The sequence below is a fragment of the Apodemus sylvaticus genome, chromosome 10 (genome assembly GCF_947179515.1).
Source record: "Apodemus sylvaticus chromosome 10, mApoSyl1.1, whole genome shotgun sequence".
Taxonomy (NCBI): Eukaryota; Metazoa; Chordata; class Mammalia; order Rodentia; family Muridae; genus Apodemus; species Apodemus sylvaticus.
This window is the reverse complement of record NC_067481.1, coordinates 15,116,927-15,238,822: the sequence shown is the minus strand read 5'-3', so window position 1 is coordinate 15,238,822 and position 121,896 is coordinate 15,116,927. Positions and strand designations below refer to the sequence as shown.

The 121,896-nt window shown below is 48.9% G+C and overlaps 1 protein-coding gene across 1 annotated transcript; it reads right to left on the bottom strand.

Annotated features, from left to right (window-relative positions):
• Positions 1 to 263: 263 nt before the first annotated feature.
• Positions 264 to 60,887, bottom strand: Cacng4 (calcium voltage-gated channel auxiliary subunit gamma 4). Its single transcript, XM_052195729.1, has 4 exons — positions 60,668 to 60,887; positions 8,390 to 8,473; positions 2,801 to 2,941; positions 264 to 1,464 (listed from the first exon to the last, which is right to left on the bottom strand). Exons 1-4 carry the CDS (start codon positions 60,885 to 60,887, stop codon positions 926 to 928), a joined length of 984 nt encoding a protein of 327 aa, XP_052051689.1. The 3' UTR covers positions 264 to 925.
• Positions 60,888 to 121,896: the final 61,009 nt, after the last annotated feature.

The following is a 121,896-nucleotide window of genomic DNA, read 5'->3' as shown; positions in this document are numbered from 1 at the left end:
ATTCATAACCCCTTGGAAAAATGGCTGCTCTTTCTTCCTTCGTTTTGGTCTCTGACCACTCTCAGGTTTCCCTTTCTTATACTAAAGCCTGTACATCTGTTTCAGAACACCAGTTTGGAGGTGACCCAGCAGGGCCCTCTGCTGCTCGGGGGACAGAGTGGTTCCTCAGGCCAGTGTGGAGGGACAGAGCCAAAGGCCACACACCCACCTTCCTTCAGATCCAGACCTCCAAGATTAGTCCGTATGTCCTGTACATTCTGAGCTCAGCAGAAACTTCCAGAAGCAGGTAGGAAAGCCAGCAGAGCCTCTGAATTTGCCATGGATTCTTGATCTCCTGAGGTGGAGAGAAACCGGCCCCAGGGCAGCTCAAGGCCGAAGCACCAGTTAGCCATAAAGCTTTCTCTTCAGGATAGATGATATTTACAACCACCAGCTTCACCAGGGCGCCAGACAGAAGTTGGGGGAGACACAGAGGGGGAACGGAATGAACTTAGGCTCAATTCGGGCTCCAGGACACAGAAACTTCTGGGCAGGAAACAGCCGATGGGAGCCCAGAGGCCTTCCTGTAGCCCGGCACCCGGTGAAGGGGGATGCGTTTGACATCTGCCATGACTGGTTTCTTGGTTCCCAAGAGGGAGGCTGGTGCAGCTTCTGGAAAATTCTTGGGCCTCCTGAAAAATTCCAAAACCCAGAGGGGCAGCAAAAACAGCCTGTCTTGGGAGAAAGTCAGCCTTCGGTTTCTACCTTATCCCTGATTCCAATCTCCCAACTTCCCTCACTCTGAGCTAGCCCATGGCATCTTCTGGAGGCCAGGGAGGATCACACTCAGCTCCAGTTCACTGTCTATAATCTTAAGGGTCACCCTGTTCTGTGTCACACAAACAGCCACCTTGGGGGAGGCCTGTGCGGAGAGGGGGTGGGTAGGTCACACGGGAGTCGTCCGCCGGTTCAGCATGCTGACGTGGAAACCCTCCTTTAGGTCCTGTTGGAAGAAGTCATGCATCTGCAGGAAGCCAGCATCCTGGTCCGGACTGTAGCTCGCCGCTGTGGTCACCTTGAGCGGTTCTCGGGATAACGTGTACATGGACAGCTCGCCCATGGGAATGGCTCCGGTGATCTTCAGGCCCACGGGAGACGCATCCCTGGAGGGCGAGGCCTCAGTGGACCTTGAACTGGACCTGGACCTCCGTCGCCGGTACCTGTAGCTCGGCATCCTGGCGTAAGGAGAGGAGGAAGAGGCCTTAAGGAATTCCCGTTTGGTCTTAAACCTCAACTCTTTATTTTTCTCAATGTAAATGTTTACGGCCAGGACGCCCACGGTCTCCGCCACAATAAAAGAGAGGGCTCCAAAGTAAAAAGACCAGCCGTAGTTGTAATGGTTCTTTTTGTCTTCATCACGTTTGTCACTGGGGTCGCCCGTGTTGCTGGAAATGTAGACGATGATGCCGATGATATTACTGAGGCCTGGAAGAAAGCAGGGTAGGGAGAGAGATGGAGGTTAGACTCACAGCAGGAACAAGAGAATGGAGAACAACAGGCTGTTGAACGTGGGATGGTGGCCAGTCTTCTCCTCAATGAATATTATTTATTATGATAGTCTATATTTTTTTTGAGACAGCATCTAATGTAGCCCAGGCTTGCCCCATATTTATGCAACTGAGGATGACCTTGAATTTCCAATTAATCTCCTATCTCCCAAGCGCTGGGATTACAAGCATGCACTACCCCAGCTGGCTTGGTAACAAATTCTTTTTTCTTTCTACCTTCTTTTCATCACTCCCTGCCTCCTCTTTTTTTCCCTCTCTTTCTTTTTGAGAGGGCATCATGTAGCCCAGGCTGGCTCAGACACCCCAAGGTGTCTGACGATGGCTTTGAACTCCTGATCCTCTGTTTTAAATACTTATTTTATGTGCATGTGTATTGGTGTTTTGCCTGCATGTCTATGCACCATTTGTCTGGCTGAAAAGGCAGGAAGGGGCGGGCGTCATCAGATCCCCTAGAACTGGAGTTACAGATGGTTGTGAGCCGCCTTGAGTGTACTGGGAATTGAACTCCGGTCCTCTATAAGAGTAGCCAGAGTTCTTAACCAGTGAGCCATCTCTCCCAGTCTGGAACTCTTTTGCCTGTACTTCCTGGGTGCTGGGATTAGAGCTGTGTACCACCACAGTCAGTTTCCACCCTCTAAGTCCAGTCACCCTTGGGTGTTCATGAGAGATACAACTCCCAGCAGAACCCGAAATCTGTGATGACCACTCCCTTTGAGTACTGCATTTGCCTGTGGCCCACTCAACTCCCCAATATGCTTTAATTCATCTCTAGGTGGTCCAGAACAGCCAACACGAATCTATGCTAAGAAATGGATGCTATTCTGTCTTTCCTCTTCCAGCCCCGACCCTGTCTTTACAGGGCAAACTCCCTTGGGTCTTGGCATAACAAGAGGCTTCACGTTGTTTCCTCATAGCCCACCCAGCCAGCTCCTGACCCTGTTATAGTTTTGAAAGCACCCAGCACCCTGTTGCCAGGGTCGTATTTTACACTCCTGACTTTTTTGATATGAGGTGCAATTTTGAACGCCATCAAATTAACCTCTCCAAAGAACGCAATCCGGTGGCGTTTAGTGCCCGTACAATGTGTGTGACCCCTGACGACATGTGCAAACCCAATCGTAATGCTGTCATCTCCTCAAAATCCTCATCCGTAACCCAGTCCTACACACCTGGCCTCTTCAAGCTAACCACATGCTGTGATTTCGCTCCACTATAGCCTCAGCTCCTGTCTGGAGGGGGGCAGCCCCGCATACCTGCAGCCACGAAGAGAATCCCTGCGCTGAGGACAATATTGTTCTTGCGGCTGTAGATCCTCCCGGCGCCGATGCAGAGCCCTCCAAGCAGGAGCAGAATGGTGCTGAGAATGGGAAAGACACTGGAGGCTCGCACAATGCCTAGGCCAAGGGGGGAACAAAGCAGACATGGCAGTGAGTCCAGCCAGCACGCCTGCCGCAGACATAGGCGTCTCTCCAGGAGTCCTGCTGCTGGACCTGGGCAAAAAATGGCTCTAAGTTGGCTGTTTACTTTCACAGAAGCCAACTGACCCATAATCACACCGGCCTGCCCGTCCTTTGGAGTGTGGGTCGCATTTCCTTCAGATGAGAGGGATCAGAGTCCCTCAGTGGAGAGGTCACAGTAACTAATGCTCTGGATGATAAGGCATTGATTTAACGGCTCATGGCCCACTGAGATCTCCCCTGAATGGACCCATAGGATCATCACGAGGCTGGGAAGTGGTGTGTTCCAGAGCCAGCTCTGACCAATGGTGGGAGAAACTTACTTTAGCATAGTAAGTGGGACTAGGTGTGAGATCTGGTCTGCCACATGCTGTGTGTTCTTCAAAGACTTACTTTCCCCACTTGTGAAAAATGGCTTTAATCATTAAGTTACCTCCTCATCTGTAAGCGGTACATTCGAAGTTGTGATTCCTGTAAGGACCTTGTGTTTTCTTTTCTTTTTTTTCTTTTCTGTCTTTCTGTTTTTTTTTTTTTTTTTTTTTTTTTTTTTTTTGATTTGGTTTTTTCGAGACAGGGTTTCTCTGTGTAGCCCTGGTTGTCCTGGAACTCACTCTGTAGACCAGGCTGGCCTCGAATTTAGAAATCTGCCTGCCTCTGTCTCCCAGAGTGCTGGGATTACAGGCGTGCGCCACCACCACCCGGGTAAAATGTGTAGTCCAGGCTGGCCTCGAACTCCACAGCCTCCTGCCTCTGCCTCCTTCAGCTTGCACCACCAGAACCGACCTGTGTTTTCTTATATATACACAGGTACTCACGATAAAGTTAACATTTTACATTTTCATTTAGTGTTGCTGTTGTATGGACGCATGGGCCACACAACCTAGGTGTGGATGTCGGAGGACAGGTCTGTGAAGTTAGTTCTTCCTACTTTATGTGAGTTCTGTGACTGTGATCAAACTTAGGTCATCAGGCTCATAGACACGGCAAAGTTCCTTTAACTTGAGCCATCTTACCAGTCCACTATGATAGAATCTAACTGAGAGATCAAATATACAAAGTGACTGTAGTCCCTAATAATAAAATAGGACGACTGCGACAATACACTGTAATAAAAGTTAATTTAAAAAACCTATGGGCTCTTTATTTCTGGCATCTTCCATTTCATAAGTTTAAATGGCTGTTGACTAAAAAATCTCAGAAATTAAAGCCATGAATTAGCGGGGGCCACTGTGCTGTGGCTGGTTTTGTCCCTGTGGGGCGGTTAGCACAAGGCTGACTGCAAGTACGTACTTTCAAAGTGGCTAGTTATGTTCTGCAAGTCACCGCTGGGTCTGGGGACACAGGAAGATGTGCAAGCTCACACCGTGTGTGAGTGGCAGAAGAGGCGGCAGGGCAGGGCACAATAAGATGCTGTCCGTCACACTGGCCAGCAGAACCATGTCGGCATCCTTGTTCTGACCAGCAGGGTTGGAGGCAGGGCCAGGAAGTTCAGTGGCTGCCCGAGTTCACTGTTTCCTAACTTGGCTTTAGTAGTGATACCAAGCTGGAAAGGTTGACTGTGGATGTGGCTGCCTATGGGAAGGTATTACATATGTGTTTAGGGACCATAGGGGCCTCAAGATGAGGCCATTCTGAATGAACCCAGGGCTCAATTTCTGTTGCTTTCAGTTACGTGGTGTGTGATGATTTGGTACAGTCCCTTTAGGAAATGAATGCCCACTAAGGCACATAGTAGGCTTCTGGTCCTCACCCTGAACATCTGTGGAGATGACAAGGCCAGACGAAGAGAACAGACTCGTGGGAGATGCTCAGAGCTTGGCCTCTTCTGTGTCCTCGCAGTCCTAGAGAAATCTAGTTGCGTGGGCCTTGGTAGTGCTTTGGAGGACTGTGAGTCAGGAAACCGCAGGCAGGTGCCCCTCCTGAGCCAGCTGACTGGCTTGGGGCCTTGCAGCCTCTGAAGGCGGTGTTTGTCTCCTTTCTGTACACCCACAGTGTGAGCCCCTGCTCCACAGAGAAGGGATTGTGTGGGGGCATTAAATGAAACTCCTCTCTCTGCTGCTTCCTCCCAGATTCCTCTTAGCTTTCTTGTAGTCGCAGGCTCTGGGAAGGAGGCTTCCTGTGTGCTTCTGAGCCAAGATGGCCAGACTCACGTCATGACACTGCCCTGCCTTCTGCAGAGCAGTCAGACGGTCCAGAGGGGACACTGGAGCCCTGTGGCTCAGAGACCCCCATCCAGGTTTGAGTCCCGCCAGCACCTGTCTCTTGCCACATGGACGCAGATGCTCGAGTGTCCTGTCACACCGACTCTAAGAAGATGGAGTCAGCCATGCCCCAGTGACCGCATCCAGCCATGTCTGGAGGATGGAAACAATTCTTATAACTTACTCTAAGACCAACTGTGGACTCACAGTTGCCTGGACATTGGCACTGTGCCTTGGCACAGGTGTCAGCCATCTAACTGGAAATCCTGAACCTAGGAGGGAGGTTCCCAGCCTGGGGCAAGACAGGCAGGGAAGATGGAGACAAGACACACCTGAGAAAGAGGCTCTTCACAGGGTGTGAGGTGTTGACTCCCTTAGATCCCAAACTGTCAAGAGTGCAACGCTCTGAGGCTTCCAAGTACCCAATGCAACTCAAATTCAAGTCTAGCTTCTGGTAGGAATGTGAGGCTCAGAGTTGACTTGTTTCTTGAACTTTCTAATAGGAGGGAGGAGCTGCCTAGCCTGGGGCCTGCTGGGCTGAGGCCTCCTGGGCTGCTATCTCACAGGCCTTCCCTTGCAGTAGAACCTTCTGTGCTCTTCAGATTCCTGTACTCTGACACCACACGGAGGCCAGAGCTCTTTCCATGTCCCTGAATCCCACTTGCTTAGGGTGGCACTAAGCCTGTGACATAGTTACATTAAATGAATGAAGAAATAGATGACATCATCCTATGAGCCACCAGAGACCTCTCTCCAGGGAAAGTCTACACAGAGACCAGAGGGCTGAATACTGGGAATCAGGGTAGCCTGGGGAACACAGGCCCCGTGGCCACAGGGACTATGACCTTCACAGGTCCCAAAGCTGGTGTGCATCTGGCTCCAGGTTTCCTTGTGTCCTGGAAATCAGTTTTCAGGGACCCCTCTCTACAGCTTGATATAAACCTGGGGATCTTATACATTTGAGAACACATCCTTTGTGGGAGAGACAATTGTCATAGCGACGCTATCACTCTGAGGTACTCCCAGACCCCTGGGTACCCAGGGGACACTGCTGGTGGGAGAACCTGGGGTGTCAGGGCCAAAGCTTCAGACCCTTACTCTGTCCTTCTCTATCCCATCCTGGAACCCAGGAGGCTGACTGGCTTTTGGAGGATAGTATCAACGATGGAGATAATCCCCAAAGCTTCTCTCTGCCGGGCTGCAAACTGAAGAAGCTGCAGTGCTTTTGCCTAAGGGTCTCTGCTCTTGCTAGTCAGTTCTGTCCTTCTAGCTCCCTTTCAAGAGCTCTGCATCGCAGAACCGGAAGGATGTCATGCAATTTTTATTTTTTATTTTTATTTATGCAAGCGGCATTTCTGTCTCCTTCATCTATGGCCACCCTAAGGGGGTCTCATTTACCACGTGGAGTGTGGGCCTCCAGTATGTCGGATCAGGGGACAGGAAGGCAAAAGGGGAGAAGACAGGGAGGTGGGTTGGAGGCAGGGCTCTGGTCGCATTATTTCAGGTTCTGGGCCTGGCTGGAGCAGCCTGACACGGCCTCAGCTCCATGGGAACCGCACAGTGTTCTATTTCATCAGATGACTCATGATCCAAATCCTTTCTTGTAGGGGAAAAAAAAAAAGACCCATAATCAGGTGCACAGTGAATTATGCTCTCTCTACGGACACACTGGTATCGATTCTCTATGTGTGAGGCTGGGCCTAAGCCCCAGGGTGCTGTGAGAAGCAGCTTTGTGTCTTTTGGCTGATGGGGAGGAGGGAACCACACAGGAAGCCTACCGGCCGTTTCTAGTTCCTCTCTGGCTGTGCTTTCCTCCTTTCTGGAGGCGAGGGATCCAGAGGTCCATGGAGGAACGCTGGATAGATTTTAGGAACAGGGGTAGCCCATCTTTTGGGGTTTAGCATATGGTGTGGGTACCAATGGGGAGGCATAACTCAGTCACAGGATCAGATGGGAACAAGGGCTTAAGGGCAGTCCACGGGCAGAGGCAGTGGCTGCAGAAGTTGGGGCTGAAGGGACTTAGGGCCACCTGTCAGAGGAGGCCCTGCCGGCTTCATCACCAACTGTGGGATTCTTTTTTTTTTTTTTATTTCAATTATTTTATTTATTTACATTACAGTTGTTACCCCCTCCCAGGCCCCCTCCCACAGTTCCTCTTCCCCCTTGCCTCTGAGAAAGGGTTTCTGCCACCACTAGGCCTCCCCCTTCCCTGGGGCCTCAAGTCTCTGGAGGATTAAGTGCATCTTCTCCCACTGAGGCCAGACCAGGCAGGCCTCTGCTGTCTATGTGTGTGTTCCTTGTTGGTGGCTCAGTCTCTGGGAACTCCCTGGGCTCTGGGTTAGTTGAGTCTGCTGGTCTTCCTATAGGGACACGCTCTCTCTCCCTTTTAGCTTCTTAACTGACAAGACACCTCACAGAAGCAGACTGGTGAGGTAATCCCTACATCCTGTACCTCAGATGCTCCACCTCTCAGGAAGGTGTGGCCTGGGCAGAGCTTTTTAGCTTTCTTTTTTTCAGGACTGGGTCTTACAGAGCTCAGGCTGGCCTCAAAGTCACAGCACAGCAGAGGAGGACGTTGGGCTCCTGGTCCTCCTGCCCCTACCTCTTAAGTGTTGATATTATTAGTCTGAATAATCATTCGGGGCTCAGAGGGCTTGGATCTTTTCCCTTTTGTAAAACTGGAGGTGGGTTCTCTGGTAACCCAGTCTAGATGCAAATTTACTACATAGCAGGAGATGACCTCGGATTCCCGAACCTCCACACTACTGGATTGTGGAGATCACGGACTGTGCCACTGAGCTGGGCTTAAGCTGTGCTGGGTGGGGATGGAACCCAGAACTTTGTGTGTGCCAGGCAAGAACTCTACCAACTGAGCTCCATCTCCAGTGGAAGTTCCTCCCCTTAACTTTGCTTGCTCCACCAGCAGTCCTCTGAAGCTGTTCCTCACTTCTTGGGCTTCAGTGTTTGTGGGCCTTGGCCCTTGGCCCACTGTACTTACCCTCAAATACACAACGTCCGGCCACTCCTGCGCTAAGCCCGCCCTCTGAGCTCAGGACTTCTAAATGCAAATGCTCACAAGCCCCCCAGGGCCAAGAACTGGGGGCCAAGTCCACAGGGCTCACCTCTCTAGCCCTCCCTTCCTCTCCCCTCCTCATACAAAGCAGCTGAGGTACTTGTCACTCACGGAGGAGGTACTCGGAGCTGTCGTGGTCATAATCGTTGTCCTCTGGAAAGTGGTTGATCCGGAAGCAGTGCCCTCTGTAGATGCCTGGAGGAAACAAGGGGAAATGCAGAGCGTGAATGTCCTGTGGGTTCAGACAGCCATTCTGTGCAGGCATGGAAGCTCTGGGCAGGTCACAGGGGCAGAAAGAAGAGAGGTTGCATCTGAAGTCCCCACTGCTTAGGGTCCCATGGGGACAGTCACACACAGAGGTCTTGCACAATGGGATGAGCCTCAATCGGAGTTGTATCGTTTCTGGTTAATCCTCCACATCCTCAAGGATCAAACAGCACACCTCACTGTCAGGACACTAGGTCCCAAACAGCAGGCAGGATCCCCAGACCCAAGGGGATTCTAGAGTTGCTGTTTGAAAACTGAGCAGGAATTTGCTCCTCGCGAAGGGGCAGAGGACCTTTCAGGCAGAGTCACAGAGGCACCGGTCAGTTGGGTGGTGCTTATACAGTATAGAGTGAATTTCTCCCTCCAAGTGCTAAATGAACTCAGATTCCAGTCCCCTTTGTACTGGCTGGTTTTGTGTGTCAACTTGACACAAGTTGGAGTTATCACAGAGAAAGGAGCCTCCATTGAGGAAATGCCTCCATGAGATCCAGCTGTAAGGCATTTTCTCAATTAGTGATCAAGGGGGGAGGGCCCTTTGTGGGTGGGGCCATCCCTGGGCTGGTAGTCTTGGGTTGGATAAGAGAGCAGGCTGAGCAAGCCCAAGCCAGGGGGAGCAAGCCAGTAAGGAACATCCCTCCATGGCCTCTGCATCAGCTCCTGCTTCCTGACCTGCTTGAGTTCCAGTCCTGACCTCCTTTGGTGATGAACAGCAATGCGGAAATATAAGTTGAATAAACCCTTTCCTTTCTGACTTGCTTCTTGGTCGTGATGTTTTGTGTATGAATAGAAACACTGAGTAAGACACCCTTAATCCGACTGAAGGTAGAGAGCCAAGAAACTTCCAGAAGGGTACAACTATCTCCTGCCTGGTTTTCTCCTCTCCAGTTGGAGAAGTGGTCTTCACAGCATAGAAAAGCAGAATTCCTGGTTTATTCAGTAACTCGAGGATAGGACAGTTATCCCTTCCAGAATCTTCCATCTAGTTTCTCCCAATCATCTGTCGCTCTGCAGCCTGCAAATGCCCATCACTAAACACACCAGCAGAGAGAGTCACATGGGGAGGGGGCGGTCATGCCACTATGTGCCTGTGCGTGCCAACTCCTCACAACTCGAGCAGCCGACAGCCAGAGTTCTTCCTCCCTAACCCCATAACTGGTCAGAGCGGGTCTATTCCCAGCTATAGCTAGTTCTTCTCTGGAAGCTGCTACCAAGCACCCTGCTGCCTTCCAGCAGCCCAGCCTGGCCTCATAGTGGGTGGGGACAGTACCGGAGGCTGGAAGTGTGCCAGGGCCACATCTGTCTTCCCGTGTGTCCATCTAAGGTCTCCCTGCGGAGCTGGGAGCTTGTCACTCTCCTACGTGGCCACTGACCAGTTGCCCCACTCCAAGTTCTCCCTCCTCCTCCCTTCAGCTACTGCTCCAACGACCTGTGTGTGCCATAGCAGCTGTGCTTCCCAGAATCCTGGTCAGAGGTGCAGGAGACAGACGGAGAGCCTCAGAGGAGGTATCTTGGGTGGGTGTGTTTTCTGTGGGGACTTCGTTAACCTTGAGTTCCCTCACCTACGCAGTGGCAGTAACCTTAGCTCTCATCTCTTATCTTAGCTCTCAGGTCCCTTAGGACTACAGATGATAGCAGCGAGGCACTGAGGTGGTTCTTGGCCTCTGGGGATGAGTCAGGGAGATTAGCTGCTAGGCCCAGAGCTGCCCGTCTTCTACTTTACGCATCCCTGAGTGGTTGAGTCAGGGAGCAAATGCAGGAGCCGGTGATGGAGGACTACCAGAGTGGGCTGGGCCCAGGATGGCTGCCGGAAGGTAGACTGGCAGAGACTTGAGTGGGTCAGCCGCAGCCCCCACCTCATTCCTAGGACCTGGCCCCCAAGATTTCAAAATGTTCCCGCAGACCTAGAACCAGCCTTTAAAGGAGTGGGGTGAGCAGAGCTCTCTGGCACTGCCCACCCCCAACACTTCTTTTCTTTTCCTTCTTTCTTTTCTTTATTCTTTTTTTATTTTTTTTTTTTTTGCCACTTCACGGGTCTAAAGAAAATCACCAAGTCCCACATGCTTGTTGGAACAAGTCAAATAATAAGAGGTCGGAAAAGAAGAAAATCTCTTCAGCTCAACAATCCTGCAGCTGACTTGTCTTTGTGGGCCGTCTCCCCACACCCTCCCATACACATGCATACCGGTAGGGGTAGTTTTAGGGGTCTCCCCTAGTTTTCAGGGGTGCTGCGAGTTGATCCCAAGTCCTTGCTCATACTAAGTACACATTCTACTCCTGGGCCCTTCTGCCTCTATTTTAAAAAAAGTACCTTATTTTAAATTATGGTATATTCATATGTAAGGCATAATGAGAGGGGCTTGGGAGATGGCTCAGTGGGTAAACTGCCAGTGAAGCATGATGAACCGAGTTCGAGTCCCCAGCACCTGGGAACAAGGCCTGGTACGGAGCTATTCTGTAACCTCACAGTGCAGGGTGGGAAGGTGGGCAAAGAGAGGAGGGTCCCGGCCACACCAGCCAACCAGCAAAGTCTAGCCAAATCAGAAAGCTCCAGGTTCAGTGAGAAATCGCTCAAAACGTGAGGTAGAGGAAGAAGGTCGGGGTTTCAGCATGCAAGTGTGAAGACTGGAGTTCAGATCCCATGAAAGGGTGACAAAGTCTGATGGGTGAAGAGGCCTGCCTGTAACCCCAGGGTGGTGTGCCTGTAACCCCAGGGTGGTGTGCCTGTAACCCCAGGGTGGTGTGCCTGTAACCCCGGGGTGGTGTGCCTGTAACCCTGGAGTGATGTACCTGTAACCCCAGAGAGGTGTGTCTATAACTTAGGGTGGTGTGCTTGGGGATTGGTGGGAGAGAAGATACAGGAAGCTCAGAGCAAGCCAGCTACTTAAGATAGCTCAAATGGTGAGCTCTAGTTTCAGCTAGAGATTGCCTCAATACATAAGGTGAAGAACAGCGAGAGAGGACCCAACAGTAACTCAGGTATGCACACACCTGCATACACACACATGTGCGCACACACATGTGTACACACACATACATGTTGACCCACACATACACACATACATGTGTACCCACACACATGAACACAGACACAAACATATATGTGTGCACTCAAACACATGCACAGACACGTGCACCCATACACATGCACACACACATACACACATACATATGTACCCCCACACATGAACACACACATATACATGGGAACCCCCACACATATACATATGCACCCACACACATGAACACAGACACATATACATGTGCACTCACATACATGCACACGCACATATATATGTGTACCCCCCACACGGATACACACATATAAATAAGCATGATAATAAAACAATTAAGGGCCATTTCAAAGACAACTTCTGGCCTCTACACATGCCCGTGCTAGTGAACACACATGTATACAACCATATGCACACATACATAAAGAGGAAGAGGTGATATGACATGGGATGACCTTCACTTGGCTTTCTGGCAACACCTGAGAAAACTAGCACGATGTCACATCCAGGGTGGTGACACTGACCTCGTGTGTGATCCAGAACTTTCCATCACAAGGATCACTTCCAGGTGCCCTTTGTTTTCAGACACGCTCTCCTTCCTGTCTACCCCAGTCTCTCCTGAACCACAGCAATCCTGTGGGGGTCTCAGTTGTGATGGCTTTGCCCTTTAAAATGTCAACACATGGACCGCATGGCACAGTAGCCTTTAGGGGTTTTGTACTCAACCCAGTCCTGAGATTATCTCCCATTTGTGTGTTGGTGGCTTGTGCCTTCCATGGCTGGGCAGTGTTCCACAGCTTGGAATATCATCCTCTGCTAAATCATGACCCACGGGGGAGGTCTGCTGTTTCCAGCAATACTGTTGTGGGCGTTCATGTTCAGGCCTTGGGAAAAATATGTTTATTACACTTCTGAAATGATTGCCCAGGGGTGCAATTGTTGGGTCACATGACAGGAACATTCTTAGTGTTGAGAGAGACTGTCCTTCTGAAACTCACTTTGTAGACTAGGCTGGCCTTAACTCAGAGAGCCATTTGCCTCTGCCTCTCGAGTACTGGGATTAAAGGCACATGCCACCTCTGCCCAGTAAAGTTTTCTTTTCTAATGAAAAAAATAGTAAGTTGATATTAATCTACACGATGCTTAGAAAAGTCCTAGAAGAAAGCCACAGGGATGAGAGGGGTGTAAGAGTGGTCTCCCTGCCTAGCTCTGAGGAGAAGGACTTTAGCCTTCATAAGGTTATCCTGTAGTTGTTCAAACTGCAAATAAAGCCAAGATTCCAGAATGCTAGCTTGCACGCGCACAGAGACATCTGATCCAAACATCCTTCCAATATATTTCACTGTTCCCCATGCTACAGCTAGAAAATTATTTAACAAAACTTACGAGTTGATTTTTAAGACACTGGGGATGGATCCTAGGGCTTAGAGCAAGTGCTCTGTCAATGAACTATGTCCCATGTCCTTAATTTATTTTAGATAGACTTGTAAACAAGATCTTGTAGTACATCTATCAGTTTTTGTAGCTTTTGTTTGTTTGTTTTGAGACAGGATCTCCCTATGAAGCCTGGCTGGCCTGATCTTACAAGGTAGACTAGGCTGGTCTTGAATGCATATCTACCTGTCTCTGCCTTCCAAGTGCGGAAATTAATGCCACCAGACCAGGTCTGTGACTTTGTTTTTAAAGTGTTGGGAATGGAATACAAAGCCTTATGAATTAAGCAAATGACCTGATACCAAGCAATATCCATAGCCTGTTAACTCATTGTGTGTGTGTCTGTGTGTGTGTGGTGCATGCACACGTGCATGTAAATGAATACACATGTGCATGTGTGGAGGCCAGAAGTCAACTTCAGATGTCCTTCCTCAGGGACTACTGACCTTGTTTTTTGAGGCAGAGTCTCTCACTAACCTGGAATGTGCCAAGTAGCCGAGGCTGGCCGGCCTCTGGAGATCTCTGCCTCTCCAGGGCTGCAGCTGCAAGTATCTGTCAGTGCTCTTAGCTTTTTACTTGGGTGTTGGGGATTGAACTCAGGAATTTATTCTTGCATAGCGTTTTACTGGCTGAATTATCTCCCCGGTGGCTCAGTCTTAAGCACACTGTTTGCAGGGGCTGCAGGGATGTCTGATGTCTAAATCTATCAGTTATTTCTTGGGGGCTCTGTTCATATATGGTGGGTCCCACCTTTATGGGATAATGATCAAAGGGAGTCTGCAGGCATGTACTCGGCAGTAGCTTTTCTGCTCCTCCCGTCCCTCCCCTTTGCTCCCCACTTCGTTTCCTTCTCCCTGTTTCCTCACACACCTAGAGAGACCAGCATAGATTAGAGAGATGGGCATCATTGTGATCAAGCTTTGCTGCCCTCTGAGGCATCCTGCAATCTAACCTGTGGTAGTTATGAAGGCGCCTGGGCCATCAGCTTTCCACCGCTGTGACGTGACATGGGAGACAACCAATGGCAAGAGAGGAACGGCTCATTTTGACTCACAGTCAAGGCTCCGGTCTGAGATCCTTACAGCCTGTGGTCTAGTAGTTAGTGAGGAGAGCCAGAGGCCGAGAGGCCCCATTCTCTTCATGGTGGCTAGGAGCAAAGAAAAGGGAGCCAAGCTCTCCATCTCCAGTTAGCCAAGCTTGTTTCTATTGAACAGCTCAACATCTCACACCCCCAGTGAACCAAGCTTGTTCTGACTGGCTCCACCTCTTCAGGACCCCATTGCCCCCCAATAAAGCCACACCGGGGGCATTCTGGAGCTCCAATATAGCACATCCTTATTTAAAAGAGGGTCTTGCAGATGAAATCAAATTATGAGGAGGTCGTGTAGTGTTTTGAGGGGCCTACCCTAATCCACAGGTGGGAATCTAGATCCACTACAATCACATCTACTGTTGCTGTCTGAGGAGAGAGTGGGCAATGGAGCAGATCATCACTCACTGGTTTTGCCCCTATTGACCAAAAAGAGAAAGAGATTACCCCCTGACCTCGAAGCTAAGAATTTGATATTTTCCCTAAATGTCCTGTTTGGTCAGACATCTCTAGTTATTTTTTTCACGGTGGCTCCAAGAGCCTTCTTCATTCTCCTCCCTGTTATGGGCAGCTGGGGAAACTCCATGTCCTGAAGTATAGCAACCCAAAGTTGACTTCTGGCCTTCACACATGTACTCATTTACACATGTGTGTGTGCATGTGAGTGAACATGAACACACACACACACACACACACACACACACACACAGCCTAGTCTACATAGCAAGTTCAGGCAGGCCAAGGCTACCTAGTGAGACCCTGTCTCAAAACAAACAAATCAACATCTAGGTTGTATCCTTCTTCAGACCCCTTGCTTCCGTTAATGGGACCTAGCATTCCCGTTGCCTCAGTTTCCCTGGGAATTTTTTTTTCCACAAGAGTTAACCTGTTTACATGGAACTCAACAGTTTCAGGCCTGGGGACCTCACATCCATCTCTGTCAAGTTTAATTTTGTTAGCATTGGCTTGAGGCACTTTACAGGGAGAAAATTAACAGCTGATGAGAGAACCAGTTCTTTCCAGTAAGATGGAATGCTGCTGTGCTGTCGGCTACTGACACTGAGGTTCTTTTTAGTGCATGGTTCATTCTGGGACCCTGGGCTGACCCCACTACAAGAATACAGAGGTGCTAGGAGCAGGGTGCTCACAGGAACACAGTGGCCTCTAGAAGATCAGGAAGCTACTGGTGGAAGAGTTTGTGGGTCATGTGACCCCCAGGTAAGTTATGTCCTCATCCATAAAACTCAGGAAGGGGCCAGAGGGGCTGCTCCTGCTTGATTTCCACGACTTCCTGTGGAAATGTACAGACATGTCAGTGTGTACATAGGATACACTCATCTCCTTCCACCATGAGCCACTTTTCCTAAAGGCTCATGTATGTATGTATGTATGTATGTATGTATGTATGTATGTATGTATGTATGAATGTATATAAGTGTGCACATACATACATACATACTGACACAGGAAGTATCTGGAAAGAAATTTCCTAAGATTTGTCCACCGTTATATTTCTGGGTGGTAGGATAATGAAAGTGCTAAGTTTGTGAATTCCTGTGTTTCCTGAACTTTCTGCCATGCCTGTAAACAAACTACAAAAGCTCATTTAAGAGGCTAGAACCTTTCCCTGTAAGGGAAACCATGGTGATGGAAGTGTATCTGAAATGACCACAGCTGCCCTGTCTGTGGAAGCTGGTGAACTGGGCAAGGACTGTGGTGGCAGGAGTTTTTGTGTGTGTGTGTGTGTGTGTGTGTATGTGTGTGTAGTGTGTGAGTGTGCTTCTGTGTGAGAGTCTGTGTGTGTGTAAAGGGGTGTGCATGTGTGTGTGAGTGTATATGTAGGCATGTGCACGTGCACACACACACACACACAGTGGAATGGTGGCAGCCTGTCCTTCCATGATCCTTCTGAAGGTCATACCTCAGGGCTACGCCATTTCAGAGAGCTCGGGTGACCCATCCCATGGACTCAAGGGATTCCAGAGACAAGACTTTCAGTATAAAAGCTGGGTAGTTAGTCACTCTTTGAGTCATCTGAAGGATGCTGACACCTGATACCAGCCTTGGTGAAAGGTGCCTTAGCAGTCCATTCTAATGAAGGGAATCCCAGGAGAAAGAATGTCTGATGCTGTCTTAGTAATAACAGTGATCACTCACGAAATCCTCATCTCCTGCATGGCCTTGCCCAGGTAGTACACCACTGGAGCCATGCAAGCATCAACAGCAGCCAGGAGCGGCTACCAGGAGCATACGGACACCCTCCTGCCCACCTCACATCTGCTGCAGCTGTCAGCCTGGTGCATATGTCCCCTGTCCATTCTGAGACTCAGCCACACCAATTATTTCTTGCCTTTTGCTCACAGCAATGGGTAGGTGGCCTGGGGAACAGTTCCAGTAAGCTTTGTGCAGGGGAGGACAGGATGGGAGCAGGCAGAGAAACATCTCCAGTCTCTCTCTCTCTCTCTCTTGGGTCCATTCTAAATAACTTCTGGGAAGTTGCAGCCAGCGCTTCCTGCTTCCTTAGCTCTGGTCCTCTAGGGTGGCCACCTTTAGGATGTATACTACTTGTAGACAAAGCTGGGCCTGGGCTTAGGTCAAGGCTGAAGTGCTGTGTGGATTCTGTGCACCAGCCTGTTGCATCTCTAGACCAAGGCTCCTTTGGAGATGGAGGGAGGTACCTTGGAGAGGTCGAAAGATGTTCTCGCACAAGCCCACTACAGAGGCCCCAGGGTGGGGTCCCTAGGCATTTATTCACATATTTTATCAGATGTTGGAAAGCTGGAGGGGAGAGTGAGGCCAGATGTGTGCTTGGTAGAGTAGCTGTGTGGATCCAGCATCCCTTGCGGACGCTTGGCTCCGTGTCAAATGCTCCACCCCACTGCCGTGAAGTTGCTTCCATCTACAGGGAGGGTGGGCAGCATGGGCACCAGGCTTAAGAGAAACCGCTTCCTGACTGTGAAGCGGGGAGCGGGAGGAGGGCAATGTCTAAGTCTTGGGATGAAAGTCAGCTTCATATTTGCCAGGGAGGGTGGGGCAGGGTTGAGGAACGTTAAGGGCTTAGTGTGATGGAGTGTGGAAGAGGCCAGTAAAGAAGGGGAGTCTGTGGAACGTGTCTGTTCATTCACAAGCCATTCGTTCACCCCTCAACACATTCATTTCTTCATCCTATTCATTCCTCAATGCTATTTTCATTAGCTTGCTCATTACCTATTCATTCATTCATTCATTCATTCATTCATTCACTCCTTAGCTGTGGTATATGTATGTATGTATGTATGTATATGTGAATATATATACATATATTTCCAAAGGTGTGTGTATGTATGTATATATGTGGTATATCCAAAGGTGTGTGTATACATGTATGTGTGTATGTATGTATTTATGTATGTATATAATGTGGCATATTCAAAGGTGTGCATGTGTGTGCACAGTGTATATATGTGGTATATTCAAAGGTATGTGTATGTATGTCTGTACATAGTATATATATGTGATATATTAAAAAATGTGCATGCTCAGTGTATCTATGTGGTATATTCGAAGGTGTGTGTTTGCAGTGTATATATGCAGTATATTCAAAGGTGTGTATGTGAGTGTGTGTGTACAATATTTTTATGTGGTATATTCAAAAGTGTGTGTGTGTGTGTGTGTGTGTGTGTGTGCACCCACCCTTATGCATGCACACAGGCTAGAGGATGACATTTGGTGTCCTGCTCTGGCAGTCTTTGCCTTGTTCCCTGAGGCAGGTTTCTTACTGAACTTGGAGCTAGGTCTGGAGCCATCTTGCCCCAGACCCTCTTGTGTCTGTCCCCCAACAGCTCTGGGGTCATAGGCACCCACACGGCCACCTCTGGATGTTTATGTGGGTGCCTGTATCCAAGCTCAGGTGCTCATGCTTGGGTGGCAAGGGCGTTACTCCACTGCGCCATGCTCTTGTCTCCTCAGCCAGATTTGTGGAGTGTGTACAGATTACCAAGCATGCTGCTAGGTGCTGGAGAGGAGGCGCTCCTACAGACCTCCTGTCGGGAGGATGAACTGAAACCCAAGAAGATAAAATAAACAGCCATCGATATCATGGCATGGACAAGGAGACCGGCAGGCAGCAGCAGACGAGGGAGGGGGAGAAGGTTAGCAGGAGACTATTGTCTAGAAATTGAAGCTGAATTCACGGCTGGATGGTGGTAGAGAGGCCACATCTAGGGGAGGACTCCTGCAGAGGCTCCCTACCTTCCAGAGTCAAGTCTGGAAGACTGAAAAAGAGCCCCAGATGTCATCCCAAAGAAACAGTGTGTGTGTGTGTGTGTGTGTGTTATATTCCAATTACCCAAATGTAACCACTGTGTGCATGCATCAGAACATGACACTGCTTCCTAAGTCTGTCCAGATGCATCGTTGCATACAGGAGAGAACTTAGCCAGGAGCAGAGGCATAGTCTGTGAGCCTGGCATTCTGGAGGTTGGGGCATGAGGGCTGTGAGTTCAAGGCCAGCCTGGGCTATACAGGGAGACACTGTCTCAAAACTTACAAGCATGGGGATGGTGCCTTTTCAAGCCAGAGGACCTGAGTTTGACCTCAGCACCCATGTAGAAAGCTGGGCATGGTGGCACAGCTGGTAATCTCAGTACCGCAGAAGAGAGATGCGGATCTCTGGAGCCTGCTGGGCAGCCAGTCTACCCGAATCACCGAGGCTTGCCTTTAGAAACAAAAGTGATGCAGACTAGGGAGAGGGCTCAGTGGTTAAACTGCTTTTTGTGCAAGCATGGAGACCTGATTCTGAACCACATAAATTCTGGGTGGGTCTATAAGCCCTTAGCACTGGAAGGCAGAGATAGAAGATCTCAAAGTAAGCTAGGGTATTGAGACCAACCCTATCTGGGAGCTCTGGGTCTGATTGAAAGGCCTGCCTTAGTGGAGAGAGAAGACCGATCAAAGATGAGTCTTAACATCAGCCTTAGGCCTCAACATGTATCTGCATACATCTGCACCCATACATGTATGAACACAAACACACCCCATACTACACACAAGTATGTAAAAAGGAGGGAGGAGGAAGATGGAGGGTGCCTAAGGAATGACACAGGTTATCCTGTTCACACACACACACACACACACACACACACACAGAGAGAGAGAGAGAGAGAGAGAGAGAGAGAGAGAGAGAGAGGATGGAGAGAATAAGAGAGAGAGTGACCTAGAGTCAGGGAGAGGCAGAGATAGAGATGAGCACAAAAAGAGAAATGAAAAGAAAGGAAGAAGGAAGGAAGGAAGGAAGGAAGGAAGGAAGGAAGGAAGAAGACATAGGCATAGGTAGAGAATGCCCAGATCAGTCAAGGCAAGGACAAAGACCACACCTGGTTCAACATCCTGCCACCTGTATCTGAGCCATTTTATCAACCACAAGTTTTACATCTTATGAATTTTGCAAACATTTCCTACTTAGGCAACCTCCAAATTAGTCCAAATTAGAGAGAGCTCACTGATGGAGCACTGAGATGGAGCACTGAGATGGAGCACTGAGATAGAGCACTGAGATGGAGCACTGAGATAGAGCACTGACATGTGGCTCACAGCTCTGGTACACAGGTCAAATGGGCCAAGTCTTTTTCTCAGAGCAGGGCATCCTGGGTCTCTCGCCCCCATGTCTCTCTATTGCCCTGGCTCCCTAGAGCTGTTCACCCATGAGCTAGCTTCCATCCTACTCCCAGGGAAGTAAGGATGAAACTCCAGGGAAGAAACATCGTAGCAGCCCTGGGTAAATGTTTCCATGCCTTAAGTCGCTGCGATCAGGAACAATCTGGGACTCTGGGTCTAGTAGAGATCTGAAAGGGTGGGTGGCCTCAACAGAGATGAGGGACAGGAGGTGGTGGCAGGGTTTCATGACAGGTTTTATAGGGGTGAAACCCTTGGGATCACTTAGCACCCACGTATGCTAGATCCTGTTTGATGCACCCAAGTGTTATCAACACAGCCTTCATGACAATCCCAGGGGGTGGACAGGATGACCACCACCCTCTGCAGCTCACTGCCTACCTGGGATTTGATCCCAGTCCACTAGGCCTCAGAGACCAGGCCTTCATACCCAGGCAGTACATACTCAATGCTGTGTCTCTGTTCATTGTGCACATGGGCACAAGCTACAATACATTGCTAGAAGGCCAACAACAGCTCTTGGGAGTCAGTTCTCTTTTCCCACAGTGCAGGAATGTGTCCTGGGGATCAAACTCAGGTCCCCAGCATTGGCAGCAAGCACCTTCTCCAGCTGAGCCATCTCACCAGCCCCTCAGACCATGGGTAACCTTTCTGAAGACTACCTCTAAACAAGATCAAAATCTGAGGTACTGCAGTGATGTCAATGCAAGATTTGGGGGCAGGGAGTCATTTAACCTGGAACCTAGATTTGGGAAAGGTGCAGTGGCAGGGCATGCCAGTCAACAAACCTGAAGCGTTCCGACTGATCTCCTTTTAGGGTCTGTATCCTGCCTCACTCCCCACCCAGAGGTCCGCTTCATAATCCCTCCACTTCCACGCCCATCTCCAGAGAAACTCCCTAATGACTGTGATTTCCCAATTGGCATGTTGTGGTCTCCCGCGGGCTGGCTGTTCTCCTGTGGCAGCGAGACAGGCTCCTGGGAAACCATTCCTCGGGTTCCTACAGAGAAATGCCAGGCTCCGAGAAGCCGCAGGCTGGGCTGCTCTCTCCCTAGATTCCTGGCCTTTAGTGACACTTTGAGAGCCTGTTAAATAATCACAGACTTCACTGTCTCCATGCAATTTCTGTTTCCTGAGCACTTGCTATTTTCTAGGTAAGGGATTCTTGGAGACGTAGCTGAGTGTTGTCATCACACTTGCTTTCCTTTCACTGGGCACAGGGGCCATGGGGCAGGTGACCTTGCCATCCTTTGGACACAGAACAGAAGTGATGCATGCTATGTCTGAGACAGGCTCTGGAGCAGGAAGTGTATCCATCCATCTCCATCACGCCCCGCCCTTACCATTCCCAAGCACTGGAAGAGACAAGATGGCGGTCCTCTAACAGGACCCCCCCCCCCCCCCTGTTAGGCCGTTAACTCTAGCAGGTGGCCTGCTATGGTGCTGGCCGCTTTCCACAGCCCTGGTATTTCTGCTGTAGTAAAAACCAGCCATGAGAGAGATTAAGATACACATGGCCGCTGTTCTTTTGGAGCTTTCTATTGGCAGTCCTCAGTAGTGATGAAGGAAAGAGGGACTCTCTACAGGAGAGTCCAGGGCCTCAGAGAACGCAGGACCGAGGCACTTGGCTGAGGCCATGACACTGAGGTCAGAAAAGTTTTTTATCCCAACATCATGAGGAGGAGCAAGAGGAGGAGCAAGAGGAAGAGAAAGAGGAGGACAAGGTTTTCAACTCCTTCTAGGGGATGCTTTCAGACTGGACTTTTTTTTTTTTTTTTTTTTTTTTTTTGCTGTTGTTGGTTGGTTGATTGGTTGGTTGGTTTTTGTCTTGACTTGATAGCTTAACGAAGACCTGTCTATATCCTCTCCATGGACAGCTTGGAGGCTGGTAAGTTTCTTCAGCTAAACAGCGACCCCAAGACCCACACCTGCAGAAAGCCTCGACCCTTGATCCTTCCTACTGTTTAATTTCTTAGGTTAAAGAAGAGTGCTTAAGACAGGCTCTCTGTAGCCAGGTTGAACCCAAACTCCCAAGGTCATCTGAGGATGACTTCCTGATTTTTATCCTCCTGTAGCCACCTCCAGAGGTTTGGGATTACAGGTGGGCCCCACCATGATCACATCATGCAGTGCTGAGGATCGAACCCAGGGCTCTCCTGATCACATGCCCAGCTCTCGTTTCATTTCATAGCCTTAACTCAGCACCAGGACAGTCCTTGTCCTGTAATCTTTAGGGATTTTCTATTAGATGGGGTTCACCTATTCAACCCCTTCCCCATTCCTTTAATCCAGCGTTCCTATATGGATGCCGGGTCCCGTGGGAATGAAAGGTCGTAGGTCCTGTCTGGGAAGACAAATGCCCTGGGTGGCGAGGTGATGGACACTTTCCTGAATGAGGAGTGAGGCAGGGAGCAGGTCTATGGGGTTCAGAGAAGCGCAGACTGGATGGGGTTTATGGGGGAGCCTCTAGCAGCTGAGCATTTAGCAGTACTGGGCAAACAGCAGCTCAGAGGCTCAGGAGACCTATAGATTTGGGCTTTTGGACGAGAAAAAAAGGGGGGGGGGGAGATTGACAGTGAAAAAGTAGGCAAGACTCAGTGACAAAAACAGCCAGAGGTTCCCTATAAGGGGGCTGCATTTAACTGGCTCCAGCGTGCTACAGTGAGGTGGAGATCATATTGGGAGACGGGAGAGTAACTGGCAGCTAGAAAAACCCCTCCTGACTCATGTTCTGGGAGCATTAGTCTCTGGGGATTCTGGCTGTCTCTGGTGCTATTCCCAGCCTGGGAGGGCATCATTTGGCCTGTTAGGGTTTGCCGTAGCCTAGGGCCCCCAGAGGAGCTCAGCTGCCCGGGAGATGACAGGCTGTGCTCTCCCAGCACTAACAAGCTCTCTCTTCATCATGTCCTCTCACATTGGAACCCCTTGTACGGACACATTTCATCTTGGCTCCAAGTCAGCAGCTTCCTGCAGCTGCCCGAGGACCTTGGGCAGCCTCTTGCCGGCTGCTATCACAGCAAGCGGCAGGACGCGAATGGGGAGGGCATGTGGATGGGTAGGTGTGGGCGCTTCGGAATCACCCCACTTCTCCCCTCACAGGCTGTCAGCACACTGTTTGCAAACCCAATAGAAAAGAAGAGGGGCTGGGAAGAAGGCATTTGCTACGGTCATGTGTGGGGAGCACTGGTTCCTGGTGTGGTGAAGTATGTAAAGATGGTGGGATATCCATGGTATCCAAGATGGTAGGATGCCCCTATGCTCTCAACACCCAGGATGAGGAGGAAGAAAGGTCACAGCCAACTGGAAAGAAAGAGGAGAGAACCTGAATAGAGACTCACTACAGAGGTTGCCTGCTCCTAAACAGCAGGGGGAGGTGGCTTTTCAGGTCCCGCAGTCAAGGCACACAGAGGTCACTAAGCTGTCAGAGTAGGGGACCCACACTGCATCTTCAGCGGGCCTCAGCACCTGGCAGTGTCAAGTAGCAGCTTGTGTTCTCATGCTAATTATGTTACCCCCAAAAACCTGTGTGCACTGTCCTGCACATAGGGTAAAGGAAGCCTGCCCCTGGTTGGCTCTGATTGGGAAATGAAGTTGCCAGCCGCCAATGGCTGGGCGGGGATACAGAGGCGGGACTTTTAGGATAACCAGGAAAGAAACTCAAGGGAGAAAGAGGGAAGTCCAACATGAGTTGGGCCAGGAGGGAGAGATGGCTGAAATGTAGATACAAAGGGGAAAGTGGCCCCAGAAGCTCTGCCCAGAAGGGCCCATGGGCATCAAAGATAAAATATAGATTTAGTAAGTATTAACTCAGGAATATCGGAGGGGAGTGTGTTAGCCACATGGAGGTTCAGAAGTGGCCCAGCCACTGAGCTAGTTAAGGCATATTAAACTATAAAGGTTACGTGTGTGTGTGTGTGTGTGTGTTTCTATCTGGGATCCAGAACATTGTGGCAGGTGGTGAGGAGCCACACCCACCTACTGGGAGTTTGGAGCAGGTTCAAAATATCACCACCACAGTGATCCACAGAGGCTGGTCTTGTAGGCATGCAAAAGCCACAAGATGGCATGTTATAGAGACCTGTATCAATGCTCCAGAAAGTTGCTGAGGTCAGCTTTCCTGCAAGGACGTCCCAAGGCACAATTTCATGAAGTGGGGTATAAAGTATCAGTTACAATAGCAACTCTGGGATGTTGGAGATGTCAGGACCGAAGGACTTCTGTGGCGGTAACATGGAGGTGTGGGGCAGAGTCAGCCCAAGAGATAGGCTATGTGTGCTGTCTAAGACAGACCGAAGAGGCTGGGCTGCTCAGTGCCTTTGGTACCCAGATGGTCACACCTCAAGCTCCAGAGGCTGGGCATGGAAGATCCGGTGTTTTCCCTGCTGGGTATGCCTAGCATTGGCCAAATCTTTCCCTGATGTTCTTCCATCTCTCCCTTTTGGAATGGGAATATTTATTCGATACCACCAAATGTTGGAAGGATGCAACGGGGACTTAGCATGACAGGAGAGTGTTGAAACTGTTGCAAGCACGGGGAGGTTTGAAGCTGGAAGGAATGCATTCTGCATTACAAGATGACCACAGATCTATGGGGGCCAGAGACAGAACGTGATGAACTTCAAAGGATGAGCCTGGGTGTCAAGGTGGCGAGGAGCGGCCGTGTCACAGTTACCCACCGTGTCTGTGAGGTCATAAGTGTGCAGGTGGGCAGACCTGTTCTGAGCATGGATGGCACCAGCCCGTGGCCGGAGTTCTGGACTGAGTGAAAAGGAGAGCAGAGCGCTGGATCACGGCTCTGTGCTTCCTGACTGCAGAGGAGACGTGAACAGCTGCCTCCGGGCCTGCCGCCATTTCTCTGTTGTGATGGATGGCACCCTCCATGTTAGAGCCAAAATAAACCTTCACTCCCCTAAGTTGTGTCTGTCAGGCATTTTGCCATAGTAACAAGAAAATAATGAATGCAGGTACCCACAAGCCCTGTACTTCCGTTGGGCTTTCTTCCTTCCTTTTTTTCTTTCTCTTTGTTTCTATCTTCCTTCCTTCCTTCCTTCCTTCCTTCCTTCCTTCCTTCCTTCCTTCCTTCCTTTCTCTTCCTTCCTTTTATTCTTTCTTTCTCTTCCTTCCTTTCTTCCTTTCTCTTTCTTTCTTCCTTCCCTTCCTTTCTCTTCTCCCTTCCCTCCCCTCCCCTCCCCTCCCCTCCCTTCCCTTCCTTTTCTTTTCTATTGAGACAGGGTTTCTTTCTCTATATAGCCCTGGCTGTCATGAAACTCATTCTGTAGACCAGGCTGGTTTCAAGTTCAACGATCCGCCTGCCTCTGCCTCCTGAGTACTAGGATTAAAGGCGCCCAGTCAGGGTGGGATTCTTTGAATCAATACTGACATTCAAACCAAGATGTCTCTTTAGGGTCTTATGCTATGGGCAGTTAGATACGAGGCCCAAGAAACAGGCGAGCCACCAGTCATGTTGTCCCTCTGTTGTGTGGCTTCTTCCTCTGGGAATAAGGAACCACCCACAGTGGCCATATTACCAATCAGACGCTCCCTCATGAATAGAGATGGAGACCTGGGAGATGCGGGGGGATCCATAAGTGCAGTATACTTGGCTCGTGGTGGAGGTCCATGGCTTTTCTCTCCCTTGGTCGGCGCTGAACTCTTCCCTACACCCTTAAGGATACCTTTACATTCTTCCCCTAAAGCCATGGTCTGTGTATGCAATCATGAGGACCCTAGCTCCCCAATAGCCGCCTCACCTTAGTTTGTGGAGAGGATTTGCCAACCTGGTCCTGGCCGGCTGGGGAAGGTCAGCAACCCTGTTCTGACATGTGAAAATAAGTTCCAGTCCCCAAGAGATCACAGGCCTCGGGGGACAGGAAGGAAAGTGAATAGGAAAACAATGTAGCACGCCATCACAGAGAACATGTGACATGTGTCTCCCAGTCTCTTTAGATCTCAGTCACGTGGAAGTTTGCCAGCAGTCAATCATCTTTCCACAAGCGCCTCTGAGTACCACCCCTGAAATAGGAAAGGCCATCCAGAGATGGTCAGTGCTCTTAACCACTGAGCCATCTCTCCAGACCCCCTCTTGGACTCATTATAGCAACTCCATGGGGTCTGTGTCCCACTTGGGAATCCATCCCAGATACAGTCACCAAATTCCGACACTATTGTGGATGCTAAGAAAGGCTTGCTGAAAGGAGCCTGATAGAGCTGTCTCCTGAGAGGCCCTGCCAGAGCCTGACAAATACAGAATCAGATGCTCACAGCCAACCATTGCCCTGAGTGTGAGGAGGTCCCCAATGGAGGAGTTAGAGAAAAGACTGATGAAGCTGAAGGGGTTTGCAACCTCACAGGAAGAACAATACCAACCAATCAGACCTCCTAGAGCTCCCAGGAACTAAGCCACCAACCCAGGAGTACACGTGGCTCTGGCTGCATATGTAGCAGAAGATAGCCTTGTCAGACATCAATGGGAGGAGAGGTCTTTGGTCCTATGAAGGCTCGATAGATGCCCCAGTGTAGGGGACTTGAGGGCGGGAAGGCAGGAGTGGGTGGGTGGGTGGAGGAACAACACCCTCATAGAAGCAGGGGGAGGGGGTTTCCTAGAGGTGGGGGAACCGTGTTCAAAGGGATAACACTTGAAAAATAAAATAAATAAATAAAAATAAAAAGATAATAAAAAGAGCACCAACTGTTCTTCCAGAGGTCATGGGCTCAATTCCCAGCAACCATATGGTGGCTTCTCCGATGCCCTCTTCTGGTGTGTCTGAAGACAACTACAGTGTACTCATTGGTGGTGTATGCCTTTAATCTCAGCACTCGGGAGGCAGAGGCAGGCAGATTTCTGAGTTCGAGGCCAGCCTGGTCTACAGAGTGAGTTCCAGGATAGCCAGGGCTACACAGAGAAACCCTGTCTTGAAAAACCAAATATAAATAAATAAAAAGATAGATAAATAAATCTTTAAAAGACAAAATTAATCTAAGAGAAAGAGGCGTCAAATAAACGGCAGATCCTTTTCTCTCATTGCTTTAAAATAAAGCAAGCCTCTTGGATGCTTAGAGCCTACGGTGTGAGCCCTCATCTTCCTTCCTCGGGGTTACCTCAGGAAAAGCCACCCCGCACGAGGACTGTCTTAGTTTGGTTTTCTGTCCCTGTGATAAAACACCCTGACCAAAGCAACTTAGGGGAGAATGTTTAGCTCACAATTCTGGTTACAGCCAGTCATTGCTAGAAAGTCACAGCAGCAGGAGTGTGGGAGATCAGGTCACATGACATCACAATCCAAGCAGGGAGCAGTGAATGCCAGCTCACTGCTGCTGCTGCTGCTGCTGCTTAGCTGGATGTCTCCTTTCTCTTCCTGTCCGTCCCATGAAACGCTTCCTCCCCCACTCAGGGTGGGTTTTCCCACTTCAATTAACCCAGTTAACAAATCCTTCCCAGGCACAGGCACAAGCCAACCTAAGGTAGAGAATTCCTGGTCGAGACTTCCCAGCTGACTCTAGACCGTGCCAAGGTGACAATTAAAACTAGTCATCACAGGGGCCTTGGAGGTGACTCTGGGCATGATGGTCAATGGCCCATCTCCTGACCCCGGGCCTCCGGCTTCCTCCATCCCTTCTGGGCTCAGCGAGCCTTTCAAGGGCAGCACAGCTCCGGCCTTGCCTCCTCCAGTGCGATGCTGCAGAACTGCCGGGATTTTCCAGGCTTCCTGCCGAGGTTCATAATTGAACCGAGCCAGAGAGATTTCCTTGACCAATAGCCATCTTCTCCCCCAGCACAGGGGATTGGTGTTCGCTGCGATTTCCCCACTTGTATCTGCTCTGTAACCATTGCCTGGATGAAAGCTCGGTTGCCAAGGGTTGGGCTTTTTTTTCCCCCCTTTCCTTTTTGCTCCTTTCTTTTTAATGAGGAACAAATATGGGGCTCTGAGGGAGCAAAACAGCTCTCCGCAGAGTCCATACTTTTCCGTGGCTTTGCTTCTGCAGATCTCTGGAAAGTGATGCCCCAATAACCTGAGAGTTTTAATTGGAAGGCCTGTGTGGGGGCGAGAGAATCATAGTGGAGACGTATAAACTTCTAAGAAGCCCTAGGACGGGCACCTTCATCTCCTTCGCTTTACATGTTAGGAACCTGAGGCCTGGAGAGGCGACTGGACATTTCCATGGTTACAGGCTGGCTGGTGGATCGGCCAAGCCTAGATCACTCATCCCAGGACTCTTAGTGTTGCTGATATCTATGGGACAAGGGCAGTGCCACTGCTGAACATTCTGCAAGACACCGGCCTCCCACTCCAGCAAACTCCAGTGTAATCCTAAATGTCAAAAGTGGCTTTGTTGACGATGAGTCAGGGAGCTAAGTGACCACCCCCATGGTAGACGTGGCCAACGCGCTGCACCGTTATTCACTTAGTGCGAATCTCTCTCTCAACACAGCACTGCATCCACGGGCGACTGACTAATAGAGATGCTAGCTGTATTGCCATGGTTGATCAACACAGAGGTGGTGGCTTCGAAGCCATTCTCTAGGGGTTGCCGTGCTGGCTCTGTTGCCACCAACCAGCTGTGTGACGTAGGTCCTAACTAACCTCCCTGTGCCTCATTTTTCCCATCTGTGATGAGGGGATCCTAAACAAGGGTGACCTCAGAGGTGTGTCACCTTCAAGGTGACACAAGATGACGCAAGGTCACTGAGCCTGGCACACAGTAAGTCCATCAAACATGCTGTGACCAGGAGGCAGCTGTTCTACCAGAGAGCCAAGTTTACCTGCTTCCTCCCCAGGACCACCATGGAGTCCTCCTTGTCCTCATATGGCCGTGACATTGTGACTTTTAAAACGAGAGGTTTGCCTGACTCTTAGGCCTGGTGCAGCGACTGCTTTTCCTCTAGCCCTGCTGTTAACAGAAGATCAGGCTGCAGTTGAACACTAAACCTTGCAAAGCCCTTTGCTAAGCTCTTCCCAATTTCTCATGTAAGCCTTAAAAATGCCCGAAGAAGCAGGCGCCCCTGCAGCTGGAGATGTATTGGTAAAGGGTTTGCCTGGCATGCGCAGAAGACCTGGGTTGAGTCCTAATATGATACCTACTCTACCCTTCCCCAAAGAAGTCAACCTGCTGCACACAAAGAAGTTTCAGAGAGGGCAGGTAAGTTGTTAGCAGAGTCCCAAGGAACCACCCCAGAATTCTCTAGAACCACAGTTCCCGGCCTCTATGTCAGCCTGAAGAATTCTCCAGAAGAGGAAGGAGGTAGAGGGGGCAGCGTTGGCAGGAAGGCGCATACCTGCCAGGTCACTGGTACCTTCCAGCAGCCAGGAAAAACTGAAATGGCTCAGATCTGCTCACCGAGTACACAGCCATTTCAGCCAAACGGAAACCAAGTTCAAACATGGTTTTCAATGCCTGCCTCCCACACCTGTGGTCCAGAGTGCCAAATACACACAGTTATCAGCTGGAGCCCGGCTGCCGTCCTGTCCTCTGGAGGGGAGCCACCAGCTTCGCAGGCTTGGATGAGACCTCAGAGCTCTGGGCTCATCAGCCACACCTGATGCCCATGTCCTCTGTCCTGGCCTCCTGGGAACCCAAGTCCTGGCGGTGTCAGTCCATTGGCTGTTTTCCAGGAAGAGAGTCACTATTTTTGGCCCTTACACGCTCCATTCCCCACAGCAGTGGAGACAAATGTCTCCTTATCTTGCTCAGGGTGGGTCCCCAACACGGAAGAGCAGATGTCCATTCAGCCATGAACTCAGGCTTGAATTCAAGTCAATATTTACATGGCGACAGTCTGTCATGGACCAGGCGCCTGGCTGTGTGTGTGTGTGTGTGTGGAGTGCCTCAGCTGTTCCATCCTTTAGCTTGGCACTGACTTGGTGACTTGGACAGCCTGTGACCAAGCCAAGGAAGCCATTGGGAGAAACTGACATCACAGCTGAGCCTCAAGAAGAGTCAGCAAGCCAAAGACTAGGGACACAGGGGATGCGTGGTAGAGCTCAGGGCCAGAGGCCGGTATGCCTGAGCAAGTCAGAGGTGGCGATGGACATAGAAAAGTATGGAGAGGTGACAGAGGTGGCCTGGGGGCTTTGTCAACCCCAGGAGTCATGACAGGTATTAGACCAGCTTTTTGTCCTCCAGAGTCAGGGACAGAGAAGCAGAGGGAGCACATAGAATCCAGATTCTGGGACAGGTTTTTGTGGAAGCTCACTTGCTGATTTGGGACAGAGGGGATTCCCCTAAGAGCAATGTGTCTCTCCAGCTCTGTGCATCATCTAACTACCCTCCCCCCCCCAACTTCCAATGATCTTGGCTTAAGGCAATAGTGGCTTTCCTGGGCCTCCTGTTCCAGGTTGTATCCATGCTCGAACTCCCAATGCCCCTCTCTCCCACAGTTTGTCCTCAAGGCCAATTTGCCCCAGGCTGTCTGTCGGCAGTGCCGGACCAGGTGCTGATGTCTGTGGCCCCCTTCCATAGTCATTCACCCCCAGTCTCAGCTCCCTCTGCCTGAGCTTCTTCTAGGAAGTTTGGAGCTAAGGCATGAGGATTTTGCTTGCCCAAAGAGAAAAAATGTACAGAGAATGTAGAAGCCAGCTTCCCTCCCTCCACACACAGGCTCAGCGGGCCTATGAGCCGCAGGCTTTGGTGGGGCTGGAGGCAGAGAAGACAGACTGCAGAGAGACCCCTGGGAACAGAGCAGAACAATTGCCATTGTGAGTTAAGTGGGCCATTTATGGGGAGGATAAAAGTTAATGGGAAGTTGTACTTCAGCCCCCACCATTAAGCAAGAACAAATGCTGGCAAATAAACCACACCAAGGGGTGGATGGGAAGCAGCGGCAGAGGACGGTGTGGGGGTGGGGCAGGGGGGCAGCATCCGGCACCTGATTAGGAAGGTGGTCAGGGTTTGGACATTGTCTACATTCTCCAGGTGGCTTCTTAATCTATTACACAGTGTCCCCTTACTAGGGACAGTGGAATCTGGTCAGGGAAGGAGGCAAGCACTCTTTTGCAAATTCATCTAGATCAGCGGTTCTCAACCTGTGGGTCTCCACCCCTTCAGGGGTGGCACATCAGATGTCCTGCACATCTGACATTTATTTACATTACGAGTCATAGCAATAGCAAAATTACGGTTATGAAGTGGCAACAAAAATAATTTATGGTGGGAGTCCCCACAACACAAGGTCCTAGCGTTAGGAAGGTTGAGACCCACCGAGTCAGATAAAACTTTGTTCAGTCTCTCCTCTTGGACAGCGCGAACTTAAAGCCTTGGCTGTTCTAACAGTTTGCACTAGTCCAGGTTTCTCAGGATCTTCAGCGCAGAGCAGGAGGCATGGAACCAAAGTCTGAGGTGCTGTGGGCCTCAAGCGTTGCTCTGAAGGCACTGGTAAAGACAGTCACCGGCGGATGGCATCTCATGAGGACATCACTTCTGACTGTCTTAATTCTTTTGGACCTTGTTGTGATCCCCAAGTTACAAAAGGAGAAACTGAGGCCTCCCGGAAGTTCAGTACATGTATGGAGGTATTTAGAACCAGAGGGCTTAGACTACACTGTTCTCCCCTTTCTGGGAGCAATACACACACACCTGCACACAGGCACCAGTGGGTGGTGAAGTGGGTTGACAGTGCCCAGCACGTAAGATGGAATGTTCCGTGTCACCTCAGAAGTAAGGTTCCAAACCTTCAGTCAGATTCTGAACCACACTAGGTACCCAAGAACCAAGGAGGAACCCTGGGTCTCTTTGGAAATGTGTGTATTTCTTAAAAAATACATCATCATCGTCATCGTTGTTGTTGTTGTTGTTGGTGGTGGTGGTGGTGGTGGTGTGTGTGTGTGTGTGTGTGTGTGACATGGAGAGGGTATATATGCTCTGTAGAATGCATGTGGAGCTCAGAGAGACTAGCTCTGTAAAATCTGTTCTCTCCTATGTTTACAAGGATTCCAGAGATGAAATTCAGGTTGCCAAGGGAAAACCGGCAGAGCCATCCCACCAGCCCTAGAGGGTGTGTGTGTGTGTGTGTGTGTGTGTGTGTGCGTGTGTGTGTTTGCTTATTTGCCTTCTTTGTTTTTCCATTTCTTTTTATTTTTTTGAGTCAGGGTTTCATGTAGTCTAGGTTGACCTGGATTTGCTATGCAGTCAAAAAAAAAAAAAAACCTACACAAACCTCTCTGATCATTCTGTCTCCATCTCTCAAGTTCTGGGGTAACAGGCACACACACACACGTCTCCCCTAACTCCCAGAGGCATATTTCCTGGGGGACTCCTCCCCTTTGTCTATTCAGCAGCCATTTTACATCCTGATGTGGCCTCCTTCCTGGTCCTCTCCTGGCCTCACTGCCCTGCCCCACTTTGGATCTGTGTGACTTTTAAGTGGTGTCCTCACACAAAATCACCTGCCAGGGTGGTTTGATGACACTGGACTTCCCAGCTCCTGAGGAGCAGATGTGGGTACGCCAGGCTTCCTCCTGCTCCCCAGCCCTGCTGTGGGCACCACCCTCCAACTACACTGCACTAGCTTGGCCCTCATCACACACTAGACTGTTCTCAAGGATGTTCTGTTTATCTTGACCCCTGCCACTACATCTTGCAGACTTTCGAGGTCATCAGGGAGGGTGTCATGCCTTCTAAAAACCCTCCTGGGTTCTATCCCTTCTCCCCTTTCCTATGCCAAGCCTTCTGCATCTATGAGTCCTGCATTGATAGTCAACTGTAGGTCAAAAATATTCAGGAAAAAAGTGAATCTGTACTGAACATATAAGGACTCTCATCACTATTGCCTAAATAATACATACGTATTGTTACATGTACATTAAGTAATACACATGTATGTATGTATGTATGTATGTATACATATCATATTATACATATTGGGAACATGCATCGATCCTAAACATATTGACTCATCAATATTACCTAAATAATACATATGTATTATAACATATATAATACATATGTATTAAATAATACAATATGTATATCATATTAGGAATTATAAGCTGAAAGTGACCCAGTACACAGATAAGGCTTTGTGCAAGTGATATGCAAATACCTAGCTATTTCACACGAGGGACTTGAATATCCTGAACTTTGGTATCCATGGTTGGTTGGGGTGTTGGGGGTGGGGAGAATCCATCCCTTATGCACACCTCTAACCACTGGAGCTTCTTGCGTTGCATATATTTAAATTCTGTTTCAAACCCTAAGCCAGAGGCTTGGTGTGAACCAGAGGCCGTGTGATGCTGCGGCTGTGGAGAGCACCGATCTTTCCCAGGCCCCTGCTTCAGTGCTCACTCGCACAAGGCAGAAAGAAATGCTCACTCTATATGCCTCTCCCTTTTGCCCTGCAGTGAGTAAAATAGCCCAGGACTCAGAATAACAAACCTGGACAGAGAAAACCATAGAGAAGACATCAACGTCTGTGACCAAGAGATGCCAACACCCAGAGCCGCTTGTCACTGGCCTTCCTGTTGAGCCCACTGATCAATGCTGGAAGCCCAAGTAGATTGTAACACGAAAATTACAAATGTTCTGGAGCTGAACCTCAGGATTCCATGTGATCAGATGGGGACAATATTAACCAACTTGTGTGGGTGCACATTCCTGGGTGCACACGTCTGCTCATACATGTTGAGGCTGGAGGTCAACCTTGGGCTTCATCCACTAAGAATTCCACCTTGCTTTTGTGAGGCAATGTCTTGTCTCTCACTGGGCCTTTTGGGCTTGCTGATTTGCCTAGGCTAATGGGCCTGTAAACTCAGGGGACACGTAGGCCTATCTCCGCCTCCCCAGCTCTGGGATTACAAGCGCATGCCACCATGCCTGGCTTTTGACATGGCTTTGGGGATGGAACTCAGGTCATTATGCATGTACACTAAATACTTTGTTGACTGAGCTATGTTACCAGCCTTCATTTTTAACTAATTTTAATGTCAAAATGAAATAACCACCATTAAACAGGCTGGATGGATCACTCCAAGAAACAAAACAAAACAAAACAAAACAAAACAAAACAAAACACAGACCTGTCTGCATCCTGTTTTTGACACATGTCCTCAGTCCTTGCAGTCTGACTGTTCCTGGAGTGATACAGGTCAGTCCAAGATGGCGGCAAGCTGTAGATGGATCCCAAGACTAAAACCCCTGCCGGTTCTTCTGTTCTGCCCCTTGTTCTGCCTCCTTTTGCTTGGCTGGAGCTCAAATGCCTGACTCCTCAGGCATGGCGAGAAGCCACCTTGTGACCGCAAAGCTTTCATTATTCATTAAACCATTTTCCCTCCAGCTTGAAATCCAGGCTTAGCAGCATGGTCCACGCATCTTCAGTCCTCTCACAGCCTCTTCAGGTCATGGACAGAAGGCAGCGTTTGCCAAGGTGCTGCTAAGCAGGTCATCGTCCCGAGCGCTGTGGCCGGGAGCCAGCCCTGCCGTGTTCACTGAGGCCTGAATATTTTACACCTAGTGACTCTGAGTTATAGGATTTAAGAGTTTCAGACATCAGATTTAACTTGATTTGAAACTGGCCCTGGAGGACATTTGTTAAAGAAAAATAAAGATGCAAGATGCTAGGTAGAGTCTAATGCTCTGTGCAAGGTGGCCCCGTCTACCTACAGTCTAAAGTTGTGCACGTCTGGAAATGCCCAGGTGCCAGCTTCTGCCTTCTCCACCTTACGTTTGCCCTGGCAATCTGTCCTCTTTCTCTCCATCAGCCTTTAAATAAGTACCACAGAAATGTTGGCAACCCACCTCCCCCACCCCTGCCACCTTCTTTTTATGTCTGTGTATGGGGTGCATGCATGTTCGCATAGGTATGGTACATGTGTGTGCACATGTGCGTGGAGGCCAGAGGCTGATATCAAGACTCTTAATCCCTCTTGCATCTTATTCATCGAGGCAGGGTCTCTCAATCAATCCCAGAGCTCACCACCGAGACTAATGAGATAGCTCTGGGAGTTCCATCTCAGCCGGTAGAGACTGAAATTATATAGGGGCTGCCATTTGCTTGTGCAAGAAGTACTTTAGCCTCTGAACCAGGCCCCCAAGCACCCCTGACTACCAACTTCGTACTGTCACAATGATCTGTTGATTTACACCAACGGATCCAAGAAATCTGGGAGACGGCAGCTTATTGTTCCACTTCACAGAGGAGTCAACCAAGGCTCCGGACGTGATCAAATGAGCAGAGGTTTCAAACCGCTTATACTTGGCTCCAAAGTTCATGCTGCATTCTCACCTGGCACCCAGCTTGTGGTCACCGATGGCCAGAAGAAGGCTACTTGGAGAGTGGTTCAGTCTGGCTAAGGCTGCCCATGGCAACTGGGTAACCTCCTGCCATGACCCTGTGCTCCACTGCCCTGCTCTGAGCAGTCAGGATTATCAGGATCTCCTTGAGGCTGTGGGTTCCAAGCACATAGTCCTGATGCGACTCCTGCATCAGCAGACTAGGGAGGAGCAAGCACTGGTCATCTGAAGCTCCACCACTCCAAAGCTTTTGTCCTTGAGGGGCAGGGTGGGCTGACTTCTCGTGCACAGAATGAGCAGGGGCTCCGGCTGGCCCAGCACTGGGGCCTTAGGCAGATGAACACCCATAGGCAGGCACTGCCTTTCACCCCCCATATGTATAATCTTGGCTTCAGGAAGGTACAGTGCTTTGGAGGTATGGCCCACAGCGGCAGCTGCTGCAGCGGGCACAGGGCTGGCACCGCTGAAGAGGAAGAGTCTGGAAGCTGGGTCTTGCCTGGCCAGCCTCTCAGAAGCCAGGCCTCCAGCTGGGCCCTAATTCGCAAGGCTGCTGCCAGCACTCATTCATAAATGATGAAAAAAGCTCTCGGCAAATGCCGAGCTATTGGGAGCATCGGCCCCAAGGCCCCTGCTGGGGATCTGAGCTCCGAGCAGACTGCTGATTCCCCGGCATTCTGGGGCTGGTGAGTACCCTACCTTGTGTCAACTCTGAGGTCCACTACAGCCAGTGTCTCCCTGGACAAGTGAGCAGGGCTGATTGCTGACATTTGACTGTTGGAGATGGGGCTGGGTGCACTCGGGACTTCCCTCCAGGACCTCAGAACAGCAAGTTTTGGAGGCTTCAATTTGCTGACAGGGCTTCTGACAGCTGGCGTAGGAAAGGGCGGCCAGAGGAACATGTTTTCTGATAGTCTGGGGAGGTGGAGACCAGAGGAAGGCAAGGAAGCAGAAGCCGATGGCCCTTAGTGGAAGAGCAGACTTAGTCTTTGGAATTAAAGCCAGTTCTATCCAGTCCCCAATCTTACTTCTAGAAACCCATGATGCTTAAGTCCTAGAAGTCTACTGTCCCCATCCTCAGAGGAAGACTCAGTAGGGGAAAGGTAGCCACACCCAGAGGTGAGTGTTTCCACAGTGGGCCTCCATATTCCCGTTCCTAAAGTGCCCCACAGAGCAACCGCACTCTGATGAGAGGCCCTTCTTGGGTGACGTGTTCATCTACAGTCTGGCTAAGGGCATATCAAGAGTTTACGGGCCCTTAAGTTTCTGTAACTGGACAGGTCCTCTTACCAAACCAAACCAAACCACCCAATAAATGCTGAGGTGGACTGGGCCTTGGGTGGGGCTGGGCTGGGGCTGCCTCTGCAGCTGTTGAGGCTACCATTGGGCGGACCCTAGGCCACAGGATGGATGCAGTACGCAGAAGCAGTGTGAACACAACAGCCCTCTCTACTTGCTCAGGAAACCCTTCACCTCAAGGTCTGGGAAGCTTACAGGTTCCTGCCTGCTGCTCCCTATCTCCCCTTCCACCCCCAGCCCCCTACAATCTACCACCCACTCCAACCCAGGCAGGACTGCTTCAGGCCATGTAAACACAACTTTCTCTGTCTGAGAAAGGGGGGGCAGAGTGGGGGTACTTTGAATGCTATTGGGAAAAGTTTTTTTTTTTTTTTTAAGATTCATTTTTAGCGAGGATGTGGAGAAAGAGGAACACTCCTCCACTGCTGGTGGGATTGCAAGATGGTGCAACCACTTTGGAAATCAGTCTGGTGGTTCCTCAGAAAACTGGGCATGACATTTCCGGAGGACTCTGTTATACCATTCCTGGGCATATACCCAGAGGATTCTTCAGCATGCAATAAGGACACATGCTCCACTATGTTCATAGCAGCCCTATTTGTAGTAGTCAGAAGCTGGAAAGAACCTAGGTGTCCTTCAACGGAGGAATGGATACAAAAAATGTGGTATATTTACACAATGGAGTACTATTCAGCCATTAGAAACAATGAATTCATGAAATTCTTAGACAAATGGATGAAGCTGGAGAACATCATACTAAGTGAGGTAACCCAGTCTCAAAAGATCAATCATGGTATGCACTCACTGATAAGTGGATATTAGCCTAGAAACTTTGAATACCCAGGACATAATCCACAAATTAAATGATGTCCAAAAAGAATGGAGGAGTGGCCCCTGGTTCTGGAAAGACTCAGTGCAAGAGTATAGGGTAATTCCAGAACAGGGAAGTGGGAAGGGGTGGACGGAAGAACAGGGGGATGGAAGCGGGCTTATGGGACTTGCGGGGAGTGGGGACCCAGAAAAGGGGAAATCATTTGAAATGTAAATAAATATATCAATAAAAAAGATTCATTTTTAATTTGGTGTGTGTGTGTGTGTCTGTCTGTCTGTCTGTCTGTGAATTCTGGTACCCTTAGAGGTTTGAAGCATTGGATTTCTCTGGAGCTGGAGTTGCAGGCAGTCATGAGCCACCAAACAATGGGTGTTGGGAACTGAACTCCAGGTCTTTGTAAGAGCAGTTCGTTGGTCTTAAGCCCTGAGCCATCTCTTCATCCCCCTGAAACTTTTTTATTTCTACATGCTGGGTACCTGGGACTGCCCAGGGTTAGACTGAATAAATGACAGATGGATGGATGGGTGGTAGATGGGGTCTTGTCAGCCATAGACTCTGCTTGTCTTTAACTTTACAACTTCACATATGAACTCTTGGATTGACCCAATGCAGGCTTCCAGGAGATCAGTACAGATAGCCCTTGGTAGCTGAGGATTCTTTTCCTATGAATCAACAACTGAAAAATCCAATTATACATTAGATATTATATAGAATATGTGTGTGTACAGATGGTTCCCTAAACATTTCAGCATAACAATGACTTATATGGCATTTATATTGCTTTAGGTATTGTCAGTCATTCAAAGATGATTTGAAGTACTCAGGAGAATAAGTGAAGGTTATATGCAAATATCGCCATTTTGTACAAAGGATCTGAATATTCTCAGGTGTCCGGAGGGGTCTGGAACCAGCCTTGTGGATAACCGGGGTCTACTGAACGAGGGAGAATGATGCCCATAAGACTCCCTGCCCTTATTTCCTTTCCAGATCCATCTGGAACATTCATTCACCCAGCAAATATTCGCTTAAGCAACTGACTCGGACACTCTGAAATCATGAGTGGAGGCCACTGTCCCCAACCTCTAGGAACTATACGCAGATATCCGGCGACATGGCAGATACATTGTACCCAAGTCTAGGCTCTGACTGGGAACTCTGAGAGCAGAGAGAGGAAGTATCACCATCACTAGGGATGGTGGTCATCTGTAAGTTGCATTCTGATGGATGCTTGGAGTAGGTGAGCAGTCGCTCCTCTGAAGGAGTCCATTCCAGCAGGCAAGATGACAGTATGGCTAAAAAACAGACAAGGATTTCAAACCACAATTCTACTTTGAAATGGGAAAGCAAGCTCAGCCTTCAGATCTGTTACTTCCTTCACAGATCTTTTGCTCCTGTGTCCTGTGTTCTTGGACATCATGACCCAAGATATACATAGTCTCTGGCCATCATCAGCTAGAGACCTTAGATAGACATAGTTTCCTGAGATGAACACAGTTGCTGGCCATCAGCTAGAGTCGACTTTGTTGACTATAAGCAAGAATGTTAAGTGTGTATTTGGCAGTTAACAGTTCATATCCCGGGCTCATGGTTGGGGGGTGAGTGGGGGAACTCATTTCCTTTCTGAATCATGTCTGGATGGGTTTTCACTGAAGAGGATAACCACCTTACAGTGGGATCCCTACCCATGTAGTCAGGGATGACTGAGAGTCTAACAACAGCTTCTCCTGAGGGTTTGAACCAATACAATAGACACACAATCACACAGGAGTAAAGATCCATTCACTAACTGGTATCGTACAATCCCTTGATTCAGCACCAGGAAGTGACCAAGGAAGAGGGTCACCTCCTCTGGGCTCCAGATTCTGAGAAGGGGAATTCCAATCCATCACATGGGGACAAGTGTTTCTAGACTAAAGCTCTCAACTCATCTCTCTCTCCAAGCAAAGCTACCATGCTTCCCACCATTGGGAGAAACAGAAGGGTGTTGAAAATTGTATGATTATTTAAGGTGAATCCCACCCAAAATCAGACTGAAGTCTCACAGGCTTTCAGGTTCAGGGACCTGGTGTCTTCTGCGTGACCCCACCCCCACCCCCCCAGCCAGTGTTTTGTTAGATCTGTTTGCACAGGAGAGAGGGGCAGCCATCATTACTGAGCATCTAGCAACTGCCTGGGTTTGTGGTTGAGCTGATCTAATCCGCACAATAGCCCTTTAAGTCTGGTATTATCACCCTCCCTTTATAGAGACGGATACTCAGATTTAAGGAGTGCTGGAGAAAATTCCCCAAGATCATGCTCCTAATCAGGAACAAAGGCAGAAATCAAAGTCAAGTGCACCTGACTGGAAGTCACCCTTTGGAATAAAAGCCCTCCATCTGTGGCAGGCAAATCCTACGGTGGCCCCAAGATATCTCTGGGAGGGTGGGTGGAACCTGAGGATATGCTAATGGGATTATGTAATATAGATTTCCCGTGCAGGCTGGAGAAGAAACCATGTTTCCCCTCAGTTCCCAGACTGGAGACAAAGCAAAGGGCCTTGCTTTTGTGAGCTGTCAGTGGGGTCACAGGGCAAGCCACCAAGGCTCCTGGCTGATGGAGAATGGGTTGGCAGACCTCCCACAGACAACCGCAACTGACTATTTTCTGCCAGCAACCAGCAAACTTGTAGAGGGCTCCACACTCCAGGACAGAATGTGTCCCACCCCACACCTCATCTGTCTCCTCGGCAGGGGGCCTGCGGAACATGTCCCCATTCCCAAGCCATGAAAATGGAGAGATAATGTCTGTGCTCTTAGAAGCCATGGAGATATTCACGATGAGTTATAGGAAGAATTTTTTTTTAATGAATATAAGCTTCCCAGGAAGAGTTCATATTACCTTTGGGAGCTCAAACCAGCCTTGAAGAAGGTCATGTCACCTTTGGGAAACTGTTTCATCTAAGACTAAGACAACAACTGAAATGCTCCCAAGGTCAAGACTCATATTACAGGGTTGGTTATAGGGAGTAATGAATAGATCATGAGTGTGCAGTGTGTGTGAGTGTGTGTGTGTGTGTTCATGTGTTGATGAGTGCCCTCATACATACAGGCCAGGGAACAACGTTGGGCGTTGCACATGCACACACACTGCAACCACTTTCCTCCCTGGGTGGACCTCTGTGACCTGCACCCACCAGGACCTTGTGTGATCTGAGGCATGCCACCATGTACCAACTGGCACCAAGACCAACAGGAAACGCCGTTCACCGCCGTCACCTGTCTACTGAGATTCCTGGCACTCCAAGGAACTGCACTTCCAAGCTTCCCTTGCTTCAGGTTTCTCTGTAGCCTTGGCCAAAGGGAAGCTGTATCCGGTGTCTATACCAGGAGCCAGCCGTGGGTTCTTTGTTATAGCAGTACTGGCTGCGGAGTGCAGGAGGCGCTACTCTGTCCTCTCCACCTGGCACTGTGGTTTTGAAGTCACCCTGAGTGGCCTGCCTCATTATTGTGTTTTGGTTTCTCCAGGCACCAGAACCAGGGTGCTGCCAGACAGAGGTCTCGAGGCAGTCAGTGGGGCCATACTGCTTCCCAAGGAGGCATGAGCAGGGTGGGGAGGAGCAGCAGCTTCCTGAGTTCTTCTTGGAAGCAGAGGACACAAGCCTCCTGAGAAGTCCCAAACCTTCCCATGTCCCACCTGTGGGCTCCAGCAGGGCAGAGCCACCTACCCCAGCCAGGTCCTTCTATTGCTAACCCAGAGTCATTCATCACTCTCATCCTGGATCTAGAGGGAAACGACCTCCCTGAGCAGTGGCTAGGGACACGACTCTGGAACCTGACTCCCTAGGTTCAAATCCCGGCCTTAGCTCTGACATGCTAGTAGCGTTGAAGTTTCTCTGTCTGTGAAATGAAGATAAATGGTTAAGAAATTAGTTGAGGCATGAGAGCCTTGCGCAGTCCGGTCCAACTAGAGCGGGGCAGTGGAGCTTGCTTGCTCTGTGCGTGGCTACGCTATGACACGTCATCCAGTCTGTCACCCACAGGGTGTTCCCCTAAATGCCTGCACCTAGTCTATTTTCAGGATGAAAACAGACCAAATGCCACGCTGCCTCCCCAACCCGCCCCGCCCCCCAGGCCCCATCGTGCCTACTCTGGATTCTTCTCACGTGTTCCTAACAATGTCTTGCCCTCAGAGCTGTTTCCTTCCTCCCATTCTGAATTGCCCTGAAGTGGTGAGCTCTCGGACTCAGCTGTTTCCGCCAAGAGGGCAGGCACAGGCTCCTCACACACAGACAGGAGGACAGGGCCCTTTAGCTTCTGCCTCTTCCCAGCCCTCCTGCCCCTCCTTTGCCATCTCTGCTCAGACATTTCTTAGGCTCCCATGACTCCAGTTCACACCTCCTCGGAGGCACCCAGTGCCCAAGGCTGCAGTTGGTGCTGGATGGCTGTGCATGTCTGTCTACAGCATCCTCCATGTCTCCCACCTTCTGTCCTGAACCCTCTCCCCCCCCCCCCCCATTGCCCCGACAAACTCATGGTTAACTCCCCAGCCTGGCTTACACAAGTGTCATCTACAAAAGCCTTCACAGTTCCTCGTCCCCTGCCCCGGCCCTGCTGCCGAAGCTCCTCCTGTGTGTGCAGGGTCACGGGTTTGTGTGTAAAACGGATGTGTATAAAACCTGTGATGGCTGGCTGTTCCTCTCGCCACACTGGATGCTCAGACCCTTGGAGGAACAGGCAAGCTTTTTCTGTGCCACAGGGAACTCCATTAAGAGTCAGCTAAATGAGCAAGGAGTGCACGCTGTGTGAGCAAATGGAGCCGACAGGAGTCTCGGTGTGGCCTTTCCGCTGCCTGAGGGAATCCTGCACATTCTGTAAGACGCAGAGGCAGCACCACTTCCTCCGAGGAGCCCTTCATGATTTCTCCCCGGGCTAAGTCATGCTAGACTTGAGACATGAGGAATTTCTCCTTAAGGCATGCCTGGGTGAGTTCAAGTCCAAATCTCCTGCCGTGTTACCTTGTGAGGCTGAGAGGACCTACCTTTCATGGGGGTTTACGAGAATAACAGGAGGCTACAGGTCCAGGTCCCAAGGCATGAACCTGGGGGCGGCCATGTCATTCTAGACAGCTCTACACCACAGGATTTGCTGACAAAGACCCTTTTCTTCCAGCATCCCCCAAAGGCACTTGTAAAACAACCGCTGAATGAGTGAATGAATGAGCGAGTAAATGAAAGAATGAATGTGTGAATGAATGAATGAATGAATGAATGAGTGAATGAGTGAACAAGTCCACGAGTCCCCGGAACTTAGCAGGGTACATGCATCTCCAATGAGCTGAGTATATCAGATTCAAACAACAACAACAACAACAACAACAACAACAACAACAACAACAATCAGAAGCCCTAAATTAGGAATTGTTGCGGGCATCTGAGGGTTGAAGCAGGCCACCTGAGGGGGCCTTTGTTACCCCACATGTGGGTAGCTTTCATTGAAGTTGATACCCAGAGCGCACTCCCGAGAGAGAGCTGAGATGGACATGCCTCCACACCCGTGTAACTGCCCACCAGGCAGAGGCAGAGCATGTCCACAGCCTGGCAGGCTCCCTTTGTCTTCCGTCCACCAATGCCCCTGAGAAGCCATTTTGCTACTCACGCCCTAGACAGTCTTGGTGCTGTTTAACTTGATCTGATGGGAAGCCTGCAGGATGACCTCAGTTTTCCCACAGCTGTGTGCTAGCCAGGAGTCAGTAGGTGAATAACATCGTTGGGATCTGGGCGTGGACTTCGGGTGGCATCTCCTCTGAAACCTTCCCTGGGGATTGGATGTGTGTGGAGAATGTCTTCTCAAAGAGTTGTCTTAGCAGACTCCCTCACTGAGAGCACAGCATCCTCAGAACTGCCCGGTCTCACAGTAGCCTCCATCCTCTGTGAGTCAGATTTGGACCCAGTTATCAGTCAGGGTTGTGTTCACAGAGCTCTATCCCCCTCCTCCTCCTCCTCCATGAAGCCTGCCGAGCCAGCCTGGCCCACAGCCAGCATATAGCAACCCCTGGGATGCCCCTGGTGGGTGGGCCCTTCTTGCTCACTACACCCAGTCTCTCGCTGCAGCATTAATTGCTTACATTGTGACCCCCACCCCCATCTCCTTGGTCTGTAGGATCTCTGGGATATTCCCAGGGTCCAGAGACAATGCAAACACCTTCTCTTTATTACTGTGTAGCAGATGCATTGTGTGATAGCTTTTAGCATAGGGCTGAGAAAGAATTCACACCAGGCTTTGGAGCCAGAGACCCGGTACCTACTGTGTCTCAGGCGGCATAGGGAGGAGATGCATTCAGGCCATGTTGCAAAGATGGGGCTTACTGTGGAATGCCTGTGTGTTAGTTTCCGTAGGTCCTGGCCAGTAACGTCACTGAATGGGAGCTGGTAGAGCTGAGGCAGAGGAGTAAAGCCAGAGGCCATTGATTTTGATTAGAACCCCAAATTCACTAGCTGCTGCTTTTGAGGCCTTAAGCAAGTGCCTTGGCTTCTCTGTTCCTCCTTCTCCCTCTATGGGAAGCAGGATAGTTGCTGCCTCTGAGGGAAGCTGAGGATTAAGCAGGCAAATGTCTATTAATGTGTAAAGACCACTCAGGGCAGCTGCTGGCACACAGTAAGGACCATTGCAACCACCAGCTCTCCCTCTGTCCACAACCTACCTGATTACCTGCTAGTTAATTCAATAATTAATTAAACACTGTTAAATCCTAGCTGTTAAGAGGAGGCACGAAATAGCGTAAGGGAAGTGCACGAGCGGGGGATAATAGATATCACGCTTGGTCCGCAGACAGTCCTTGAGAGCTGCTAAAGGATTTGCAATTATGATAAAGAGAAAGGTGAGGAGCAGGGGGCGGGGCAGAAGACCGCCATGTTGGAGGAGGAAGCACACACGCGGGGACTGGACGGGGCTAGACTGAGCTTCTCCCTGCTTGGGCTCACTTCTAAAAGGGAAGAGGGTCTCCTGAGGGTGTGGACCCAGCATCTTGTCAGGGCCTGACACCAACCAATCACCATTTTATAATGAGGTGTTGATTTTAAGCCAGAAACGGGCAAGCAACATATACATGTGTATATATGTATATGTGACTATGCATATGTGTATAATACATATATATAGCAACTGTATATGAAATACATATGTGCAACCACATACAATCTACAATGCAGCCACATATAATATATATATAATGCAAAAACAAAAATCCAGGTAAACCTCCCTTCCTTTCCTCTAGAGGTGGGCTGACTCAGGAGAAACAAGCACTTCCAAGAATCTGAGGGGCCTTGAAGGGTCACAGATGAGCGCTTTGTTTTCAGGTTCCAGGAAAGAGCAAAGAAAGAAGTGACGTCACCGCTGGAGGGACAGCAATTCTGATCAGAATCGAGAATAACTTTTCCAGGTCAAGTGCTCGCATCTGAGCTGGAGAGCGCTGGGCTCTCACGGCACAGCATCTGCTGCAGTGTTCACTTACACCTTTGTCCTAATGGAGACCCCTGCTAACGGGAAGCAGCGCGGTGACCTGGCCATCAGGATGGAGAGGGAGCTTAGATGTCTGCAGCGAGTGGCATTTAAAGGGTCAAGAGATTGTGACACAAGAGAAGGAGGTCACACTGTCGCCAGCTCGAAAAGGCTGCCTTTCCTCCCTCCCAGGCACTCACTATGCAGATTTTTCCAAACTTTACACGGATGGAATTAGTGATGGGAAATTAATTTTGGAGAGAGTACCCTTATCTGAATGAGTGTGAGGATTTTTGGAGCATCGAAGCAGTTTAAGCTTATCACAGGGGAAGAATTCCAGGGGCTGGGGCAAGCAACAGATCAAAGATGCTTCTGTCTAACCATCACTAGATTCCTATTTTTATGAACCGTGGTCAGCCTGGTCACCCCCTCGGGAGCCTCTCAGGACCCCAGGGCTCTCTCTGAGGTATGCAGCTTTACATACGTGAGTGACTGAAGTTCCTAAGAGCCCACACCCACATCTCATTTCCCCCTCAAGTACTTTGTGGCACTTTTTATTGGAGGAGATGGCTCTCTAGGATGAAAACCCAGTCCATAAACTGCAATGTCCGGGAAATAAAAGATCCAGCTATGGACAGCTCTTGAAATCTTTGATCCAGCAATCAATTTGGTTATAAGTCAGGGGTGGCCAGTCGTGAAACCCTGGCCAGAAGCCATGGGCGGGGTGCCCAGATGCGTTTAAGAACAAAGAGCCGAAACACCACCGGTGGGGAAGGAACACACACCCATTCATCTGCCTGGAGACTGGCCCAGTGCTTTCCCTTGATTTAAGCATGAGGTTTATACCACCAACCCCAACATAATAGAAAATTTGGAAACCATAGGAGATAAGATAAATCACTCCTGGTTACCATGACTACTGCATTAACAGTTTGGTGAATTTCCTTCCAATATTTTTCCCAGCCTAATAAAACAGCCATCACCACAGTCACATCTATTCCGCACCCGATGATCTTTAAAGGTCCCATGACTGTGGGTTTTCCACTCACTCAATTTGCTATTTAATAGAATTCTCTCTGTGTTTAAGAACCCTCCTAATCATGGCAGAGTTAAGATAATACTTTTTTTTTTTAATTTAAGAAATACTTCAAGAACTTTAAAAAGGCTGTCGCACTCTGGAAGCTTGCGTGGTTTAAATATGGCCGGCCAGAAAGGGAAGAGGAGAAATTATTAGAAAGAAAAATGGTAACGAAAGATGGAGGATAGACAGGAAAGACACTAGTGTTTATGAAAGCAGGGTCTGTGCTGGGGAGATGGCTCAGGGGGTAAAGTACTTCTCACACAAGTGCCAGGACCAGAGCTCGAGCCACTGCACCCACACGAACGCAGGGAGATGTAGCTTTCTGCCTGTCATCTCGGAGATATGGAGTAAGGGACGGGCAGTACTTGGGGTTCTCTGGGTAGCTAGCCTCGCTGGACTGGTAAGCTCTAGGTTCAGTGAGAGGCTCTGACTCAAAAATAAGGTGGAGTGAGACCAAAAGAGATACCTAACATTGAACATGTCTTTCTCTACAAACACACACACACACACACACACACACACACACACACACTCATGTGCATGTGTGTATGCATACCCACCCACAAGAGTGGTGATAGACAGAGACAAAGGGGCACACACACACACACACACACACACACACACACACACACAAAGAGGACCCCAGTGGTGGCCAGGTATGTGAACGATGAGGTATAGCTATGGTATAGCTATGTCGGGCATGGTGGCCACCGAAAAGAAAATCTTTGGGACGTATCAAAAACAGTCACTTCAAGGAAAAAGGAGCTGATTAGTATGAGACTAGAAGACAGAAACTCTGGAGGCCAGAGGGCAACAGCCTCAGGGCCTCAGGCTACAGGTTATAAGTGATCACTGGGGTAGGAGAGGAGAGCCCTTCTGAACGGTTAAGCCAGTGGGACCTCTCAGCCACCAAGCATCTGGCCTGGACTCACGGTCAGGAATCCTTGGGCTCCTTAGACTTAAAGACAACAAAAGCCAGTTTTCATGCAAGAGGAGTCAGCCATCAGGAGGAATCAGAGCCCCTTTTGTACAACAAGCCAAATTGCTGAAGCAAGAAAAATGTCTCAGGCGAGGGCTCAGATGCGAGCCGGGGACGGCGTGCTCGCCTGGGGAACCCTTGCTGTCAATGTGCACTTGTTATCGGAGCTTTTCAGAGCGAGGCCCGGAAGCGGTGCCGGGTAGCCTCACCCCACACCCACAGCATCTTAATGAGGAGTTGGTGGCACAGCCTTGGCTGGGCTGTGCGGCCCCTGGATGGGAGCCTGAGTGTCCTGACACGTCCTGAGAGAGTCTTGGTGGGGTTTGGGGGGCATCATAGTGTTTTTTCCTAGCCCGTGCTTTGGGGTATGGATTAGGAGTGAGGTATGCACAGGCCCTGGGATTAAATACCAAAGAATTCTGTTGAGGACCCAAGTTCATTCTGGCTCTGTTACACCATCTCTAGGTGCATCCTTTACAGCATCAAATGAGATGAAGATGGTGTAAGGCCACAGTTCCAGCCCCAAGCCAAGCACCTGCCTATCTCTCCTCATTTCTGTGATGAACATGGCCGAGACAGTTACCAACCAGTTTTTCAAACAAAGCAACTGAGTCTCAGAGAAGGTGGACTGATTGGTTTAGGGTTCCTGAAGGGGGACGATGCCAATCTGGACTCAAATCCTGATGCACCCAAGTCTGGCTCTGTCTCACTGCCCTGGCTTGCTCTCTGCAGTGCAATTACAAGAATACTGTTTAGTTCAAGCCTGCTACAGGACAGGCTCTCTGCACACCCCACCCTGTGAAATGCCTCTCTTTGTTGTAGGTGGGCTCTCCAGAACATCTCTCAGGAAAGGCGAGAACAGTGAGTTCTAGCTTCCGTACCCGCATCTGTCCTTACCCTACTGCCATCTCTGTGACCCTCTTCCCCTTAGCACAGCTTTTCTGTACCCCAAAGTCTTGTTGGAGCAGAACTGGTCACTCAGGATCACTGATGGCATTTGTAGGGTCTTCTCGTTCAAAAAACAGTTAAGGAGTTGGAGAGATGGAGAGTTGGAGTTCAGGAATGTTCACCATGCAATCGTAAAGACTGAGTTTGCACCTCCAGATGCCACCCCCACAGGTTGGCTGGGCGTGACTGTAATTCCAGCCTTGAAAGGCAGAGGATAGGGATCTCCAGAGCAAGCATAACGGGGTTAGCCATACAGAGAGGTCCCCAGGTAGGGCGAGACCCTGCCTCAGTGAATATGGTGGAACAGAGACTGAGAATGAATCTCCAAATCAAACTTCAGGTCTTCACATAGTGTGTGTGTGTGTGTGTGTGTGTGTGTGTGTGTGTGTGTCTACACTTCCCACTGCCTCCCCCATGCCATAAGAAAATGGGGGGGTGTCTCCCCGCCTTGCTCTTGTCTTCTGTAGTCCAGGCAGGTCTTGAACTCTCTATGTAGCTGAGGATGACCTTGAGCTGGTCCTGATCCTGCCTCTCTTAAATGTTGGAATTACAGATGTGCACCCCTATACCTTATTGATGGGCTTCTAGGAATCAAACCCAGGGCTTTGTGTAGTTTACCAAATGAGCTATGTTCCCAGACCCTGGAGTCTGGGTTTTTCCTAGCCATATTGAGTTCAAATTTCCTAGATGTCTCTCCCTTTCTTGCCCAAACTAGGATCCTTATGACATTCTCTGTATTGCAACTTAATACCCACAACAAAAACCTGTCACTGAGTCCCTCAGCCAGAGTCTTATTTCAGAAGTCTGACTACCTTAAACCTAAAGCACTGGGGCTTAGTTCACATCACCACCTACCCATCCATCCACATCCACCTATTCATCCACTCATCCACCCACCTACCCATCCATAGATACATCCATCCATCCATCCACACCCACCCACTCATCTACCCACGTACCCATTCATCCATCCATCTATCTGCCCATCCACCCACCTACACATCCATCCATCCTTCTACCCACCCATCCATCCATCCAACCATCTGCCTATCCACTCACCCACCCATCCACCCACCCATCCATCCATCATCCATTCATCCAACCATCTTCCCAACCACCCACCTACACATCCATCCATCCATCCATCCATCCATCCATCCATCCACACCCACCCACCTACCCACCCATCTACCCACATACCCATCCATCCATCCATCCACCCACCCACCCATCCACCCATCCATCCATCCATCCATCATCCATTCATCCAACCATCTGCCCATCCACCCACCTACACATCCATCCATCCATCCATCCATCCATCCACACCCACCCACCTACCCACCCATCTACCCATGTACCCAATCATCCATCCACCCACCCACTTACCCACCCACCCATCCATCCATCCACCCATCCATCCATCCACCCACCCACCCATCCATCCACCCACCCATCCATCCATCCATCCATCCATACACCCATCCATCTATCCATTCATCTGAGCTCCATATCTCTATCCCCAGGCCATGGCTGTCTTAGCCCCAGGAGAGGGGAGGTTTTCAGCCAGGTACATATTGAACTTGAGCTCTCCTCTCCCCACAGGTGGCTATTCAGCCTTGGGAAATGACTCTTCTGTGGGCTTCCTGGGCTGAGACTCTTCAAAATTCCTCTTAGCCTCCTACTTCTGTGCCTGTCTCCCAACTTCCACACTTCACATCCAGCTGATCATGGGACCACCTTCAGACTTTGGAAAACACCCTTCTTGGACATCCAACACCTACTTGCCTCCCATAGACCACCATTCTGGCTTCGACTCTTGACATTTCTACCTCGGTGACCTCCAGTTTCAATCCGTCTGCTCCACAAGTGGGGGTGTACCCACAAAGCCCACTTGATGGCTACTTACTACTGTAAGTCTAAGCCACCTCTCAAGGGCAGGTGACACTGACTAACATTTTAAAACATATTTATTTACTTTTGTGTCTATGTGTGTGGGGGTGTGTGTGTGGGGGGGTGTCTTGTGTACGTCATGGCACGATTATGGTAATCAGAAGGCAGCTCAAGGGAGTTGGTTCTGTCCTCTCACCTCCTGAGACCCAGGTAATAGACTCAGGTCCTCAGGCTGGGCAGCAGGTACTTTTACCCATGAAGAAGGCATCTCACTCAGTGAGTGACATTTATGACTCAGTGACTCTTAAAGACCTGGTCCAGCTTCTTTCCCAGACATCACCTCATGCGGCTCCCAGCCTTCTGGCTGCATCTTCAGCTCAGCATGCTCTCCAGTGAGACAGAGACATCATATATGGGCAGAGTCTTTGGGGACTCCTTGGGTAGAATCCCATTTGACCTTTGTGGTTGTTGTATGACATGCGGGGACTGTCTAGCACCTACAGACCCATTATTTACAGATGAGAAAACAGAGGCTCAGAGAAACAAAGGACCGTGTCCAAGCAGAGAGGAGCAAGATTGAAGCACAGGTCTTGCCGACAGCCCTCAAGCTCTCTCCCTGTCAGCGGGTTCACGCCTTAAGGCTCTGGGAAATGTCAGAGCTGGAGGCATCAGTGGCCAAGCCAAGCTTTTTCACAAGTGGGGTGCATTCTCACTGGAGGGAGCTGGGGGTGAAGTGATCTGGCCGATAGCTTGACAAGACCTTTGTGGCTGCGTGCAGAGACTGAGCAGAGGGAAGAAGACACCATGGGCATCCAGGTGGAGGTGCGTGAGTGGGCCGGGCAGCAGCCCCACACAGAGGGGAACTGGCTAGGGAAGGAGTTAGAGGCTGTGCTCTAGAAGGAGCCCAGAGGACTAACAAGTATCAGGAAACAAGCTCTGCCCTGTCTCTGCAGGGGCCAGTGCCATGCTGGGCTCAGGGCCGAGCCTCTGAATTTTTGATGAAGGCTGATGACAACCCGTGGGAGAAGGAAGGAAGACTCCTCCAGCTGGCAGACAGCTTGCCCCACACCTCATGTGTGAGGCTCCTGTGTGCAAGCCTTTCCCTATCAAGGTGTGTTGGGGGCGGGGGAGCCAGGCCCAGAGTGGTTCTGAGAAAAGGATTCTGAAGTCTCCGTTCCTGCTACAGTGCCACCATCAGTCACAGGCCAACCAAGCCTCCTCACCCTACATGTTTGTACACCCGTGGGGGAAAGGGTGAAATACAGAGGAGGAGAAGGGAGGCTGGAGGAGGGAGGGAAGCTCTAAGGAGGAGGGAGACAGATGAGGGAGGAGGCATGGAGGTAGAGAGGGGTATGCTTCCCACTCTGAAGACTGAGCAAGTCAAGGAGGCTTAAGAGGTTAAGGGACCAGCTGAAAAGTGTCCAGATGGTTAATGGCAAAATGGGGACCAGTCCACAGCTCTGCTGACCCGCCGCAATGTTCTCCGTGCCCCAGGACCCAGCCATTCTTTATCTGGCCCCATCCCAGACACTGGGAATCACAACCGGAGATGCGGCGTTGATTTTTGGCTGAGTTTGGCTCTAGGCGGGAGGAAGGATGGATTCGACCATCCCCAGCTTCACTACAGATGTTGTCTTTCTGTTGCTGGATGTCAGTGGCCACTCAGTTTCTGCCTTAGCCATCGATTTTGGGGTTCTCAGCAGCCATCTGGAGCTCTGCAGCCCAGAGTGATGAGCTAGCGTCTATGAGGCTCAGCCTCATCCATCCCGATACCCAGGTGGCCAGGCAGCCTCCCAGGTCAGCTGCAACATCCGGGAGATCTACTTATGTGGACTTCCAAAGTTCGGGGAAATAGATATGAGAGGACACTTCAAATGACTACAAGGTTCCAGGCACAAAGAAGGGCCTTTGGCATGTTTCGTAGCATAACATTAAAACAACCTCAGGAGCCGATCTCACAATACCCTGATTTATACTGACAGAATGGGTGACCAGAGAGACAATTTGTCTGGAGACACACAGCCAACCAGTGGCTGGGTTTAGGCTTGAACCCGGATCTTTGTGACTGTTGTGCTATTGGACTGATGCGGGGAGAAAGGGTCATCTGTGATGAACTATTTGGTCTGGCCTCTGTCCCTGACAGTCAGGGGGTAAAAGGCTGGCGGTAGGTGGGACCGGCAGAGTGAAAATTTCTCTATTTCTTCACTTCTTTTTTAGGCTGTGAGGAACTCTGCTGAGCCAAGAAGCTTCTTGAGCTCTCTGGCTCTTTCTCAGAGATGAGGTAGCAATGGAGACGGACGGCAGCAGGAACTAACAAACAACACCTGCAGCAGGTGTGCAGGTGTGCAGGTGTGTAGGTGTGCAGGTGTGCAGGTGTGCAGGTGTGTAGATGTGCAGGTGTGCAGGTGTAGATGTGCAAGTGTGTAGGTATGCAGGTGTACAGGTGTGTAGGTGTGCAGGTGTACAGGTGTGTAGGTGTACAGGTGTGTAGGTGTGCAGGTGTGTAGGTGTGCAGGTGTGTAGAAGGGGAATGTGCAGGTATGTAGTATGTGTGCAGGTGTGTAGGTGTGCAGTATGCAGGTGTGTCGGTATGAAGGTGTGTAGGTGTGCAGGTATATAGGTGTGCGGGTGAGTAGGTGTACAAGTGTGCAGGTGTGTGGGTGTGTAGATGTGCAGGTCTGTAGGTATGCAGGTGTATAGGTGCACAGGTGTAGGTTGCAGGTGTGTAGGTGTACAGGTGTGTAGGTGTGCAGGTGTATAGATGTGCAGGTGTATAGATGTGCAGGTATGTGGGTGTGTAGATGTGCGGGTCTGTAGGTGTGCAGGTGTGTAAGTGTGCAGGTGTGTAGGTTGCAGGTGTGTAGGTGTGCAGGTATGTAGGTGTTCAGGTGTGTAGATGTGCAGGTGTACACATGTGCAGGTGTGTAGTAGATGTGCAGGTATGTTGCAGGTGTGCAGGTGTAGGTGTGCAGGTGTGTAGGTGTAGGTGTGCAGGTATGTAGGTGTAGGTGTGCAGGTGTGTAGGTGTGCAGGTGTGTGCAGGTATATAGATGTGCAGGTGTGTAGGTATGCAGGTGTGTAGGTGTGCAGGTGTATCGATGTGCAGGTGTGTAGATGTGCAGGTGTGTAGGTATGCAGGTGTGTAGGTGTGCAGGTGTATCGATGTGCAGGTGTGTAGATGTGCAGGTGTATAAATGTGCAGGTATGTAGGTGTACAGGTGTGCAGGTGTGTAGGTGTGAGTCTGTAATCCCAGTAGCAGGGAAGCCGACTAGGAAGACTGTGAGAGGGCCTGGGCCATGCGGTGAGATCACCTTAAGGAATCAGAACCGGTTCAGGATGAAGCTCAGCGGCAGAGTGCTTGCTTGCCCAGCGTGTGCAAGGCCCTGAGTTCAAATCTTGATATTGTCAAAAGCCGAACCACTGGGTGTGATGGTGCACATCTATAATCTAGCACTTGAAAGGCTGAGGCAGGAGGATTAGGGGTTCAAAGCCAGCCTTGGCTACAAAGTGAGTTCAGCCTGGACTATATGAAACCCTGTTTCAAATATCCAAAAACAATAAACAACTGAAATCTTGGGTAACCAGAGACCGTGGCTTTGGCCTGCAGCCACTTTTGCATCTGCATGCCCCTACCTGAAAGACTGTGGCTTGGGGTAGGGTGGGCAGGTTGTAGCTACAGATCCACACCCATGCACCTATGAGGCCACTGGTATCTGGCGGACACCCAGGTGAATGCCTGAAAATCCCAAGGAAGGATCTGCCTGGGCATGACTGAGAGTCGCTCTGCTGCCTGGAAGCCAGAAGGGGGACAGACTGGGGTCGGGGACGGACAGCACTGTCTCTGAGTCACACGGACCCTTGGGCTGTGCCAGAAGGGTCCTCTGCCTGTGCTAGAGGCTGTCACCTAAATGGCTCTGCCTTTCCGGCTTTTACCCTGATGCGTATGCCATGGTGGCTGCTTACTGCCCAAGTGGCAGCTGAGCTGGGGACAGATCCTAGCAGGGTGGCCTCTGCACTTACTTGAGTTCTGTGCCTAGTGACCTTCATCACTGCCATGTGACCTTGGGTAAGTCACTCTGCTTTGCCTGCTCTGAGTGAGGATTGGGCTCCATCAGCACTTCCCCACGGCCGAGGCCTCGTGCTGGGGTGGCACAGGCAGGTGAGCCTTGCTATTAATAAAGGAAGGAGCTGGGCACTTAAAGCAGATGCCAGGTCACCCCATTAATAGACCCGCTCCACCCCTCGCTTGAGTTTCCTGTGTGTCCCTGAAGGTTAGAGAATGGAGCAGAGCTTCCAGCTGGAACAGAGCCTGCCTGCCTCCCCCTCCCCCCAGCCATCTGACTAAATGATGCGCTCCCTAGACCAGTGGGACCAGTGGGACATCGTGACATCTGAAGACACTTTGAGTGGTCACAGTAGGAGGAGGTGTGCTGCTGGCTTCTAGTGGTTCAAGGCTGGGATCCTTCAACACAGGGCAGGGACACAATACGGTCATATAAGCCCAAACATCAAGTGCCGAGGTTCAGAAACACTGCCCTGCAGGGAGTGGCCAGTGGCCATGAGTGGTGACAAGCCTTGGGGCTTGCCGGTGACCTTGGGTTCCTGCGAAGGAACCATGGAACCTTCCAGCACTTCTGCTTATTATGAATGGAGGTTCATGATGTCAAGAATCTGAGTCAGCCCTGGCTCTGATTTCCTACAATTTCTTCAGACATCATCCTTTCGGGCATGGTACCACCATCATTCAGCTGGTGGGGAAGCATCAGATCTGGAGAGTAGCCTTGACTCCTCTTCCTCCTCCTCCTCCTCCTTTCCCTACCCTTCCTTCAGATCTCCTATTTCTGCAGCTACCATTTGGTCCCAGAGAGTCTAGTGTGGCCACCTACCACAGGATCCAGATGGGCCTCCTAGTTTTCTGGAATCCTTCACACAAACTGTCTCTGCCAAGCATGTTTGTCGGAGTGCAGACCAAGCACTAGAGACAGGGAGGTAGCAGGATCAGGGTTCAAGTTCAACTCTGACTACACGTAAGCTTTGGGCCTGAAGGAACTTAAAGTCCCTGTGTCTCCCAAAGAAGCACTCAGAGCTTTACTCAACTTGCGAGCTAAGGCTGGGGCTCTCATAGGTGACCCCACATGTTAGATTGGGAGACAGAGGACTAGCAGTCTGTCTTCGACACAGCGCATTACTCCAGTGTGGCTGCGCTGGTCTTTGCCTTCCACATCCCTGAGACCCTGGGTCCTAGGACCAGAAGCCCCTTCCCACTCTGCCCTCCTGTGACTTGCATCCTGGGAGTCCTCAGAATCTGAGTTGCCTGGGGGATACTAACACAAGAGAGGTCTATTGTAAAGACCCTTGCATTGCACCATCAGGCCTACCTGAAAGTCGGTGGCTTCTTCAGAGCCAGCTCTGTGGCGGGACCTTAGAGCACCCCTTGGACCTGGGCCATCAATATGCCCAGGTTTTCCTTACTAAGCTGGCTGCCAAGGAGCGGGGGGCAGGGGGCTGGTAAGAGAGAAAGGAGGGGGCTTGGGATGCAGTTCAGCTGGGCCAGCGTTTGTCCAACATGTACAAAGTCCTGGGTTTGATCCCCAGAAGCTGCGTAATTGGGACATGGTGCTACAGGCCTGTCTGTAATCCCAGCATTCAGAAGTAGAAGCAAGAGAATCAGGGGTCAAGGTCATCTTAGTATATTGAGTTGAAGACCAGCCTGGGCTACATAAGACCCTGGTAAGAGACAGAGAGAGAGCTGAGGGAAGGACAGAAACAGAAGAGATGGGGGCCATCTTGTATTATCCGTAAGTGTTTAGATGAGAGAGGGGACCTCCAAATGACAGGGACGTGAATGCCAGCTGCTGAGTGAGGTGTGGGAAGAAAAGCACCTCTGTCGTGGACTCGCTGTGGAGTGTCCCCAAATTCATATGGTGGTCTCCTAATCTTCAGTGCGGACAGCAGTACATGGAGATGGGGCTTGGGCATGGTGGTGATTTAAATACGCTTGGCCCAGGGAGTGGCACTAATAGGAGGTGTGGCCTTATTGGAGTAGGCGTGTCACTATGGGAGTGGGCTTTAAGACCCTCATCCTAGCTGCCTGGAAGCCAGTGTTTTGCTAGCAGCTTTCAGATGAAGATGTAGAACTCTCAGCTCCTCCTGCACCATGCCTGCCTGGGTGCTGCCATGTTCCTGCCTTGAGGATAACAGACCGAACCTCTGAACCTGTGAGCCAGCCCCAATTAAATGTGGTCATTTATAAGAGTTGCCTTGGTCATGGTGTCTCTCCACAGCAGTAAAACCATAACTAAAAGCTAGTCATAATTAGATTTAGATGAGACTATAGGAGGGGGTCTTCATGGTAGTATCAGCTCTCTTAGAGGGGACCTCACAAATAGCCTCCTCCGTCTGTTATGTGAGCGCTTCAGGCAAAAGGCCATCAGCAGATCAGGAAGAACATCGCACCAGGAAGAATGTGATCCAGGAGCCCAGAAGCCTCTCCACCTCTGTCTTCCTTGACCTCCAGAACCATTGGAAGAGAAGGCCTGTTGTTAAAATGGCCAGCCTCTCACATTGTAATCATTCTTTTGGGGGCACCCCATTAGCTGCCCTTTCCCAAGCCTCCGTGCTTTACATAGAGGACTCTATAGCCTCTGGAAAGCGCAGTGCCTACACGGAAGCTGAGGTGGCCTGGGAAAGGCAACCCTGACACAGGAGCTGCGCTCATCAACTCAGCTTCTCTACCTCGAAAAGACAGAGAATTAATATTTACCCGAGAGCACTGTTGGTGACTACACACACCTATACACGTCTATGGTAAATGGGTGACTATTATCAACACCAAGGGGACGCGGGACCAGAAGGTGGCACCTCAAAGCAGTAGGGATGGAGGGCCTGCTCTGGTTACTACTACCCACCTTAGCCGGGCTGTTTGTAGGTTAGTGCAAAATAAAGAAAAACGAACCTAAGAGGCAATGCTCCTGGCACAATTTGGGGCCTTGCAGCTACCGTGGAAAAGCTATTCTTTATACTCTCTCAGGGGTCTGGCTCATCCCAGAGTGTGGTGTGAAGATGTATTTCCGATCTCACCAACCACAAAAGAACTGGAGGTGTATGGAGAACACACACCCCTCCCACCTATGGGCTTAGGATGGCTGGATCCTCTGAAGCCGACACCTTAGTGATGCTCCCTTCTCACACGCAGGCCGCAGGGCTAAGAAATGTGTATTGTTAATCTGTGTGTCACTGTTGGAATGAAGGTTGGGGACACTAGTGACAAAGACTCTAGCCAGCCAAGGAAGGTGAGTGTGACTAGGATAAAGGATTTGCCCATCCTTACTCCTGACATTCTAGAACTTTCTATCTTCTCATTCCAGTGCCCAGCCCTCAGCCGACACAAAAGAAACCTAAAAGACACCCCCGACGTCAAGACTGTCTTGTTAAGGTTCTGACAGAGTCGCGAGTGTGCCGGAGGCGGCTTCATTTATGGGTGACATGGTAGAGGGCAAGGGAGGGAAGTAAGCTGTTCAGTCATGCTCAGCCTGAACATGCACAGGGTCTCTCAGGGCTCTGGGCCTCAGGAGCCTGCGCGTGCTTTGGGGTTCACGGCAGGTGTGGAGCCTTGGCAGATAGTTCTATGCTCTTGCTTCTGCACTCAAGCTCTTTTTTTCCCTCCATGTCCAAACAGTACTTCAGGCTCTTGGTGTCTGAGCAGGACATGATCTACACCTTCCACATTCCAAAGTGACAAGAAATTAAACAAACATTCATTGATGGTGCTTGGGACAGAAATGACTTTATTTCCCCCTCCGTCCATCCCTGGCCTTGTCCAGAGACAGACAAAGAGACACATGATTAAGTTGATGGTAGCGTGGGGAGGGCAGAAGGGTGACTGGTAGGGACAAGCTAGTCCAGAACACAATGGAAGGAGAGTCATGGAGTCGGAAGTAGAGACCGAGAGACACACAAGGGAGAGGAGTGTGTTATGCAATCTGTGCACCGGTTGTACATCCTCACTTGAAAATGCCTTCCTGCCAACCACCCTGCCTTGGAGTTGGGCTCTCTTGAGTAGCCAAATACATGGCTCTATTTTTAATGGCAACCCAGAAGCTGCTGGGGAAAGGGCAGGGTAACAAGGCGGGACGAGCTTTGTAGTGATAGAGGCTCAAACCTAGCTGGTTGCTTCCTGCCTGGGTGCCTCTGGGCAAGGCCCAGATCTGTTCTCTCTTGCCTGCACACGCAGGTGAGGGCAGTACCTTGAAGGGCCGTGTGAACCTGCTGGGGAGCACGGTGCACCTGCTGGGGAGCACGGTGCACCTGAGACTTCTGACATTTGTCCAGTGGAGAGCCAGGTGAAAGGAAGCTGGAGCAAGGTCAGCTCTGCTGAAGCTGGGCACTGCAGCTGTCCCTGTCAGGTGTCTCTGTGGACGCCTTGGGAGAGAGGGTTGGGCTCTCCAGGGCTAACGGGCACAGGAAAAGTTCTGGAAATGGAACTGGCTGGCTGTGAGCTGCCGGCAAACCCAACCGGCTCCCGGAGCTGCACTTGAGGCATTTCTGCCTGCTGCAGAAGTCCCTTTTAGCCAAAGGTTTCCTCTTTTCAACTCCACCTCTTAAATTAGATGTCGTGTGTGTGTGTGTGTGTGTGTGTGTGTGTGTGTGTGTAGATGTCATATAGTGTGTGTAGAGGTGCAGATGTCATGTGTGTAGTGGTACAGACGTCATGTGTGTGGGGAGGTATAGATGTCCTGTGTGTGGTGCGGATATCATGTGGGGGGGGAGTGCATTTGCCATGGAGGGTGCAGATGTCATGCATATGTGTTTGTGGGGGGTTCTAGAAAACAGGAAGAAATAGTGCGTTTTACTCACAAAGACTAATAAAGTAGCAGCAACCCTCCAAAACACTTCTTGGTGTCCCTAGGGAGTGGCCCGAGGTTAACTGTCCTGCCCTGGTCTCAGCCCCTGGCCACGTGCTGGCTGGCGTCACAGGAGGCATCGGTGGCTCTGGGAGCTGTCGGCCTCCATGCTGCTGCGTTATGAGAAAGGCTGGCAGTTCCCGCCCAGTTATGGATTTGAGCATTGAAGAAGAAATCTTGAAATAACTCTGACAGGCCTGGGTCTCAGGGGGATGCTCTGGTCTGGGCACACTCAATAGGTACAGCCTGCTTGTCCCTCAGAACCCCCCAAGCTTTGGGGAATAACAGAGGCAGCCTAGTTCTTTCCATGAAGTCCCCCAGATGGCTCCCTCTGCCAGGAGAGCCAGCTGCCCTGATCAGCTCCGGGCTCTCTTGATGAACAGTGAGTTCAAACGGCTCGAGGCAGCTGGCAAGACGCTAAGTGCAGCATCAATCCTAATTAGGATGAGGGATTAATAAAGAAGGCATTGGAGTCACCATGCAGGCCAGGCTTGCCGGCCCGGTGCTCAAGTTTCCCTTGGGAAACGGGAAGGTCCCAGTACCATGCGTTTCTTGGGGCGGGGGTGGGAGGTGACATGATTCCCGATACCACACATGGCATCCAGCAGAGCCTGTGAGGTAGAACACAGCTCTGCAGCCTTGCTGTCTATCTAGCTCAGGTGCGGTGGCAGGTAGTGACGTGGGTACATTCTCCAGATGAGAAGTGTAGGTGTTCACGATCTGAGCAACTGCATACCCAAAAATTATGTTTTTTTTTTCAGAAGAAAGGGGGGGTGTCATCGTGGGCCCACCACTTCCTTTGTGAGGCGTGCTTTCCCCCTTAACTATTAATCTCACATCTCTGTCATCTACAAACCATCCAGAGCCTTGCATTAAAGCTCCGAAGTGCAGAAGCAGCCCCAATCTGGAGTCGGAATTGGGAGACAGAGATGGACACGAGTCTAGGGTCTGGCGGGTTGGGGCGGGGCATCACTAAGTAAAACCTCACAATATCTCCTTTCAGATGATTCAAAATGCAGCCAGGAAGGGCTATCTTTCTAAGAGCTGGCCCTCCTGTGGCAACCCACCACACTTAAGTAGCTGAAGGGAGGAGAGAAGTATTTCCTCAACCACCCAGGGGCGGAATGCACGCAAGAAAAGGTGTCAGGGAAAGAAAGCCGAAACACTACGCAAAGATTTTTGAAAAATTAAAGCAATGATCGCCAGCTCCGCTGTTCTGTCCCCAGTCTCAGAGCCAAGACCAAGCAGCCGATCTGACTACAACCTGGCGGAACCAGACCGCCCCTCCGTAGACACCTGTTAGTTGGAGTTTCACAGTTGGGCACGAGGGCGCCAGGAGGGCTAAGAAGCCGAATGCATTTCTGGCATCGGAGGTTTCTACCTCGCGCTCCTAGAAGCTGTCCTCACAGTCCAATGGACCTATTCCCTATCTCTAGATGCATTTCAACCGTAGCACACCCCTCAAATCTCTGCATCCTAGGGTGTTACAGGGCCCCGCCCTGCCCTGACCGAGCGACCACGCCCCTCCCTGCCCACTCCTGGTCCAGTGTTGACTCTAGGCTTCCTAGTGTGGTTCCTAAGGAGGTCTCTTGCCGACTTCGTGCTGAGGGGCAATGACCTAGAGCTTGCTGCTTCAGTTACCGAAGACGCGGCGCGGCTCCCTTGTCCCCATCGCGCAGGGAGGAGTGAGTCTGTGGTCTCACGGAACATGAGAAGGACGACCGGCTGGAGCTACCTGGCTCCCGGGTCCCAATCTGAACCTTGCCCTTACCCGCTCAGTTGGGGGCTTGGAGTGAGTGCCTAGCTGCCCCGGGGCTCCCCACCCCCGGCCGGCCCCGCCCCAGGATGGCCAGTTCCCATAGCAATCGCACAGATACCGGTTGCCAAGCAACCCCTCCCCCTCCTCCCGCGTCCGCTTTCCCCCCAATCCTAGACTCCTCCCGCCCCCACGCCATCCTCCACCTCCCCCAGGGGCGCCGGCGAGGCCCCTGGGGATCGCTCTGCTCTCGGGCTGCGCGCGCGTGCGTGAGTTTCTGTGTGTTTCATTGTGTCTCTGCGCGAGGGGGTGTGCGCGTGCGAGCCGAGAGTTTGTGGGATCGGTGTGTTGGGGAGGTCCCCAGCCTGGAGGGACCCAAGGCTGCTGCGCCCGTGTCCACTCGGGAACCCACCCTCCAGGCTTTAGGTTCTTTGTGTCTCGCGTGGAGCCAGCGCCGCGCCCACCCCTCCCCCGGCCCCACTCCCCGGGACAATGTGTGCGTGTGCATGTGTGCGTGTTCTGTGCGTGCGCTGGGGGCAGGGGTCGTACCTTCGATGCAACACACCCGCCACAGTCCCGAATGGGTGAGGTCGCCGCGGGCGCGGCGGGGCGGGGGCCCGTCGTCCATGGTCAGGTTGGTGCCGTTGCAGATGTGCGCGCTGGAGTACAGCCAGTAGTCGGTGCCGATGGCGATGGCCATGAGCGAGAAGGCTGCGAAGGCTCCGGCCGTGGTCAGCAGCATCTGCAGCCCGCGGTCGCATCGCACCATGGTGGGCGCCTCATAGTCCGCCGCCCGCCGGCCCGGCCCGCCGCGCCCGCCCGCCCTCCTCCCTCGGCGCGCCGCTCCGGGGGCTCCAGGGGCTGGGGGGCCGAGGGCCGGGGGGCGGCGCCGCGCTGCGCGCTCCGACCCCGCGCCCCGGGCGTGCCTGCGCTCGGGCTGCGCGGGGCTCAAACTCCGAGGCGCGGCGGCGAGTGAGGGCTGCGCGGGCTACACGGGCCGCCGGGCGGGCTGGCGGCGGCGGCGGCGGCGACCGGGGGCTCCTCCCTCTCGGCCCGCCCTCCCCCTCCGCTCTCGGCCCGCGCCCTCCGCGCCTCCACCCACCGCCCGCCGCCCGGCGCGCTCTCTCGGCGCCGCCCCTCCGCCTCGGGCCCCGCGCTCGCTCGCTCGCTTGCTCGCTCGCTCACCCCGGCCGGGATTTTCCCTCCCCTTGCTCCCCTCCCTGCGCTCACGCGCGCTCTCTTTTCTCTCCCAGGCTTCATTCACATTATTAGAGCGAAGGAAGCCAAGGGAAAGAAAGATTGGTTCCCTGGAAGGACCCCGGGGAAGCCGCATCTCCAGTCGCCCCTCTTTCCAACCCGGGACAGCCAGGATCTCCTTAGTCCCCAGGATTCTGCAATCTGTGGAATGGGGGATTGTGTTCCCTTTCCTCCTTTCCCCACGGCCTTATGCCTGTACCTGGTTATGAAGGTCTAGGCATGGTTGTACTGTGAGCTCCTCGGGTTTCCAAAGGCCCCAGATGTGGGTCACAGACCAGAGACATTCTTTATGGGCCAAGCCAGACGAAGATCACCTCCACTCCAACCCAAGCAGCTAAAGGTTCTAACAGACACTGGAAGCTCTGGACTTCTTTGGAGGGGGACCGAATATATGACACACTACAGTCACTCTTCTGATAGTCCATTGCTGGTAGAGGCAGGAACGCCTGCGACTGTATTTGAGTCTTCTAGTCGCCAGCTGCTCCTTGTCCCTGTCCTTCTCAGAACCTTTACTTTTTCTTCTGTTGGCTCTTCCTTAGTCTAACGACTCTTTCTCACCTCCCCTTAACCTTGTCAGACTGCCTCAGGCCCTCTGGCCTCTTCCCTTAATTGCCTTTGACGCTGGCAGGGTCCCAATCTGGATACACTCCGTGCTCCTTAGAGCCAGGTTCCTTCCTCACCACCCAGTTCCCCTCCTCCCCCGCAGGGGGCCTGAAACCCACCGGGAGCTCAGTTTTCTTCACACCGGTGTTCCTGTTGCATCCTCCGGGGGTTTGTCCCGTGGGCCGCTATTCTGAACCGCTGGAAATGGAAAGAGATATATGGAAAACTGCTGCCCTTGCAATTTTACTTTCCAGCTCTCCTCAGAGAAAATTAATGACCCCAGCCTCGGAGCACTGTTCTTCCTCTCTGGAGAGTGTGAGCTCCCCGGTCATGTAGAATGTATATAGCTATGTGTGGTAGCAATGTGCAAATGTTTGCCCTGGGAAAATTATCTTTTGCTGGGAGAGGGGAATATAAACAAATAGAAAAAATACAGAATAATAAAGTGTGAGGACCAGGCTGACTACCCCAGTCAGCATCACTGGCCTCTCCCTCTGCCTTCCAGGGGTGTCTGCTCTGCCTTCCAAAGTTTCAAAGGGCAAGGTCATTTCTTTTCTTCCTTTAAAAAAAAAAAATCACGGGTATTCTCTATACAGCAGGTCCCTGATACATGGCTGAATGGACCGAGAAGCACGTGATGGTCTCTCCTGGTTCCAGGACAAGGCTGCTCACCTCTGTCTCCAGTAGCCTCTAAGATGAACTCAAGGTTCTGTGCTCTGAGAGACGCAATTTTCGATTTGGGGGAGTGAGTCTTTGTTTCAGAGGTAATTGTCAACAGTGGGTGGGCCAACACAAACAAACCTGGTGTTTGCTCACTGAGGAAATGAGGTGGAGAGCCCACACGCACACCCCGCGGCAGGAAGCTCCTCTGTGGTCCTCAGAGTTCCATGAAGCAAGGTGTAAAAGCCCACGTGGCTGGGTTACACAGAAGCATCCTCTGGCCTGCACTGGTTAGAGCCTTCTCCCAGGATCTTGGAAGAAACCAATGCAATGACCTAATTGATCTTCTAGGGGGTGGGTGGGGAGTAGATTTCTCCTCCTGCTTTCTCAGGTAGCTGTGAGATAATATATTCCCTCCTCCAAGCAAGCAACCTGGAAGTCACTCAGGAGGAAGGACAGAGTCTTCACTTCTAGGAAACATGTTGGACCAACTTTTGTACTCTGCCCACAGAGGGGCTCGGGGTATCTTGGAGAGATCTAGAGATGGGACCTGGTCTTGAGATCATTACCATATTGAGTACTGAGCAGCTCGATTTGGACAAGCCATGACCACCTGGGAGAAAGATTCTCTGGCCTGCCTTTCAGATTTGCTTTGAAGGTCTCAGCCTTGGACACACACGTACTGGGCGGCCATTTGTGGATGAGTGGCAAATGCTGTTTCTTCTCCCTTCCTTGGAGACAGGGATTAGGACGTGCTACGGGCGCATTAAGGACATTCTGAGAGTTCTCACTATCTCCCCTCCGCGCCTTAGAACACCTGGACAGTCAAGGTGGAGAGGAGTGGGGAAGCTGACTGAAGCTTTCCTCCCAGAAGGTCGGATCACAGCTCGGCTCCTGGAGACTGCTGTTAGTTCCGGCTTGTTTGAGGGGACCCTGATGGGGGCTTGTTGCTTTGCCTGTCTGTAGGTGATCACCCAACCTGCAGCCACACTTGGACCTGAGCTTATGTGGGTGTAGGCCATGGAGTCAAATAAGGACTTGACCGCCGGCGAAGAAGCTGGAACAAACTCGAGGCTGTCTGAGGCCATTCATCATGCCTGGGTGAGCACAATTGAAATCTGGAAATTTCTGCTCAGCTAGATTCAAGACTTCTAAATGGCAGAGTTTTGCTGCCTGGGGACCCTAGAGTTTGCAGTGTCCCCTGGGTTGTTTCCAGACTTGAGAGAAGGATGTATCCAATCCTTGCTTGGGAGAAGATTCTGGACCAGTCTTATTCCAGAGAGATAGGACACTTGGTGCTTCTTCTTGGTGTCAATAGGACAAATTGTACAGTGACTACATATTTTATTGCTGCCCTGTATGGTCAAAAGGGTGGGGCATTAGACCACCAGTTAAAGCCGTTCTCCAGAATCACCCTCCCCCACCCCCCAATTCCAAGTGGTTCTTTCCTTATCGGTTCTTTCTGGTAATTGCTTCAAATCTTCACTCTCCACAGCTGTGAAGATGGAGCCATTGTGAGTGAGACTCTCACCGTCTCAGATCCAAGGAGCCGCAGCCATGCCAGGCAGTTAGTGAGGAGGGGGTGGATTGCATGCAGTACTAGGCTGCATGACACGCATGTCAGAGCATGAATGCCAAGGTGACTGGCCTGGCAGAGCCACACTACCTCTGCAGCTGGAGGAGGAGAGGCCCCACCACCCACCAAGGATGCAGACACGGTGGGTGGTGTCCCCGAAAGCCTTTATTACGGGCTTCATTTCCCTCTGTCCTCCCGAAAGAACGACCTTTATGTGGCAATGTTTTGTGATATCTCATTTCTATGCTCAAAGCAGATGGTTGTGGTGATTTCAGGAGGCTTATCTGAGGGGAGATTGGTGAGGGAGCCTGGGCAGCATCTCAGGCACCTAAGGCAGAAAGAATGATTCTGAGTTTTTATAGGCAAAGGTTAGGGATGAGTCTCAGAATGTTCCAGGGCTTGACTGGGGGTGGAGGAGGCTTATAGCTACTTGGAGGCTGCTTAGCATCCAGAAGAATGCCCCCACCTCCATCAGATTATGCAAAGTCACACAAAAAAAAATGACTTTCTATTCTTCCTTCTTTTAGAAGGTTCCTCCGAGGGAGAGCGCAGACCAGCAAACGCCGCTTAGCTTTGCGGATTCAAGTTTATTCCATTTCATTTGCTTATCTCTGAGATCCCATTTGAGCTGGATACACAGCTCTCCTATTCAGCTCTGCCACGGTAAGATAGAAGCTTCAGAGGCAGCCCTTTGACGTGCGGAGGGAAGAGAAGGGGTGATTAGTGGGTGTCTTTTGGGGTCTTTGTGGCCTCATTTAAGTCCATCCTAGAAGGGAGAATGCCTTTACCCACGTTCTATAAACAATGCATATGTGGATAAACATTAACTCTGGAGGCAGGATCTGGACATAGCTTTCTCTAGAGCATGGTCATTGCACCCCACTTCTCAAAGGGTGCCAAGGCCACTCTGCTTACTCTGGCCCCTGCTCCACTTCTCCTAGTCATTTAGATGAAATAAAGTTCAAATCACTATCAAAGTCACATGGGGGTGGAGTGTAGGCCTTTATTGATTCCCTCCCCTTCCTTCAGAGGAGGCAGTGGCTGAGGGCGAGGGCTCAAAGCCACTGGTCCTCAGAGCTCACCTTCCTCTCTTTGCCAGGACCTTCCTTAGGTGCTAGCTGGAGCGGGAAGCAGAAATTTGCTCTGTAATATAAGAGCCCTTTGGCTCCCCCCCACCCCCTGCCAGACAATGCTAGCCTCCGGCTGCTGCTGTCTCCTGGGCATTGTCCGGGGGAGGAGAGCCCAGCACATTGCTGTTGGTGTTAAATAGTGAACCAGTGAGCTGTGAGTGAAGCTGGTGTGGGCTTATTCCCTTACTGGAGACCAGTGTGCTTTCAAGAGGCATCACCCCAGGGGCCTGCTCTGAGTGAGCTCCCTGGCAAGGAACTGTTCTGGTACCAGCCCCGCTGATGAGCATATTGATATGAAGGGCCATCTTGGCCGAAGCTCCCAGCCCAGAACGCTGGAGAATGAGATGGTTATTCTGAGAACATTCTTTTCAAAACACTCAACAGGACAAACAGGCCAGAGGTTCCTTTGTCCTCAGCTAGCCTCTGAATCAGAGCTGCCTCTTAAAGGTGGAGACAACTCCAAGGAAAAATGGGTAGGCACGGAGAGTCAGGAAGCCTTTGAACACCGGGCATGAGCAGCAGGTGGGGAGGGCAGCCAGCGAAGGCACATTCTTCAGCTAACGAGTGGCGTGGCGTTGGTGCTTTTACAGAGCACAGCTTTAATTCCTAAAATATAACAGCCCTGTGAAGGAGCTGGGAGAGAGGGCAGCGCAAGACTCTGCTGCCAAGTGTCAGCTGCAAATGAAAGGTTGGCTCTGGGGGAAGGTCTGGTCCCTTGGCCTCCTGAATCCCCCTTCCTTTTCCTCCCTGCCTCCCATGGCTCTCAGCTGCCTGCTGGGGGCTGGCGGTGGGATGCTCTCAGCCCTCTCAGGGCCATTCTGCTGCAGAGTGGGAGGGCTCGCTTTATGCTACAGGCGTCCTTCTGCATCCCCCACATCGGCAGGCAGATACTTGCACTCTCCTCCTCTGTCTGCAGCTCCTGTCCACTTGGTCATCGGGAAGCTCCGAGTCTCCCATTCTTATCTGAGACCCTTTGAAAAAAGTGGAAAAGGAAAGTCACCCAACTCAGGCTAACCTGGGTTTCTAGTCATGCTTTGCCATCTGAGCTATGTGGCCTTGGTCTAGTGGCTGAACCATTCTGGTAAAAAGAGACCCAAGAACCTGTCTTAGATGGCTGTGCAACAGAGGTGGGGGACGGGGGGTGTGGTGGTGGGGGCGGAGCAGACAGAAATGACAACAGCGAATGTTTAGCAAGCAGCGCCAATGTCTTAAAGGCGTTGCCTCATGTTGACTCACTCCACTCCCAATTCTTTGATGCGGGTTCTGCTATAACCCCATTTGCCAAAGTGAGGCGAGCAGATGACTTTCCAAGGATGGTGTGATTTCGAGGCTCAGCAGTCTGGCCTTAGAGTCTACGCTTATTTCGTCTTAAATATATACTGAGCGACCAGTTATTATCTCATTTGGTAATATCTCTTAGCAATTAAGCTTAAGTATTCAGCTTCCTTCTCTGCTAACAACCAGGGGCATTGCCAGACCCCAAGCATCCTTTGCCCATTAGTTTATCCAGGCTAGAAATGATGGTTGTAACCAATGAATCCCTCTCTGTGGTCCATATTGTCTTGGGAACCTATGGATTGGGATATCCTTGGTGACAGGCACATCGTTAAAGTCATTGCTTTCAGTCACTAAAGTGTTCCCCCAGTCCAGAAGAGTGTGGCAATGCATGGCTCAGAAGGAGAGAAACAGGAGTTGTACCCTATCTCATGGACTCATGGAGAACTTGGTCTCCCAGCTGTGAATGTCATGGTGGTAGCTGTTTGGGGACAGCTGAAGTCTCCAGAGCTCAGCTAAGCAGTTAGGTATCTGCCAGCCCCATATAGAGTGGCCTGACATGAACTCAGCATACATAGATGCTTGTAATGAGAGTCAGTATTTCCTGCTAGGCGTGGTGGAGCACTCTAGTTAAGTCCAAAACTCAGGAACTGAGGCAGGAGGATTATTGCAATTTTGAGAACAACCTTGGCTTCATAGTGGGTTTCAGGCCACCCGGTGAACAGAGTGAGACTGTTTCTCACCACACGGCAGTGGAGCAGAGGAGGTGGGTGGCCCAGGTAATAAAGCGGATGCTGTGCTTGAGGACTTGAGTTTAGATCCTCAGAACTCAACATCAAAGCCAAGCGTGATGGGGGGCGGTGGGGGGACATCTATGGCCATTGCTTGTGCTTGGAGGCAGAGACAGGAAGATACTGCCAGCCAGTCTAGCAAAAATATAAGCCTTCAGGTTCATTGAGAGACCCTGTCTCAAAAGAAAAAGCACCTCTGGGCTTCACATGTAAGTGCATACACACACACACACACACACACACACCACAAACAAAAACAGGAAAGAAAATCTCCTGTGTGAGATTCTTCAAGTGCCATGCGCCATCCCCTAGGGACCATCTCTGGTTTGTCTGTCCAGAAGCACCTCCCCCCCCCCATGACTGCTGTGCATCTCAGTCCCTTCCCACTTTGCCTCACAGCACCCCGAGTTCTTAGACACCACCATCTGTCTCTGCTCTTACTGGACTCCATGCCAGCCTAGGAAGGAACTGGCTACCTACACTGATGGTTCCAAGAGAAACACTCTTAATTGTTTCTAAAGGGAGTCACTTAGTGGATAGTACTGCCCAGTATCTGCAGAAACTTCCTACAATGTCTGTGCCCAGACCTGAGTGGGGTCCATAGTGACTCTGCAGGTCGGAGAGATGACCCACCTATCATAACAGCCTGTGCTTCACTGGAACCAGGTGTGACTATTCCGAGTGACTTAGCCAGCCACTCTAAACTCCTCTGAGCACATCGTAACTAATCCCTTGTCCCAGAAGACGGGATGCTGATGTCCCGCGAATGTTCCTGTGGGTTGAGCTCTTCATCATGAGAAAAGCCTGCTATCCCTGTTTCCTAGATGCTGCTGCTGAAGCTTCCAATTGAAGAGAGCAATTAGTTGACTTATTTTAGGGCAAGGCTAGGAGTCTCCAGGGAACACATTCTTCCTAGAGTACAATAACTTCCAACCCCAGATGCTTTTGGCAATGGCTTGGGAGATTTTGGAAATATATGGTCCACTCTCTGGTATTCTGGCTATCTGGAAGAGAGCCTGGCATCATGTATTTGAAAGCTTCCAAGTGATTAATAGTGGAAATCTGGAATAGAACCAGGGCATGGGGCCATGATGCCTTTGGGGCTAGGTTCTCGGTGAAAGTGTTTGGTTTTCAACTGAGTCTACCGTGGGCCCACACAGTCTATCTTGGTCTCTGGGTAATGGACATGGAATAGAAGACTGGGGGCTCCCAGAATTAACTTGAGTAGCTAGATCTTCAGGCAAGCATGGGGGAAGGGTAGCTGTCAGGGTGGGGAAAATCTGGGAGATTTTGCAAGGCCCTCTTTACCATTCTTCATCTCTGCTACACTGACTGCTGACTCCTGCTGCCAGTGTGGAGCACGCTTTCTTTTTTCTGTATTTCTGCCTGTCCCCTACCTTGCATGCAGGGAAGTCTCCCAGGTATAGGAGAATCCAGGGATCCAGACCCAGCCAGCATACTCCAGTCTTCCCCCTAGGAGTTGTCACTAAAGTCCCTGAAAATGAGCCATTGGAAACTCAAGCCACAGCCCCCAGTGGTTTCTCTGGAAGAGAGTGTGTGTGTGTAGGGGGAAAGCTTTTGTATTGAAGTCCTGAGAGACAGGTGGGGTGCCCCAAGTCCTAAGCCCTGGCTGGCACAGGGCATTAGGACTATGGTATGATCCTATTCTCTTGAGTTGTCCCAGAGCCTTCTACTAGTGCCTTCCACCAGGCCATCCTAGAGCCAAGGAAGCCAGACTGAGGCCATGGGACAACTGGTCTACCACTTCCCCCTGCTCTGCTTCGGCCAGTCCTCAGGAGAGGCCCCACTCACTACATTTGCCAAGAGAGGCAGCTGCTGCTTTGGGGAAAATACCTTCTGGAGTTTGTTGTCTGAGCCCTCCCAGCTGACACCCACGGTGGAGAAGATGCGCCAGGATAAATGGAAAATCTCTTCATAAATATTTGAGAAAAAAAGAGAGGCAGAAAAGAAATGGGGAAAAAAAAAGGACAAAACCCTAAGTCCCAGTGTGGTGGAACTGCATAGAGGTTGCTCCAGATGTAGGAAGCCATTTGCTGCATTCCTCCTTATGTAGAGCCATTTCAGCAAGAGCGCCTTGCTTCTCAGTGGGAGTCCTGGGGCTCCGTGCTTGATTCCTGGAGCTGTGGTACCAGGAGTGAACTGTTTAGTCCTGTGGACCCCCAGAAGAGAGGACAGGCTTGCCAGAGTCGGTGAGTGTGGAGACAGACCAGGCAAGCGGGGGAGGGGTTGCTCTTTCTTTATCCACAGTGTAAAATTGCTTCTTTAACTCAACTGCCTTGGGACATCATGACAAGTAGAACATAGAGAAAAGAGGCTTTTAGGGGAGCCCATGCGGGGTAAGTGAAGAGGCCCCAGGGGACTGAAGATCCTGCAAGACCGGACTAGCAGAAGACAGCAGTATGCCTCTGGCCAGATGGTAGGGTATGGGTAGAACACCTCTTGCTCAAAGGGTTTGTCCAAGGGGAGATGGGGGAACCATAACGCTGGGGTACCATACTCCCCATTGATAGGAAGGTCTTGTTAAACTACATGCCTGCAGCGAGTGCCTTGGCCTTACCTATGACATTATAGTTCTGGTTACACCTCTGGACATCCCTGGAAACCCAGTTGGTGTCCCTGTATGGTGAGTTCTAGCTTCTTAGCCCCCCACAAAACTTTCCTGCTGGTCTTCCTGTAATTTCACTTACCTGGGCCCTACCCACCCTGGGGACAGAACATACAGACTCTTTGCAGGACAGAGACGGTGGTCAGAGGCAAGGACTGGGATAGCATCTGTAGGAGACAAATAGGTCCATGTGGACATCTGCCTCAGGTAGAGGGAAGCTGTTTTCCTAAGTCTAGGTGTAACTTGGAAAGGCAGATGTGTACTGAGTAGACAGTCACCTTTCCCTTGGGACCTGTTTGTCCAAATGGATAACCAGGCTTCCTGCCCCATCTTCAGTAGCTCATAGCAGATCCTGTCCGGGATTGGTGCCCTCAAGATGGAGGAAGCATTCAACACAGGGTGGCAGATATAGGGAAACCTACCTAGAGTCTAGGGGTGTCCGAGGGGCCCATCTCCAGCCCCAGTGCTAGAGGTCACATGGCCAAAATGTGCATCAATCATAATCTCTCATGGGCTTTCCTCTTCGAGAAGTGGAAGCCATCATTGTTTTGGGGAGATGTAGGGATGACCTCGCAGGAGACCTGGTGGAGTGGAGGACTCTGTGCAGTGAGCCTTGGCTGGGAGATGGCACCTTTGATCTTCTCCATCTTGTGAGGAAGAGACACAGAAGCAGCTCTGGTCATGGGGTTTGGTCGTGTTCACCTTTAGGATGCTTCACCTGCTTTTAAATGTGCCTCCCCCTTCTCCATCATATACACCATGAGTTAGTTCTGCCCGGAACCCCTGACTGTGGAAGTACAGCTGACATAAGACCCTGCTGGCGATACCAGTACCCCGCAGAATACTGGGTGAAAATCCAGAATTTGTTTTCTGTATTATCCTTGCTTCTTCTCTTGACCAATGAGCCTGCCTGGAGCTTACAAGTGCCTGGTTCTGTGTCTCTCCCCGTGATTAGGGGATTATGAGAATCAATCATCTTCTTGATAGGTGGATTGAATTTCTCAAAACACAAACCCGTGTTCAAACCCCAGAATCTGCAAATGTGAGATCATTGGGGGGAGGGGGCGGGAAGGTCTTTACAGATAGAAACAACTTCAAGATGATCTTGAGGTCATCCTGCATCAGGGAGGCTTGAGGTCCAAAGACAAGGGTCCTTATAAAAAGGAGAGCTGGGAGGTAGAGAGAGCACTCATGGTGGGGCATGTGTAATCTAGCCCTGGGAAGGTTGAGAGGAGTGGATCCTGCTGGAGTAGGTGCAGCCTGGTTGGAGGAAGTGCAACCTAATCAACTGGCCAGCCTAGCATAGTCAATGAGTCAATGAGTCCCAGTGAGAGACTCTGTTTAAAAAAAAAAAAAGTGGAAGGGTCCTGAGGAATGATACCTGAGATAGATCTTTGGTGATTCACTGGCAGCAGAAGGACTCAGTGTGTCACACTTGAGCATATGTGAGACCTCAAAGCCTGCCTCCGCGGTGACACACTTCCTTCAGTAAGGCCACACCTTCTCACAGCGTCACTCCCTGAGAACCAAACATTCAAACGCATGAGTTTATGGGTGTCATTCCTAGTCAAAGCACCACAGCATATGAGCATGTGCATCCAAGTTGAAATTCTATTTTAAAAGTGTGTGTGTGTGTGTGTGTGTGTGTGTGTGTGTGAAGTAATCTTAGCACTGGGGAGAAGGGCAGACACAGGAGGATTTTGTGGGTTCACTGGTCAGTCAATCTAGCTCAAAAAGAACCAGAAGGGAGGAGAGAGACATGGGGGAGGGGTGTGTGAAGGCAGAGAATGCTAACCCACCGAGGACTGCCAGTAGCCAGCTGTGCTAGGGACAAGGTATGGCGTGCACATTTTCTAAGAGCATCTTGATCTTAGGCTTTTGACCTCTGGAATATGGAGAACGTGATTCTGGGTAGTTGTTTCAGATCAGTGATAGTTTCTTGTGGTAGCCCCGGGTCCTCAAGTCCTGGGGCCCGGGCTCTGCCAAGCATGACAGAGCTTTGACCTGTGACCTCCAGCTCTCATGAACCTTCCCATTAATTTGGAAGGGGATGGACTTGATTATCTCAGCACTACACAGCCCTCAGCCCACGGTTCAGGCCACAGGCCTCTCAGTTGCCTCTCACATTCCCACTGCCAGCCACCGCCAGCCACCCCCCCGCCCCCCCCCCCCCCCCCCCCCCGCCTCTGCCTCCCACTGACTCTGCCTCTCTCAGTCTCACCAGTAGGGTATATTTAGAAGCTCTCTGTGTCCCCCGTCTGAAGCCTGCCTGGCTAGGCCAATATCATCTGCCCTATTATTGACCAGAAGACCCTCTTCCTAATTCACCTCCTAGTTCACACTGGCCTCTTCAGTGTCCTTTCCTTCCACAGGCTGGGAAATTCGTGTGAATCTCAGTGGTGGATGCTCAGTTGAGATCCCGTCGGAGATTTCCATGTGCTTAGCATCAGCACCGATGCCTACCCTGCCCACCTGTTCTGTCCCAGCCTCAGGTTCCTCCTCCCTAAGAAGCCATCTTCTTGTCCTATCAGACACCTTCCTTTCCCCCAACCCAACAACCCAGAAATGTTATGGTGTAGCTCTGGGTCCATGTATAAAGTTCTGCATATTCTCTATTTCAACATCACCTCAGAGAGAGGTGATCTCCCAGTCTGGTTAATGTTTTTATCTTTGTTTTCAGTCTTTTTTTCTGTTTTTTTGTTTTTTTGTCTTTTGTTTTTTTTGTTTTGTTTTGTTTTGTTTTTTGTTTTTTTGTTTTTTTTTTGTTTTGTTTTTTTTAAAGCCAGACTCTCATTATAAAGCTCTGGCTGGCCTAGATCTCCCAGAAAGCTGCCTGCCTCTGTCTGCTTAGTGATGATATCAAAAGTGTGCACCACCATTCCTGGTTCCTTTCCTTTCCTTATCCCAAGAATTAGCATAAGGACTTTTGTCTGTTTGCAATGTGGGGGAATGGAACCCGGGATCTGCGCACACCACAGACGGAGCTTCGGCCCAGCCCATGGCCGACGTGTTTGATATCCTGCCTTCCTACTTCCAGCAGGTGGACACCCTACTAACTCCTTGTGCTCTGCCCAACCCATGGGGTCTCACATAGAGAAATGCTCAACAAACATTTGTTGGGGAAAAAAATGAAGATATTTCCTGAGCCATATGAAGGCAGGAGAGCAAAAAGAAGAAAAACCAATAGTTGTCCCGGCTCCCCAAATCTTAAAAGTTCAATATCGCATGGGCAGCAGGCTCAGGAAGGCAATTACTTTGCCTCCCTCTCTCCTCTGAAAGTCTTGTTTTTAAAGTTGATTTTTCCCCTTTGAGTAAATGTGTATAGTCACCCTTAGGGCTGGGGAAATTGGAGGGGCCACAAACTTCATACCTGGTGAGCAGATTCCCCAGAAGGGAAGAGTTCCTGTCAGACAAGCATCTGAGAAAAGTAGTTAAAATGAACTCTCAGGGAGAAATAGGTTGCTGTGGCAACCACCCTCGCTCTCTCCCAGAAGAAAAACAGAAGGAAGAGGAGGGCAGAAAGTCAGCTAACTCTGGTGTAGGCATTCGAAAAGGCGCTGCCCAGATAGAATGGGAAGACAAGGCTGTGGAATGTTCCCTCACCAGGCTAATAAGGGGCTTTGCTAGCTCACCCGAGCAGCAGACACTTACCTGACCCAATCAGTCTTTTCCATTGGTTTTGGACTAGCTCATGTAGACAGCGGAAGGGTCAAGCCTGCTGGACAGTGCCTCCTGTATTTTTTTTTTAAGTCATATGCCAGCTTCCCCAGTAAAGGCTCCCAGGAACGTGGTCTTTAGAAAGACCCTGTGGTAGATCTTTGGCTAAAGGATTGCCTCTCAATTGTAGGCAGTGCAGACTTTTATCTATAAATGGCTTCCTACAGGGGAAGCCACCCACCTGTGCTAGGAGAGTTCACCAAAGGTATCAGAGTGGGCAGTCACCTCTCCAAGGTGGCTTTCCATTGTGCAATCAGAGTACACAAGGCACAGCCACCAGGCAACCTGTGTCTGTGGGAGAAGGGCAGTAATGGGGCCCAGGTGTGGCTGAGGCACACAGTGACTATTGTGCCCACCCCAGCTAGTACCCGCTCTCCTCCAGCAGCCGACCTGTGGAAGATAACTTTTCATAATGGCAAAAAAGGTCCATAACTTTTGTAGGTTCACTTCTGTCCTTCATCTCTGCAGGATGCACCCCTCCATGGTGGACAGAATGATGGACCTTCAAAGATGCTTACACCCAATCCCTAGAGCCCATGATGGCTATGCCACAGGATCAAGGGACACAACTGAGATAAATGGAATTGCTACTTGGCTGATGTTAGGTCAGTTCACTCCTCATTCTGATCCCTTTGGTGAATGACTTCTGTGTATGAATGTTTTGTGTGCATGCCTAGTACCTACCAGAAGAGACCAGAAGAGGGCACCATATCCCTTTGGACTGGAGTTACAGGCAGTTGTAGGATACCGTGTGGGTGCTGCAAACCAAACAGTGGTCCTTTGCAAATGTAGCCAATGCATTTAACTACTGATACATCTCTCTAGCCCCTTCAGTGATGTGCTTCCTAGTAAGTAAGTGTGTTTCTCTGAGTCTTGTGAGATATTCTAATAAGTTGGGATGTGGGAACACTGGACCATACTGTGGGCCAAGGGCACAGGACAAACAACCTTGGACTTTCAACTGACACGGAAAGTGGGAAGGCATTCTTGGAGAATGGACCCCCTCCCACATAGGATCTGATATTAACTCCAGTTAAACAGGGTCAGAATTGAATTTCGTCAGTGACACCCATCTGGTGTCCTCTGTAGAATTCCAGGGCTTCTGGCAGAGAATCTCCACATAGTTCTCAGTGACCCCAGGTCCCAGAGCTCCTTGATGCTGTGAGAATCGAGCAGAAACTGGATTGCTTACTGATGTGTTTTCTCAGCTGGACACACAGGATTATCTCAGGGAAATGACTTGGAGTGTATGCCCTGAGGTCTGGTGCATAGCCATGACCAGAAAGGCAGTCACTCCCACAGGGGAGCAGCCTTGGGGCCACCATAGGCTGACTTCTGCTTAGCTGGCCTGCTGCAATCTCACCCAGAGCCACGGGGAGCCTCTGAAGGGTATCTACCTGGGGACTGCCGTGTTTTGATCAGCCTGACTGGAGATGTCAGCCAGAAGTTGAGCATATCAAAGATGGAGCCCAGTGGATCAAAATAAAGGTTTATTGAGGTTTACTGAGGCCCTGGGCTGAGGGGTGTGTGTGTGTGTGTGTGTGTGTGTGTCAGTTTGCTGGGGAGAGATTCGGGGAGCCACACACTTGATCCCCCCTTTTAAAGAGTCTGTTCTTTACCTCCCCTCTGGCTTCTTATACCAGTCCGGGTCTCCTAGGCACTGCCTGACCTGTTTCAGAGAAAGTACCATAACCACACAGACTAATCCTGCCTCCATCTTGTGACCTTTCCTCTTCCTTAGGGCACCTAGAAAAGAAGGCCAATGGGAAACAAAGTTGTGGCCACAGATGGAAGTGCTGGGTTCACCATCCTTTTGTAAGTTAAATGCAAACTATAAAAATTGATTATTTAAGGGATAATCACCATTATTTTCTAATGGGAAAAAGGACTTTGAATGCTGTGATGGATTGCTGAGGCTGAGTGAGGAGAGGCAATTAATTAATTTCACGAGCCTTCAGAAAGTCATTGCTGTGAAGCCAAACATTGCCTCAGGCTGTAACTCGCTGTTGCCAGCTGCATGGCCCGGTTTCTCCTGCTGGGATCGACCCAGAGGCAGTAGGTAAGGGAAGGTAAAGGAGGACCAGGGTCTGAGCTCTGGAAGATGGAGGTCTGCTTGAGACACATAGGGACCCCCTGTTCCTGCCCAGTTCTATGAGCGAGCCCCTCTGCCCTCCCTAGTTCTGGGTGTCGCCCTGGGCCTCCCGTCTCAGGCCACCCAGGTTCCCGGGTTGGCGCAACAAGAATCACATTTTATTTAAAACATACTCCACCCCGCACCGAGACGTGCTTTCCAGTGCACTCAGTGCCTTCCAAAACCCAACTTCCCATCTCACAGATGTGAGTGGCAGAGTCAGGATTAATCCCAGGTCTGGGAACTGAGGCTTAAGACAGCTTAATTGGCAAAGCGATTGCATGCAAGAATAAAGACATGCATTCAACCCCCAACATCTATAAAGAAAAAAAGCCAAGCAGGGTGGCACTCACTTGTAATCTCAACACTGGGAAAGCAGAGATAGGCAGACCCCTGGATAGACAGAGATAGACCCCGGGAGCTTAATGGGTAGCCAGCATAGCCTAGTTGGGGGTTCCAGGCTAGCAAGGGACTCTGTCTCAAAAATAAAATAAAATATAGTTTGAAAAAGGACAGCATGAATCCTTCTTCATGCACACATATGCACACACACACACACACACACACACACATACACACATACCCATACACATGTGGGTTCACACACACACACATACACACTTACCCATACACATGTGGGTTCACACACACACACACACCCTCAGGTACAACACTAACTCACAGAGAGTCCAATGTTCCCATCTATCACTGGTCACCCAGGCTTTGCCCCATGGTCCCCAAGGTTCAGCTCTGGCAAGTGCTGGATGGGGTTGGGCCCACTAGTAGGGGATGCTCTAGCTTGGTGTGACTATTTTCGGAGGCAGAATTGTCCCAGTTACCTTCTGAGTGTCTGGCTCCCCATCACACTGGCTTCACACATCTCTGATGGCAGAGAAACTGGATACAAAACAGACAACGCATGGCTGAGTCCTGGCTCTGGACCCCCTGTCTATCCCTGTCAGACCTCCTCTACTGTCTGCACCTGATCCACACACACTCATGTTCATCTTCAATGTCCCCATGCCAGAAGCCCCAAACTGTCTTGGTCCCAGCTGCAAATACAGTATGAGTCACTTATAGGACTCTGAACTAAACTAGGAGTCAAAGACCCCAGGAGCCCCCAGGACCTCCCCCCCAGGAGCACCAAGCAAATAGGGGCCAATTCTAGAAGATGTATGTGTGGAACAGGGAACTCCAGAGAAGGAGGTCATGACCTGCTATGCCCCAGAGTAGCAGCCATTGAGTAAAAGTCACATAAAGCATGGGAGCACCTACTGGGATAGGAGCATACTGCACACAACACTGCAGCCACCATATTTAGGGAGTAGGAAGGGACAGACAGAAATCTTGTTTCTTTGGCTCCAGGGTGACAGAAGGGGCAGAGCCAAGACCTGATCAGAGAGAACTAATGGTTTAAATGGCAAGGGTGTCCCCACCCTTTCTTAGGAGCCAGTGTATGCTATGGAAGTGGTTTAAAGGCAAAAGGTGGGGCTGGGGATGTAACACAGTTGATAGAGTGCTTGCATAGCATGCATGGGATCCTGTGTCACATAGACTAGGCATGGCAGCACATGTGTGTAATTCTAGCACTTAGGAGATAGAAGCAGGAGGATTAGGAGTTCAAGGTCAGTTTTGGTGGTACAGAGGTTCAAGACTAGCCTCGGGTATATAAGACCCCCCCCCCCTTAAAAAATGCCAAAGGCAAGGGATGTGGCTGGATCTCTTTTCAAGAAGTGGTTGTGTGAAGCAAGGGTGTGAGAGCCTTTGAGGGGACCCTGAGACTGAGAGCAGCAGAAAGATCTGCTGGGCTGAGGGCCGAGGCTGGGAGGGAGGGGAGAGGGTGGAAGGCGGCCATGAGAGTTTTCTCTGACTTTCAGGAGAGCCAAGCTAGAGAGGACATAGGGTGGGAGCAGCCATCACGAGCCAGTGCTTGCCCTGTGCTTTCCGATCAGCCATGACCCCCGATGGCTGCATCCCTTGGAACTGAGCAGAGCACACCTTTCCGACACTTGTGTGACACTTGCGCCCTGTGACTGGCACTTAGGAAGCTGGCATTTAATTAACTGAACACATCAGCCAAGGAGCCTCTGCTTCCAGAATGAAGGCTGAACTCATTTGAACTCCCCAGCTGTGGAAGAAGAAAGACCCCATCCTGGCAGTCTCTAGGCAGGAGTGGAGGTGGTGACGCTGTGCAGCAGGGGCCAGCCCTGCAGTCACTAACTGTGTCTTTGATATGTCACTCAATGAGCAATGGTATAAGGGTCTTTAAATAGGGGGACATAGCCACTTGTAAGAGGACAGATTCCTGTCTCCTCCACCCTCCCTCTTACAGTGGGGTTGACAATAATGAATGTTCTGTGAGCAGAGCTCCTCTGAAGGGAGCTGATTGTCTTCAATTTTCATTTTACTGGGCCCTATAATTCTTTATTACCCCTTGCTTTACAACCCCGGGAGGCTTTGGCTCTGAGCTGCCCCTTAACAGGCAGGCCGTGTAATTCACACGACAATCATTCATTTGCCAGCAGGATGAACCGTGCCTTGTGTCGTGAAGGGAGTGTTCCGGCTCTTTTCTTGTCACTCCTGTGTCCCCATCCGAGACAGGTGTGTCAATCTCAGAGCTGTAGCAAGCCGCGCCCCCCCCCCCCCCCCTGAAGACAGATGGGAACAGGCGGCCTCAAAGGAGAGGATCTAAAGTCAAGGCTACCTTTTGTTTGTTCCATGTTCCCGAACAAATGAAATGGCTGGGAGGGGAACATGCTTCAAGATGGCTCCCTAGTGTCCGGTGGCTTGGAAAATATATGTATGATCAGGAGAAGTGACCCAGCTAGGGCTCCACACGGACAGGGTGCTCTCCTCCTCTAAGCTGGCCGGGCAGAGTTCCAGAAAGCTAGGGTGCTAGGCGGCTTTTCAAAGACTCGGGTTGTCTCCGCTCTCTCTCCTCTGCAAAGATACAGAAGAGAACGCCAGTGCCTCCGGCAGCAGCTGCCTCCCCAGATTCCCAAATGCCTGGCCTCATTCATTCTCTCACTCATTCACTCTCTTACTCCACACACATTTATCACGTCCTCCCAGCCGCATGGCAGGCACCGGGGACATCGAGATGAATAACACTCGCAAGGCTGTTGTCAAGGAACTGGCTCTCTGGGAAGAGAGGAAATAAAATACAAGCTCAGAAGCGAGCAGAGGAGCTCAGAGCCAGCTAGGAAAGGACAGGTAGATTGGAGGTGGGTGAGGAGGGGCCGGGAAGGCTGGGGGCGGGGTCTCCTCTGTGAGGGTGGGACGGATATGCAGAGGATCCTGAGAATCATTAGCAGCCTGTGTGGCTGGAGTGGAGATCAAGGGGAGGAAAGGCTGGGCCTGGTGAGTCAGCTCTCGAGGTTGGCAGCCTAGCTAAGCAATTTAGATTTTTTTTTTTTTTTTTTTTTTGAAGCACTAGGGAGCCAAGTCGAGCCTGAAGCCCCAAAAGAGACACCAGCTAATGTGTGATGTTTGAATTTTGGCAAGATTTTCCCCTCCCCCTGCTTGTGATGGAAAGGGTAGGAATGGGAAGTGAGTGAGGTTTGGTTAGGATGGGTAAGAGTCTGACTTATGAGGTGGGCATCTATCACAGGGTGCAGAGGGGAAGACCAAAGTGACACAACTGGCTCTCAGTGACCGATGGACTTGGAGGGGTCTGAGGAGAGATCTTGTGCTGGCTAGTTTTATGCCAACTTGATACAAGCTATCATCATTTGAGAGGAGGAGACCTCAGTTGTGAAAATTTCCTCAATTAGATCCAGCTGTGTAGGCAAGCTTGTAAGGCATTTTCTTAATTAGTGATTGATGGAGGAGGTCCCAGCCCATTGTGGGTGTTGCCATCCCTTGGCTGGTGGTTCTAGGTTCTGTAAGAAAGCAGGCTGAGTTAGCCATGAGGAGCAGGCCAGTAAGCAGTTCCTCTCCATGACTTCTGTATCTGCTCCTACCTCCAGCTTTCTGCTCCTACCTCCAGCTTTCTGCCGTTTGAGTTCCTGTCCTGACGTCCTTTGATGATGAACTGTGGTGTGGAAGTGTAAGCTAAATAAACCCTTCCCTCCTGGAGTTGCCTTTGGTTACAGTGTTTCATCACGGAGTTGCTTTTGGTAACAGTGTTTCATCATGGAGTTGCTTTTGATTACAGTGTTTCATCGCAGCTGTAGAAAAGTAACTATGATTTGGCTGTGTGGACTAGTGTACTGCCCTGTCTGCCATCTAGACGATTCAGCCCTTGGACCCATGGTTGACTTGAACCGTGAAAGCATTTGATTTTTTCACACACTGGGAAGTCTAGAACTAGCTTAAAATCTAAAAGACCTAAGACCTGGTTTTCATTTTGCCCAACCTTCCTTAGAGTACTGGCTCTTTACCTCATGATTGCAAAATGGCTGCTGAAGCACCAGTTATATTTGTGGTATTGAAGACAAGAAAATTGAGGTAGAGGTGGCCACATTTGTTTCTATTTTCTTTAATCAAGGGGGAAAAGTATTGGTTACCCCAATCTATATGGAGACTCGAAAATGAGGGTGCTTGTTTGTTTGTTGTTTCTTTGTTTTTTGAAGATGAAATCTCACCATTGTAGCCCAGGCTGATTTTGAACTCAGACTCCTGTTGCCACAACCTCTCCAGAGTGCTGGAATTGTGGGCATACAGCACTACACTGGCTATGGAAAATGAGTCTTTTGCCTTTAACTGGGCCAGCTAGGGAGACTAGGGAGACAGAAACCCATCAGCTAAGATGGAAGAGCTAAGGGAGGGGGGAAGCCAGGAGACCCCCCAGCCCTGGGGCGATAGCAAAGCCCTGCCGAAGGGGGTCATGGGAAGTGGGTGCTGCACAGAGGAAACGTAAGCAGATGAGTTTGGGCCAGCTTCTCTCCACACGGGCTCTAGCTCTTCCACAGTCTTGTTGAGCAGAACCTTGGCTCTTTTCTTGGCCAGTTCTGGATTTTATAGCCAGTGGGCTCTTATGGGAAGCTTATAGGTTGGGAGTCTCTTGCCTCTATCTGTCTCCAGTGCCTGAGTCTCTTTACAGGCTCCAGTTCCCATTAGTGGTGGCTCTAGCTTCTTCTGTCTTTTCATAGAAGGAAGCATAATATGGCTTCCTGGAAGGTCTCCACTCTGGGTAGCCTGGCCACTTCATCATTGTGAGCCAAGCGCCTAGTTTAAACTCTGCTGGAAACACTCAGGTTACAGCCTTCTAGGCAGAACCCTCATGGATCCATTGCCTTTGAGCCGGATGATACTCTGTTCTCTAGAGAAGCAGAGCCCATTGAGTGGATTTATATTGCAAAGGGGAGTTATGAGATTGGCTTACACAGTAGGGCCAAAGTAGATCAAACAAAGGCTGTCTGCATGCTGCAGAGACTGAGAATCTGGTAACCACTCAGTCCACGAGTCCTGATCTGGTGCTGAAGACTTAGAGCGTTCCTGGAGAGCCGCTAGTCTCCAGTCCATGTTGAAAGCCCAAAGCAGTCAAGTTCTGATGTCAGCAAAGGAAAGCGTTGGCAGTGGCAATGAGAAAGATGATCTCACCAGTAGGAAGTGAAGACAGACAGGCAAGTGAGGAGCCCTGTCTTATTATTTTTTTTCCTGAAACCTTTGTGTATCTGGGATGGTGTCCAAAGTTCTACCCACTCTGGGGGAGGGGCTTCTCCCTTCAGCTAATCCTTCCTGGAAATGCGCCCACAGCCCCCACCACCCATTAGTTGATCCCAGATCCCATCAGGTTGACAATGAAGGTTGACCCTCACTCACTAGAGTGAACTTTTGTTTCTGAACTAATGGACACAGGAAACCTGAGGAAGCAGAGCTAGAAATAGAGGGCCACAGACGAGTGCCCAGCTGCAGGAGAAACTGAGCAGCAGGTCAAGGAAGGACGGTGTCTCTCTGAGGTCCTGAGGTTGGCAGGATGAGAAAAGGCTGCAAGCTTCAGTAGGCTGGAGGGCTAGGGATTCTAGATCAGCCTCTCTGGGATCTGCAGACATATGATTTCTAAAGTAAGAACTGTGGCCACTGTTCACAGGGAGTGACTTTGCATGACATCCATTGGGTACATTGGATGGAATAATGAGGAGATGAGGCAGGCTTGCAGTGATTATGTCTTCTGCTGGGTGATCTGCTAAGAAATAACAGAAGGATTGGAGTATGGAGAACTCATGTTGGATAGGTAAAAGTCTCTGTCAGTAGGTGCTCAGTTATGCCGCTATAACAAGCATCCCCCCAAACCTCATGAGATATTGCTGCAAACACCCTTCTCACTCACAGGGCAAGTCCATTGTCAGTTTACTCAAGAGCAGGCCTGCTCACAGGGATGCATTCCTGGGTACTACAGCTGTTGGAGAGAAACCAGAAAGCTGTGACCTGGCTCTGAAAACTTCCCCCCAGGACACAGGCCATGTCTGCTTCTGTTGCCTTGGCCAAACAAGGCATACAATCACTTCCTCACCTCACTGCCCATAGAGAGGAGCTGTAAAATCTTTGTGAACAGACTAATGAATGCATCCTCATATAAAAGTTCTGGAACTGGGGGTTTGCCATAGTGATGCAGTCACTGCAGTTTGGATGAAAAAGTCATACGTTATTAACAATTAGTGTGTGTGGACAGTATCTAGGCTGTGGTAACAGCTCCAAGGTCAGAAGCATACAAGAAATTGTTCAGTGCTGAATATATTGGCTCAGACATCAGCATTGGGTGGGATTCTGTAGATCTGATCTAAAGCCCTTTGTGAGCATATGTGTGTGTGTGTGTGTGTGTGTGTGTGTGTGTGTGTGCCATCACACACACTGTGTGCCACCATTCCCAGCTTTTTCTATGGCAGCTGCAGATCCAAATTCATCTCCCAGCCCCTCAAAGTTACTCCCTTGTCTCCTGCCCACACTTTTTCCATTTTTGGTGAGGTTCTCCTGCCCTCTCTCAACATGTATGGAGGATGCCTCTTCACAGTGAGAGATGAAGCAATGGCTTTTTTGATACCTATTCTGGCTTTATTGACTAGCAATAAGATTGTGTTCTCCTTCTTCTGCCGATTGGTGGTACTCATCATCATTACATCAGTCTGTGCATGTGCCTGGAGTCCTGGGTAGATCCACACCCTGCCTTACAAGCATCAGAGCACCAGTGACAAGAACGGACAGAGAAGAGCTGCCCCTCCCTGTAATGTGTCACACACCTTGCTCTCCTATGCACGAACAATGTATACATCTCCTTCAGATCTCCTTCAAAATGATGCTGTCTTCCCCATTCAGCCAGAATCTCTCAAAACACTCAGTGATGGGCACCCCTTGGTGTTCACAGCCAAGTCTAAGGGCCTCTGGGAGAGGAGGGAAGTTCAGCACCACGGACAGAGTCACAGTGCTCATTTGAACAGTTTGTTCATCCGTGATGGGGAGCAGAGGTATGACTGAGTTGGTAGAATGTCTTCCTGCCTAGCTTGAAGCCCTGGGTGGCTTGTGTGTGTGATTCTAGTACTTGGGAAGTGGAGGCAGGAGGACTAGAAAGCCATCCTCAGGTGCATAGCATGTTCAAAATCAACCTGGCTTACATGAGAGTGAGTCAGGTTTCTTGCCTCCTTGTGAGAAATCTTCAGAAGACCTGCCATCCCCGGTTATAGCCTGTTAGGACTCAATCAAGGGTCCTTGTCTAAGGCTCTGGATGTTGGCATGGAGATGCGAACTCCCTGTGGTTTCTTGAGAAAGGAGTGCAATGATATCTTTGCCCTGTTCACAGCCTCTTTGTGACACGTCCTTGCCCAGGTCTGAGTGTTCCTCCCCACTATACAGGACCTGTCTGTGTAACTAGGTGAGCCTGCCTCTTGGATCCCAGATAACCTAACCAATGTAGTTGGGCTTCCAATATGACAGCTTGAGAGTAAGTTAGAGATCACTGTCCCAGTCCTTCCGTCCTATAGCTGATTAACCTGTGGCCCTTGAGTTCAGCAGAGCTGGGGTGGAGTGGGGTCAGAGGAAGCAGTAACTAGATATCGAGTCAGCTGTTTTCTGAGCAGCTCTGACTCCCTAACCATCCAATATAAGGGCTATGTTTCTGCCCAGCGACAGAAGGTGAGCTGCTTCCAGACTCACTCGGATTTCTGGGAGAGCACAGAGTTCTCTGGTTGCAGAGCTGTGTGGCCCCCAGGATGTCTTTTTCCTTTTGTGCCTCAGCTAGATAAGAATATTAGAGCCTAGGGCTCTGGACTCCTCCAGAGTCTAACACAGCATCACCAACTATGTGGCTAGAGATTCATCTGCCTCTTCTCTCCTGCTTTTCCTCTTTCCCTTTTCTCTGTGTATCAGGCAATCTTTCCACTTGTCTGGTGCTTGTGGGGAGGGGTTAGCAACAGGACCCAGGGCCTTGCATAGGCCAGGCCCGCTCTGCGACTGCGACTGTCTCCACCCCACTTCCACTTCTGTGACTTGGAAGCTGTTCCTGTTGGGCAGTCAGGGACTTCAGGTATCCAAGCCTGTCACATCCATCTTTCTGTATCATAGCCTAGACCAGGGCACCATGAAGGGCAGGCCAGGAGAAGCCCCTGCTAGCTCATTGGTGATCTTTGGCTTAAACAGTGGCTACAGCATTCCTCTGGGGGCTTCCCTGAACAAAATCCCTTGGCCCCTGGGGCACACAGGTGGGGAGGTCCTGAGAATGCATCTACAAACTATGAAACCTCAGAGCCCTGCAGTGTGGCATCCTGACCACTTGGTCCCACTGGGGAGATCTCACCTCCACCACACTTCTGCTTGGCTGGGAAGCTGTCCCTCTAACAGGTCCTCAGCCTGGGTCCTCAGTGTCCTCCTTCTGCTCTCCCTGCCACACTGCCTCCCTCACTCTTACATAGCAGCTGTGCAGGCTTCATTGGATGCTCCTCTGCCCTCTCTGGAAGTGGTGTGATGGCTCAGGGTGCTGTGTGGATGGTTTTCTGTGGGACTACAGACCCCTTTTCCAGCCTGACCCAAGAAATGAGTGGTCCCTTCGAGTGAGTCTCTTGTTTCTTTTGAACTCAGGTCTGCAGCCTCATATAGGAGGGTGCTTCCTTTAACTAGAGCTAGTGTTACCATAGTGAGAGATTGTATATGTGTGTGTGTGCATGTGTGTATATATGTGTGTGTGTATATGTGTGTATATGAGGGTGTACATGTGTGTGTGTGTGTAAATGTGGTATATGTGTGTGTGTATATGAGTGCGTGCATGTGTATGTGTAAGTGTCTGCATGCATATGTGTGTGATTATAGGGTTTCCATTGCTGTGAAGTGACACCATGACCAAGGCAACTCTTACAAGGACAACTTTTTAGGGCTGGCTTACATGTTCAGAGGTTCAGTCACCAAGGAGGGAACATGGAAGCATCCAGGCAGACATGGTATTGGAGGAGCTTAGAGTTCTACATCTTGATCCAAAAGCAGCCAGAAGGAGAGTGTCTGCAGGCAGCTAGGAGGAGGGTCCCAAAGCCCACCCTTATAGTGACACACTTTCTCCAACAAAACCACACCTATTCCAACAAGGCCACACCTCCTAATAGTGCCATTCCCAGGGCCAAGCATATTCAAATCACTACAGAGTACATTTGTGTGCTTGTGTGTGTATGTATATGTCTGTATGTCTACATATAGGTGTATATGTATGTGTACATGTATATATGTGTGCATATATGTGTGTATGTATGTGTACATGTATGTGTGTATATGTGTATGTGTGTGTACATGTGTATATGTTTGTGTATGTGTATGTGCACATGTGTATGTTTGTATATGTGTGTTTATGTGTGTATGTGTACATGTATGTATGTGTAGGCATGTATGTGTATGTATATGTGTGTATGTGTATATGCATATGTGTGTATGTTTGTGCATGTATGTTTATATATGTGTATGTATGTATGTATGTGTACATGTATGTGTGTATGTATACATGTGTATGTTTGTGTATGTATGTTTATGTGTGTGTGTATGTGTACATGTGTGTGTGTGTGTGTGTGTGTGTGTGTGTGTGTAGGCTGGAGGTTGATGTCAGGTGTCTTCATCTGTTCCTCTATTACTTTTTGTGGCAGGCTCTCACACAGAACCTGGAACTCACCAACTTGACTAGATTGTCCAGTCTGCATGCCACAGGGGGATCTCCTGCTTCTGTCTCTCTATACACCATCCTGCTTGGCTCAAACTGGCATTGGACATCAAGGGACAATGCATTGTTCTTCCAGTATCACTGTCAATTTGCACAAAGACTCTTCGGTATCTTCCAAAGTCAAAGACACAGCCAAGTGGCTGGTCCTCTGTGCTTCCCCTGTGTGGAGGTTCAGGAAGGCCTTTCAGTGTTCCTCCCCCATAGCTGTCCACTTGGCAGATACAGGGGGAGAGATGATAAGGTGCATAATAATGTTTGAGACAGCGCTTACCTTTGTGGGTGCCAAGCAGAGCAGATGGCATTAAACACACAGTGACAGGCAGAGGTGATGAGCATCCTATCACACAGAGGCAGCTGGGCAGACCTGGGGCAAGGAAGGCTGCTCCACAGAGCAAGAATTCTGTGAGACATCATTGTGGTTTCAGGTTAATCAGGGAGAGAGCTAAACAGGCCCAGTGTGGGTCACCTGCTAAACCCAACAGGGACCATAGTGAAGACTGGGGTTAGAGGAAGAGGAGCAAGGACATTTGCATTCAGTGTCTTCTCCTCTCCCGCTCCCTTTTCCTTTCCCTCCCCTTCTCTTCCCTCTTTCCCTCTCCCTCCTCCCTCCTCTCCCTATTCCTCTCTCTCCTCCCCTTTCCCCTCCCTCTGTGGTACTCCAGAGTCCACTGCTGATACCAGAATCCTAGGATGCTCACATCCATTATATAAAATACGGTTGCATTTGCATGGAACCCATGCACAGCCTCCCCTGCACTTTAAATTGCTTCTAGATTATGCATAATACCTAATACCATGTAAATGCTTGTTATAGTGCATTGTTTGGGGAATAACAGAAAAAAGTCTGTGTGTGTTCAGTATGGATGGGTTTACTTTTTTACCAAAATATTTTCCAAACATTTTACCAAAATACTGAACCTGACTGTAACTCAATGATTGAAAGATGCCTACTGTGTAGGGAGAGGGAGATCTGGAGGCTAGCTTGACACAAGGGGGGGGACTTGAGTATTAGGTGGAGGAAGTCTAACTTGGTCTATCCCAAACAATAATTCAAAATTTAAAATTTTAAAAATGTTATGTTTTAATACAATTAAAAAAATTGTGTGACGGTTTATATTGTCAACTCAAAATCTAGAATCACCTAGAAGACACACTTTTGAGCATGTCTGAGGGTGTTTCTAGACTGTGGCAACTGAGGCATGAAGATTTGGACTAAACATGGGTGGCACCGCTCCTTGGGCTGGTGTCTTCTACCGATGAGAGAGCAGAGCCAGCAGCCTTCACGTCTCTCTGCTTCCTGGATGCTGATATGATGCAAACAGCTCCCCCAAGCTCTGGCCACCTTGTTTTCTGTACCATGATGGGCTGGACCTCCAATCCATGATCCTAAACAAACCCCTGCAATGAGGAACATAACACAAAGTGACCCATAAAGGTCAGGAAGAAAGTGACACACCTGCCTAGGTCAAGTTTTCCTTTCACCCTCCCTCCTTTTCTTCCTTTTCTCTCCCTTCCTCCCTTTGCCTCCTCTCTCTCCTTCTTTGTCACACAAACCCAGGAACAAAACCCAGGACTATATACATGTCAAGTAAGCACTCTACCCCAATCCATAAACTGACAGGAGCCATCTAGGAAAGGCTATGGCAAGCGAGTTTCCTAGAGCCGGCCCACTGGTTTGCATGGCTACGATAGGCACAGCCCCAGAGACTTTGTCCCAATATTGCTTCCCACTGCTATGACTTTCCTGCCACTATTACATGGCTTAATGATTCCTGGGCATCAGACCATCCTACTGGGCAAATTTCCTGCAGATCAATATGAAGATGAACTTTTATAAATTAGTGCTGTTTAGATGAATTAATGATTTTATAGAATTCCTGACTCAATTAAAATAATTTTAGAAAGTTTAAGGATGTGATTTTAGTCATTTTGCCAGAAAAGACTGTGGTTAGAATCAAGAACAGAATGTGCCCACTCCTCATAGAATAGTAAGTAAAGGCTGCATAATAAGGAATACAGTGAGCTTTCATAAATTGCACCAAGAAGAGAAATAGGCTTGGGAGAGATTTGTGATCAAGGAAAAAATTCATTTTAGGTCAGGCCCAGGGATGATGCCACAAGTATACACTGTGATAAAGCAAGGCCATGTGAGACTGTGGCTTTGAACTTATAATGAGCTTATGGAATGAAGCACTGCTTTGAAGTTACTATCAACATCCTTTTGTAACTCCCTTTTTGTGTAACATTTTATCTATGAAGTAATTTTATAAAGAACTTTTGTTTAAGAAGTTATACAAAGGCTGAGATAAAAAAAAAGTGTAGCTGTTGGAACTCTGCTCCATCTACCAAATATGTGTGTGTGTGTGTGTGTGTTGTGTGTGTATGTTGTATGTTATGTGTGTTGTATATTGTGTATTGTGTGTGTTGTATGTGTGTGTGGTGTGTGATGTGTAGTGTGTGTGTCCACACACATGTACTGAATGATCATTTCTGTATCTTTTACTTTCTCATCAGCCACATAAGAGCTCAGAGTTTCTCACTGGGCATTCTTGCTAGCCCCAGATAATTAAGTTCTATTCTGTCAGTGGTGCTGGCCCTGTAAATCACCCACCACTGTCAGCACCCCACCTTCTTGTCAGCTGTTATTGGCATTGACCCCCAATGCCTGATGCCATACCATTGCCTGCCTCGGTTTACCCTGTGATGTCAAAGCTGGTCTTTGACAATAAAGCCTATTTTTAAGAGAGGCTCTTGTATAAATCCAGCCCCAATCTTCCTGAGTCCAACCCTGGGTGCTGACCCCCTACAGGCCTTTCTGCCAACACAAACATCTGCTCCTCACACAAGTGGAGTTCATTTAGCTAGCAGGTGACTGGTCAGCCAGTGGATGGAGAGAAGTCCACATACCACAGTGATTAGAATTGCTGTCCATCTCTGACAATGCCAGCTCCAAACAGCTGCATGCCCTCCCCGGTTCCAGGCCAGCTGGGAGTGAGCTGGGAAGAGAGATACAGTTGACAGAACACATTAGCATCTTCCTATCTGCTAATTAGTTTTTGTGAAAAATTATTTATTTATCTGTTTATTTTCACCAGAGAGCAACTGGAGATGCAGAAATGAGGGGCCGTGCTTTACACAAAAAGGAAACTACCTCTTCCTGTGAGGCTCAGATCTTCTCTCAAGTGGGTAATAAGCAAGCTATCCGGAGGTCAGATCCAGAGGGATGACTGGAGAAACATTTAGAATCCCTAGGTATTATTCAGCTCTTGGGAACAGTGTGAAAATCTCTTTATAAAAGCTTCTGGAATATGAACAAAAATACAGTCAGGTTCTCACATTCCTAGGGGATTGAGGGAGATGCTCAGTACCCAGGGGAGTGTCTGCTCCAGGCTTGTGTGACTGGCAGAGCCAAGGCCACTTCCAAATCCATGCCTTGTTTTTGCCATACTCTCCGCTTGAGATGTTCCCTCCTGTTTAGAGAGCAGCTATTTATTCCCCCTAAGCCAGCTCCAGTAACAGTTCCCCTTAGAAGTTTTTGTGCTGTTATGACTGGAGTTCAGCCCTCCCTCCAATGTCTTCTAGGTCTGTTTATGATCTATTACTGAGACTGTAAATCCATAGAGTATTTCTGTGGCTTCCAGGTTTGGCTCATGACTAAGTATCCTTGTGGTGTGCAAATGTTGGCTAGAGCAGAGATGACTCAGGAGTTGCAGGTTCTGCAGGCCAGGCTCAAGAGAGGAGGAGGCTTGGAGCTGTGTGAGAGATGAGAGGACATGTCCAGGTGGCAAGGAGGTACTACTTGGTGTATGTCACCAGCAGGATCACTTACACGGAGTCTTCTCTATCATGCTAACTTTCCTGGAGGCAGGTGGGGCAGCACATTTGACATTGTTTGTCACATGCATCCAGCCTGGCTAGTGTGTGTGTGCATAGAATATTTGCTAAAAGAATAGATACCATGATATGACCAAAATCATTGGCCTAGAAGCTGGTTGAAGTGAAATGTTGGCTTTTACCTGGGTTTCAATATATCATCTGTGGTCTCTAGGGTTCCTGCTGATGGTTAAGTTGAAGATTTCCTTCTGATGGTTAAATGATGGTTTTGATGAGAAGTGTCCCTCATAGGCTTACAAATTTGTACACTTGATCCCCTGTTGGTACCTATGTGAGGAAGTTATTGAATCTTTAGAAAGTAGACCCTTGCTGAGGGAAATAAATCACTGAGGTTGAGCTTTGAGGTTTTGTATCTTGCCCTACATCCTCTTCCTTCTCTCTGCTTCCTCTGTGTGGATGAAACTGTCATCAGTCAGCTTTCTGATTCTTTTACTATAGTTACCCTGGTTTTAGGGTTATTCACTTGTAGGGAAACTTCTGTTAATTAGGGTTATTATTGTGATGAAACACCATGATCAAAGCAAGTTGTGGAGGAAAGGATTTATTTGGCTTATACTTCCCTATCACTGTTCATCATCAGAGGAAGTCAGGACAGGAAGTCAAATAGGGTAGGACCTGGAAACCATGGCGGAGTGTTACTTGCTCTTCATGGCTTGTTCAGTCTTTCTTATATAATTCAAGACCACCAGCCCAGGGATAGCACCACTCACAGTGGACTGGCCCTCTTCAACCACTAATTAAGAAAATGTTCTACAGACTTGCCTACAGCTGGATCTTATGGAAGCATTTTCTTAACTGAGGTTCCCTCCTTTCTGATGACTTTAGCTTGTATCTAGTTGACATGAAACTATCTAGCCCAACTGACTCCTTGTCATCTTGATACACAAACACATCACCATTAAGCCACAACTTTTCTTTTAAAATTTCAGTTCCTTTAAAAATATCTAGTGTCTTTAAAAATCCAGAATCTCTTTTAAAAGTTTGAAATCTCTCAACTGTGGGCTCCTGTAAAAATCAAAATTAACTTTGATACTTTCTTAGTTCAAGAGGGAAGAACCAAGGCACAGTCATAATCAGATCAAAGCAAAATCAAATCTCCTCACAAAGGTTCAAAGTCCTTCTATAATCCTACCAAAACCCAACATGGTCAGGTTTGTAACCCCACTCCTGGAACCAATTTTTTGTATGCTTGTTTTCATGGGTTTTGTTTTGGATTAATATTGCTGTGATGAAACACCATGACCAAAGCAGTGTAGACAATGCATTATCTAATGTCTGGGATCCATTCTCCATCTACTGGATCCCTCTAAAGGGCTCAACTCTATTCTCTATAGTACATACATCTTGTCTTCTATGCTCAGGTAGTATCTACTCCACCACTGCTGCTATTCTTGATGGTCATCTCATAGTACTAGCATCTCCATAATGAAGTGGGAATTTCTGGTTTCTTTGGAAACTTGGTTGTGTCATGTGATGCTGCTTGCAACAGGATGTTTTGCTGAAACAGAAATGTGAGAGAATATTTTGCTGAAGCAGACACATGAGAAGGCATGTGATGTTTTGCTGGAGCAGACCCTTGAGAGGTTGGTTGTTGGGAAAGAGTATAAGTGTAAAACCCTATACACAGTGAGAGGTTGCTCTCTGCAATGCCACGCAATGCTTTGTTGGTCTTCACTGGTCTCCATTTCATAGAGAGAAACACACCAAGAACAACTTGTGGTATTCTGGATGATTCTATTCTGGTCACTTCTGATGATTCATGTGATTCTGCAGAGCCTTGTGGTTTCTACTGGATTGCACCATTGGCACTGATTCATGTTTGGTGTTTGCTATATTGTACTGGACTATTGGTATTCTGACAATGAATAGTCAAAGTGCCCCAAAGAACTACAACCAAACAGGTCCACAACCCCCTTTTCCTACTGACCTTCTTTTTTCCCTACTTTTGGGCAGTGGGCTAAAAAGACAGTTGAAGCATTTAAGAACCCTAAATAAAATAGGTTTAGAGATCTAAATCTAAGCCTACACCCAAATGCTGGGGTCTTCTGCTGCAACAGGGTTGCACTCTAATTAATAGCCTCTCCTAGGCTCTCTTACTGGTGCAAAGCCTTGCCTACTCTGTAGGAACTCTTTAATCTGGACTTTCAATAGCTACTGAGACTGTATCAACAGCCTCTTCTGGCCTTTCACAGTGCCAAACCACAGCTGATCTTCATGATTTCTTCATGCCTTCAAAACCAGTACCACCTAGATGGCTCTTACACTACCTACTTTGCCTCCAGAGTGAGGTACAGCCTTGGTCACCTATTGAACTTCTGTGTGATGACTCTCAAGAAGCACTTCCTAGAGGATTTCACCTTAGCGATACTGATAGTCTGTTCTTGGTCACCACTGATTTCTCAGCTCCAGCCAATCAGCATCAATTGTCTCAGTAAAACAAAGGTTTTACTTTAGAGGTTTTGATCTCTTGTTAATCATGGCCAGATCTCCAGTTCCAGCTGACCAGACACCACAGGTTCTTCACACAAATGGCCTGGTAGAGTCTTTGCTTCCCTCTGAAACTTCACGAGCCAGGTCCCCACTGTTTGTTTCCAGGACTCTTCTAAGCACCCATAGAACAGTCCACTGAGCTCTGAGCACCCAGTCACCTTTCTAGTCCAAAGTTTCAAAGTCCTTCTACAATCCTCCCAAAAAACAACATGGTCAGGTTTGTCACCCTACTCCTGGAACCATTTTTTTAATGTTTGTTTTGGTGGGTTTTGTTTTGGATTACTATTGCTGTGATGAAACACCATGACCAAAGCAACTTGGGGAGGAAAGGATTTATATCTACCACTGAGGGAAGCCAGGACAGGAACTCAAACTGTCCAGCAAACTGGAGGCAGGAGCTGATGAAGAGGTCAGGAAGGGGTGGTGCTTACTGGGTTGCTCTTCATGGCTTGATCAGCCTGATTTCTTTTAAAACCCAAGCCTTCCAGCTCAGGGGTTGCCCCACCTACAGTAGGCTGGGCCCTCCCACATTGATCACTAAGAAAGAAAATGCCTTATAGGCTTGCCTGCAGCCATATCTTATGGAGCCATTTTCTTACTTTCTTATGTCAAGTTGACATAAAGCTATCCTGTACACCCTGCCATTTGTCATGTTTTTTGTTCTATAATGGACTCTATTGCTCTGAAACTGTCTTTCAAATAAACCATCCCCCCCCCCCCAAGTTGCTTTCTATCAGGGAATTTTATTATATCAACAATAGCAACAAAAACACAACCAATGTTCTGTTCTTCCCATACTTAGGATATGAGGGAATTTTGGCAATGACAATGTAATCAACTGATTTTTGAGGGTGGATTTGGCTGGTTTTGCTGGCTATGCTGGTATCCCTCTCCTTCCTCACTACTCCATGTGCATTTCTCCTGATACGGTGCATTCCTTCCTTGATGGATAAAGACAATCAAGACAATCAAGTATATATTATCAATTGTGCTTCAAATGAGCTTGTAAGATCCATCTTTGGAGTGCTTCCTACACTATAATTCCCCATCCACACAACCAGGTAGAAAGCAGAACTCACTTTCCCAGCCTCCCTTGCAGCTATCATGTTGTCATGTGATCTGGACTCCACCAGTGACAGGCAGGGAATATCAGGCAATAAAGAGGCACCCCTTTCAAGTTACATTGTGCTAGAGAGAAGCCTTTCAGGGCAACAGTGATGGAGTCCTGGTGGTATCATCTGTACAAGGCACATTTGTGGTCAGAGCTCAGTTGCTTCTTTGTTGGCAGGAAGGTTTCTCTACTAGGGGCCATGATCAGAATGCACTGCCTTCTATGAGTCTGATTCCCTGATCTCCTGCAGAACCTGCTGTGATTTGCCCTGAACTGACCTCTGAGGCCCGTGGGCTGGAGACCTGGTCACCTGGAGCTCTCTCTGAGATGAGGCTTTCAAATGGAGCCTGAGTAGCAATGCTCTAGTATTGATTTGCAGCTATTTTAGCCTTATCCTGTTACCCACCAGCATTTAGCATGCAGATCCAGGCCATTTGCAAGAACTTGGAAAGCTGCAGTTTTGAGAGACCTCACTAATTTGGCGGAAATGTCCCTGGCCCTGTTGTTAACTCTCATGAGTCACTCAGGGTTGTTACCATGAAGATTTCTGCTTGAGCATCACACATGACTAGAGACAGAGCTATGCTTCCCCTCTCTTGGAAGCATTGTCTCTATACATATAGACCTCAGAACTTTTGTATGGGCAGTAGAGCCATTGAAAGCAGTCCTCAGAATGTTCAAATCCCAGCACAGTTATTTGCTGGCTTCGTGGCCCTGGCCACACACTTAACTTTCCTTCATCTTAGTTTCTTTTTCTTTTTCTTTTTTTCTTTTTTTTTTTTTTTTTTTTTGGTATAGAATAGAGTTTATTCAGAATAGGGGATGGGAGTTAGTGGTAGAGAGAGAGAGGTAGAGAGAGAGGTAGAGAGAGAGAGAGAGAATAGAAAGAGTGGAGGCCGGCCATGACCACGTGGAGGGGGGAAGAGCCCCAGGGGCAGAGAGGTGAGAGAGTGTGGGAGAGCGGAGAGCAAAGAGTTCATCTTAGTTTCTTGATAAGCAAAACTGGGACAATGATTTCTTACTGTTGGATGATATTTTGTATGTCAAGGGAATAATTTTGATATGCTCTCCCAAGTTCATTTCCATTCAGTATAAAGTCACTCCTGTACTTAGTAGCTTAGAGTGGCAACATTTATTTGCTTCTTCAGTGTTTGCTTGGGACTCAGTGACAGTGTCCTTCAATGCCACCTGGTGATGCTGGGTCCAGGAAGCTGTCACTCACATTCTTGCTCTTCAGCTAATCTGCCTTCAGCAGCAGGGGACTGGCCTGCTTGCTCTCTCATCCATCCCCCCTCTTTCCCTCCCCTTTCCCTTCCTCCTCTGTCCCTTCCCCTCCCTGCCCTTCCCTTCCCTGCCCCATGCCTTTCTATTTCTCTCCTTGGTCTTGTATCCAATAGTACCTGTTTTTAGCTTTGTATCTTCCTGGACTTGACAAGGCAGCCAAGGGAAAGAAGAGAGTGCACAGGGGGTTGGGGCTACAGAAAGACTTCTTGGAACTTGTAGAGATTACATGGGTCATTTCCACTGCCTTTCATTGGCCACAGCCAACTGAAATTATCGGAGATTCAGTACACACTGGATGATGACAGCAGGTGGAGTGAGTGTTCATGGGGGCCATGGTAAAAATCACACAGCGGTCTTGTGCTTCTTTCTAGTCCTCTCCCCCCCACCCCACTGAAGTACCCAGTGATATGAAAAAGGCAGCAGCTAAGAGGACAGAAAACAAAGAGGGAAATAGAGGATCTTCCTGGAAACTGGGCTTTTTGCAAAGAAAAGCCCTTGAGACTATGAATGTGAAGTCAAAATTAAGGAAATTAGGCAAATTAGGTGCCAGCTGCTCCTGCTCAAAATTATGCTTTTTAGTCTTTATAGTTAATTTTTTCAGTTGGTAAATACATTCCCATGATAGAAAGCTCAACAGGTTACAATGTGTATAGATGAAAAGTATCCCTCCACAGCTACCCAGATGTCCTTGTTGGACTGACCATTGTACATATCCTCTCAGAGGTAGGAAGATCTCTGTGTTTGAGGTTAGCCTGGTCTATGTATCAAGTTCCAGGCTAGCCAGAAAGTAGTGAGACTCTTTCTCAAAGAAAAAATTAGACAAACAAGCAAATGACCAGTACATCTGAGAGATGATGCAATCTATGTATGTATGACCTTGGCGCTTCCTTTTCTGTGACTACATAGTACTCCATCCTGTCTATGTTTCATAGTTTAAGAAAAAAATCTCTACTGATTGTTTCCTAATCTATGGTTAACATGGATGATGTTGAAAACATAGTCTCAGATAGATACACATCATCCTACATGTGGAATTCCAGTTTTACTGGCAAAAACCAGTTATCACTGCCAGGTCCCAAAGAAACTCAGGACAAATGTCTTACTGTGGTGTCTATTAGACAACCAAAGAGCATGCTTCAGGATCATTCAGTACTTGGGGCCCTTCTCACCCCACCTCCTGCCCTAAGAGCTCCAGCTCCTGGGCTTCCCTCCCCAGCTTCTGTAGAAGCTGGGAGGTTCCTGTAGAACCCTGGCATTTTGCCCATGAACTCTGTTGGTCCTCTTGGCCCTGTCTCTCTTGGTCTACTCTCTCTCTCTCTGTCTCTCTGTCTCTGTCTCTCTGTCTCTGTCTCTCTGTCTCTCTCTCTCCCCCCTCTCCCCCCCCTCTCTCTCTCAGCCCTCTCTTCTCTCTCTGTTTCTCTGTCTCTGTCTCTCACTTCCCTTCCTCTCTCACTTTCCCCTGACTCTCTCCTCTCATAGCCCAGGTGAGATTCTGACCATGTTTGTCTACTACTTTCTTTTCCTTCTCTGGACACTTTTAGATGCCTCCAGCTGTTCTCTTCCTCATGTCTACAGTAAAAACCTTCCCATCAGGCATACCATGGAGTGGTTATGTCTTCACTTTATACAATCACTGGGTGTGGTGAGACACACCTGTAATCCCAAGTGTTTGCAAGGCTGAGCCAGTAGGATCACATGAGGCTAGACTGGGCTACATACCTCCAATAAAGCAACACAACAAACACCAAGCAAATGAACTATTGTTTTCCCTTTCTTCTCTCTCTCTCTCTCTCTCTCTCTCTCTCTCTCTCTCTCTCTCTCTCTCTCTCTCTGTGTGTGTGTGTGTGTGTGTATGTGTGTGTGTTGGGGATAGACACAGGTGCCACAACGTGCTTATGCAGGCCTCAGGACAACCTGCAGAGGGCAGTTCTTCCCTTTCACCATATGGGGCCTGGGGATCAAACTCAGCAGTGGGAATCTTTACCTGTCTAGCCATCCCACTGGCCACTCCTAAGGCATTGTGAAGATTCTCCTGGCTACACTTTTAAACCTGACTTTACTGCAGGCTTTCTTTCTTCTCTTCCGGAACCATGTAGATTTGATACTGTCCCTAAGGCTTCTGTGTCTGGTTGCAATCACCAGAAAACACGGATTTCTTTGGTCACTGACCAAGCATCTTACTGTTCATTTCTGCTTGGCTTTTGAAGGAAGGATTCGGTCCAACTGTTAGAACTGGCAACTTTGCCTTCCCGTGCAGAAAGCCTGTTCTAAATGAGCCATGCTCTGAAATTAGCTGGGACACCTCTTCTTTGCTATCTTAGACTCAGGAATGTTTCTATGAAAGCTTTTGTGGTTTGAAGTCGCATTTCTCCTAGAGGTCAGCCGAAGTCACAGGCCCTGTCCCTGTCTGCCCGGAACAGCTGTGACACTCCTACAGTACCTCTGTTGAGTCTCTTTGCTCATCTTGATCTACTTGGACACTGGCTGTCTGTGGCGAAGGAGAAAGAGGAAGAACTCCAGATCCCGAGTGCTGACACGTTAGACACAGGACTTAGAAGAACTAATCTGGATCTGATGTGGAAGCGTCCTGTCTGAAGACAAGCTCTCATGATGTCAGAAGGAGTTATGTAAGCTGTCAAGAGAGAAAGGCGACCAGTAGTCCTATGGAGCTGTAAAAACCTGCGAACCACAACAATGACCGACAAGTCATAATATTCTGAAAGACGCAACAGTGGCACATATCCTGGGGGTAACCAACGGCTACTGACGGGAGGGAATAGATGCCCAGCACTTTAAGCTTAGCCCACTACCCATGGCTGGTGACGACATGAAACCTAGAGGAGAACTTACTACCGTTACCTTCCTAAACCAGTGTAATTCTGAACTGCGTGATGAATTCTGATCCTCATTCCCACAGGTAAGCAAGGCTTAGCCTGCTTCTTTTTGCAGCAGACAGAGATCATTACAGAAAACTAGGGCTGGTCAAAATGCAGAGATCAACTGAATGTGGGGTGCCTGCGATGGTTTGTATATGCTTGGCCCAGGCAGTGGCACTCTTAGAAGGCGTGGCCTCGTTGGAGTAGGTGTGTCATTGTGGACGTGGGCTTTAATACCCTTGTCCTAGTTGCCTGGGAGCCAGTCTTCTCCTAGCAGTCTTCAGATGAAGATGCAACATGCCTGCCTGGACACTGCCATGCTTCCGCCTTGATGATAATGAACTAAACCTCAGAACCTGTAAGTCAGCCTCAATTAAGTGTCGTCCTTTATAAGAGTTGCCTTGGTCATGGTGTCTGTTCACAGCAGTAAAACCTTAACTAAGACAGTGCCCATCCCCAATGAATACATTCACAACATGACCCCTCACATGATGGAAGAAGAAGCAGAAAGATTGTAAGAGCCAGAGGGTCAGGACATCTGCTTCCCCCTAGTCTTCTATAAATTTAAAGAGAGAGCAAGAGAAGAAAATCTGAGGTATATGTATGTGTGTGTGTGTGGGGGGGGGAATAGGGAAGAGAAAATATACCTGAGAGGAAATGGTTGGAGGGAGGTATGTGGAAATGAATGTGAGTGAAACATGCTATGTGAAATTATAAAAGAATTATCAAAATATTATGTTAAAGACATTATTCATACTGAAATAAATAGGCATAGGCTACTTTTCCAGTTTGAACTTGAAATGCCCCTTACAGATGTGTATTTTGAACCTTTGGTCTTCCAGCTGGTGGCCTTGTTTTGAGAGACTGCAAGAAACTTAGGAGGTGGAACCTTGCTGCAAGAAGGAGGCCCCACAGTCTGTGCCTTGTCCTATTCCATTTCCTGTTGCTGCTTCAGTCTTCTTCTTCCTGCTGTGGAGTGAACCACCTCTCCCTCCTCCATCTCCTGCCGCCATGATGTTCTGTTCAAGTTCATGGAGCAAGGCTCTGTGAAGCCACATCCAGAACCAGTCTTTCCCCTGTTACATTGCTTCTGTTGGGAATTTTGGTTTAGTCATGTGAACGTGACTAATAAAATTGAGTTGGATATATTTAACTCCTTAGTAATTTTTTTTCCTATTTTTTAAAGGCCTCCACACTGGGGAAACCACAGACCAGACCTCAGAAAGTCCCGCGCCAGAACAGTTTTTCTTTGCACTCTGTAGTTCATCTTACCTGGTGCCAGCGGAATATTTTTTATCTGTTGCCCTCAGGAGAGACAATGACTATTCCAGAAATGGCAGATTGGGTTCATCACATATGCAGACTCTGATTGCTCCGCCATGGCTGCCTCGAGCACTGGGCTGAAAAAGACCCAGCTCTTGCAAGAGGTGATTGATTAATGGTGTCTGCCATTCAGAACAAGAGGCGGGCAGCAGCAGGTGTGCCTCATCTCTGTTGTCTCTGGACCATTCGGTTGAACCCTTGAGATGCCAGTTATCCGGCCATTCCCAGCCCTTCTGGGAGTCAGAGCTCACTCCTCTAGCACCAGCCCCTCGCTCCTCTCTCCAGCATTCAAGCTCATTACCTTAGGTCCCTATGTTTCATACAATGCTGCCCCCACTTCCACATCCCAGCCACAAGTGTGTGACTTCTTCCTCCACTATGAACTTGTCTACAACACTGCCTCATTTGTCTTCATTCTCTCAGGGTGCCTCTGTGGTGTGATGTGTGAGTCAATACTTTTGAAAGAGTCGGAGATGGAGCTGAAGACCTTCCACCAGACTCTGAACTTAGAGGCAGGTAGGGGACCCATCCCTGCCTACTCTGGAGTCTAAGGTAGAGTCTGCGATTTGATTCTCCATAATTTTTGGTTGTGAGCCTAGCCTTTTGCGGCTGAGCCATCTCTCCAGCCCTTTGATACGTGATAAAATGTTTATTAAATAAGCAAATGAAGGGATAACTGGGTGAGATGTTCTCTGTTTCCTTGAATGTTTCCCATCAGTAAATCTTTGAACCTCCCCAGGGGGTCATTTATTTCTGGAAGTATTGCAATAGGCGATGCCTTCTTTAAAAATCTGTGGAGACTGAAACTGAGCTAATAAAATCTCAACAGAGAAGTGGTTGAGCAATCTGAGCTGGAGATAAAGCAATCAAAGCTTCTAGCACAAACATTTGCCTTCCAGACAGTAGCGACAGCAGTAACCATGGCACTTAGCGGGTGAACCATCTTAACTGAACAGAGACTGCTTATTGACTTATTTCACAGAGCCTCTCACTTTATACTATATCCTGGCTGGCCCTAAACTTATCACCCACTTACCTTGGTCAGCTGAGTGCTGAGATTCCCAGCATGCCTTATCATGCTAAATCAAAGCTTTTTTTAAATCTAGCATTACCATTTAAAAATGATGGACTTTTCTGGGTAAGGTGGTACACACCTTTCATTTCAGCATGTGGGAGGGAGAGGAAGGCAGATCTCTGTGAGTTCTGAGTTTTAGGTCAACCTGGTCTACATAGTGAGTTCCAGGCCAGCTTAGGCTACCTAGTATAATCCTGTCTCAAAAACAAAACAAAAGAAAATAATTTATCCCACAAAGAGAATCAGAGCTTCACCTCAAGCTATCTCTATAAACATGTCCAACATGTTATCTAAGATAATTAAATATGAAAATAATGTAAATGTCCATCAACCAATTAAAATGCTATAGAACACGTATAACTAATACAAAATAACACCCCGAGACTGTTCAGTTCATTCAGTTAAAGAACTGAAGGGGTCAAAGAGGAGATTCAGCAGTCAAGAGTGATCATTGCTCCTTCAGGGATCCCAGCACCATGTGGCAGCTCAAAATCATCTGCAACTCCAGCTCTGAGGTAGCCACCAAAAACCCTCTTCTGGTCTCCATGGGCACTGCATACACACACACACACACACACACACACACACACACACACAGGTAAACATTTACACACATAAAATATTTTTTAAAATCTTCAAAATACATTAGGACTACATTTTTTAAAATGGTTAAATATAAATAATGCTGTCCTGTTTGTGATCACACGATGTAGTGAATTGTGCTCTATGTTTGTAACTTACAGGATTTGGGAGACTAGGTGCAATGCCTCAGTGTATGAAGGATCGGTGAACTCAAGACCATTAAGAAACATGTACCAGAGAGCTCTCCAGCCTCCCTCCCTCCCTCCATTTCTTCCCCTACTCTATTTGCCTAAATGTGGGGCATAGATTTACAGAGACATCGCTTCCTGTTTGCCAGAGGGGTTGAAGAAGAAGCATGGCAGACAGCTTGGGACTCTCATTAGCTTGGAGACAACAGCAGAGGCCATTATATTACCAGACCTCCCTAACCACCCGATGAAAACCAGCCCTTTCCTACAGAGACTAAAACGTGGTTTATTCTGAGCTAAATCTAAGTGCCCGCAGGCCAGGAACATGGACGCTGGTTGCCTCAATGGCACATTCTGCCATGGAAGTAGTTAGATTAACTTTCTTAGCCACAGAACAAAGACAACCACACGTCAATGTGTCTGGCAAACACGCGGCCTGGAGAGGAGGTAGGCGGTTTACAGACATGCGATAGCCAGTTTCAGGAGCGTTCTGACAACCTTAGTCCTTGTGTTGATGGAAGGTAGATTAGAGGATCAGATACTGAAGTAGGCAAAATTGTCTATCGTGAGGGCTAAAGACAACCCAAGGTGATTTTGCCTCTGGATCTGAAACATTCAAACTCATCAGAGTTGGTGGTTCTAACCAGTCCATCAGCCTTGAAGAATCTTTTTTTTTTTTTTAAAGATTCATTATTATATGTAAATACACTGTTACTGTCTTCAGACACACCAGAAGAGGGCATCAGATCCTATTACAGGTGGTTGTGAGCCACCATGTGGTTGCTGGGAATTGAACTCAGGACCTCTGGAAGAGCAGTCAGTGCTCTTAACTGTTGAGCCATCTCTCTAGCCCCAGCCTTGAAGAATCTTAAACAGAGATATGTTTGCTATTTCTGGGAACTTTGGTTCATAGAAGCCTTGTATCTCCTATATGTCTTCCTCCCTTATCCTAATGTTCTACCTACAGACTCAACTACATTTTCTTTGGTCTCCTCATTTCTATAAAGATGTGCTTCCAGATGTGGTGGCACATACCCATGATCCCAGTACTTGGGAAGGCAGAGGAAGAAAGATCACAAATTTGAGGTCAGTCTGGTTTATCTAGCAAGTTTCATGCTATCCAAGGCTACATGAGGTTCTGTCTAAAGCAAGGGCAAGGGAAGCGAAGGAGGAAGGAAAAACAGTAACAACAATACAACAACATCAACAACAATATTCTTTCCTGAATATATCATCTAATGTGAACTTCAAAACCAACTCTTTGAAGTACTGGAGATAGATACCTCAAGGGATAAAACTGCAAACCATTCTTATAGAATTCAGTTCCCAGGACCCAGATCGGAAGGCTCACAACCTAATTTCTGGGATCTTTTTCCCTACTGCACAATCCCTACTATACAACAACAACAATAGCAGCAACCACCACCACCACCACCACCACCACAACAACAACAACAACAACAACAACCCACAGCTTTGAGAACTATCCAAGCCCTGTGTGTATGTGTGTGTGTGTGTGTGTGTGTAATAGACATGTTAAGAAACCTCCATTTTTTCCCCTCTAACCTATGTTTGGTACTATTAGATGGCTAGCTAGATATTTAGATGCTGACAGACTTGGAAATCCCTGAGAGGATCCTCACTAGTGATGTGCAGTTGTAGATACAGGAACTGAAGCTGCAGGGCTTTGTTTTTTCTGCTCAAAAGCGTGGGAATCTGAGTTGTATCTCTGTCCTGGGTAGAAACATCACATACTAAACTGCCCCGAAGCTCACAAGATAACTGTGCTGCTGGAGGCCTTTTGGTGTCAAACAAAGATATACTATTACTTCTCTCTTGAGGTCATCCAAATAGACCTGTCAATCAAGTGTTCCTCGGGGAAGCTGTCTGTCTCAGAGACTTTAGATAAAGAACAAAGCTTACCTAAGATGCTGATCGACACATGGCTTTCTGGCCATAGCCCACCCACACTCCATTTTCTTCATCTTCCTCATGGTCAGGCCTGGACTCTCTTCTCATGGACTGAGATCATAGAGTTCTTTGCTCTTTTCACTCAAGTTTTCTCTTGGTGTTTGTACTTCTGAGCATGCTCCTAGGGCATCTCCCTTACTTCCCAGGACTCCTAGGACTGTATGACTCAGGTCACTAACTCTGACTCCATTAGAACTTCAGGTTCCTTCTACATCTCTCCTAACCTAACTCGGGTGCCTGTTTTGTTCTTTGCTTCAAAAAAAGACAGTTATACTCATGTAATGTGTTCCAGATGCCCCTATTACTATGTGATAATGTCAAGATATCCTCTATCAGATTTAGAGGCAATACCAGACCTTAGAGGTAGGCATTTTTTTTGAGGCACCTATTTTGCATAATATGCTAATTGCACCCTGCATGCCTCTTCAGCTGTCAGACTTCCACGAAGTGCTGCGACATGTGGATACTTGTGTTTGGGTTTCCTCTTGATCTGTCCACATGCTTACAGGAAGGAAATCCATGCTATATCAGAAAGAGGCAGCTGTATCTTTATTGTGTATAAAATGGTGAATCTTGATCTCTGCCTTCCATGGTGAAGCAAATCAGGCAAGACATGACAAACCTGGTCCCTGGTGAGCTCAGTGGAACTTAGTTCCTGTTGGCCAGGAACTCAATGCTCATTGGCCAAGGCAACTTTGGAATGGGCAAGGCATGTTACATCCAATTTCCAGCTCCTACACAAAAGGACACTCCAGTCATCCACTGGTCTCTCTCTATCTCTTTTGCGGAGTAACTCCCCCTTTAATCTCTGTTGATTCTTTTCTGCGATGTACCATTCATGGTCCAGACAAATCAAATTCCCCAGACCTTAAAGAGAAAGAAATTAACTTTGCTCCACACAGTGTAATCATACAAGTTAAATTAGATGTTAGAGAGAAAAGACCAGTAGAGAAGAACCATTGACCAGTGACCTAATGATAACTTTATTTTCATTTTAGGGTATCATGAGGACCACACAGGAAAGTACACTCTGATTCTGATTCTGATTTTGCCCACTTAGTAGGCAAAAATCCCTCTCTGGGACAGACTCTTACTCATTGTGCTGCTGACATCAGAAGAAAACTATCAAAGTTGTCATTGGGATGTGAGAGTCCCACTGATAGTCTACTAAGTGTATAGCCATATGGGAAATTCTGTTTTATATAAACAGGATCTAGAGGAGGAACAGAGAGGATAAGTGGAGGCTAAAGCAGAGAGTTGGGAGGTGTGGAGGAGAGACATATTGAACTTCCTGTGGTCTTATAGGCTACTTAACAACTCCCACTCCCTCCCCCACTCCTGTAAGCTTCCCTGTAGGTAGTAGAGCATTGGAAGTCAGGTTCCTGGGAGAGAGATTGTTTGGTATTGAGCATCCTTCTAGGACTCCTTGCCTTCAGTGTGGCAAGACCGGATACTAGAGGACTTACTGATTGAGGACGCCCTGGATTGGAGCCCTCAATTTTGTCCTTGGAATCAACAGACTCTTGCTTGCCCACTGACTTGACCAGCATCACCAACAGAATAGCCTTGAGCAAACCTTATGGTGTTAAAGTTTCTTGGCACTGGGGGTCTTACTCTGTCAGTTCCTCATACTCCAGATAACTGGTCTCTGGATTTTATTATGAGTGTCCATGGGATTCCATGACTAAACATTTCACTTCACCTCTATGCTATTTATTGAGAATTATAAATTAGTATGCCTTTCTAGTTTGCCCATAAAAAAGACACAGTATTTTATTTACAAGCTGTACTGGCTGGTTTTGTGTGTCAACTTGACACAGGCTAGCGTTATCAGAGAAAGGAGCTTCAGTTGGGAAGTGCCTCCATGAGATCCAGCTGTGGGACATTTTCTCAATTAGTGATCAAGGGGGAAGGGCCCCTTGTGGGTGGGGCCATCCCTGGGCTGGTGCTCTTGGGTTCTATAAGAGAGCAAGCTGAGTAAGCCAGGGGAAGCAAGCCAGTAAGGAACATCCCTCCATGGCCTCTGCATCAGCTCCTGCTTCCTAACCTGCTTGAGTTCCAGTCCTGACTTCCTTTGGTGATGAACCGCTGTGTGGAAGTGTAAGCTGAATAAACCCTTTCCTCCCTAACTTGCTTCTTGGTCATGATGTTGGTGCAGAAATAGAAACCTTGACTAAGACACAAGCCATAAGCAAGCCTAGATTGGGCAGGTTTTGAGCTATTTTAACTTAGATCCCAGCCACGTCCATTGCTACTTGCTGTTTGAGTTTCATCCTGGCCGTCTTTTTGCTCCATCAGCCTATCAAAGAATGAACTTCTGACCGTGAGCTCATGGTCCATCTCCTCTTCCGGTGGCCTCCTCCTCTCTCAGTCTCCTTTCTCCTTCTCTCCTGGTCTCCCTGAGACCCCTCACTCCATCCTCAAGTCCTGCCTTCCTCTCTCTACTGCCCAATCACAGGCTCTAGCCTTTTATTAGCCAATTAACTTTAAATTGGTGAGGAAGGTTTACACAACAAAAGCAGGTGTACCTGACAATTCTCTTGATTGGGGCAACCAGATCTTGGGGTACAAAAGTTAGCATTTGTATACACAGCACCAAACCAACCCCCAAGAGAAAATTTATAACTTTTTCAGAGTTTATCACTGACTCTGGAAGTCACAAATTCAGCCAGATTAGCTGACCAGAGCATTTCAGGGACCCTCCTGTCTCCACATCCCCAGTGCTGTCATTATAATTGTGGATTGTCACAGTCAGGATTTTGTTTATGTTTTTTGCAATGAGTCCTGGGGATCGGAACTCAGGTTTTCATGCTTGCAAGTTGTGGTGACAAAATATCATGACCAAAAGCAATTTAAGAAAGAAAGGGATTTATTTTGGCTTACAGTCCCAGAGAAACAGAGTCCATTCTGTAGGAAAGGCATGCTTGCAGGAACTAGACTAGATCAACCTGGGAGTCAGGAAGCTGAGAGATCACCTTTCATCAGCACACAGGGAAAACAGGAAGTGGGGCAAACTCTCAAAGCCCACCTCCAGTGACATACTTCAATAATGCACTACCTCCTCAAGGCTCTAGAACTTTCTTAACCAGCACCTTTAACTGGACACCAAGTATTCAACATATGAGCCTATGGGGACATGCCTTATTCAAACTGTCACACATGACAAGCATTTTACTGACTGAGATATTTTCTCAGTCTTGTAAATTTCCTTATTCATCTATATGTGTCCAGGAATGCTTGACTGGAAGTCCTTTCCTTGTACTAAGCAGAGACCTATTGACAAAATAGGGGTCCAGATTATCTTCACCCTCTACAAAATCTGGCCTCAGTCACCTCTTCTAAAGAGACAAACAATGATTCTCTCTTTGTAAGTCTCTCCATTAACACCCCAGTATGGACTCCTGATACATCAGATAGAGCAAATCACAGCTACAGAGATATTAGTCAGATTTAAGGGATCTCATGCTTTTCCTAACCATAAACAATATTTCCTCTGGCCTAAATCTGGAGTAGAGTCAATGCCTAGCCAGCGAATTCCTCTGTTATCGACTTCTAAATCCCTGCCAGTCACCTAATACTATCCCAATGCTGACCATTAAAATTATCTTTCAATTTGTCCTCCTGAGATCACTGAAGTGATAATGGTCTGTGTTTAATTTCCCAGGCCACCCATTCTCTTGCTAAGTCTCTGGGAATTAGATATTATCTTCATGTCTCTCATAGACCTCAATCCTCTGGAAAGGCAGAACAAGCTAATCGAACCTCAAAATTACCCATTGAAAAGCTCTACCATGGGGCTGGAGAGATGCCTACATAGATGAAGTGTTTACTGTACAAGTGTGAGGCTTGAGTTTGGATCCCAACACCCACATTAAAAACCAGGCATGGTGATGTAGTCCTGTAATTCCCCTGTTGGGAGGCAGGGACAAGAGCATCTGAGACCCACGGATCAGCCAGTCCAAAAATAAGGCACCCAACATAGACCTGTGGTTTCTATATATGCATACACTGGTACGTCCACCTATGTAACTATAGCATACACAGGTATACACTATACACATACAAAAGACATACACACACACACACACAGACAGACAGAGATCCAGAGAGACAGACACCACACATACACAGGGAGAGACAGAGACAGAAAGAGAGACAGAGACAGAGAGAGACAACACACACACACACTCACACACACACACACACACACACACACACACACGCACGCATGCACGCATGCACGCACGCACACACGCATGGAAAGGGACAGAGGGAGAGAGAGCGTTTTGTCAGGAAACTCCTCTTTCCTAGGTAGCACATTGCAGTAATTCTCCTTAGAGCTTGTACAGGTCCTCGTTTAGAGCTCTTGGTCCAAGCTCCTCTGAGGTATCTTATGGACATACTTTTTTTCCTGTATTCACATCTGTTCCGAGGTAACAAAGCCCAATCTTTGTCTCTCAATTCAATAAGTTCCATCAGGTTATCAAAATTATGGATTACGGGGACTCCCTAATCTATCTGAAAAACAGGAAAACCTGTTTCCAACTTACAGGAAGGGCCCTCAGGACCATCGGTGGCTTTCTGTTTGGAAAGGTCCTTTCCCCTATTTTCTCATCTCTGATAACCATCAAGGTCTCAAGAATTGTCAGGTCCCAAGTTAAACCTTGGAAAGAAAACCTTTCCACTGGAACATCTCCTGTAGACCTTGGGACATAAATGACCTTAAAAGCTTATTCAGAGGAGCAGACAAATAAAAACGTTTCCTGTTTTCTCCTCTCTCTCCTAGAAGCCATCTTTGCTGTCTGTACTGGTTTCTATGCAGTCTTTTGTTTCTGACTTTTTATACATCTAAGATAAAACCTCTAGGTCACGATGTTAATTGATTTGTTACTAGACTCAAAGTATTCTTTATTGACACAGTCATCCAGCTTCCATTTTAGCCTATCTGTAGGATGAGAAGTTGTCCTTTGATCACAGTTAAATGCTGTCTTAGTCAGGGTCTCTATTGTTGTGATGAAGCACCATGATCCAAAAGCAAGTTGGGGAAAAGGGGTTTATTTAGTTTACACCTCCATTACTGTTCATCATCTAAGAAGTCAGGGCAGGAACTCAAACAGGGCAGGAAACTGGAGGCAGGAACTGATGCAGAAGCCACGGAGGAGCTCTGGTTACTGGCTTGCCCCCTACCCTGGCTTGCTCAGCCTGCTTTCTTATAGAATTCAGAACCACCAGCCCAGGGATGGCACCACCCACAGTGGGCTGAGGCCTTCCCCATTGATGTCTGATTGAGAAATGCCTCATAGCTGGATCTCAGAGGTAAATTTTCAACCAAAGCTCCATCCTTTTTGATGACTCCAGGTTGTGTCAAGTTGACACAAAACCAGTCCATACAAATGCCATATCAGTCACTTTTCTATCGCTGTGATAAAATACCAGAACTAAAGGCAATAGAATTTATTTTGCCTTATGACCCTGGAGGGAGACTCCAGAGTGAACAGAAAGGCATGAGGAACGCTCTCATCATATCCTTATTAACAAAGAAAGCTGGTGTGTGTGTGTGTGTGTGTGTGTGTGTGTGTGTGTGTCTAAGTGGAGTGAAACTATAAACTCTAATCATACTCCCCAGTGATGTATTTCTTTCAGCAAGGCTTTGCCTCCTAACGGTTCTATAATCTCCTCAAACTACACCACCAATGAGGGAAACAGGTCTTCAAACACAGGAGCCTATGAGAGACATTTTCCATTCAAACCACAGCAGATGCAGTGTGTATATTCCTGAGGATTCTTCTGATGTGCCTTCTGCTTTACACGATCTGAAACGCCCATGTTTGGCACCGCCATTCCTTTGTATGCACTGTTTAGAACTGGAGCTTCGGTTTTCGTGGTGGAAATGGGTTGTACTTAGTAGCAATCCCAGTGATCTTTGAACTTTGCAGTCTTAACTGCTTTCTTAACCAGATTTCTTTTCGATCTCCCGTCAGAAAACACTGCACATTCAAATCTATCTATCTGGGCCCACCTTGTCAACCTCCAAGGTCTGAAGGTCAGTGACAGTGGGGACCCTGCTTCAGTGTGAAGTAGCCAGTTTGACTTATCTTCTAGATAATACTAGGATCTCGATTCTTGATCAGGGATTGTTCAGTAGCTAGTTAGGTATTAGCTTGAAGGTCACTGAGACTGGTGCCCACTTATACTCAGCAGTTGTAAAACCAGGAATTGAAACCCCAAGACTCTGATTATTGGTTAAAAAAAATAGCATCTGGGTTGTATCTCTGGTCCTAGGTAGAGGCATAGCATTTGAAATTGTCCAGAAAGCTTTAAGACTACTACCTAATTGGAAGACATACTTCTATCCCCAACCACGAGTTAATCCAAATGGGCCTGTCAATTAACTAGAAAGGGCAATGTCCCTTGGGAGAGGCTGTCTGTTCTAGAGACTTCAAGAAACAGTATCGCGCCTGTGGCAGATCAACACCTGATTGTCCACCCATACCCTATCAACACGTTCTGCTCGGGAATGGTCTGTTTGGCCACTGTCCACTCTGACCTCTTGAGAATTTTCTGTTTTATCCTCTGAAATAAATCCTGGATGTCTTCTACGTCACATTCCCTGCTTTCCTTCCACACTCATGTAGTGGAGACCCCAGGCCTAGGGAATGAGGGGGGTTTCAGAGGAAGATCCTGTACCAGAAGAGATTTATCATTACTCCTTCATCCAGATATCTGTGCAATAACAGTGTGAAGAATAATTTGTTGTTGTTGTTGTTGTTGTTGTTGTTGTTGTTCCCCAGAGCCAGTTTTCAACCCTCCACCATTGCTTTGAAATGTCATTGTCTAGTCCCAAGTCACACTGGTCACTGACGCGGTTCCTGCCATCAGTTGGGCCTATAGAACAAAGCTTTCATAAAGGCCCAAAGGGACAGGCTTGGGGGACTTTTCAAGAGATGAACACATGGAGGGTCGTGAAGGTGGGCTGTCCAGATGGGGTCTGTGCTCCCTTCCCCCATGGCTTGCTTTTTGCCCGCCCACCATGTAGCAACTCATCGGTTACAATAGATGAAGCGACTGGAGCAAAGGGTTTCTCTGAGTTCTGTGAACTTTCTCCAGCCAATGAATCAAGCCTGCAGATGGGGCCATAGGAACTGTATCACAGGGCGCTCGGAAGTATAGGTGACCCCTTGATGCTCGTGACTGACATAGGCCAGAAAGGGCCCAGGGGAATGGGCTCTCCATCTGTGGACGCTGATGTTGTCAAAACTATCCTTCCATTTCTGAGATACAGGTTGGCGTGCTATCCCTTCCTACAGTCTCTGTGGTTGTTAGGTCTTGGGTCTGCTTTTCCTAATATGATATTAACACACACCTGTGTCTACATCAATCCAACTTTCTCTGATAAATGTGTGGATTTCCCCCTTTTTATTTTCAGGAATAAACTGCACATCAGTCTGTGCCTACAGGTGGTGGTGGATAAAAGGGGTTGTTTTTAAATGCTGCCGACAAGGTGCAGGGTTGCCCAGTTCCTGTGTCTACACTCAGGATGGAGTCAAATGCTGTTGTAAAGCAAAGTCTCCTGGGGCAAAGCACATCCCAGAAGACCTTGACTTTTGCAATATGGAGTAGCTTAGATCAGGGAGCAGCCAATAATTAGGGTGCTAAGGTTAAACCTGTCTCCTCATGTCACATGTGGCTCAGGATTTCCAAAGAAGAAAGGATTTCAGATTGGAAGGCATGTCTGTCCTATTCCACTGGTTCTAGCAAGGAAGGCAAACCCTGACTTAAGGGGTGTAGGGTGAGATCTGTGCTTCCGGTTCTCCATGGCAGAGCCGCAAGCATCAGGGTCTTTGCCTGAGGCAGTGTCTCCTGCAGCCCTGGGCTGGCTTCAAATTAGGCAGTCAAAGATGGTCTCGAACGTCCTGTCTCCCTGCCTCTGCTTTCCGTCAGAGCATTTTCTACGAGAGCCACTCAGCTGGTAAATATATTCTCTCTGTGGTGCTCTGTGCTAGATGTTCTTTGTTCTTCAAGGGGAGAGACATGCATCTCGTTCGGGTTCAGGTGCCAAACACAGAGAGATGTGTGTGGAGGAGAGATAGAGCGGGCCACAGCATCCTCCTACCAACCACGCTAATACACTTGGTTACTGTCTCCCACTAGCGTGGTAGGCTATCACACAGCACAGGGAAGCTTCCAGCAAACTTATGTAAGCGCAGAGGAGGGGGTCTTCCAGAATGAACAGCAGGCTGGCAGGGTTGTCATGGGGCTCAGTCTGATCAGTGCGTGCAAACTGCTCACGAGTTCACCTTCTATGCACTTGAAAGGGAAAAAGCAAAGATCTAGTCGTTTCAAAGAAAATAAATCATTATTCTGGGCTTATACATAAGTAGACAAGCATATGAAAAAGAATATATTTCTTTGATGTTATCACTGAGTCTGGCTGCTTTGGAATACAGCCTTGCCTGGTCCAACTTCCTCAGCCAGCTAGAGAGGAGGCTGGGGGAATGTGTGGATGCATGGTGTGTGTGTGTGTGTGTGTGTGTGTGTGTGTGTGAGTGATATGTGGATGGATGTGTGTATATGAGAGGTATATATGTGTGTGTGTGTGAGGTGTGTTATGTGTATGAAAATGTATTTGTGTATGTGAGTGTGTGTATGAGGTGTATGCATGTGTATAAAAGGTATGTGTGAGTGTATATATGAGTGTGTATGTGTGTGTGTATGAGAGGTGTGTGTGTGATGTGTATGGGAGGTATATGTATGTGAATGTGTGGATGAGAGAAGTGTGGATGAGGTGTGTGTGTGTTTGTGTGTGTGTGAGAGAGAGAGAGAGAGAGAGAGAGAGAGAGAGAGAGAGAGAGAGAGAGAGAATAGCATCTTTTCATCTCTGAGTACAGAACACAGATGCTGCTTCCTTTCTCCTTTAGTTGATTACATCAAGGTCTTAGTCCCGGAGCACCCCCCACCCCCACCCTGCTCCAGGGAGAAGCACTTGTAGTAGCTTGGGACCCAATCTGGCAACAGCATCTGTCTCCTGACCCTGCATCTTCACTGGAAACGCTTGTTGAGGCAGAAAGTCTGACCACACCGTGTCACTCAGAACACAGCTGTCCCTGTCCTCTGAGGAGCACACAGCAGCTCCAACATCACCGTAGAGACACCCAGGCTTGACCTAGTCTTGTCCTTGTCCTTTTGTGAGCACAGAAGTTCTTGTAAGGGCAAAGAGGAAGAGGCTAGAGAGGAGGGATCCAGGTGGTGTCAACTCTGAGCTTGTGGAGTGGAGTCAGGGTGGGGGTGTGGATGGAGGGGGAGTTCAGGGGCATGGGCTTTGGAGTCTATCAGCAATACCACGTGTGAAGAGGATACATTTGGGCAAGTCACTAAACCTTACCCTACTCTGTTTCCTCACCTGTAAAATGGGGCTAATGACTCTATTTCATAGGGTTGTGAGCTTGGCTATAAAACAGATAAGCTACTTACATGTGATAATTACTTAATCAACAGTAGCCATACTTTATTAAGGACATCACCAGGTGTTAGGGAGTGGAGAGCATCGGCAGACGTTAACCCAAGAGTCTGATTGCATGGGTTCTCACCCTAGGTACACATTCTCACATTCTCTCCCTCCACCCTCATCCCCAATGTCTTCATGGACTCCAGCCACAAGCAGAGTGATAACATGAGAGGTGACACATTTTATATTATCTCTAAGCAGAACAGAACTCCCCTGGGTGGTCATGAGAGTCTTGTCCCTGGCGGTGTTCGAGCAAAGTCAATTGGCAGTGAGACACAGAAGAGGTTCCGGTAGACGGAGAGCCCCCGGCTTTGAGAGCCTGAGGAAGCAGATTTAGGTGAATACTGCTCGATGACGAGCTGGCTGGCTCACAGAGGATCGCCAGTGCTTGACCGTCTCCGTCGCTCTCTCTCTTCCTCAAACCCTTAGGAAGTACCTCCAATCCAGAGTCCAGTCTTCCCAAACTCAGGTGCTCAGACGCCTGCGTCCAGGTGACTGGGTCTTCCTCCTGTGAACTTACCACCTCACAGCCTGGCCACTGTAGCTTATTTTTCCCTCCCTTGCAGACATGCTTGAAGTACCGTCTCTCCTGGGGGTTGCTTTGTCTCACTGGCCCCTAGCCAACACCTGGGCTCACTCTGGTAGAACCTCCAGCCTGATACCAGATTTCTGCTCTCCGCCTGTTGGCTGTTAGAATTCTATTTAGAACCCTACTGTGGACCTTGGTGTGGCCTGTCTCTCCTTTACCACAGTCTTCCGCTAAGGACCTCTTGCGGAAGTAGAGCTCATTATTACCGTGTGCACTGGCTTCCTTTCTCATTGCTCTGGCAAATGCCTGACAAACTTAAGAGAGGAAGGGACTATTTTGGCTCACACTTTGGGCCAAATAAAGCCCATCAGGACAGGTAAGGCGCCGCCGCCGCAGGAGTGTGAGGTGGCTGGTCACACCACGTCAGGAAGCAGAGATGGACAGCCGTTGCTGTTCAGTTGACAGCCTCCGTTCGATTCAGTGCACGGAACTGTGCTGCTGTATTTAAGGTGGATGTTAATTCTAAGATTCTCAGCTGACCCGTTCTAGAAACATCCTCACACACACACACACTCAGAGGTTCGTTGCCACGGCGATTCTAAATCCCATCACGTCGAGAAATCACCGCATTGTGTTTTTGAGAGTCCAGACCACAAAGTTTTGAGAATGTTTGATAACTTGCTGTTGCTGTTGCTTTTGTCATTGTAAATGGCGTCTTGATCATTTCTATCAGCAGCACTTCAGTGGTTCTCTACGGTTCCCTCTCCTCCTCCACCCATCACCACATAACTGGTCTTCTTTGTCTTTTTCTTCTTTTTCTCTATCTAATTTTGCCTGGACATCTCCCTGCACCTTATAATGGCCCATTCTAGAGCTTTCTGAGTGGAAGCTAGGTTCCCTTGTCTCAGGCACAGCTGACAACTGGGGACCGCATCTCAGGCACAGCTGACAACTGGGGACCGCACCCCCACGAACCACCATCTTTGCTCGTAGAGAACAGCGCGTGAAAACCAGGCATGCGTGGGTTCCTCCCCAACTCCTGGGACAATAAATCAAATCAGATCTCTCCACAGAGAGACTGGCCAAGTCCTCCTTGGGAACAGTTCACACTGCATGCCAACAACCACTACAAACCCAGAGGTGCCAGGAGTTTACATGAAGTCAGCCAAGCCAGCTCGCCATGAGGGACTGCAACAGAAAATTCATTCTCTCTGGATGGTGACTGCCATTTTCTAAGAACTCACATGGGAGATACATCTGTTCACTATTAAGATGCCATAGTTAAGGGAGACCAATGGTGGTGTGACTTCCTTTACTAATAATTGAATATTCTTTTAGTTATGCCCCGATTAAGGAGCTGTTGTTTCTTGAAACCTAAGTGTTGAGACTTCTCTCAGGTCCTCAGTTATTGGCTGAGGAAGCCCGTGTCAGCCAGTTTCTCAGTGACTGGCTGTGGAGGCCTCTCCTGATCCCGCCTCAGTGGTTGGTTCTGGAGGCCCACTCCCGACTTGGTTCCTCAGAGATGTGGGGTTCCCACTCCACCGTCTCATCTTTGACTGAAGGTCGAACGCCCACCCACGTGGCTTCCTCTTTCTCCCTGACAGTGCCAAGGCATTCTCCAAAGACCAGCGAGGGACTTAGCGGAGAGCTCTTCGCTCCCAGGCTCCGTGCCCAGACTCGATTTATTTTTGCCATTATCTCTTTAAATGCCATGGCAGGGCAGCAGGCATGATGGGGGAATTAAGTTTAATTAAGCCAGTTGGCTCCTTCCAAGCTAAGGCTTGTCATCTCTTTTCTGAGAGAAAATGTTGGTATCCCCGGTACTTTTCCTCTCCTAGAGATTTTTCACCACAAAATTTGGATGCCAGAGCAAATTACCCATAGTTCAAAGGTCAGTTTCTGAAGCAAGATGGCTCTTCAGATTCTCTCACTGTTCCTCATGACACTCAGTTTCCCTACCTGTCACCTACACAAAGTCAGTGCCAGCGACCTTCGTTCTGTTTGCTTACAGGAAAACAACCAGAGGCCCTGGCACCTGACAGGCAGAAGTGGCGTTTGGTTTATGCCAACAGCACCTCACTGTGTGTCCTTTCTGGGAAGGCTCAGTGATGTGTGCGGCCTGGGGATCCCCAGGGGAGTGTGTCACCCAGGTGAGTGGATTCCAGTCAGAGTTCTTCTGGTTCTAAGTGACAAATGCAGGACATTGAGTCTGAGCTGAAGGAAGGGATGCAGATGCTTTGTTGGAGCTGTTGAAGAATACACTGTGGATGCCGAGGAGAAGTGACGGGGATCTCAGGTCAGCTGGACTTCCAGACCTGAGTGCTACCAGGATGGCCCAGCTCCACAGCTGTCACTCATCCCTGCCAGTGGGGCACTCTGTGTGTGTGTGTGTGTGTGTGTGTGTGTGTGTGTAAGAGAGAGAGAGGAGGGGGGACAAAGATGTTAACTGTGGCTCCTCAGGCGTGGTCTTGCTTGTCTTTTTGAGTCAGGATTTCTCACTGGCTTGGTACTTGCTAAGTGGGTTAGACTGACTTGCCAGCAAGCTCCCAGGAATCCCCCTGCCTCCACCTCCCTAGTGCTAGAATTACAAGCATGTGCCACCGTGCCTGTAAGTTCTGGATGTTTGCAAGTGGAGCCCTTTACTAGCTGAAGCATCTCTCTGTGGCATTCCAGACAAGGGCTGTCTTTGTGAGGGGTGGGGGAGTCCGCGATGGGCAGCCTGGAAGGACGCTGCCGTGTCTCTGCTGGCTGCTGGCTGAGATGAAGCTCTCGGGGTGTGGCTTCCGGTGACTTCCGGCGCCTCTAGGCTCTGGGATAGACTTTTGCGTGTGTCAGCCCCATGAGCCTTTGCAGGTCTATCCTAGCCTCACTTTGTGCCCACCTTACCCTGCATATGACAAGATGGAGTGAAGGCTGCCAGCCTCCAGGGGTAGATATCTGGAAATATTCAGAGCTTTGAGCTCCCAGAGGGTGTGTGGCTCACACACATCAGGATTCAGTTACCTGACCTGTGGTCTGGCACCTGCTTCCTGGAGAGGAGCGGTCTTTCACCCCCCGGCTCCTCCTCTCAGCTCACCCTCCACGCCTCATGTGTGACAAGGAGTAGTTGCTGGTTCCTTTAAAGAGAAAAGGATTTGAGTGAACACATCGTTTCTGTTCTTCCTCTTCTACTTGGGGACTTCCTGAGCCTCTGACTCATTTAATCCATCCTAGACATGGCTTCTCTGGCCTAGAATGTCCCTTGCTTCGGTCCAACCTATGCATCCACCCGAGTTATGACAAGACGAAGCAATGATTGCAGCCAGTTCACCCTTAAAGGCCTAACCACCCCTCCGTCTCCTGTAGATCCGACCATTTTCCAGCCCCTGCCCTGGCCCAGGGACTTCGATTCTGACTAGCACTGCTCCCCGCTTCTTGCTTGATAAACTCATTACTTCTGACCTGGCCACCCATCTGACACATCTGATCTCGGAAGCTAAGCATGACTGGACCTGGATGGGAGCTGGCCTGGGAATACCTGGGAGCTGTATGTAGCTGTCTTAGTCACGGTTGTCTAGAGTCACAAAACAGATGGCTAGTCTCTATATAGTAAGGGAATTTGTGGTTGGCTTATAGTAGTTCTTAGTCCAACTCCCCAACAATGGTCACAGCAGCTGTGGATGGAAGTCCAAGAAGATCCAGCAGCTGCTCAGTCACATGAGGCAAGCAGGCAAAGGAGAGAGAGTGAGTAAGTGAGCCTTCCTTCTTCCAGTGTCCTTATGTCGGTCTCCAGCAGAGGATGTGGCCCAGATTAAAGATGTGTGCCACCACACCTGGCTCTGGGACTTGCTTTGTCCCAGATGACCTTGAACTCAGAGATCTCCCTGTCTTAATCTTCTGGAATTAATAGCCATTATGCCTCAAGATCCAGGTCAGAAACTTGTATCTGGAAACTTGTAACCAGGTCAGATTAGGATCACAGGTGAGCCTTCCAATTCTGGATTGTAGTTCATTCCAGATATAGTCAAGTTGACAACCAGAAATAGCGACTATAGTAGGCTTAGAAGAAAAGAAAGCAATACCAGAACAGGGAAGTGGGAAGGGGTAGATGGGGGAACAGGGGGAGGGAAGAGGGCTTATCGGACTTTCAGGGAGTGGGGAGCCAGAAAAGGGGAAATCATTTGAAATGTAAATAAAGAATATATCAAATAAAAAGAAAGAAAAGAAAGCAAGAAAGGAAGGAAGGAAGAAAGGAAGGAAGAAAAGAAAGAAAGAAGAAAGAAAGAAAGAAGGAAAGAAAGAAGGGAAGAAAAAGAAAGAAAGAAAGAAACTCTGTAATCCTCTCCTTGCTGAGACCTTCTACAGGGGTGTTTGTAGTGGTATGATTGGGGTCTCCCTCTCCTTCGTGAAAGGGCTGTTAGCCCTTTCTTAGAAGTCAAGATCTAAAAGTCAAAACCCCAGGAGAATAGGCAGTTGGTTTACTAAGACTGACTCTGAAAAGAGCTGAAGTATCTAATAAGCACAAAATTCCCGTCCTGCGTGTGTGAGCTGCCGGCCCACTATGCATGGGCTCCATAATGCAATTAAACATCATTATGCAAAATAGGACCCAGTGATTTTGGAAACAATGAGAGGACAAAGAGTTGGAATCCCTCCTGAATTCTCTAACTAGAAAATTCCTTTTTTTTTTCTAAAAAGACAATGTTCTCCAATGTCTATGCACACACACTGTTTATCTGTGCCTGTTGGACATGAGGCCCAGGCACCTTGATCATGTGGTCAGTAAGTGGAAGTGTGTGTGTGTGTGTGTGTGTTGGAGGGAGCTGGACACCTGACCTCATCTCAGAGGCTTCTTATGTCCCATAAATACAAGTGTAGTTTAGGTTGAAATTCTCAGTTCAATTTTATTTGTTTTGTTTTTTATTTTATTTGAGACAGGGTTTCTCTGCATAGCCTTGGCTGTCTTGGAACTCGCTCTATAGACACGCTTGGCCTCGAACTCAGAGATTCATACTACTGCCTAGCTTCAGCTTTTCAATTTTCAATATTTACTTTGATGTGCATGAATGGTTTGCACACAATGTATGTGCACACAGAGGTCAGAAGTGGGCACTGGATCCCCAGAAAATGCAGTTGCAGATGTCGTGGGCTACTATGTGGGTGCTGGGAATTAAACCTGCGTCTTCTGCAGGAGCAATATGTGCTCTTAACCCCTAAGCCATCTCTCCAGCTCCTACAACTAGTTCAAAAGACACTCCTGGTGTCTGTTACTTGTCCCTCTGCTGTGACAAAACATCGGGCAGAACTAAAGGGGTGTGATGGCTAATCTTGGTTGTCAACTTGGCTGGACCTGTAATCAACTAAAATGCAAACCACTGGGCAGTGCTGTGAGAGACTGTCTTTATTATTATGAAGCAGGGAGACAAACTCCCTCTTGTGTGTGGTGCCCTCTGGTGGCAGCCCAGATAATAGAACCTGGAAGAAGGAAAACTGCTTCCAAGTTCATCTATTCTGTAACCGCTGCCTTTCTTGGCTGTTGCACAACCAACCTCATTGGGCTTCCGGCATAGGCTGAGGACTGGCAGCTCTCCAGGACTCTTTCAGGCCTAACACCAGATTGGAACTGCTGAGATATCCAGCCTCGTGGGCTGGGCGGCGGCTCCCAGGTTCTCTGCCTCGCCATTGTGAGCCAACCTCCCTTTAATACACACATATTCATTCTATCGATTCTGAGCCTTTAGAGAACCCTGGCCAACAACACAGGAAGAAAGGCTTTTATTTATTTATTTATTTATTGGCTTGCAGTTCTTGGAGTTACAGACACCACACACAGTATGGCAGCAGAAGCAAGAGGGTCACTCAGCAGCAAAACTCACCTGCAATGAATGCACACTTTTCCTTGTAATTGTTATCTAGGTGGTTCAGCTGTTTAACTACTCACATTGTATGACTTGTATGCCGTGGTTTAAAGGGTAGAGGACGACATGCCAGGGTTGAATGCAAGTACTGTATCGCTTCACGTATGAGACTGTTCATCCTTGCTCAGGGACCTGAAAAGCTTCTGGAAGCAATCTGCCGGAGTGCTGAGGGACATCTGGACAGGTGACTGTACTTGGGGACCTTGCAGATGCTATTGTGAGCAAACCACAGATGGACTTCAGCCCTCCGAAGCGGGAGAGCCCTTCCGTGTGGGTCCTGTGGGTCAATCAACCTCTCGGCCTGGGGACTGGGATTGGACGATGGCTCCCACAGAGGCGGTCTCCACACCCAGACAAGCAAAGAGTCACAGCCCTCTGATTTTGGGACCCTGGAGAATCACACTTGGACATTAGGAGGGGTTGTGTGATGCTAAATAATATCGTCTCTCAATGACGATGAAGTCATTGCTTTCTGGGGCCATTCATATTCATTCATTCATTCATTCATTCATTCCTTTTGGCTAACTCAAACCTTGGTCCATCCAGCTCCCCAGCCTCAAATATCCCAGTCCCACTAGCTGATTGCTCCTCTGGGACAAAGACAGGGAAAGGCTAGAGTGAACCTTTCCCTGTCCAGAGAGTGCCACGCTGCAATTTGGCACGTCACACCCATTTTTCTGGATGGTTAGTACTTTTGTTTATGTATGATGCTTATCAGAGATGACAAAAGATTCTTCTTTTTTGTATGTTTTCTACATGTAGTGTGTGTGTGTGTGTGTGTGTGTGTGTGTGATTTAGGACTATCCTCTGAACCAAACTACCTCCATCTTTATCAGATCAGTTGGGCTTAGATACAAAAGATCACGGCAGCAGGGCTCTGTGGACTGCCAACTTTTCCTCAGAGGAGAGGGTGATGAGGGTCATGGGACCCACACTTAGACTTTCCTCTGAACCAGTTGTTTGCAGGTCTGCCCTGTTTGCGGATAGCCTCTGGGTCTTCACAAGGGCTACAGTCTACAGGAGGAGGAAGACTCTATCCACACTACATAGGGGAATCATCATCGTGCTAAGTTAAGACCTTCCAGAATGGCTGCTTTAAGGCCACCCATGTTCCGCCCACAACCTCTCACCCACTGCTCTGTAAGTACACCTAACATGCTCGTTGGTTCTCCAGGCAGAAGTCTGGTGGAATCGTACCTCCAAGTAGTACTTTGGTTTGTCAGTGGAACCTTAGGAGGAGGGCTAGACACTTTATCATACCCTAGGGAAAGAATTTTAGTAGCAAAGTGTGTTGGTTGGGGCGTTCCAGTCCATGCCCATGGTCAGGGGCCAGCGTGCGGGAGTCAGTTTAGTTCAGGGAACCAAACTTAGATTAGGCTTGGCAGCAAGTCTCTTTACCTGATGAATCATATCACTGGCAGGTTTTCCTTTTAAATGAAATGTATTTAAGCAATTTGTTTATAGAGAAATGTTAATTTAAAAATGGCACTTATATGCTGTGAGAAACCATGGCATTTGTTTGATACATAGACACACACATCTCATCTTTGGGAACCACAGGCTCCTGCCCGTGGAGTCAACCAATCTCGGCCTAAAACCATCAGAGAGGGCAATTGCATCTTTATAACATGTAACGGTTCTCCTTGTCAGTATCCCCTGATGATACAGTGTAATAGCCGTTTGCATACTATTCACATTGTACTAGATGTTAGTAACCTAGCAAGGCATAAAGAGCCTTTATGTTAAAGGATGTATGTAGGTTATATGCAAATACGACCCCATTTTGTATAAGGGATCTGAGCATCTGGCTCTTGGTACCCGGGAGAGCAAAACCATCAATTCCATTCCAACACTGAGGGAACACGCACATGTAGTTGGAGATTTTTATTTATTAACAACATCTAGGTTTTGTTTTGCTTTTTTGTTCTTCATAGCTTAAGAACACTCAACACACCACTCTAAATGCTAGAGCAGTCTTGAAAATATGGATGCAACACTTTGTTAAATCTTTGAGAATTTCACACAATGCAATTGGGTCATATTTACCTCACACCCCTCCCCCCAACTTCTCCTTGACTCATCTACCCATCTCCCAACACCTGCCAACGTCATGTTCTTTTTTCTTTTTCTTTAATTACTACTGTTATGTATACACATGTATATATGTACATAAATGGGACCCCTCAGGATGTTTTGTCTTGTTGTGAGTATATGTTTTGTTTTGTTTTTTGTTTTTTGTTTTGGTTTTTCGAGACAGGGTTTCTCTGTGTAGTCTTGGCTGTCCTGGAACTCACTCTGTAGACCAGGCTGGCCTCAAACTCAGAAATCCGCCTGCCTCTGCCTCCCAAGTGCTGGGATTAAAGGCGTGTGCCACCACGCCCGGCGTGAGTGTATGTTTTTGATGGATGACCACTTGGTATCTGATAACCAACTAGGGGTCTCATCTCCGAGGAGGACCGATTCCCCCTTTCTTATCAGCCACTGATTGCCTGTAGCTCTTCATCTAGGGGTATGGCTTTGTGAGATTTCCCTCACTTGTGTCAGTGTGTCAACCAGTACTATTATTTGGGTCTTGTTTAGGCAGCCATGTTGCTGAAATCTCGGGGGTTGCAGCCTCCTCGTCCCATACAGCTTTGCAGTAGAGGTTCCTGTCCCCTCCCCCTCTCCCATAAGATGCCCTGAGCCTCAGGAGTTGTGTATTGAGGCTGGGAAACCCGAAATCACTTGCTCTCTACATTTTGAGCACTGTGGCTTCCTGTAATGGTCTCTGCCTGCTGAAAAAAAAAAGTTTTTCTGTTGAGGAATGAGAGCCACACTTACCTGTGGACATAAGGATCAGTGGTTAGCACGCAGCTGGGATTTGCCCTTGTTTAGGAGAGAGGCAGCAGTGTGTCCTCTAGGTTCTATGGCTTTGTTAGCCATGAGTTACAGCTTAGGTTTACAGTGTCGGACATGAATTTCTTCCTCTCAAGGACGTCTCAGGTCCAATCAGACAGTGAGTCCACACTGCTAAAGATACCACACACTTTGGATACAGGACTGTTGAAACAGGCTTGGACGCCTCCTGCCTGAGGACCATCTTTCAATAGTATTGGAAGGGCCACTCAAGCTGCCAAAAGAGAAAAGCAGTCACTAGTCTTGTATCTACCTGTGTGTGA

Coding starts and splice junctions, on each gene's coding strand:
- Cacng4 (XM_052195729.1), bottom strand. CDS start 60,887: ATGGTGCGATGCGACCGCGGGCTGCAGATGCTGCTGACCACGGCCGGA. Junction 8,474..60,667: donor GCGGGTGTGTTGCATCGAAG/GTACGACCCCTG, acceptor TGTTTCCTCCAG/GCATCTACAGAGGGCACTGC. Junction 2,942..8,389: donor CAGCTCCGAGTACCTCCTCC/GTGAGTGACAAG, acceptor CCCTTGGCCTAG/GCATTGTGCGAGCCTCCAGT.